Source organism: Phallusia mammillata, chromosome 6 (genome assembly GCF_965637545.1).
Source record: "Phallusia mammillata chromosome 6, kaPhaMamm4.hap1.1, whole genome shotgun sequence".
Lineage (NCBI taxonomy): Eukaryota > Metazoa > Chordata > Ascidiacea > Phlebobranchia > Ascidiidae > Phallusia > Phallusia mammillata.
Window position 1 is genome coordinate 12,080,067 of NC_137257.1, and position 144,179 is coordinate 12,224,245.

General features: G+C 36.8%; 9 protein-coding genes, 1 long non-coding RNA gene and 1 pseudogene across 18 annotated transcripts in view; 5 read left to right on the plus strand and 6 right to left on the minus strand.

Moving 5' to 3' along the window:
• The first annotated feature begins 808 nt into the window (after positions 1-808).
• On the plus strand, positions 809-27,347 carry LOC145233976 (phosphatidylinositol-binding clathrin assembly protein LAP-like). 3 transcript variants are annotated; one of them, XM_080098739.1, is made up of 16 exons: positions 809-988; positions 1,343-1,485; positions 2,657-2,732; positions 2,982-3,084; positions 3,265-3,361; positions 4,308-4,419; positions 11,836-11,984; positions 15,316-15,386; positions 15,594-15,666; positions 15,862-15,996; positions 16,292-16,397; positions 16,454-16,549; positions 19,485-19,650; positions 20,406-20,538; positions 21,214-21,336; positions 26,732-27,347. In XM_080098739.1, exons 1-16 carry the CDS (start codon positions 859-861, stop codon positions 26,735-26,737), a joined length of 1,719 nt encoding a protein of 572 aa, XP_079954865.1. In that variant the 5' UTR covers positions 809-858; the 3' UTR covers positions 26,738-27,347. The 3 variants fall into 3 exon arrangements, with proteins under 3 accessions (XP_079954865.1, XP_079954866.1, XP_079954867.1); XM_080098740.1 differs by having other exon boundaries at positions 21,217-21,336; XM_080098741.1 differs by lacking the exon at positions 16,454-16,549.
• A 181-nt stretch (positions 27,348-27,528) lies between these two features.
• On the minus strand, positions 27,529-36,491 carry LOC145233984 (uncharacterized). Of its 4 annotated transcripts, none has more exons than XM_080098752.1 (8): positions 35,911-36,491; positions 33,998-35,835; positions 31,415-32,939; positions 30,234-30,399; positions 28,886-29,001; positions 28,451-28,621; positions 28,248-28,392; positions 27,529-28,153 (listed from the first exon to the last, which is right to left on the minus strand). In XM_080098752.1, exons 3-8 carry the CDS (start codon positions 31,571-31,573, stop codon positions 28,011-28,013), a joined length of 900 nt encoding a protein of 299 aa, XP_079954878.1. In that variant the 5' UTR covers positions 31,574-32,939; positions 33,998-35,835; positions 35,911-36,491; the 3' UTR covers positions 27,529-28,010. The 4 variants fall into 4 exon arrangements, with proteins under 4 accessions (XP_079954878.1, XP_079954879.1, XP_079954877.1 ...); XM_080098753.1 differs by having other exon boundaries at positions 27,529-27,997; positions 28,082-28,153; positions 33,998-36,487; XM_080098751.1 differs by having other exon boundaries at positions 35,626-36,491.
• A 614-nt stretch (positions 36,492-37,105) lies between these two features.
• Positions 37,106-47,520, plus strand: LOC145233983 (uncharacterized). Its single transcript, XM_080098750.1, has 7 exons — positions 37,106-37,285; positions 37,558-37,711; positions 39,084-39,186; positions 45,508-45,564; positions 45,895-46,037; positions 46,602-46,635; positions 46,691-47,520. The coding sequence occupies exons 1-7, from the start codon at positions 37,242-37,244 to the stop codon at positions 47,131-47,133; spliced, it is 978 nt and encodes a 325-aa protein (XP_079954876.1). The 5' UTR covers positions 37,106-37,241; the 3' UTR covers positions 47,134-47,520.
• A 459-nt stretch (positions 47,521-47,979) lies between these two features.
• Positions 47,980-56,552, minus strand: LOC145233977 (monocarboxylate transporter 10-like). 2 transcript variants are annotated; one of them, XM_080098742.1, is made up of 8 exons: positions 52,635-56,552; positions 52,147-52,390; positions 51,858-52,025; positions 51,443-51,614; positions 48,778-48,965; positions 48,543-48,721; positions 48,184-48,441; positions 47,980-48,117 (listed from the first exon to the last, which is right to left on the minus strand). In XM_080098742.1, exons 1-8 carry the CDS (start codon positions 52,939-52,941, stop codon positions 48,053-48,055), a joined length of 1,581 nt encoding a protein of 526 aa, XP_079954868.1. In that variant the 5' UTR covers positions 52,942-56,552; the 3' UTR covers positions 47,980-48,052. The 2 variants fall into 2 exon arrangements, with proteins under 2 accessions (XP_079954868.1, XP_079954869.1); XM_080098743.1 differs by lacking the exon at positions 51,858-52,025.
• A 62-nt stretch (positions 56,553-56,614) lies between these two features.
• On the minus strand, positions 56,615-58,280 carry LOC145233981 (uncharacterized). Its single transcript, XM_080098749.1, has one exon. The coding sequence runs from the start codon at positions 58,180-58,182 to the stop codon at positions 56,815-56,817; it is 1,368 nt and encodes a 455-aa protein (XP_079954875.1). The 5' UTR covers positions 58,183-58,280; the 3' UTR covers positions 56,615-56,814.
• A 63-nt stretch (positions 58,281-58,343) lies between these two features.
• On the minus strand, positions 58,344-59,998 carry LOC145233980 (uncharacterized). The gene has a single exon (XM_080098748.1). The coding sequence runs from the start codon at positions 59,898-59,900 to the stop codon at positions 58,533-58,535; it is 1,368 nt and encodes a 455-aa protein (XP_079954874.1). The 5' UTR covers positions 59,901-59,998; the 3' UTR covers positions 58,344-58,532.
• Positions 59,999-60,061: 63 nt separating this feature from the next.
• Positions 60,062-66,437, minus strand: LOC145233986 (stromal cell-derived factor 2-like). Its single transcript, XM_080098756.1, has 5 exons — positions 66,217-66,437; positions 65,942-66,138; positions 64,470-64,608; positions 63,088-63,201; positions 60,062-61,644 (listed from the first exon to the last, which is right to left on the minus strand). Exons 1-5 carry the CDS (start codon positions 66,401-66,403, stop codon positions 61,577-61,579), a joined length of 705 nt encoding a protein of 234 aa, XP_079954882.1. The 5' UTR covers positions 66,404-66,437; the 3' UTR covers positions 60,062-61,576.
• A 2,446-nt stretch (positions 66,438-68,883) lies between these two features.
• On the plus strand, positions 68,884-92,593 carry LOC145233979 (transmembrane protein 39A-like). 3 transcript variants are annotated; one of them, XM_080098744.1, is made up of 11 exons: positions 68,885-70,983; positions 72,525-72,747; positions 72,820-72,951; positions 76,307-76,461; positions 76,522-76,720; positions 78,821-78,937; positions 86,439-86,638; positions 89,010-89,130; positions 89,261-89,400; positions 92,116-92,233; positions 92,345-92,593. In XM_080098744.1, the coding sequence occupies exons 1-10, from the start codon at positions 70,931-70,933 to the stop codon at positions 92,216-92,218; spliced, it is 1,443 nt and encodes a 480-aa protein (XP_079954870.1). In that variant the 5' UTR covers positions 68,885-70,930; the 3' UTR covers positions 92,219-92,233; positions 92,345-92,593. The 3 variants fall into 3 exon arrangements, with proteins under 3 accessions (XP_079954872.1, XP_079954870.1, XP_079954871.1); XM_080098745.1 differs by having other exon boundaries at positions 76,642-76,720; XM_080098746.1 differs by lacking the exons at positions 89,010-89,130; positions 89,261-89,400 and having other exon boundaries at positions 68,884-70,983.
• Positions 92,594-97,013: 4,420 nt separating this feature from the next.
• LOC145233982 (uncharacterized) lies at positions 97,014-100,520 on the minus strand (annotated as a pseudogene).
• Positions 100,521-114,643: 14,123 nt separating this feature from the next.
• LOC145233718 (autophagy-related protein 2 homolog B-like) overlaps positions 114,644-144,179 on the plus strand; it is a 64,354-nt gene continuing 34,818 nt past the window's right edge. The window contains exons 1-10 of the mRNA XM_080098494.1: positions 114,644-114,778; positions 114,844-114,987; positions 118,562-118,743; positions 125,303-125,462; positions 125,585-125,734; positions 125,802-125,988; positions 127,356-127,498; positions 129,563-129,827; positions 135,425-136,018; positions 138,847-139,070. Coding sequence (XP_079954620.1) covers positions 114,904-114,987; positions 118,562-118,743; positions 125,303-125,462; positions 125,585-125,734; positions 125,802-125,988; positions 127,356-127,498; positions 129,563-129,827; positions 135,425-136,018; positions 138,847-139,070 — 1,989 coding nt within the window. The 5' untranslated portion in view covers positions 114,644-114,778; positions 114,844-114,903. The remainder of the gene's footprint in view (positions 114,779-114,843; positions 114,988-118,561; positions 118,744-125,302; positions 125,463-125,584; positions 125,735-125,801; positions 125,989-127,355; positions 127,499-129,562; positions 129,828-135,424; positions 136,019-138,846; positions 139,071-144,179) is intronic.
• Positions 129,834-133,352, plus strand: LOC145233719 (uncharacterized). The gene is made up of 2 exons (XR_013861168.1): positions 129,834-132,863; positions 133,148-133,352. It is a non-coding gene; the product is annotated as an uncharacterized LOC145233719 (long non-coding RNA).

Genomic DNA, 144,179 nt, shown 5'->3' on the forward strand with positions numbered 1-144,179 from the left:
AGGGTTTGTAATTGAAATAGTACAGAATCTGGTCTAATTTACCCATGTTGGGGCTTGTACTGTCACATTTCACACACCATGCAGTATTCTAAACAGTATACCAGGTGGTATCATGCAGTATTTAGTGTCACCCCATGAATTGCTACACAAAAAATGTATGCCAGATGCCTAATTTTGGGTTTAGTTCAGCTACTAATATTAGAAAATGCAATTAATAGGCACTGATTCACAATTTGTTTTTAAAGTACACTATAATAATATAGCTGTGTGTCAATTAGTAACTAATGTTTCACTAAGCAATTTTATGGTTAGTTTTGTCAGTTTTATACAGCAAAATGTGTTAACTGAGAGTTACATACATGGTGCACAATGCCGATGCTAAACAAATCAATAAACAGCTTGTCATCAAAACCAAGGTCAAATATACATGTATTGCAGACCACAGTTAAGATCAATTTGCATCAATATTAGCATGTAGCTTTTTAAATGTGTAGTGTTCATAATACTATAAATATAGTTTAGTTTTTGGCAGAAAGTTACATCAGTTTTAAAGCTAGAATAGTTGGCAAAATATAAAAGTATGTTAGGCGGTGGTTGTTAAACTTTTTTCTTGTTATCTCGAAGAATAATGAGTTAGATTTTTTATCCCTTTTCAATAAGCTAAAATAACTAAGTATGACTTTACAAGAAGCAGGCTGCAACAAACTAAAAAAGTGATATACTTACCCCTGAAAATGTCAAATTACCCTTTGGTGGTAATTGACTGCAGGTTAAGAAACACTGACATTGATAAAAGTTAACTCTTTGTTGTTGTTATGTTTTGTAGAGTTTTCAAAAATTAAAACTTAAATTTTAAAAATGGCTGGACAAAGCATCGGGGATCGAATAGTTGCAGCACAACACACTATTATTGGCTCTGACATGTCCAAGAGTGTTTGCAAAGCAACTACAAGCGAAGTAATGGGACCTAAAAAGAAACACCTGGATTGTATGTGTGTTTGTCTTCCGTAATGTGTACTTTCTTGTTGATTGTTGTTTGATCATTGAATTTTTGTGGTTTCATTCTAGTTTAATGCATTTCATCTAATCTAAAATGTGTGAATCGTTGTGGAAATTTGAGATTTGTGTAAAAGTTGTAGTTATTTTGCGTCATAGAAAATTTCACAAAAATGTTTATTGTGTAAAATATTTTTTTTTGAATTATGAATATCAGTTTATTAATATTTGCTTGGCCTTGTGCAACGATTAAGTATGTTTTCTTGAGTAACCTATTCTCACTGCCAGATTAAAGACATGAGTTTTTTTCAACTCTGATTATGTTGGCTTCAAATTGTTATTACAGATTTAAATTGCCTCACAAATGAACCAAATGTGAGCATTCCAGAACTTGCTGACATATTGATTGAAAGAAGCAAGCAGCCAAAATGGGTGATTGTATTCAAGTCATTAATAACCAATCACCATCTTATGTGCTATGGTAATGAGGTGAGTATAGGTCACCTATAAATGTATTAGTTTGTTTGCTCAGTTCGTCTCTAACAGAGCAGCATCATCACATCAACTTCCGTTCATCACAAATGCCAATTAAAAAATATTGATTTTTGCCTGCTGTAGAAACCACTGTTCGAACAGACTTGGTTTAAAAAGAACTTTTTGCATTCAAACCATAGTTTTGAATCTTGTTACAAATCCACTTTGCTAAAGCAGACACATACAGTTTTTGCAATACATCATCTTTTATTCCATACTTTTGGCCGAGAATGTGTTGATTTGAGTTTTTTGAGGTTAATTGTTCCATGTTTAGGTATAAAGATGAAGTTATATCATGTAGGACGCGTTGACAGGTGCAAAGCAGTGCACCTTCATTTTTTTACTTATCTTATCGTCAATTGTGATACACCAAAGTTTTAAATAGAGAGTTTATTGCATTGAAAATACAACAGTAATGTCCAGGCAAGGTCACTGATTGCAATTTCTTGCTAATTGCCTTAAATTTAAATTATAAAAACCAGGGGTGTGCGACCTGTGGCCCTAGGCTGAATGTGGCCCATCGATTAAAGGTTGCGCACCTGCAGAGACACTTGGTTTGAAGTATACTGGCACATTAATCCAATTATTGTTTATATTTGAGTAGATCAATGCACTCTGTGCTATTTTTATGCAGCAAGAAACCTGACAATATACTAGAATCAAATGCACTTTTTATTTGCAGTTGTTCACACAATGACATACTTGGTATGCAACAAAGTAAAATCACCTTGTGTTATATAAAGGCCTGAATGGAGCCTCTTGTAGTATAGCAGTGCTCTTCAACCCTTTCACCTTCAAAATTGGTGTCAGAATTTCATGCACACTTGTGACTGATTAATCAGTTCCTTTAGATCTGACAGGAAATTGTTAGGCTTGAAACAATTGAAATACATCTTTAAAAGATTGAAGCTATTGATTTGATGGTATTTGTGTGATCTTACAGACACCTAAACTACTTCTTTTGAAACACTATGTATTGTTTCATACTCATGCACACCTGTGGCTTTTGTAATGTTTCCGCTGGCATAATATCCCATTTGTGATTACAACTGCATGCTTTTGGGGTTGTCTTAAATTACTTTCGTTTTTGCATTTGTTTCAAATGAAAATTTATCATTTTGTTCAGAGATATTTGCAGCACCTTGCATCAAGAAATTCACTTTTCAATTTAAATCAATTTTTGGATCGAACCGGAGTACAAGGTACACCAAATTTCTCACATTTTTTTGTATAATAAAGGGCATTTTAGTGCAAACTTAATTTTCAAAAATGTGGGTTTAAATGTTTATTTATTAGTGTTGGCAGAACAACGAACCCAAACTTTTTGTGGTGATAATACCCCATGTGGTTATATTATGATGCATCTAATAACAAATAAATAGGTAAACAAGTATTTTTTGCAAGGAAACAACCAATTGATTTCTATGTTTTCACTGGTCATATAATTGCAGGGTATGACATGTCTACATACATTCGAAGATACTCCAAGTACCTGAATGAAAAAGCTGTGTCATATCGACTGGTCGCTTACGACTTCACCAGGGTAAAGCGTGGGTAAGTTAAAAAGCTAATATTTCTTGAATTAGCTAAATCCTGGCAATAGTTTCAATATCACAAAGCAAGTAAAACTATTTAGTAAACAAGTAAAAAATATTGGATACGCTATTTGTAGATCTGATTTATGAGCATTCATAAATACCAATGTTTATGTGTAACACCCCATGCATGTTGCAGGAAAACAGATGGTGTAGTGAGGTTACTTGACACAGAAAAACTGTTAAAAACCCTTCCAGTGATTCAGCAACAACTAGATGCCTTGTTGGATTTTGATGTAAGTTTGTTTGCAATTTCTGTAATAAAGTTTTTAATGTTACACATTCACAGTAAAGTATGTGTTTTAAAGTATATATTATACAGCATAAAGAAACTAAGTGGTTTTGGTCCTTTTCTGATGTGAAAGAAAAGTGCAGCTTTTGATGTTTTTTAATTTTTTTACTTTAATATGTGGGTAAATTTTTCATGCTGTTTATATATAGTTTCTTATCCAATATCGGATTTAATTTCTGTTAAAGGTACCCATTATCCAGTATTTAGCGTTTTTAGCTGGTTTAAAGCTTTTGATTATGGTTATCTTAAATTGCAATGGTATAGATTTTGTTGATCTCTGTGGAAGGTGGTGTTTTTTATGATTAATCTGTAACTAGTGATGGGACGATACTAGGTTTGGAAGCGAGTACGAGTACCACATGTATTTACCTTCGATACCAAGTACGATTACCGAGTACTTAAGTGTAGTGTTGTACTTAGTTGTATAACACTGGCTAATTTATCTGCCATGGTCGAGGTACAGGCGTGCACACACACATGCCGAAAAATGTAATCTCCACGTGATAGCGAAAAAGATATACGTAAACTGGCGGAACTTTTTTCAAATTTTGTGCTGTCCGAAGCAAATATTGGCATAAAGTTGGCCCGTATTCTTATGGTGTAAATCGGCCTTCGGTACTCGCACGTTGGTATCGAAAACTGAGGCAAAAATACCGAGTATGAGTATGGATACAACTGAAATTGTTCGATACCGAGTACCGGGTACTCGTCCCATCACTATCTGTAACACATTACACTTCCACATCTATACATAATGTGGCCAAATTTTGGTGGATTTCATTTGTATGCGCTTATCTGTTTAACTGTTACTGTGTTACTTAATAGTAAGCGTTCCTTCACTTGAACCTACCTGTTACTTGGACATAAACATTGCGACTTCTGTTTTGTAGGCAACACCAAATGAGCTTTTAAATGGAGTTATCAATGCTGCTTTCATGCTTTTATTCAAGGATCTAATCAGACTATTTGCTTGCTACAATGATGGCGTAATCAACTTGTTAGGTATGTGACAAGTCATATAAGTCAGTTGCAAAGTTGGTTTGTGAAGGTCTGACTTCCTACTCCAACTCCTAGTGCAAAAGAAACCAGTAAATCACAATATGATTAATTAGGACAGTTGATAAATTGTCATCAATTATTAGTTGAGGTAATATATAATTTAAAATAAACAAAATGAATTGAAATGTTTATTTTGATCAATTGGGTTCTTAATTATGGGTCCCCTTCCCTGAAGGGGACACATATTGTTTTTGTCTATATTTTTTTTTTCTTTTTTTCTTTTTTTCTTTTTTCTTTTTTTCTTTTTTTCTTTCTAACGCAGATTTGTTCCCACGTTTTGGTCAAGAAAGAATGGTTCAAACTTTTTCAAATTTACACACATTACAGATATTGGTCTAAAGATGGTCCATGTAAATTTTGACCCCATTTGATCCCTTGGTTCACCCACAGCCCCCCAAAACGTGAAATTTTTAGCGCGGCTATTGTTCCCACGTTTTGGTCAAGAAAGAATGGTTTAAACTTTTTCAAATTTACACACATTACAGATATTGGTCTAAAGATGGTCCATGTGAATTTTGACCCCATATGACCCAGAGGTTCACCCACAGGCCCCCGAAACATAAATGTGTCTAACGCTCGTTTGGTCAAGAAAGACACTGTAGGCAGAAGTACCAAGAGAGTAACTCACTGGTTTACGATAGCGGGAGGGCTCAGCTTGACGTCGGACAGACGTTTTACGAGACGTGGTTTCAGTGATTAGAAATCAGCTGTTTTGCACAGCAATGCTATGTCGTTTTATTAAGTTATCACTCACATTTTTAGTTTTGGCGAAGGTTTCACACCTATGACGTGATTTAAGCCTAATAAGCGTGCTTCGGTTTTGTATAAGTCAAGAAAAACTTTGTTAATAAAAGTTAAGATGAAAAAATTAACTTGACTTTTTTGCCAAATAAGTTTTTTTTAAATGCTCGCCGTCAGGTTGGCCGCCGCATGATCACGGGTTACTTAAGGTCAACTAGTCCGTATTACAAACACAGCACAGAACTTTTTTCAAAACGTAGCGTTTTTTTGACAATCAATTAAGGAGTCAATACTCAAGGCATGTATAAATTAGGCTTAACAGTATTGTTGAACACGAATGACGGCGTGCTATTGAAAACGGTGTCAAAAGGTCAAACAGTCGTTTGGCGTGTGCACCCTGAGAGGTTACTACAGGTCAATGGTACTCGTTTTGCGAAACAAAGTTAACTGAAAAACAATTTGTTATGTATACACTTGTAGCAAAATGCTTTTTAATTTAAAGTGTCTGTAACACCACTGTTACAGCTTTCTAAAAAAAATTGTGTTCAAAACCCGACCTTGAAGGACTATATCTGGGTCAAAGCAAGAGATTAGATTTAAGTATTTGTTACGTTTTTTTAATTTTGTAATTACATGACAATAATAGTGCAAAAAGAATACGAACATTTTTTTTATGGGTCCCCTTCCCTGAAGGGGACACATTTTGATTTTACTCGATTTCTTTTTTTTTTTTTCTTTTTTTTTTTTCTTCCCTGAAGTTTGTCCACCCCATTTTGCCATGAAATCTTTGGTGAATTTAGATGAAACTTTCACAGATGGTAGATATGGTTGTGCAGATGTGCCATCTGCTTCGTTTGTCATGACAACCCCAGTATTTACCCCGCTAGCCCCCCAAATGTAAAATGTTGTTGGTGCGCACCACAAACGTTAGTTTTCTGCTAGCCATCAAAGTGTAAAATGTTGTTGGTGCGCACCACAAATGTTAGTTTTCTGAGGTGTTATAAAGGCAACCAGACATTTGTTACCAGTGTTTGTGGGTTTGTTCGAGGATGTTTTGCAGTTGACACTTAACAGCCTTATGACGTCAGAAGCATTGACGAATGTTGCTAATAACACCTCTAGTGGTCAAAATGTTAAACATTGTCAGAATTGGATAAAATTTTACATGACTGTTGATTGGGTCGTTGTGGTTTCATATTTTATACTTTTGGGTTTTAAACCCCATCAGTTACCCCACTAACCCCTAAAATGGGTGAGTGTTTTAAACGCTGTCGGAATTAGATGAAATTTTGACAGCTTGTATAATTTGTCATTTTTAGGTTTCAATTGTTGTGTTTAACCCTGTAGCCCCAATATTTACCCCTCTAGCCCCCTAAAAGGGTGAATTTGTTAAACATTGTCCGAATTGGATGAAATTTGGACAGCTTATAGAGTGTGCTACTTATAGTTGTTGTTTGTTATGTTCAACTTTGTCGCCCCAACATTTACCCCACTAGCCCCCCAAAATGGGTCAATTTTTCAAACTATGTCTGAATTAAATGAAATTTGGAGAGCTTGTACAGTGCAATATTTATAGGTGTTAATTGTTGGGTTCAACCCTGTAGCTCTATCATTTACTCCACTAGCCCCCAACAGTCACATGCAATTCGCGCTGATTTGTGTTATAGGAGCTGATTGTTGTGTTTTAGCCTATTTTCTCACTGTTTAACACTTTTTTTCTCAGATAGACCATAAAATAGAAAAACCTTCAAAAATGTATAAATGGACTGAATTTGAATAGTTTGTTCTCCATATAGCATATTTATTCAGGCACAGTACCAATCACTGTGTTTTACCTTACAACACCCGACTTTCTCATGGTTATCTCTTGAAATGTATTATTTACAACTTTGCATGTGTGGGGGACCCATGAGTTTTTGCTTGCAGAAACAGCCAAGGTTATAAAAGACAATGGATGATATGGGACCTAATATAAAATTAGTGTAGAAAATATGTGTTATAGTGTATATGCAAGGGCAATATGTGCTAAGCCACCCTTCTAGTTTTATTGTTGGGTTAATGCTTTCTAAAAATTTGTCCTTAAGAATGTAAAAACCACCGCAACATTTGTTTACTGTAAATCCGCACAAACGCGCGTGTGGGGACCCATCAGTTTTTGTTTACAAAAACAATCATATGTGTAGATCAAATGATGTGTATAGTTAATTGGTAAATATCGTATAGAATATATAAAATGGAAGTATATCAGAAAGCCACTCTTCTAGTTTTTTATATTAAAGAAGATTCAATCAATGAGTTTTCAAGTGAGGAATACATTGTTATTATTTTGAAGACAGTGTTACTATTGTGTGTTAGGCGTGCATGGCTTGCTGTGGAGTGCCTGTATGTTGTAAATCTCCCTGTTAAAAAGTTTATTTCAACAAACTAAAACTTTAATAAAACAAAATGCCTCTCTTACTCTTTCTCCTCTGTGTTTAACAGCAGACTTTGTTTTTCGCTTCTCCAAAACTCGCCTAAAGGTTACATCGTTGACAGTGCACTGCAAAAGGCAACCCTAACTGCTAATAAGAGAGCAGCGATTGAACAGAAAGTGGCAATGCTATGTGTGCCATTTTGTGAAGTGCGTTGTCAATCTTTATTGAAACACACAAACATACACTGAAATGAAAGAAGTTTGTTTTTCGTTGCTTAGATTGAGTTGGAACTTACTTCATGAAACAATGTTGCATGTTGTGTCCCATCACCTTTTGTGCAGGGGTGTAAGCGCTGATTTATTTATGAGAAAGTGATTGGCTACTCAAAAAGTTTTGTAAAAGGTCCAGATACAAACGGCAAAAATTTGCAAGGTCCAGAACCAGATACTTCTGTCAGTAATGCAAATGCAACATGCCTTAGCCATTTTTGGTATAGGTCAGGGGTGGCCAGACCTGCTTCATGCTCGAGCCGCATATCACAAAACTAAGTTTCAAAAGAGCCGCAAGACAAAAAATCAAAAAACGCATTTATTCACTCACAATGAAGTCTACGCTATCAAATAATGATTGTTCTGTGGTGATGCTGTGTGTCTCCACCTGGGCTGCAAGGTGTTTGAAATTAGGCTGATATGATGGGAAAGTTTTTGTGTTTAGCTTCGTAATGACGCTTCAAGTTACGTAGGTAGTTTTGTAATGATTGAGCGAAGCAGGACAAATAAGACACAACAGGTTTACCTCCGATATCAATGAATGTGCTCCTCCCATTCTGTTTTAAAAGTTATATTTTCCTGTTTATCTTTCTTTTTTTGCAGCTTCTCGACAACGTTTTTTTGGCTAAACTTTGCAGTCATGGCATGTGCCACATTAAAGAGCCGCAACCAAAGGCTCAAAGAGCCGCATGCGGCTCGGGAGCCGCAGTTTGGCCACCCCTGGTGTAGGTAATGGGTAGAATGGTGGTCACATTTGTTCAAGACAATTGTTTCTGTTACTCAAAATGTACAAGACATTCAGAATACATTACATATAATTTTGCAGGATTACTTTGATTCAAAATTGATTAATTGTGTGGTAGAACAAAGGATCATTGCCTCATCACAGTTGTACAATCCGACCTCATATAAGACTTTATAGGCTTATCAAAGTCCCTCAATAAATCGCTATGCGGGCCCCAGTTGACAATGACCAAGTAATTAGGGAAGGGAACCCATATTTACTTTACTGTATTTTTTCTTTTCCTTGTCCATGCACTTTTGGGATGAAATGTTCAATGGATTTGGATGAAACTTTTATAGATGGTAGATATGGTTATGTAGATGTGCCATGTGTTTTGTTTGACTCTATAACCCCAACATTTAACCCACTAGCCCCCTAAAATTTGTGATTCTTTGAACAATGTCCGAACTGAATTAAAGTCGAGAGTTACCAGCTTTCTGTTACCCTTTCTCTTTCCACATCGTTTTAACTTTTTTTGTCAACAAAAGTGAGAGAAAGCGAAGACTATTGAAAAGTGTTGCTGTTATTACTTTGTCTAGATCAGTGGTTCTTAACCGGTGGGAAATTTCCCACTAGTGGGAAATTCGTTGCATTCAGAGGGAAATTTTGTAAGTCGGGACTCGGGAGTAATCACACACCGGCCCGTCGGTCGAATCCGGCCTTGAATTAACTGTTAAAAGTTAATTTACTACAGGTTTTTCGCAACAACATGTAAGATTAGTTTCACCTAGTGTTAAAAGGCCGTTTGTTACATCACAAGACATGTCTAAAATATCAATGCTTTTGTTATTGTGAGCGAATAAGTGCCTTCCCTTTGTTGATTGTGATCAAAAAATGAGTAATGCAACAGAGAGGACACTTCAATATCCCACACACTTTTACTCTCTCACGGTAGCACTATTCAAACTAAATAACATTGCAGTAAGCCTATATGGTCCCGACCAATTCGCTTTGTTAACGTCGAGCACAAAACATCTTTATAAAAATAACAGAGGGGGAAATTCGAACTTGGTGATCGACTTTAGTGGGAAACCATCCCAAAAAGGTTAAGAACCACTGGTCTAGATAGAATGTATACACAGTGTGTGTGTGTACCATGTGTATGTGTGTGTAATCTTTCTTCCAAAACATTTCATATCGAACCATTCCAATGCCTCAGACTTTTGGATTTTTTCTCTTACTTGTAAGCAATGGTTTTAATGGAAATGTTATCTATTTAATGCTACAAAGAAGAAATAAACTATATCAGTTCCATAGCTGGCTACCATAACAGTGTTTTTTCAGCTGGGGTAGTGTAAATTAGCACTTTTTTTCAACAACATGTACTGTTTATATCACATCCTGAATATTGTTTAATCCAGCATTTTATATAGCGTGGTAAATTGGTTTTGGCATTAACTGCATTTCTCTATAGTAAAAATTTTATATTCACAACTTAATTGTTAATATTTATGGGTCCCCTTCCCCGAAGGGGACATACATTGTTTTTGTCTATATTTTTTTTCTGTCTAACGCAGATTTGTTCCCACGTTTTGGTCAAGAAAGAATGGTTCAAATTTACACACATTATAGATATTGGTCTAAAGATGGTCCATGTGAATTTTGACCCCATTTGATCCCTCGGTTGGTTTACAGCCCCCCAAAACGTGAATTTTTTAAAACCGCTGTACTTGCCAAAGCAGATGATTCTGGAGTTTCATACTTTCTTGATCGGTACATTGCAGCGTATTTTAAAGTATTTTGTAACTAGAAGTTGTATATATCCATTTTCACCCCTTTACCCCCAAATATTTGTTTGTTTGTTCACATGTTAATGAGGTCAGAAATACAAGACTTAACCTGCTGAAATTTTAAACAGCTGTGGATAGGGTGCTCCTTGTTCGCTGTTAAAAATTTCAGTGCAATCGGCTTAGTTATTACTCGTACAGCCCCAAATATGTTTTTACATGCTGTCTTTTGTCAAATTTGTTCTCGCTCAGTGCACAGCTGACGCAATGGGAGTGATTGACTATAGTGGCGCATGGAAAAATGCCTCTGCTTCATACATGAACGCAGTCGTCACTTAAGATGTTACGATGTTAGTTATATTGCGCTGTAAACGTGAATGTAGGTCAACTTATTCATGTTTCGAAACGCAGAGCGACAACGCAGCCTGTGTAACATAACTTCTCAAACTGTGTAACATAACTTCTCAAACTGAAAGCGTTAATAAGCTATGCAAAAAAAGTATTGTGGGTATGTAGAAACTTAACGTTTATAAATATTTCTTTAATACGACAAATGGTATCTGTGCAATTCAAATTCTTACCTTCCATATGCATGCGCTATTCATCCTGTTGCGAATTCAAAATATATGTGTGTGTGGGGACCCATAGGTTTTTGCTTGCAAAAACAATTATGTTATAACAGGCCACAAAAATATTGGTACCATACTGAATGTATCTATCAAATATATATCCCTTACAATCATAATAAATCGGGCGTAAATATGGCACAGTTTCTGTAAAGTGGAATATTTAGGAAAACCACTATTCCAGTTTAACAATGATTGTGCCCTATTTTTACTGTTACCAAATCGCATATGCATATGTGTGGGGACCCATTAGATTATGCTTGCAGAAACAATTATGTTATAAAGTGCCACGAAAAAGATAGGGACCCAATGAAATGTAGGTGCCAAATATATATGTGATACATCATTAAATATGATGTAGTATATATAAACTAGCAATATATAGGAAAACCACTATTCTAGTTCTGAAATTCGAATGTATGAGCTTTCCCGATCCCCGAACAGTTACAACAGTAACTGGTGTCAAACTGTATTTCAATGTAATCATGGTTCTTCAAATGTTTGGCTTGTAGAACAAAGTCTGAATCGAAATTTAGACAGTTCATTAATAGTTTGTACTTTACATGGCATGACTATGTAAGCAGAACACCAATCAATGTGTTTGACTTTACACAACCTGATATCTCATGATCTCATCTCTCGAAATGCATTTTTTACAACTTTGCCAGTGTGGTGACCTATGAGTTTAAATACAAGCTTTTAAAGAACATTGGCCAATGTGGGACCAAATATGACAGGTGTAGGGAATATATTAGGGCTACCATATCTGAGTAACTAATAAATGTTCATATTTTAAAGAAAAATATTTTGAAATGAAGAAGGGTCAGTGCAAAGACGCATTAGACATGTACAAAAAGTTCTTGACAAGAATGAACCGAGTTTCAGATCTTCTTAAAGTGGCTGAACAAGTGGGCATTGACAAAGGTGATATTCCGGATCTTACAAAGGTATGCTTTATGGCATTGTAGTCACCTCTGTTTGGTAATACTGATCAAAATATGGGCCTTAAAACTCATTGAGAAAGCGATATATGTTGTTTTAGTATGTTTTTCTGCATAATGCTTAACATAATTTGAATTTGAACATGCTGTGGATAAATATAGCAACCTCCTGTGTTTTTGGTTGGAGTATAAGGTTGCATATTTAATAACTTCACAAGAAAATAAGGTTGCATATTTAATAACTTCACAAGAAATAGTCTCATCCAATGATGAACTGCATCACAATAATGGCCTATGTGGGCTCATAGGCGCCCACTTGCTAAAATCGGCGGGGAGGCAGAATTTTATAACTCGGTAAAGACGGAAATATTCAGCCCGGACGTCACTTAACGTCACAAATTACACCCTTTGCAGTGTTTCGGTACTAGTATACATAACATTAGCAGCCGAAGCCGACCCAACTATACAGTAATACATTTTTTCATCCCCGCAACAATTATTACAAAGCATGTTTTATTTTTACGCAACAAGGCGCACATGCGTCTAAAAAGCCATTATAATAATCGTTTCTTACGTTTCTAGGTCGTTTGGTTGGTTTCAACCATGTTTTCTATTTACACAGGAAATTGCATGTAACGCATTTAAGTTTAGTTTATTTTAAATCAGGAATTACCAAAGTAAAGCCCGCGAAGGTTTTTGTTCTAAATATATATCTTGGAAAATAACGAGTCAACCGTTGAAAGTTAATTTGCCACCAAAGAGTTCCCACAACAACATGTGGTCTTAAGTTTACCTAGTTTTACACTTCACAGGACGCATAAAAATGATCCAAAAACAGTTTGTTACATCACAGACAAGACTTAAAGTATCAATGCTTTCGTTACTGTGCGTGTACAGGTGCCTTTCTTTGTTAATTGTGATGACATAAATGAGAAGTTAGTAATTTATGTCACATAATTTTATAGTTCGACAGTAGCGCTATCTCTTAATAATATTGTATAGCTCCTGCTGGTCCCACAAAAGCGCTTTGTAGACCACAATTGCGGAACGGCGCTGCGTTTGTGCTTGTAAGCGATGTGGCCGTCTAATGTCATTTTCATGTTATGCGGCATGCTTTTCATGTTATTTTCATGTTACCCTGAAAAAAAAATTGGCTACCCCCTTTGTAAACGATGTCAATTTGTGTCGATGTTGCTGACCGAGTTTTAGCAAACACTTCTTGCATGTTTTTATCCAATGGTTCATTGCATATAACCAGGGTTGCCATCGACATGGAACTCGAAATAAGGACACACGAACAATTGGACTTTAATGTCAAAGGACACACGAACAAATTGGACTTTCATGTCGAAACAAACGTTTTTGAATCTTTGCATTTATACGAGCCTTGACATATCACATGTCATATTTCTTTTTGCCAGGAACAATCTGTTCCAACTCCTTGTTCGTAGAAAACACGTAGTGCATCTCACGACAGCCCAGGTCAAGGTTTACTTTTAGCAGGGATTTGACTTGTAATTGTTAAAAAAAGGACAAATCTTAGAAACAAGGACGGTATGGCAACCCTGCATATAACACTTCAAGTATACGTTTGTGACGTAACAATATGCGTTGTTTGATTTTTCAGAAAGGTTTGTCGGTTCAAACTAGGCAGTTGTTGACTGTGCAGTAGTACAGAGTTACTACAAAACTGTGTGTGCATAAATTAGCGCAAAACTGGTTTATGACGTAGTCAACGACGCAAATACCCGGGGAGGCGGCGCCTCCCCGCCTCCCCATAAGTGGGCGCCAGTGTGTGGGCTATATACTTGTTATTATGGGTCCCCTTCACATATGGTTTTTATCCATACTTTTTTTTTCTTATTCTGTCTATTGCTGGTTTGTAATGCTCGTTTAGTCAAGAAAGAGTGTTTTAAATTATTAAAATTTGGACAGATGTTAGTTATTAATCCGATTTTCATCCTCCTGAAGTTTGACCCCTAATGACCCAGCGGTTTACCCACAGGCCCCCAAAACGTTTTTTTTAATGGCTGTACTGACTAAAGTCTGTAATCTAGGAGTTATATGCTTTGTTGGTTAGTGCAATGTACTGTTTTCTAAAGAATTTTGTAACTTTTAATAGGATTCACCTTTTTAGGTATTACAAACACAGTTAAGAAGGAGTTTTTGTAATAACTTAGCTTCTTTATGTTTGACTAATCAGTTCAAGTTTCAATAATGTATAAATTGGGCAAAACGGTATTGTTGAACACTAAGGACTGTGTGCTATTAAAAACGGTGTCAAAAGGTCAAACGGTCTTTCGGCGTCTGCATCGTGAGAGGTTAATACAGGTCAATGTTACTCGTTTTGCAAAATAAAGTTAAGTCAAAAACAATTTGTTACATATACCTTTGTAGCATATTGTTTTTAATTTATATTGTCTGTAATACAACTGTTAAGGCTTTCTAGGAAAATTTGGGTTTAAAAACTGACCTTGGATGACAATATCAAGGTCATAGCAAGAGAATTGAAAGAATCTTTTTCTCTTTTTTACTGTTTTTGTAATTACATAACAATAATAATGCAAAAAGAACACCACCAAAACTTTTTTAAAGTTTGGGTAATGCTTTCTTACTGCTTCAATGGTACAAATGATGTGAATGTTAAGTTGGTAAATGATATAGAATATATAAAATGGAATTATATCAGAAAGACACCTTTCTAGTTTAAAATTTTGTTTGTCTGCTTTGACGTATGTCCCAATCATCACATGTTATTGCACTAGTCATTACTGCATTCTCTGCGATATTTACAAACAATCCCAAAGCTTCTACATTTTGCAGCATGAAAAGTTTTGTTAAAATTAAACTAACAACATGTTGCCAAACACATCTCATAAACGTAGTCAGCGATGCGTAACAAACAAGCGTCACACGCTAATCGTTAAACATTCCCCCACTACATTGCCATTGTTTATTTGTGTCCACTGACTTGATCCCAACAAGTCATTTGACCTATTCTACATGTATTAATGTTTTTATAAACGGTCAGAGCATATAGTTATATCGGTTCCAATTACCCTATATAAACGTCAAACTTTAGATTCAAATCGGTATTTAACTTTGAACATATTGTGGTGTTTCAAGCATTCAGTGCCTTTGAACAATCTTTTAAAAATTGCAGTTACCACATGTGTGGGGACCCATTTGCTTCTGGATTCAGAAACAGTTACTTTTTATTTAACATTGCTTAATTATTAAATACAGTGTGGTACATACATAGAAAAGCCACCTTTTGGGTTATATAATGGTACAAAATTCTGACATTTAGTAAAAACTGTAATTGTATGTAATGCAGGCACCCAGCAGTTTGCTTGATGCCCTTGAACAACATTTGGCTTCTCTGGAGGGGAAAAAAGTTACAGTCAAGTATGCAAAACTTATTGTACAAAAATGAGAAATTTGCTTTGAAATGTTCTATAAATACGTATCTGTTGGCTTGTAAATCATAACTTAAAAAAGAGTAACTATATTGCACTTTTTGACATCAAAATCTTTGTATTTCCTTTTACAAGATATGCTTTAAAATGTTGCTTGTCACAATGCTACCATGCCACTTTTCTATTTTTTTGCCAGACCAATACCAAAGGACTCTGTCATTGAAGAATTTGGGACAAGCATAAAATCCAATGATGAGATGCAACATTTGGTAAATGTAAAAACTACCCAGCACAACTATGCGATTTAAAAAAAGCATCTTATAAACCATTAATTTTAAAATTTTGGCAACAATCCAACATCGTTAAATTACTACTTATATCTATTGGTTATTTCGATTCACCCACCCTAATAAAGACCTACATGTTTTTGCTGTATTAAAAGAGGTTGTACTACTTGTTTTTAGAGTGCCCTTGAAGAGGAAGAACAGCGGTTAAAAGCTTTCAAACAAAATCATGACTTCGAAGTTCAACAAAAGCAATCACAAATTCCAAGTGAAAAAATTAATGTTGCAGCAGTGCAAAGTCAAAAGGATAGTGATGTATGTACAAATGTAATTTTTGTTTTAAATGACAGTAGAAGTGATCTATAACTATTTTTCGCGTACAAATCTTTGCAAACCACTGATCACTTAAAAAATATATTCTATGTCAGTCATGTTCATATTTAATGAAATGGTTGTATGTGAGATATAATATCAACCTAGTAAATACTCATGCAGCCATCACAAGTTACCTTTATAATACAATTAGGTAAATATTTTATTGTTATAAATCTGATCATGTGATAAATTCCTATTAAACAGCAAAATAGAGCATAATTTTTGTGCCTTGCAGATCTTGTCAAATTTTGATTTGTTAGCCACAAATACAATGGTTGTTCCCAACCAACAACAGAACAATGCAAATTTGTTTGCAACACCGACATACCAAGGAAATAGCTGTAAGTGCTCATTGACATTGCCGCATAGTTGTTATTTAATGAAAAATTATTTACAGACTTGCAAAGTACTCCAATGTCGAATCCAAATACCACACTTCAAGAAGGTGGTCAAAGCAATTTATTTGACAATTCCCCATTTACAAATGTACCTGGTAAATGCTGCAACTTATGTGACAAAATCCATATTTTTGTTATGGTTTCTTCCCTGGGAGATATATTGTTATGGGTCCCCTTCCCTAATTTTTTTTTCATTTTTTCCGTCTAACGCGGATTTGTTCCCACGTTTTGGTCAAGAAAGAATGGTTCAAACCTTTTTTGAATTTACACACATTATAGATATTGGTCTAAAGATGGTCCATGTGAATTTTGACCCCGTTTGATCGCTTGGTTCACCCACAGCCCCCCAAAACGTGAATTTTTTTTTGATTTGGTACATTGCAGCGTATTTTAAAGTATTTTGTAACTTCAAGTTGTATATATCCATTTTCACCCCTTTACCCCCAAATATTTGTTTGTTTGTTCACATGTTAATGAGGTCAGAAATACAAGACTTAACCTGCTGAAATTTTAAACAGCTGTGGATAGGGTGCTCCTTGTTGGCTGTTAAAAATTTCAGTGCAATCGGCTCAGTAATTACTCTTACAGCCCCAAATATGTTTTTACATGCTGTCTTTTGTCAAATTTGTGCTCGCTCAGTGCACAGCTGACGCAATGGGAGTGATTGACGATAGTGACACATGGAAAAAATGCCTCTGCTTCACGCATGAACGCAGTCATCACTTGACCATTTTCTCACTGGTTGGAATTAAGATGTTACGATGTTAGTTATATTGCGCTGTAAACGTTAATGTAGGTCAACTTATTCATGTTTCGAAACGCAGAGCGACAACGCAGCACGATTTGTTACACCTGTGTAACGTGACTTCTCAAACTGAAAGCAATAATAAAACTGTTTCAGAACACGTTTTGGACATAAAAAGCCCAGCTAAGCAATGGTATTGTTGGTATGTAGAAACTTAACGGCCCCAGGGAACGCTATGTGCGGAATAAAAATCATAATTCAACAAACAAAGGGCTATTAAGGAAAACAAATGTTGAAACTTTGTTAAAAGTTTAAATAGTTGGACTCATCCATTTTCCACCTCGGGAAAACAACGCGCAACTCCATGTCGAAAAAAGTCCAATTGGGCGCAAAAAGCGCAAACCTGCCCACTGAAAAGCGAATGTCTCGGCCTCGCGCATAACTGGACGTGCTATCAGGCAGTCTTTTTGCACTGTGCAATTAAGATATGTTTGTAGATCATTTGAAAACGTTAGTTATGCAATTGTTGTATCACGCAGTTTTGATTCGTATGGCGGGTAACGACAGGCCCCTCCTGTCGCGATCGGCGCCATATCTTTATCTAACAATGATCGCTGACGGAAATGAAACTGGTGGAACTTGGCCTTATGGACCGGCGCGCCTGACCCATATACAGACATAAAAAACCTGATCGGGATTCATCCCCGCGAGTGTCCTGGGTTCGGATCCCGTGAAAAAAAAGGAAATGAAACCGTGAAAAATCGACGCTTCTAGTTTTTATCTGTCATATTGATTTTACTCGAATTTGTTTTTTTCTTTCCAAAGTTTGTCCGACCCGTTTTTCCATCAAATGTTTGATGGATTTTGATGAAATTTACGCAGATGGTAGATATAGGTATGTAGATATGCATCCCACTTTGTTTTTGTTGATAACCCCCAGTATTTGCCCCGCTAGCCCCCTAAAATGGGTTATTTTCTGCCTAAAGTTTGTCTGACTCATTTTTCCATCAAATGTTTAACGGACTTGGATGAAATTTACACAGATGGTAGATATAGTTATGTAGATGTGCATCCCACTTTGTTTGTCCTGATAACCCCAGTATTTACCCCGCTAGCCCCCTAAAATGAGTGAGTTTGTAAACAATGTCGGAATTGAACTGAAATTTGGATAGCTTGTAGAGTATGGCATTTATAGGTGTCGATTGTTGTGTTCAACCCTGTAGCCCCAACATTTACCCCACAAGCCCCCAAAGTGTAAAACGTATTTATATGTTACTGGGCACCACAAACGAAAGAATTCTGTGGTGCAATAGTGTTACAACGGCAACCAGTTGTATGTTACTCTTGGTGGGTTGCCTGGTGGACGCATTTGTGCCATGGCGGGTTGTTAACAGCCCTATGACGTCATTGTTGCTCTAAACACCTCCAGTGGTCAAACTTTTAAGTATTGTCCGATTGGAACAAAATTTTATGGGACTGCTGATTGGGCTATTGTGGTTTGGTATTTTTGTAGTTTACAGGTAGAACCCCATCAGTTACTGTACTAGCCGCCATCTGATTGTTGTGTTTTAGCCTATTTACTAACTATTAGCCCTTCTTTTTCCAAATATAAGATAAAATAGGAAAAATTTCAATAACGTTTCGTTTGTACTCCATATGTTTATTTATACAGAATACTGATCACTGTGTTTGACCTTACAACACCAAACTTTCTCATGATTATCTCTTGAAATGCATTGTTTACAACTTGCATGTGTGGGGACGCATGAGTTTCTGTTTGCAGAAAGCAGGAGCATTTAGGGTTCTGAAAGACAGTGGATGATATGGGACCCAATATAAAATAAGTGTAGGGAATATATGACAAAAAGTGCTAAGCCGCCCTTCTGGTTGTATTGTGATTTTTAAACACAGTAAGTGTTACAGCTGGAACATATCTGCATTGGAAACAATTGGTTAAACCTTTGCTTGTAAACATTAACAGGAGTTACTTAGGGTAAATTCCATGCTGTTTTTATATCTGTCTTTCCAAACAAAAATTATTAGATCTTGTTAATAATGTTACCAGTTTTCTTGTGATCATGTGTGGGGACCTATTTGTTTCTGCTTGTAGAATTATGTTGTAAAATGTTGTAGAAAGATAGGGACCTAGTTAACATTTCGGTAACAAATGTATTATGTTGTAAGTATGACAAATGGGGTAAGTGGATAACCATTAACAGCATATGTATGTTGCAAGGTTGTAGGAACTCACATTTCTGTTTTTACCTTATATTTGTGTTCATCAGACAATGCTTTTGCCTCATCTGGCTTGCTTGTACCAACTTCATCTGTCAGCCAAACACATCAACAACCCACTGTAATCAACCAACATCAACAACAAACAGGAACTAATCCAAGTTTGGAATCATCACTTGCTAATGTAATGGCCAACCTGACTGTTGGAGGCCAAAAGTATGTTTCTGTTGCATTAACACAAAAACATATTGTGTATGTGCAAAATTGGTGATCATGAACAGGGGTCTGCAAACAGTCATGACCAAAATTTGGGTAGCAAAAGTTCAAACATGTAAAAATTGCTATACTTATTAAGTACAGGATCCAATTTCATACTTTGTTGTTTGGTGCATTGCAAAGTATTTTAAATTGCCTTTTTTGTTGGATTCATGTATTTCCACCCCTTTACTCATAAAGATTCACCTTCAGGTTGACCAATCCTTTAGGTGAGAAACACATCACCTGAAATTCAATAGTTGTTTGCAGGGTGTTTCTTGTTAGTTTTTGCAAATGTTAGCCTGACCAGCCCAGTGATCACCATTACAACCCATAATATGAGCACACTGGACAGACAGGAGGTCATCTGCTTTATGCATGAACAGACGTGTTACTAGGCAGTGTTGTAGAGCTGGGGTTGGCATTCTTTGCATACAGCAGACCCAGATTTTGTTACGACAATCAAATTGGGTGGATTTATCAAAATTTCTCATTGTTTACTTTAATGAAATGTATAGAAAACCTGCATTTATAAGACAGTAGGAACACTGTTATGTGTATTCCCGAGTGTAAAATTATTTGTGGGCCGGAGACAAAAAATTGTGATGATAAAGCAATTATCCACTTGGTAAATTTATGACAGCCTTTTTTCACCCATTAAGTTTATGTGTGCAGACACAGCAAAGAGTCAAGGTAACAAAATGATTTTGTTCTAGAGCCAATATGGAGTTTCAGCCCCGGCAAGAAAAGAAACTTACTGGGGGAAACAGTTTTGTGCCAACATACACTCCCACTGCAACTTATAGTCCAGCAATGCCCAACTATGGTGTTCCTCCCATGAACCAACAGGTAAACAGAAATTGTAAGTTATTTATGGAGATATAAAACATATACTCAAAGAGAGCGGCAGACGATCAGCGTCAGTGTAAAGTTTTATTTGAAACAGAAATATTAATTTCGCTTATTAAAGCATCATCAGTTTCTGTATAAAGAAAAGAACCGATAAAAAACACATAAAAGTTAAAACGTTAAAATACTAAAACAACTAACAGCTACGATACCAGACAATTGCAAAACTATGGAGAACGGCTGTAACAAAGGCCGACGCTAACTGAAAATAAAGTGGCAATAGAAACGCCGGTAGCAAACAAAAAACTAGCAGGTGTAAAAATGGCGTGCGTGTTGATAAGGGGTGGCGCGTAGGGGCGGAAAACAGGTCATTTTGTTCGCAGCAAAATCATAGGTTGTAGGTTAATAGACGCCCTTAGATCGTTTAACCATTTGTCCTCACAAATGTCCAGACGGCTCATAGGCGGCTCTTCGACGAACGTTACCATGAAGCAACTTGAAATGTCCGGCTTGTTTTTTTCGGGATAGGGATGGTTAATTATATAGTGTTTTGCCAGCGCCATCTTGTCGCCCTTAGCGTCGGTCAAATCACCTGTCCGCCACTTTCCTGTAGTCTGTTATGACATTACACTTACTTATTTATGGAGATGTTGATGTTTCATTTTCTTTACACAGCAGTATGGAATGGGTGTAAATATGATGTATTCCAACAATCAAACCGTAATGCAGCCCGGTATGACATTCCAGCAGCAAGCTCCTCCACAAACTTATAAATCAAACAACCCCTTTGGCTCAATGGTATGTAACCTATAAATATGATTATGGGTCCCCTTCCTTGAAGGGGACACATCTTGATTTCACTCAGTTTTTTCTTTTTTCGACGGTGAAGTTTGTCCATGCACTTTTGGCATGAAATCTTTGGTGAATTCGAATGAAACTTTTACACATGGTAGATATAGTTATGCAGTTATATTGTCCATGCACTCTGGTTATTATGGGTCCCCTTCCCTGAAGGGGACACATATTGTTTTTGTCCGTATTTTCTTTTCTTTTTTCTGTCTAACGCTGGTTTGTTAAACGCATTTGGTCAAGAAAGAGTGCTTCAAATTTGCACAGATGTTAGTTATTAATCTAAATTTGATCCTCCTGAAGTTTGACCCCGAATTACCCAGTGGTTCACCCACTGGCCCCCAAAATGCAAAATTTTTAAAACATGGTTTGTTATATGCGTTTGGTCAAGAAAGAGTGCTTCAAGTTTTTTTCAAATTGGGACCTATGTTAGTTATTAACCAAAATTTGATCCTCCTGAAGTTTGACCCTGAATAACCCAGGGGTTCACTCACAGGCCCCCGAAACGTAAATGTGTCTAACGCTCGTTTGGTCAAGAAAGACACTGTAGGCAGAAGTCCCAAGAGAGTAACTCACTGGTTTACGATAGCAGGAGGGCTCAGCTTGACGTCGGCATGCTATGGAAAACGGTGTCAATAGGTCAAACAGTCGTTTGGCGTGTGCACCCTGAGAGATTACTACAGGTCAATGGTTTTGCGAAACAAAGTTAAATGAAAAACAATTTGTTATGTGTACACTTGTAGCAAATTGCTTTTTAATTTAAAGTGTCTGTAACACAACTGTTACAGCTTTCTAGAAAAAAATGTGTTTAAAACCCGACCTTGGACACAATAACTGGGTCAAAGCAAGATATTAAATTAAAGTATTTGTTTTGTGCTTTTTTAATGTTTTTGTAATTATATGACAATAATATTACAAAAAGAATACGAACAATTTTTTTTTATTGTTGGGTTAATGCTCTCTAAAAATTTGTCTTTAAAAATCTAAAAGTCACCGCAACATTTGTTTACCGTAAATCCGCACAAACACACGTGTGGAGACCCGTTAGTTTTTGTTTACAAAAACAATCATATGTGTAGATCAAATGATGTGTATAGTAAATTGGTAAATATCGTAGAGAGCAGTGGTCTTCAACCTTTTTTATAGGCGACCCCAATTTAAGGAAAAATGAAATCAGAATTTACATGCGACCCCAATTTTTTTCAACACTGAGAAAAATGTTTTAAGTAATGCTGAACCGAAAGAACAATTACACAAACTGTACATAATTACAAACAAATATGGCAATACAAAAGTATTAAGAAAAAAGTTTCATTTAAGACATAAACCCAATTTTCGGAACACAAACTTGTCAAATTGTTCAACATTTAATTTGCACTGTTAGTGAGATGGTTGCGCCTGTATACTGTCCACAAGTTTTTGAAGCCACGGCTTGACTTTGCACAAGCTTAACCGCATGTCATGCCCCACTTCCAATTGATTACGATGTTTCGTTTTTAATACACTCATTGCACTAAATCCTGCTTCACACAGCCATGTGGTTGAAAACGGGATTAGAAAATTTTGGCACAGTTGGGTACGTTGCATAAATAACTATTCACTCGTTCTGGTGTCACCTTAAAAAATACAAACTTATAGTGTTGAGTCACTCATAATACACGTTGTCGAAACCCATTGTTACGCGATAAAGGCATTTTCTGTTTTTCCACTGCCACGATTTAATTGCAACATGAGGTAGCAAGCTGTACCACAAAACCAAAGTATGTATAAAACACAAGTAGTCCAACCCATTGTTACGCGATAGAGCTTCATGGGCGCCATTTTGTGTCCAAATTAATACAGCAGGTATAGGGAAAAACACATAAATTGTCTGATTTTTACAAACTAGTGGGCTTTAACGCAAATTTGACTAGCCAAATCGAATAAAACGTTTGGGTTCTAACATTTGAGCGTGATAATGCTCGCTGAACAGAAATATTTACATTTTACATGAAAATCAATCGACCAAATTTACATGAAAAACAGCAATTTAGCTTTTAATATTGCGTTGAAATGTTAGAACCCGAAATTTTCATTCAATTTGGCGAATCAATTTCGCGTCTAAGCTCTCCATTTTGTAAAAATCAGACAATTTATGTGTTATTTTTCTTTCCCTGATGTGTCATTTTGGACACAAAATGGCTCCATAGGCTTTATTGCGTAACAATAGGTTGGGCAACTTGTGTTTTATATTGACTTTGCACAAAACAAGAGCAAAAGTTGCGATCTAAAAGAACATAATAATAGTTTCATTTTCTGTAATCAATTTTAAAATGCAATAAATTAAATTCGTCGACTTATTGCGACCCCTGAAAAAGTTTAGGCGACCCCACTTGGGGTCGCGACCCATAGGTTGACGACCACTGGTATAGAGTATATAAAATGGAAGTATATCAGAAAGCCACCCTTCTAGTTAAATCTTTGATGGATGTGAATAAAACTTTTACAGCTGGTAGATGTGTCATCTGTTTGGATTGACTGAATAGTCCCAGCAGTTACCCTGTTAGCGATCCACCATGCTGTTTTTAGGTATTGATTCACAAGTCTAATCATGTAGCCCCACGAGCCCCTATAATGGGTAATTTTTTTAACAATGTCCGAAATGACTAAATTGTGGACCATCTATAGATCATGCAGTTTTGAGTTGTCAATTAATATGTTTATTAACCCCTGCAGCCTGACAATTTACCCCAATGGCCCCTTATTATGGGTCCCCTTCCCTAAAGGGGACACATATTGTTTTTGTCCGTATTTTTTTTTCTTTTTTCTGTCTAACGCTGGTTTGTTAAACGCATTTGGTCAAGAAAGAGTGCTTCAAATTTGGACAGATGTTAGTTATTAATTTAAATTTGATCCTCCTGAAGTTTGACCCCGAATTACCCAGTGGTTCACCCACAGGCCCCCAAAATGCAAATTTTTTAAAACATGGTTTGTTATATGCGTTTGGTCAAGAAAGAGTGCTTCAAATTGTTTAAATTTTGTTAGATGTTAGTTATTAACCAAAATTTGATCCTCCTGAAGTTTGACCCTGAATGACCCAGGGGAGTTTTTAATTTAAAGTATCTGTAACACAACTGTTACAGCTTTCTAGAAAAAATTGTGTTTAAAACCCGACCTTGGACGACAATATCTGGGTCAAAGCAAGAGATTACATTAAAGTATTTGTTTCGTTCTTTTTAATGTTTTTGTACTTATATGACAATAATAGTGCAAAAAGAATACGAACAAAAAAATTTTATTGTTGGGTTAATGCTTTCTAAAAATTTGTCCTTAAAAATCTAAAAGTCACCGCAACATTTGTTTACCGTAAATCTGCACAAACACGCGTGTGGGGACCCATTAGTTTTTGTTTACAAAAACAATCATATGTGTAGGCTAGATCAAATGATGTGTATAGTAAATTGGTAAATATCGTATAGAATACATAAAATGGAAGTATATCAGAAAGACACCCTTCTAGTTTGATTAATTCTTTTGAATTTGATCATGTATGACAGTTTGTAAAATTTATCATTAATAGGTGTCAATTCTTGTGGTTTACCTAATAGTCCCACGTTTTACCTCCCCTTCCCCATAAAATAAGACAAACTTACTTTATGTCTGAATTTAATAAGATTCGTACAGTTTGTACTTTACATGATTATTTATGAACAGTGCTAATCAATGTGTTTGCCCTAACAACACCAAACTTTCTCATGGCTATCTTTTGAAATGTGATATTTACATCTTTGCTTGTGTGGGGACCCATAAGTTTCTGCCAGCATAAACAAACTATGGTTATAAAGTCAATGACTAATATGGGAACAAATATAAAATAAGTATGGGGATTCTATCAATCTTTTAAAAGAGGTCATTGTGTATGTGCAATGGCAAAAAGTGCTAAGCCACCATTCTAGTTTGGTTTGTGATTATCCTTACAGATTCAATATGTAAAACCGCTCATCTTTTGTTCAGACAATAGATTGTGACACAGGTGATTAAATATGAGCTGATACATGTAACATGCAGTGTGTTCATTATTATGGGTTCCCTTCCCTGAAGAGGACACATATTGATTTTACTCAAATTGTTTTTGTTTTTTTTCTTTCATTTTTCTTCTCCCCAAAGTTTGTCCGACTCGTTTTTCCATCAAATCCTTGATGGATTTGGATGAAATTTACACAGAAGGTAGATGTAGTTATGTAGATGTGCATCCCACTTTGTTTTTGTTGATAACCCCAGTATTTACCCCGCTAGCCCCCTAAAATGGGTATTTTCCCCCCGAAGTTTGTCTGACTCGTTTAAAAGGGGCGGTTTGTAATCAATGTCAGAATTGGCTAAAATTTGGATAGCTTGTAAAGTATGCCATTTATAGGTGTCGATTGTTCTGTTCAACCCTGTAGCCCTAACATTTACCCCATAAGCCCCCAAAGTGTAAAATGTATTTGTATGTTACTGGGCAACACAAACAAAAGATTTCTGTGACACAATAGTCTTACAAGGACAACCAGTTGTATGTTACTCGTTTGCGACTTTGTGGGTTGCTTGGTGGACGTTATTGGGCCATTGCAGTTCAGGGGTTGTTAACAGCCCTTTGACATCAGAAACATTAACGGTTGTTTAAAACACCTCTAGTGGTTGAAATTTAAACGTTGGCAGATTGGACTGAAATTTTGCAGTACTATTGATTGAGCCATTGTGGTTTCCTACTTTTAAGTTTGTTTGTGAACCTCCATTAGTTATCCTACTAGCCCCCTAAAATGAGTTTTTTAATTTAAATAGTTTGTACTCCCTATAGCATATTTAAATATGCACAGTACCAATCACTGTGTTTGTCTTCACAATACCAAACTTACTCATTGTTATCTATTGAAATGCATTATCTACAACTTTGCATGTGTGGGGACCCATGAGTTTTTGCTCGCAGAAACAACCAAGGTTATAAAGACATTGCATGATATGGGACCCAGTATAAAATATGTAAAGGAAGTATATTAATCTTTTGAAATAGGGTATAGTGTATGTGTAAGGGCAATATGTGCTAAGCCACCCTTCTAGTTTGAACTTAAGATGTTACATTTTGAGTTACTTAAACAATTATTACTCATTCATGTCAACCAATTCCTATATTTCATAGACATCAAGCAAAATATTGTTGGTAAACCAAATGATTAACTACATGATACTGTAACTGAATCACAAGGTCGTTAAGGCCTCATTGTCTACTTGGCTACCAATATGACATTCATGCTCATTACCAACAAAAGAGCCACTATTTACATTTAAAGCTTTTTTAGTCTCTTTTAAAAAAATATTTTTTTTGCAGTTCTGATGATCCAGTTTTTTTGACTTTTAAGTGCTGGAATGAAAAAAATCTGTGAACATGAACAAGTGTAGTATGCCAAATGTTTTAATTTGTCTTTTAACATTTTGATTTTTTCCACTGCTATTATTAAATAGGCAAAATAAGAGGCAGACGAATTACACATGAAAATCCACACTGATTCTATACATGTTTGTGATTTATTTAACAGCAACTTGGCCACGAGTGTATTACCTGTTGTATTATTTATGATTGTATCTTTCATTTTATGCTATTGTAACATATTTATATAACATTGCTGTCAACCAGTAAACTGTTTTACATAAATGTAAGTCACTGTACAGTAAAATTGTAACCACAGTGTGAGTTGCATATCTGCCTGATTTCATTCCGATCATTGGACATTTAAATTGATTTCAAAAGCAAAATAATCTATTGTTAAAAACAGCTATGCAAGTTAGTAAACATTACCAGGCATAAAGACTGCAATTTATTAAAATGTTATTACAAGTTGTACAATGTCTAGTGGTGTTTGGTTCAACTGGTCATAAATGTATGTGCACAAGTATGTTATTATATGTTTCTGCGGACCTTCTAATAAAAATGATGTAATACTAAATTTATTTTGTTACGAAACAAACATATATTCACTCTGGTAGTTTGATGATCTTGTTTTTTGTAAGATCCATTTAAATTTAAAAAAAAATTTTGATTTTCTTTTTCAAAATTCTGTTTTAAAAATTACGTAGCATTTAGACATCAGTTTTGTTAATATGTACACCCACAGAACATTATTGCAATAAAATTTTTCCAATTACTTTTATTTGTTGACTGCATTCTAAAAAATGTGTTTTCTTCCATGTCAAATGCGGTGTTGGTAGCAGGTATATTGTCATTTGCATTTTTTGTATGCGCATAATAGTTGACATACATACATAGTAATATTTATGTGTCAAACTTCATTGACTGTGTATACTGATACCAAACACATTATGTTGACAGTGCTTTTAAAGCACCACAGGCTTAGTTAAAGTTTTCAATACTACATGCACTTTCAACCAAAATATTATACATATTTTATCCGTTTTTTATGTTGTAGAAAAGGTTATAGTGTACAACCAAAAAACAATCACAATAGCTGGCTCATTTTTAGTAAACGAAGAAAAAAGGCGGGAAGTATCCGGTTTCTTGACTTGTCGTCATTGACTACATTTCAATCCTTCTGTGCAAGATAAAATGTAGCTAGTGGTTGTTTTTTAACGAGTTTTCCTAAAAATCAAATTTAGTAATTAAACGTCCTGTCATGCATTTGCACTCCCAACAAAAAATACTGATTAACAACATTTTTGTAACCTTCTAGTCCAGGTGTATCAATACCCCACTTTTCTATGTTCTCTAGAAGTATGCCCAGGCTCATTACTGAATCTGCAAAAAAATATCATCAAAACATCCAATAAATGAGCAACAAAATGCAGGACCACAGAGAATCAATTTTCATTATTTGAAAAATTGAACGTACCAGTGTTAGATGACTTAAGTTTCAGCAATGTTTCTATTTGGTGGTTTACAAGTTCAACTAATATTTGTTGTAGGTGTTTTTTCATAATATGATGATCATGGATACCAATTAAACATCTTGAGCACACAAATCTCCATATATAAGCCTGTAAAAGGAAAAAAATGGCAATTTTTGTTTAGCAGTACGAAGTAAACTGCTGTTACATTGTTTTGAGTAAACATGTTTTGTGCAACACCTCTGAACCAAGTCCGGAACTTTGCCAGTAGACCATTCTGCTTGGATATAACTGCACCACCAAGTACCTGCTCAGTTTTATGGAGACTGAATGATTCAATAACATTTAAAATTGTCTGAACAACTTCTTGGATATTGTGCTGTAAAAACATTCACTATTGTGCATTTACCAACTGGAAAGTAACAGTCATTAGGGTTTTAAAAAAAACATGATCAAACCTGTTTTACTCCAATGACTTAAAGCAAAAAAAGAATCATGTAGGCGCCTCTATATTTGACTTGCGAGCAGACGACCCCGCCACCAACGTTTTTTCAAATGCGACATTTGCATTTTTATTGTTTTTTTACAGTCATGATTAGTCGTTTGCTGTGTACTTTTATGCCTTTGAATTGTTACTTCTTACCAGATGCATGGGTAGAGGGCATGCTACCAAACTTTCCAACCAGGATTCCAAAGACAAAAGCAAGTTGTCCGTTGCATTTAAACACAGAGTAGCGTTCCGGGAACTTTCTAATCGATCTAATACCAAATATAAAAACGTTTAAAACCTAAATCGATTTGCTAATTTATATTCCGTTCCCGACCCGGGTTGCAGAGTCATGTAAAAGGCCCAACTGAGCCCGACGGACTATACCGAAAGTCGATTTTAACTCCGGGTATGCCTTCGACTCATACCCCTTAAGTTACGTGCCAATCTTTTTATAACTCATCGCATGGAGTAAAAAAATTCGATTCTACAACCCCGCCCTTGGAGACGATGTTTCAATTTGGATCACAGTAGTGTAGCCTACAACCTGCGCTCAAATTATGCCGCTGAGCATAGGCACAGACGAAACCAGTTAATCGGCATTCCAATTCACCCCGTTTTTCGAATTTTGTAATTGTCAACAAAATGCAGTTGTTATAGGCTAAAGCTCATTCTAAGCAACACTTTTCTTTCTCTTTGATTGCCACAAAAATTCAGTCTTTTGTGTCGTAGAATCAATAAAAGGTCAGCAACACGCACTAATGAAACAAAAACGAACATACATTTGCAACATTGTTTTTAAAACAACGTATTTTCTTCTTTTTCTTCAAAAAACGTTGGATTATGCGACTTTCACATAGTAATCAACAACTTAGTTGATCAAATCCATCGTTATAATTCGTCCCGATTATCTGAAGTATTTTCTTGAAAAAATGTTAGGTGACGATTTAAAACCCGGCCCGATTAACCGGGTTCCCGTTAGCGGATTGCATTTAGCCGACTTTCGTTCTTGACAAAACAACGGTTTAGGATCCGCGAAAGCAACTGACCTGTTTTGACTGTACTTTATATCAAAGTATATGTACTGGTGGCCGTATAATGATCAAAATTCTTTTTGTGGATAATCTCAAAACTGATTTGAAAAGGTTATTGTACAGAGAGAAAGGTTTACGTAGGCTGCAGGAAAAGTGAATAAACGAATCCTGCTAGTAGAGTTTTTGTAGCGTTCGCAAAAAAATGTTCACTGGCCTGCGCTAGAACTACTGGCGCCCGTTAGTAAAAAATACCCATAATCCGGCCGTTAATGGTAAAAATGTTGTACACTTCTACATTTAGAATATATAAGGGCCAAGTGGCAAAACATTTTACCAAACACTGAAACAACCGTCTACAAAGACGTTTACCGAAGGACAAAAGGCACGATATTAACTTGCCTTTGCGTGTTTTTATGAGTTAACAAAGTATAATTTTACATGACTCATGCCTAAATGAAAACCATGCGAACTTGAAATAATAGGACTATCGTCTTTTTCGGATAGCAGGCGTTCGATGGTAAGTTGCAACAACATCATTTCTCTTTTTCTATTACTTTTGTTCACACGTTGCTGGCCAGGCATCTTCGATTTGTCGGAACATATTAATGATCTTGGAGACGTAACTTTCGAAGCAACCTAAGTTAAGGCAGATAGATAAAAAAATAATTGAATGCCACTTAAGCCTACATTTGTTAACAAGCTTTTATCACAGAATACTAATAACGTATCCTTTGGAATAAAGCAGTGGTCGCCAACCGCCGGGCTGCGGCCCACTGCCGAGACGGGCATGCGAGCGTTTTTTGCACAATGTGCTCGAAATTGTGCGCACATTTCGACCTGCACATGTTGGCGCACATTGTGCAAATTCTTGCCGTAAGCCCTGTTGCCAGTGCCGGTCCGCGAGGAGTTCGTTACCGGGCCGTAGGTATACTATTTAACGTTAAATGCTTTGAAATATTTTGCCCTTGCATAAACTATTTTTTGCGTTTTTATTGCAGAATATTTTGTAGTTTTTTGAAGGTCGGTCCGTGATTACATTTCAGGTTCAAACAAAACCGGTCCGCAGTGCAAAAAAGGTTGCGCTAGTAGTCCCCATTCGCGCTTCCCGTCTCAGTTGCTCGGTGAACAACAGAAACGGTCTTTCGCGCGAGAATTTTGCTCTGTATATGTGCAATGTCATTTGATGCTAATAGTAAATATATATCACTCACAAAGTGCTGGACAGGCATAAATCGTGCTGTCATATCAAAGAACACATGTAACAATATAATATTTTCGAATGGTGTAAGTGCAGTGGTACCAATAAGAAAAATTTGGAACCAGGTTTTTCAATCTACAAACCCACCTTAAATTGGAAATAACATAGTATTTTGAAACTTAAATAGGTATTAACTTTGTTGTAATTTATCCAAAAAAAAACTTGTAGGCCTTCATGTTAAGGGGAGTGCAAACAATCAAGGAAAAAATGCACAAAAATACTTTGGAAAAAAAGGGAAACTTAAATCTAATTTATCACATTTTTAAAAGCTTAAAGCCCATCCCATAAAACTTCAAAAAGTGAGTGAGTATTTTGCGGGACAGAGAACCCTGAAATACAGGAACGCACTTTTTTTACAACACCATGTCTCTAAAGAAAAAATTAGTGACCTACCCGATAAATTGTTTCTGCAAATTCTCTTCCCCTGATATCAACAGGCTTGGCACGTAGAAGCGCACATGCTGTCGCTACTTTGATGACTTGAAAGGTTGATGCATCATTTAACCTGTGACATGCCATTTGATAGTTTCTAAACTCATCACAAAACATCATATTCTACCAGGCAATGAAATCTTTGTTGTGTATGTGTGTCCCTTAAAACGACGCTAACGTTTTTATTTTCGGAAAAGTCAAATTCAGCTATCTATTGAAGGATAACACTAAATGGAGAAAAGAAAGAAGAGAAAAAAAGGAAATTTTGCGCATTTATAAAAAAGAGAAAAAATAATTCAAGATAAACAATACCCTTCTAATGCGGTGTTACCGCATGTTATCACACGACAGGAAGGTAATGCTTTTACGAAAATACAATTGTGCGGACTTTTGAAAGCGCTAATGGTTAGAGCTGTTCGGGTTTGTAAATAAAATTACACTAGAATCTGGTTTATTTTACCCTTGTTAGGCTTGTATTTCTACATTTCACATACAATGCACTATTGTAAGCGGAATAACATGCGGTATTTAGTACCACCCCTTCTAATGCCATTGTGCCTACATTAAATGGGTCGAAAAGGCAGAAACGACAGTTGGATGTGTTTCTTTCTTAGTTTATTACCTTGTTTTGACTCGAACAAACCATTTAATACCTGTCTAGTTTCATTACACATTATATGTGCCGAAAATAAGAAAAGCGGAAAATGATTTTTTTAGCCGTTGAAACCGGTAAAACCATTTGAAACCAATCTAATACCTTTTTAGATAGAAAGGGTCAAAAAAGAAATAAGCAGAGACGACGGGAAATGTTTCTCTATTTGTTTTTGTGTCAAAGAAACCATTCCCGTCTTCTCTGCTTTCGTCTTTTGACACAATCGGGTAAAAAGGTATCAGATCGGTATAAAACTGTTTGTGCGAGTCAAAACACCTGTTTTGCTCATATTGTTTTCCCCCCTCTTTTGGAAAAGCTTAAAATTTTCTTTTTCCCGTCTTTTGTTTCATTTCCGTTTTCAGTGTTGATTTCCTACTTTTCCCGCTTTTTTCTCCTTTTGGTATTACCAAAGTATATAGACTTTGGGTAGTACATGGCATGAGTTGCCATGATATTTCGTTGATCCTGGAAAAAATAAAATCACAACCTTCTGAAGGGTTTGTCATCTTTGCTTCGTAACTTGCACTGCTGCACCTTAATAAGCTTGCTTTAAAAATCCGTTTTACATGCATTAGGACCCAATGCTTTTAAGAAAGCGGTTGGCATGATTTAAAATTGAAAATTGAAACACGCTTGTCACGTGTGCAAAATCATAAACCCCCTTTGAGTTAAGTCTGGTGTACAATTGAAAGTAACTTTGTCAATGACACGGAATTTAAAAATTACGTCACACTTACGTTCACGTCATGATTGTTTGATCACGTCGTGACGTCACTAAAACCACACCAGTGGTTTCACTGTACCAACTCACCGCTTTGCCAAGAACTGCTGTAACTAAAAACATGAAAAGAAAATCTAAGGTACAGTAACAAATTGACTACTCCGATGAATACTTTATTTTAACTTTTAAATATGGGGCGCCGTTGTCGAATAAATTAAGTTGCCGCAACTTACTTAGCTAACTTACGTCGCAAGTTACCCGGTGCATTGTGGGAAATTCATATCTAAATGTATAGAGATTTCCCACAATGCACCGGGTAACTTGCGACGCAAGATAGCTATCTTGCCGCAACTTAGCGTTGCAAGTTAGCTATCTTGCGGCAAGTTAGCTATCTTCAGTATCTTGCGGCAACTTAGCGTTGCAAGTTACCCGGTGCATTGTGGTTGTACATTCATTTCCGGCAACACATGTACATGTGGTCATACGATGGACTGCTTAATGGAATTTCGATACTAAGACATTTTTGGCTTGTATGAAGACTCAAAAGAGCAGCTGAAATGGTAGGCATTTTTTTGTAGTTTTTGAACTTTTTCGATTTAATAGCTTTTGAAACTATTTACTTTTTATGTACGGTATATCTTGCGACGCTAAGTTGCCGCAACTCAGCGTTGCACGATAGCTAAGTTGCGGCAACTTAGCGTCGCAAGTTAGCTATCTTGCGGCAACTTAGCGTTGCAAGTTAGCTAAGTTTTGTTGCAAGTTAACTAAGTTGCCGCAAGATAACCTAGCTTGCGGCAAGTTAGCTAACTTGCAACGCTAAGTTGCTGCAAGTTATCTATCTTGCAGCAACTTAGCTGTCTTACAGCAACTTAGCTAACTTGCTGCAACTTAATTTATTCGACAACGGCGCCCCATATTTAAAACAGTACGGTAATTTACTGATGTGAAAATTGATTAAACAACTAAACGTTTTTCTGTGAAACAATAGCCAAGATTAATGAAAAGAGATGAAAGAATTTTACACCTATACACCCAGTTAATCTACGCATATTTATTGGTTATCACACACTGGAATGCAATACTTTCAATAAAATACCAATCATATGTGCAAAAATGTTACTAATTATCTTCAAATTTTACGAAGTTTCGTACGATACCGCTGCAAACTAACCAAAATATCCACAGTGGCCGCCACCGTGCTTTAAAAACCCAAGGGGTGGTGGCGCCGCCACTGCCTACTCGGCGCCTGTGGACCACTGATCTAGAAAAAAGCCTGGATAGCGCATTCAAGCGGAAAAGTGAAGCCTACATGGAGGGTACGGCGGCCATATTGGAAGGATCACCTGCGTTAGGCGGTGGCAGCCATCAGAACCTTATTTGGACTAAATTCAGTGTTAGTGCGAAGTTATTATATTGTGTTTCATATTTTTATGTTGATTTCAGGTTGTATTAAATATATTGCTCTTCATATACGCATATTACGCGGTTCTGTGGAGAGAAATTGCTGATGTCGTCGGATTTACATTTTTGCCATTTCACCTACGTAGGTATCAGCAGCGAAGATATATATATTTATGCAATTGTTGATGCTAATTTCATCTAAAAAGAGACAATTTGACAATAATGCAACATGCATTAAACCCCAAAAATAACTTTTATTGCATGTTTCAAATCAGAACTGAGGAATAAAAAAACTACTTTGCTCTACTTTTTCTGATATGGTCTCCAGTGATTTTTCTGACATTTGCAGTTAAGTCTAACTTTTGTGTAGCATTTGGATGTCATTTTGATTAGCTCAAATTTATAATTGTCCATAACAGGACAATCAAATGAATGGTCAGTCCCTGGAACACTTTAGAATGAGGAACATCCATCAACACTGACAATGCTATTGCTTCTAATATTCCTTTGCTATTTGGTAATTTGTTATCTGTTGTGACATGCATTTAAATCTTTTTTCTGTTTCGTGGCAAAGTGTAGTTACGCTAGATGATTTCTTAAGAGACCCCCCTTTTTTCTTAAAAAAACAGAAAACTATGGTGTGCTGGTGAAGTAGGTGAACTGAGTGCTGTGCAAATGAAACGTGTTTGTTTTTTGACCATCTTTCCTGTTTTATAGACAGATAAAGTTTGTGTTGCTGGAACATCTGCATAATCATGATCATTTTGGATTCCGATTTTCTTAATTATACTTTCTAATTACTGCAAAATATGAAATTCTCTTATTTTTGGACCTGCGTATATTCTTCATCACTTTTAAAATATTGGTAGAATCTTGGTTTTGGCAATTGCTATTTTTTGTGATACTGCTTCTCCATAGAAGGCGCTTGCATGTCGCTTTAAGTAGCTGAGTTGTTGTTGAAGCCCCCAACAGAATAAAATACCTTTAATACAAGTCAACGAAGCCAGGTTGGGCAATTTTAGACCAACAATATATAAGCACTCTTTAAGGAATGATTCCCATGATGCTTTATTAGAAATATGTAGGGGTGATCAAAAGCCATGGGCAAATAGATTCTGGAAAGTCAATACATCAAACAAATGATTGAACAATCTAATAAACTGTATGGTAGCTTATCTACCAGTAAATTCTTTTAACCTGAGCTGTGTAGCCTAATATTTATTCTAATCAACAACAATGGAAACTAAGACTGTGCAGCAGTATTAATCTTCATTTTGTGTTGGTGCCATTTATTATGCTGTTTCAATTTCAGTTGTTGCTTAAATATATTCTCATTCTTTCATGTATTACTTTTAACGTTCTAATTCATTATTTCAATTAACACAATTTAATTATCACCTGCTGTATTGGTTCAGTCTTGATTCATGGGGAAACAGTATCTTCTCTTAGAGTGATAATTTGGCTAGTATGGTTCATATATTTTTCTTAAAAATGGTCCGAGCAAACCAGAGAGTGTTTGCTGTGATTTCAGGTTTGCCTGCCAATGTTATTTATCCGGCCTTTCGACGGTCGGACTAAGATGCAATGCTAGGAGCAAAAGTATTAAACCTGTAATAAAAATGTGTGTAAAATAGTAATGAAAAAACTGAAGTTCATGTGAGTTTAATATTGAGATTAACTTACCACTTAGATCAACAAACCACATAACCAAGTGATTGTATACTTATTAATCCCGCCTGGAATCGAACCAGGGTCCTTTGCCATAAAGCAAATGTGATAAACCACTACACCACAGGATTTGACAAACTGTATACATCACTTGGATAAATCGGTACTACTACATCGTGAAGAAGGTCTGCTTGTCTTGTACAATTATAATGGTTAAAGATCTGTAGTTATATAACAAACACCAATATTCCAAGTCAATACAACTAAAATCAGCCTCAGTTGCCAACTTGCCATCACTATAACTCAAACAAAATGTCAAAAATATATCCTACTTGTGAAATGTACGGGAATATCTGGGCTTTGTACCGCTCTCTCTCCATCATCACTGCCTTTGCCGTCACTTCTACTTCTACATTATTAGCGTTTTTTGTTGCAACGGAATGCATAACACTGTGTTTCTGCTTTGCCCAGTGTACCAGGTGATCCTTCCAATATGGCGGCAAAACCTCCACACAGGCTTCAAAAATCCCCTTATCGTAACGCCTGGTTGCGCTATCCAGGCTTTTTTCTAGATCAGTGCTGTGGACCTAAAAGAGATCATTAAAGTCACGTTTAGGAATTTCCGATAGGTGACGCAACGGAGCATATGTTATTCCCACTGATCTCTACAAAGGTGTATAGAGATCAGTGGTTATTCCTCATGTGTTTTGTAAGCTATTTGCCGACTCAGCAATTATTGTCACCGTAAACGCCTATGCTCCGTTGCGTCACTTATCGGAAATTCCTAAACCTGGCTACTTAGCAGCTCTACCGGAACTCACATTACAAAATGCTTGCTAAATACCGATAAATAGCGTAAAGAGCGCATTTATTTAAGTTGACAGTGAGACTGGGGTATAGTTAGGGGCTAAATTAAACATAAAGAACTGGGTTTTTAGGTTGATTTTATTATTATTATGAAACCTCAGACCAACCTAACAGCCCTAACCGTGAGCATTTCAATATTTTCGTTGCGCCAGTTACCGGAAATTAGCAGGCCTGTGATTTGAGTTGTGACAGTGAGTTTCTGAGTAGCTCTGCTGTCCAAAGTCGCTCCACCTGTCTGTTCTGAACTGATTTCTGTTCTGTGTCATTATCGACCGGGATTATAATCTTTAGAACCTGTATTATAACACAGCCAGATCACAAATAACAAAAAGTATAAATAAGTCATACAGGTGTTTACAATTCTTGAAAGTAATAATTAATTATATGCTTATGAAAACATGTTACTATTTGTGTTATGTAATGTCAAGCTGGTAGAGAAAAAATTGTTTTGGATTGATTAAGAGGTGTGAAACCTAAACATGCATCATGTTATTCGAAGAACTAACGATCTGACCAATTCAAGGTATTTGTTCTGTTATATACAAATAGGCTGAAACTACTTGAGTAAAATGTAATGATTAAAGAGGAAACTATTATACGGACTTGGCTTATGTTTGTGTTTTTGCAAGTTAAGTTTCCAACTTCCTTGCTGCTGCCTTAAACAAATTAAAAAGGACAATAAATCATGCCATTGCTTGCAAGATTAACTATCTTGCAACTCAGCATTTTTTGGCGGTGTATAAATGTTTATATTTATTCACCTATTTGTTGTAATGCATTCTGTATTGTTTGTAGTCAATTATCTCTCAATGAGTTTGAAGACAACCTTGCACCTTCTAAATCTGATTACAATGCTGGAAACAACTTAAAAAATCCTGAAAATAACAATGGAGATATTATAGGATCAGCATCTGATTACATTTTGATAGCCATGATTGTTGCTATGATGGTAGGTAAAAGTAAAACTACATTTGATTGTCTGCTGTAGTATTTTTATGGGCCCCTTTTTTCAAGCATGAACAATAATGTTGTTAAATAATGTGTATACAGAGGAATTCAAATTCATGTAAGTAACAAATGTATATGTAACAAATATATATATATATGTTTTGTGTGTCAAAATTTTATTGGAGGTGTGAGAGCTAAACAAGTTTGAAAAAGATCATTACTATTGTTTTTAAATGGTATGGCAAGTCTCTGTATGTAGCCTTATTCCAGTGTCTCTTATAACAAAACAATTACCCAACCCTGGTTTCAAGATCACAAAAACACATTTAAACTTAATAGCCCTAGCGGTTACCCTGTTAGCAATATATTTGTGGCTGCTTAAAATGCCTCTGTAATACATTTTTAAATAATGAATAATTGGAAACTCATATTTATGGACTGCAGGTGGAGTCATTGTTGTTGGCCCTGTGTATGTACTGAGCAACTCCCCTCACCCCCCAACGGGTTAAATTTTTGAAAATGTCTGAATAAACTTGGGCCAGTTTGGAGAATGCCATTAAGGCATTGGCTGTTGTGTTACATCCTGTATCCCAATCAGTTATCATACAAGCCCCCTAAAAATGGTAAAATTACTAAACAATGTCCAAATTGAGACATGAATATTGAAGCAGATAATTGGTCGCTGTGTTGGGCCTGACAACACCAAACTTTTCCATGATTCTCAAAAAATATATTGTTTGGCCTGCAGAAACAAATAAAAGTTACAAAAAAAGCAGTGGCTAATATTGGACTCAATGTAAAAGAATACAATAACAATTTTAACTAGATTATAATCAGTGTTTCATACCGGAACGGAACGAAATAAATAATTTTTGGCTCAAATACCGAAATAAAAAATATTCAAAATACCGGAATGGAATACCGTTATTTTTTATTCCGGTATTTCGTGATGGACATTTGACATTAAACAATTCTTTAAACTATCATAAAAATTGAAGCTCCTACAATTTACATCTGTTTGACCAACATCGACTAATGTTATGTGACGTAACACAACTACCGACAATAATTGTTATGTGTTGCAACCTTTTTTTTCTTTTTTCGCTTAATAGTTGTAAAGACCAGAAAAAATGTTCTTTTGTTAAGACCGAAATACCGTAATAAATTTATTTCGGTCAGACTGGAACGAAATGAAAATATTGGTCCAGAACGAAATAAATAATTTGCTCAGAACGAATAACGTTATTTGATTTGTTCCGTTCCGGTATAAAACCCTGGTTATAATTTATGTGCAATTGCGTTAAACCCTGATTTTGGTTTTCTTGGTTGACTAGAAGGATTGCAAAAAATGAAAAAAATATATTATTTTTTAGTTCTGTATGACTGTCTGTTGTTTATGCTTGTTTTGTCGATCTGCTTCAAGATTTACAATATGTGGATTTAACTTTGAAATGAATAATCCTACTACATCAATTGGTAAGTACAAACTTTTTTACACAATATCTGTTAATAAAGAAACACATTTGGTTCCTATGATATAACATGGGGTATTACATCACAGTTATCTCAATCATTCATCTAATGCAGGGGTGGGCAAACTTTTCAGTGCAAGGGCCGCATTCAAAAGTTCTCAATTGTGGCGGGCCGCATAGTATATTAACCCAAAATATCAACGTATGTTTCCTGCTAAATACAAATACGTTTGTTGTCATTGATCGCATCAGCTATAAATATTGCTTGTTACGCAACAATTGTAATTGTTTTCAATAAACAGACATTTATTGCAACAAGTTTTTTTTTCAATACGTTTTTGTTGTTGATGTATTCCTTGCCAACATTAAACAATGCAAGTTGCTTTTGCATCAATCTTTAGATGTTGTGCGGCTCTGTGTTAACGATTCCAAAGCCGTGTTTAATGTCCGTTTGTAAACTACTGCAACGGCCTAAACTTGATCCAAGGTGACCAAAGTTTTGGCGCCAACAGTGCAAAGTGGGCTGTATTTGATACGTGAAGCGCCTTTACTTTTATTCTCCGTCGTAAAAATTACCCAAAAACTAAATCGTCGTAAAAATTGCTGATTTGGCAAATCGTCTATTCAGTATACGTGGGCCTACATGTGTTATTAAAGACCTACAATAAACGTCCGAAACCGAACGAAGAAATTCTGTCAAGTGACTATTTGCAAAAAAACGTGACAGAAACTACCTGCTAAAGCACGTAAAAAGTACCTGTGTTTAGTCCCAAAGTATGTTACGAGTACTGATACTGCTCATGGTATAGGAATCGGCAAGTCCCACTCCAGTATTGTTTGAAACTCTACGCCTACGCTCAGAATATTATTAAGCATTGCTCGGTAACTTACTCTTTTAAATTTACTAACATTTGGCGGGCCGCATGCGGCCCGCGGGCCGTAGTTTGCCCACCCCTGATCTAATGTATCAACAATCTTTTTGGAATGTTTGTTATGTAAGTCTTTGGAATACTGCACTTATTATAGGTCACCTTCCCTAAAGGGACACATATTGTTTGTTTTTTCTTTAACACTGGTTTGTTCCATGCTTTTTGTCAACAAAGTATGTTCAAACATATTCAAATTTACACAAATGTTAGTTAGTTATCCAAAGTTGATCCTCCCTGAAGTTTGACCTCGATTGAGCCAGCAGTTACAGCTATACTTAGTACATGATCCATGAGTTTTATACTTTGTTGGTTTATGCATGTAAAGTATTTTAAATGAATTTGTAACTTTTAGTTGGATTCACCCATTTTTCATCCCCAAACCTTGAAATATTTGTTTTCAGGTTTACCAGTCCTTTGGGTCAGAAATACAATCCGCACTGTGCTGAAATTTTAAACAATTGTTTGTAGTGGGTTGCTGGGTTCTTTATCTAGTAATTTTAACTCAACCAGCCAAATAATTACATTGACAGCCCTGAGTAAGTTAATGTGTGTTAAACTTTGACAAACCTTACCGCTATACTATAGCACTGATGTCCCAAGGGAATGAATCACTGGTTTACAATTGTGACGGCTTAATGCAGAGCGGGTGATCTCTGCTGAACATTTGATCAGACACTTTACGGGACAGCCTTTTTGTGATTAGAATCCAACTGTTTTAGTGCAGCATTAATATATGATTGATTAAGTTAGTAGCGCATTTTTAGTTTTTGCGAAGGTTTTTATACCTTAGACATGAATCAAATTCAATAAACAGTATCTATGGGTCCCCTTCCCTGAAGGGGACACATACTGTTTTTGTCTATATTTATGGGTCCCCTTCCTTGAAGCATCTTGATTTCACTCTTTTTTTTCTTTTTTCCCTGGTGAAGTTTGCCCATGCACTTTTGGCATGAAATCTTTGGTGAATCCAGATGAAACTTTTACACATGGTAGATATAGTTATGCAGATGTGCCATTTGCTTTGTTTGACTCGATAACCCCAATATTTACCCCGCTAGACCCCAAAGTGTAAAATGTTTTTGTATGTTGCTGCGCACCACAAACGAAAGATTTTTGTGGTGCAACAGTATAATAAAGTCAACAGGACATATGGTACTTGTTTAGTGCAATACTTGGTGGACGTTTTCGCACATGCCAGTCAGAGGGGAATTAACAGCCTTGTGACATCAGAAGCGTTCAGGAATGTTGTTAATAACACCTCTAGTGGTCAGAATTTTAAACATTGTTCGATTTGGATGAAATTTTACATGACTGTTAATTGGGTCATCGTGGTTTCATATTTTATACTTTTGAGTGTTTTACCCCACAGACCCCCTAAAATGGAGTTTTTTAAACGGTGTTGGAATTTAGTGAAATTTGAAAAGCTTGCTGAATTTGTCATTTATAGGTTTCAATTGTTGTGTTTAACCCTGTAACCCCAATATTTACCCCACTAGCCCCCCAAAATGAATCCATTTTGTAAACAATGTCAGAATTGAATGAAATTTACATAGCTTGTACAGTGTGTCATTTATAGGTGTAGAATGTTGTGTTTAACCCTGTTGCCCCAACATTTACCCCACTAGCCCCCCAAAATGGTTCAATTTTTTAAACAATGTATGAATTAAATTAAATTTGGACAGTTTGTAGAGTGTACCATTTGTAGGTGTTGGCTGCAGTACCTATTAGTGATGCACCGAAGTTTCGGTTGGCCGAAACATTTCGGCCGAATACGCTGTTTTTCGATGTTTCGGTTTCGGCCCGAACTTTTTTGAAAATTCGGCCGAAACCGAACTTTTTGATTGCATGCAATTAATGCCCAAACTAGCATTTTCACCTATACAAAACGTCATAAATTAACTAATTGTTGTCTCTATAAAATACGAGCCACTTTGTCTGCAAAATATTGCAAGTTTAGTAAAGCTTCCAGATGGTGTAAGTGATTTTGATTTGTCATAATTCACTTCACTCGCATCAACGACACAAGGTTCAGTTGAAAACATCCTAAGAACAGGATTTTAGGTTCGGCCTGATTCGGCCGAAATTATTCGGCCTCGTGGCCGAATATTCGGTTTCGGCCCGAACCTTTTTAGGCGGGTTCGGTGCATCACTAGTACCTATCATTTACTCCACTAGACCCCTACAGTCAAGTACAATTCACCATTAATAGGAGCTGATTGTTGTGTTTTAGCCTATTTTCTCACTATTTAACACTTTTTTTCAGATAGTCATAAAGTAGAAAAACCTTAATAAATGTATGAATGGAATAAATTTAAATAGTCTGTACTCCATATAGCCAGGGTTGCCATCGACATGGACCCTAAAATAAGGACCACCGAAAATTAATTTTTATACGAAACGAAACAAGCGTTTTTGAACAAATCTTTGCATTTATGCGAGCCATGACATATCACAGGTCATTCTTTTGGCAGAAACAATCTGTTCCAGCGACTCTTTGGTTTGTACAAAATACTTCGTGCATCTTAGTACGACAGCTCAGCTCTTGGTTTACTTTTACTTGTAGCAGGGATTTGACTTGTAATTGTTGAAAATAAGACAAAATAAGGACTCAAGTCAAAAACAAGGACATTTCTTAGAAATATGGACAATATGTTTTTGTAAGACATTGCCCTTCAAAATAAAGGACAAATCTTATAAATAAGGACGTATGGCAATCCTGCATATAGCATATTTATTTATGCACAGTACCGATCACTGTGTTTGACGTTACAATGCCAAACTTTCTCATTGCTATCTCTTGAAATGCATTATTTACAACTTTGCATGTGTGGGGACCCATGCGTTTCTGATTGCAGAAACAACTAAGGTTTTGAAAGACAGTGGATGATATGGGACCCAATATAAAATAAGTGTCGGTTGTAAATATATGTTAAGAAATAGGTCACAGTGTATGTGCAATGGCAATATGTGTTAAGCCACCCTTCTAGTTTGTTTGTTCACATGTCAATGAGGTCAGAAATACAAGACTTAACCTGCTGAAATTTTAAACAGCTGTAGATCTTCTTGTTGGCTGTTAAAAAATTCAGTGCAATCGGCTCAGTAATTACTCTTACAGCCTCAAATATGTTTTTACATGCTGTCTTTTGTCAAATTTGTGCTCGCTCAGTGCACAGCTGACGCAATGGGAGTGATTGACAATAGTGGCACATGGAAAAATGCCTCTGCTTCAAGCATGAACGCAGTCGTCACTTGACCATTTTCTAACTGGTTGGAATTAAGATGTTACGATGTTAGTTATATTGCGCTGTAAACGTTAATGTAGGTCAACTTATTCGTGTTTCGAAACGCAGAGCGACAATGCAGCACGATTTGTTACACCTGTGTAACGTGACTTCTCAAACTGAAAACGTTAATAGAACTGTTTCAGAACACGTTTTGGACATAAAAGCCCCGCTAAGCAGTCGTATTGTTGGTATGTAGAATTTTAACGGCGCCAAGGAACACTATGTGCGGATTAAAAATCATAATTCAACAAACAAAGGGCTATTAAGGAAAAATAATGTTGAAACTTTGTTAAAAGTTTAACTAGTTGGACTCATCCATTTTCTACCCCGTGAAAACAACGCGCAACTCCATGTCGAAAAAAGCCCAATTGGGCATGAAAAGCGCAAACCTGCCCACTGAAAAGTGAATATCTCGGCCTCGCGCATAACTGGACGTGCTATCAGGCAGTCTTTTTGCACTGTGCAATTAAGATATGTTTGTGGATCATTTAAAAACGTTAGCTATGCAATTGTTGTATCACGCAGTTTTGCATCTTATGGCGGTTAAGGACAGGCTCCTCCTGCCGCTCTCGGTGCCATATCTTTATCTAACAACATTTGCATGGCGCGAGACAATGATCGCTGACGGAAATGAAACGGTGAAAAATCGACGCTAACCTCCGTTGTCTTGAGCTTTGCATTGACCCCAGCATTTGATTAAATTGGTTGTCGTTGATTTATAAAAATCTCCTACACAAGTTTACTTGAGTAGTTTAAGAAAACCACTATTCCAGTTTAACAATGATTGTGCCCTATTTTTACTGTTTCCAAATTGCATGTGCACATGTGTGGAGACCCATTATTTATGCTTGCAGAACAATTATGTTATAAAGTGCCAGGAAAAAGATAGGGACCCAATAAAATGTAGGTGCCAAATGTATATCCATTATAAATATAGTAAATAGTATATGTGATACATCGTTAAATATGATGTAGTATATATCATATGCGCCGAGTGGGCGGTAGCGGGGTGGCGCCGCCACCTTGGGTTTGTAAAGCACGGGGGCGGCCACTTTGAACGCACAATTGTTGGCAGTGAATGTATGGTCATTATTGTGTACAACGCGATTGTACTGCAACAAATGGTTATTTTAGGTGATACAAGAGCAACAACTTAAAGAAACATTTTCTAAACGTTGCTAAACCAATAATAACGTTGAAACAAAGTGTTTCAAATAAATATTAATTCAAAAATTTTTTAAAGAATTTGACGAACGTTGCATTCTGTTGAAAGTTTATTGGACCTTAAGTTAGAGCTCGTGTGGTTGCAAGAATTAGTGACGTCACATAAAGTGACGTCATAATTTATGTCCGCCACCTTGCATTTTTGTAAAACTCGGCGCCTATGGTATATATAAACTGGCAATATGTAGGAAAACCACTATTCTAGTTTTTTAACGGCTTTGTCATAAGTCAGCAAAAGTTGTTACAAAAGGTCATTAATGGTCGTTCAGATTTTGCACGGTGGGAGATTACTGCAGGTCTATGGTATACATTTGTGAAACAAAGTTAAGTAAAAAACCATTTGTTATGTATACCTTTGCTGCAAAATACCGTCTTAAATCTTAGTGTTTCAAATACTGTTTGGGTTTTCTAGAAAGTTCCAACTGTTTTGAAAGGATTAGGAAAATATTAAAGGATTGGAAATATTTTCTACCAATTTTTACTACTTTTGTAATCATGACAATATAATGATGTAAAAAGAATACAGACGAAACCTTTAAATTTTGGGTTGATGTGTTCTACTACTTTGTTCTTAAGAATCTAAACATAATCTCATCATTTTTGTAGCAGAACTAATTCCCATAACACACCCATTCGTTTTTAGTTGCAAAAACAATCCTGTTCGCAGGTCAAATAGTGTGTTTAGTAAATTGATAATAAAATATAAAAGAGAAAAATATAGGAAAGCCACCTTTCTAGTTGTAAGTAAAACTAAAGTGAGTGAGTCCACTTACTTTGAAGGTTTCTGATAAATAAAAAACTTCTAATGAAGGCACACATTTTTGACATACAACCTCTTTGTTGTAAGTTTGGTGGTGTACATTTGTCTAGCTATTGTGTACTTTACAGCACCAGAGGATCTCAGTGAGTTGCATGAGGTTGTGCCTTTGACGCCAACAACTGCTGGTAAGCTGAATTGATGTTTTTGCAGATTATCAACTATAACTGTCAACAAATACACAAACAAATTAAAATTTGAATCTACCACCGATCATGCAAGTTTTTAAGCTGTCTCCATTTTGCATTAATGCACTTTGTTGAGTTTGTTATTTTGGTGTGTCAATTGGTGGGATGACTCCACATTCCCATCTGCTACCTTGCTGCATATCTTGTTTGATTCAGAGTTTGACTGATGTCTGACTCAGAAATTGGGACAGTTTTAAATAGGAGCTGCAAACTAAAGGGATTAAGTTAAAACTTAGAAACACAAACCTGATTTTAAATGTTACACAACAGAAAACTGCCAGCTTCCTGACATTGAAAACATGCTGAGATCTGACCCGCCTCCACCCCGCTACAGTGATGTTGCAACATCTTCATCAATGCGTGATCGTTTCAAGTGGCGGAGTAGAAGGAAGGCAACATTAAGTAGTGAACATGTAAGCAATTTTACACAAAATGCTAAATTATAAGTCCCCTTCCTTGAAGGGAACCCAGTTTGATTATACTTGATTTGTTTGTTTGTTTTTCTTCCCAAAGTTTGTCTGACTCGTTTTCCCATGAAATATTTGATGGATTTGGATGAAACTTACACAGATTGTAGATATAGTTATGTAGATGTACATTCTGCTAAATAACCCCAGTATTTACACTCTAACCCGCTGAAAGTTTTTAAACAGTTTTGGAATTGGCTGAAATTTGAATCACCTACAGGCCTCAAAAACGTAGCTCTGTCTATCGCTGGTTTGTAATGCTCGTTTGGTCAAGAAAGAGTGCTTCAAATTTGGACAATGTTAGCTATTAATCCGAATTTAATCCTCCAGAAGTTTAAACTCGAATGACCCAGCGATTTCCTCAAAGGCCCCCAAAACGTAGTTCTGTCTAAAGCTGGTTTGTAACTTTTCTGGTCAGATAGGACATACATGTAAAATGGCAATGTATAAAAAAATCATTTCCATAAAAACCTTTCCAGCTATTACTCACTTTTGTAATTTGAATTGCAGAAACTGGCTAAAGAAGCACAGAAACAGAAAACAGGTTCGTATACATGTTGTATTGCAAGTTCGATTTACTTATAATTTTATGTGTGCAGAGGAAGCCCTTTCTTCAAGCAAAAGTAAATCGACCTCAGTCGGAAGCAAGTCTCGAAGTCGCATTCCTTTTCAACGTAGCGTTAGTTATCAGACAACACGCACAAGCAATATTTCTGCGAATGCCAGTTTGCCATCTCACATATCTGCCTCTTCTGACGAACACAGGCAGTCAAAACGAGGTGGCATTTTTGCATCTTTTCGCTTGCGGTCGACCAGATTGCCCCAGACGGCAAGTGAAAGTTCAATAAGTTCGAAGCCAGCTTCTCAAAAACATAGGAACATATCGGAGGTCGCAAAAATGACTGAAACAATTGCCGCTGACTCAAATGTCAAGTTTGATTTAAGTGATTGCACAGAGACAGAATCCAAAGAGTCTGGAACCAAAAGTAGTTCGTGTAACGCGGAAGGATACAATGATGATGACGATGAAGTGTTTATGTAAATATGTTTTTCGCCACTTTTATCACACATTTCATATATTATGCAAATTAAATGTTAAATGTTGAGTGCGTTTTTCGTTTGGGGAGGCTTGTGCTCGTGATAGTCTTCAAGGCTGATTACGAATCTAGAACCCAATTGGTTCCGTGAATTTACTGGTAATAGTTTTTTTTGTAAGCGAACGCCATTAGTTTGTAGTTTATACCGCTGCTTTGTATCATTGTGTCCATTATTTCCGGGAACTGCCTTCCTGTAATGCACTCACAAGCTGCCATGCAGTGTTAGCGACCTTAAAAGCGCAAACAACCACATTTTATTCGCAACAAACGGTGCCTTGTAAATTTTCATTGTGTAAGTGTTTTGCGGTATTAAATTGTCACATTCTTTATAACGTACGATCTTAATATTTTGGTCACATCCTGGACTAAACAAGAAAAGCTGTAATTTAAACCTGGGATAAAACTTTTTTGTAAGCATTACCCGGCGTAAATCGAGCTAGTTCAGATGAATTGTAGAAGTTCTTTTTCCGACCGAGGATCCATCCGTCCATTGTCGGCAAAGGATTAACCGTAGTAAATTATTCTGGTGTTATTTACATTGGGCAATTTTTCTGCCCTACACGGCGCCACACCTAAAAAATTACTTTGATTCTCAAGACAATTTGACACTTGATGGCGCCTTAGGTACCAACAATTCGTCGTAAATATGTGTGTGCAAACAATCGAAGATTTTTTATCATTTTCAGAAAAGGACAAATTGTTTTTTTAAAGAGTTATTAACAAGCTGCCACAGCGGATTCAAAGACTAATATAGCTCTTTTTAACTAATTACTCAAAACTTTCAAACACCGTTTCAATTTAATATTAGCTGTATTTGAAATGCGCTTATCCTTCGACCCATAGGGTATTTCGTTTTCCTAAAAATCACATTCCTGACAAAGTTTCGTTAGGAAGTTCCAATAGTTCACGAGTGGATGTTGTTTTCATTCCTATTAAAATACAACTTTATTCGTATCCACACATGAATATGATGAAAATGATCGATATAGACTTGCCTTTTAATAAACGAGGCGGGACGGAGCTGCGTTTTTTAAGGTAGCGTTCCACGAGAGATAGATGGTTATGACGTTGTTCGTTTCTTTTTGCTATTTCTATCTCCGAAATGTGTATGGACAAAAAACTTTCAGCTGGTATTTGAGGCTGTTTTTTGGCCCATAGTGGTATCAAAAACAAAACGACGGCAGATAGTATCATAGTGGAGCCAGTGAGATAAAAGGCAGTTTCATAATTTCCGTTATGGTCCCTTAATGCACCTGATACAGACGTACAAAAACCATTTCACATCTCTTATGGTTAAATAAAGTTAAACTTTTGTATAATTGCACTAAACTTTTAACCAGCATGTGCTCCTAACCTGCTATTGGCGGCCCCATTGAACTCAAAGAAATTACAGCCAAAATACAGCCCCATGCCACAGACAATTTTTCTGCCCCAACAATGTCCAAAGTCATAACTGGAAGAAGGATTTCAACGCCTCCATCCAGTAATCCAAGTGTAATTGCATAAACAGTCAAACCATTTTTCGTGTAAAGACTGGAAACAAAAAAAGTTAATCGGCTTCAAAGCAAACCATGGTATATCTATCCCACCTCGGTTGCAAAATGTTTACTATTCCCATTAAACATGCGCTGAATTGTGACAAAATAAGACGATTGATTCTTGGCGAATCGGCAACTCTTCCAGCAACCAAACGACTGAAACCCGCAGCAAGACTCATGTACTGAAGCAGTCGGGAACCAAAGTCACGTGAAAGTTGCAAGTCCGTTGAAAGTTTTGCCTGCACCAAAACAAACATATCTTGTTTGAGTTGAGACTAAAAACTGATATGTGCTAAGTAACAAATACAAATCCTTTATTTTTAGATTCAATAACACCGTTGGGCTATATTTCTATTGGTTTAACTAATGAAATATAGCAAACGTCTTTTCAACCCATACGTAAAAACAACAATATTTTTGCAGTACCACATAGATTCGGGTTGCTGTAATTTTATGGGCATTTTCGGAATTTTTGAGTAAAATCTGTGCATGGAAATAATTCAAAAATAATTATAATGTTTAAACTTTTAGCACCAGACTACAGCAGTTTTTATAGTGGCCGAAATTGCCTTCCTGGGGTAATTTAGGTAATTCCGACTGCTAAGCTATTCCTATTTTTTATTTTATTTTTGTCTGTCTTAAAATATTTGGTTTTTGTTGATGGGTCCGGATAGCAAACAGTTATTTTATCGGTATCACTTGGAAAAACAGTTACTTATTAATAGCATGCGTATATAAAACAGTTTCATAAACCCCAAGCTAAAATGGTATCAGTTGTTTGTTTTTACTTCTAGCCTACTGGTATTTGCGATGTAAGACACGAACATTCTTTAGACGGAATACAACTTTTGTTAAAAACCCCATTTGATCAATATTTCCAAGTGCTATACACGTGTTATGTAATTTTTGGTTTTCATCATGTATAACTCGCTAAAACGACGTTTACTTAATTTGACACTTTTGTCAAACAAACTAGAATAGATGCAGTGGTCTAGTTGGCAAAATAAAAGTTGCATAATTTGAACATAGCTTTAACATAAAAATAATTTTGAGACACTGTTTGTTGGTTGTTATAAAAGGGCTTCGCTAGAGTAAATACTCAAGGTTTGCATAAGCTATTTCAGTGATGCGCCTTTGTTTCAAATGACAAAAGGATTTCAGAAGCTATTAGAGAAAATGTTGGCAATTAATTAACCCAGGAAACTGTTTTAGTCAGCTGTCAGCCGATCTGTTTTCAGGAAATAATAACTGAATTTTACGAAACCCGTTATGATCGTTTCAAAGGAAAAGAAAAACAGATAGGATATTGTGCATACTTTAATTGCAGGAAATGTAATTGCCAGCGGATAATACGAAAGACAGTAATTAATTACTTTTTCATGTTTCTGTTAAAAATGAAGCTTATGCATTTGGGCATCAAAAGCGTTCCATTTTTAAACATTTTCGACTATTGTTTGCAACTGACTTGTTTGCAATTATAGCAATATAGGACCCCATGTTTTAACTACGATATATGTACCAATAACATGAGGTGTTTAATTCATCACATGAGTCCGCATACCGCTCGACACGTCATTCAACACAAACATCTTATCGAGCCGATCTCATGCGATTAATATGGTATTTTTAAACGACGATAAGCGAAAGAGTCTGATTAAACTATAACATGTTCTTCAACGATTTTTAAAAAAAAGTTGACAAAACGAACTAAGTTGTGCTTTAGGCCTGAAAGTTTGCTTTTGACATACGTAGTAATTTACGCTGATGTTCTGTATGTTGTTGAAAGGGAACGACACAAACGAAATATCCGCATGTCACGCAACAATCCATTCTTTGCATGTTAAGTTGCGTGTAACCATTCCGGCCGGACATCTGGCTGGAGGGTTAGCGCTTGCAAAGAGGCTCAGGAAATTGACTGCAGGCTTTCTGTTTTAGAAAATCGCACTACGACAGTTTTCATTGTTGTCAGATCACGTGATCAAACATTTCCTGAGTTTGCCTTATAAACGACGCCTGATGTGGTCAGACATTTTACTTGTTTCGATAATGTCTAACGAACGCTGTTTTCGTCTTTTGTAAAAGTAGTTTTTGTTTAGCAGAGTACTATTTAAAAGCTAAGCTGAAAAAACAGTTCATGCTATATGTCGGTAAGGTATATGTTATAACTAATCATGCGAAAGTGGTTTTATTAATACGATTTGACACGGTAAGTCGCTGTAGAATAGAATACGTTTTTCACTTGCGAAATATGTTTAAAAAAGTGATTATGTTTGTTTGCTGAGAACTCATTGAGGTAAATTACGTTTGGTCACGCTTTTACATTTGTAACAATAATTGTTTGATAAAATCCAAAAGATTTGGAGCCATTAAAAGACGACAGGCTTAACTGTTTCTTGAGCACCAGCTGTTCGCAGAGCAAAAGGAAAACTTTAACAGAACCGGATAGGAAGCTAATCAGTCATGTATCACATTACGTTGCCAACAACAGCGCTAGACTGACAGCAAGCTTGCAACTTTTTACAGTAACTTATTCATTTATGTTAGTCTTCAAAGGTATTCCGTGGCAGACTTTTTGCGCCACTCATCTTTCTGAAATGAAACTTGACATTACAGAAAGCGTGTGTGTGCTGAGACAGTCATGTCCTTTTACATCGACATAATTGCTGTGCTGTATATTACATGGGCACATAAAATGTATAGAAAATCCTTGTCTTACCACATGAACCCAAGGTACGAGGTAGCCTACTTTGCACAAACCAACAGCTACCGACCACACCACAAACGCTTTGTTTTTCCACAGTGACAAATCCAGCACAAACTTTCTAGCTGGTGATGATTTAATTTTCTCTTCTGCGCTTGTTGGGTGGGTGCCAGGTTTTTGAAGCGGTCTGATCCAAAACAAAAAAGAATGTTGTCAACCCAAGAGCAACCTTAGCCACGCACCTATCTGTTATGCTTCAGTTACCATTACAGAAAGCGTGTGTGTGCCAATGTTTCATCTTGAAATCAAACAGTTAACATAAAATACGGTCCCACTAAAACATGGAGTAAGTTAAAGTGGGCATATTTAATGTTTTTAGATTTATGTTTAAATGGACGAAGTTAATTTTATTTTCCATTTTTAGACCGACCTGTAGGAAGCTGCACACAGCAAGGTCAGAAATGCGCACCCTGATAGGACCCTTACAGCGATTCTCCATCCATACTGCTTGTTTACAGCACTGTAGACGGGAGCAATAAACATGGTCCCAAACACGCTTCCGGACAACGAAATTCCGTTCGCCAACGCACGACGCGAGCTTAAAACAGAGACTTTGCTACGTCGTTTTTAAACAAGTGCCAAACAAATGTATAAAATAAGATTTATTTTTATTGGAAACATAATAACAAATAAAATAAAAATTATATGCCATAGCTTACCTAAAATATCTTGAGACCACAACTGCCCCTTGCATGTAACAGAGGCTAGTACCAAATCCAAAGCCAAAGCCGTATGTAACAAACAACGCGTCAATTGATGTAACAAAGGAAGAGGCAAAATAACAGACCGACGCTACAACTATTCCCAACACAGTAACTTTGCGGCATCCAAATTTGTTTGATAAAACTCCACCGAGCGGCGCGAACAACAGAATGGAACCAAACGCAATCGATCCCACCAATGCTAAAACAAGAAACACATTTTAACTTTCAAAAATTGGCGTATGTCTCTACAAAACGGTAACAAAAATTTTCTGCTTAAAGCAAAATTTGCTACCACTTTGTTTTGAACACCTACTAATACCTTCAATAAATAAATGTTTGTTTACAACGTCCCAAGAACTATTTGTTTTGCAAGTTTGAAACAGTATTTACAACATATGCTTTTTAACCTACAAATCAAAGAAGTACTGCCAATAGCTACCAACCTGTCTTAGACAAAGACTCCTTAAACTCATTTAGCAGATCCAGATACAACAAACCAAAACAATTGTGGCTTCCAATCAAGACTATGTTTATCAAAAAAGCACTGATTGTAACTATCCACCCCCAACCACCATCAGGAGGAGCAGGAGCATCGTTTGCGTCAACATTTTCATCTCGAGGTTGCGAAAATTTAGTTGAGATGTTATCTAATTTACAACACTCTTCTGAGGAAAGCGACAACCTTTCACACTCTTTTTTTCCATGTTTTTCCTCGTTAATATCAAATTCAATTGAGTCTGTGTTGGACATTTCAAAAACACCATAAACCGTAAAATACAGTAAAAAGTAATAACTAACATACAAACTCGGGAAAAGCCCCTAACAAACATAATTGTTATGTAATAATTGTTATCTGTCTCCTAAAATTGAGTGGTGTTTGCCATTTTTGTAGTGACTAGTGATATTCGGTAACTGATAGTTACCATTCTGCATCGGAATCATTAGAAGTCGTAAAGTTGACGAAACCCCGTAAAATCTATAGTACAATAGCGGAAACTATTTATCACAACTTGTAAACAAAAATATTTCTGATCAAACTTTGGGTTTTAGATATACCCACTGGGGATAAAAACACTTTTTCAAAACGACGGGTGATTGCATCAATGATACTATACAACAATGATACTATGTTGTAAATGTACAGTATCATTGATTGCCTAAACTTTTTAAAAAGCCCAACAATGGCGGTCGTACTTAGTACCGCATGCGACCTCATGGTATACCGCGTGTTAACACAAGGTAGGTTTTGTAAAAGATGTAAAGGATTTGAATATGCTATTGCAAAGTTTTATTCTTGCGGACTTTTGAAAGCGCTAACGGTCAAAACTATTCGGGTTGGGTTTGTAATTGAAAATTGAAATAATAATAGAATCTGGTTTGATTTATTCCTCTATGAAACTACAAAATTGATGTTGGCACCAAACAGATATATTATATGTCATGCAAATTTGTTGTATTTTTTTTGTCAAAGATTTAAATGTGAAGTTTGTGTGGACTGTTTTAGGTATTTTAATACGATTTTTTATCTTTATGGTTTCGATCTCTCTTGTAGAAAACTGGAATTGATCGGAAATTTTTTGCAAGCGAATAATGTGATTCTTTTTGGAACCTGTGCACACGCTTTTTATTACTTTCCCTCTATGCATGGGCGCCGCCACGTAGGGGCAAGAGGGGGCACTTGTCCCCCCTTGGAATTTCAGTGTACCTCAATTTAACATATTTAGCAGCAAACCTAATTCAATTGGCAGCGCGGGGATTTGTGACATCGTTCAATGCTCTAACTTTTAGGCAACTCAATTGTGAAGTACACGATTTATGGCTTCATATGATTTATGGCTATAACAAATTCTTGATGCGGTAAAGTATCAGCCAAAATTTGCCCCCTCTTGCAAAATTTTCTGCCGGCGCCCATGCCTGTATGACGTATGTCGTGGCCAAGTACACGCGAAAAATGTAATACAGTTCCAGACGTCAAAATCAAAGGAAATTTTACTGAGCACGTGACTGGTAATAAATGTTTTTTTTATCGCAATTGTTATGGTCGTAGCCGCATAAACACACGCGTAAACAAGTGTTTCACCGTTCGAAGTCGGGAATTATAGTGTTAACTCCTAACAATATCTTATTGCAGGAAAATGTTGCCCAAACTTTCAATATCGCCAATTTAAAACATCGCAAATTAACCAATTATAATGTAGGCTATGGAAAAACCTAAGCAACGTTGCTGCAAATAATTCGATATTCTTCAGATAAAGAATTGTAAGTTAAAAGTTGTTTTGGAGTGTCATAAATCACCTGTATCAGCAACGTTGATTCAAAACATTCATCACAAGGGACTTAGGGTTCGGCAGGAATTATTCGAACTTCTGGCCAAATTCATATGTCGGGCGAGTTCTGTAGGCTACACCACTAGTTAAAAGCAATTGCCCAAATTTTCGTTTAAACAAAAGCGTTGGTCGAGATATTTATGTCCGAGGCCAGTTTTAAAAGAATGGCATCTCGAAGAGGTAATTACCTTTTATTTTTTTTTAAATGGTGAAAATTGGTGCCTACAACTAAAAATTCATATAAAGTAATTCTAAAACGTTTTGCAATGCATCAACCAACGAAGTATAAAACTGCTGGGTCGTGTATAAAGCAGGGGTCAGTCAGCAACCTTTTTTGTAGGCTACTGCAGATCGTTTTTGAAACTGAAATTTCATTGCGGCCTTCAAAAAACTACAAATATGTAGCAATGAAAACGCCTAAATTAGTTTATCATCCCCGGTGCACATAGGCTAAACGTTTTGAAACATTAAACCTGAAGAAGTATATGGGCCGGTACCGAACTCGTCGCGGACCGGCGGTTGCCGTCCACTGGGCTAAAGTATACTTTAGTAATGCAGACAAAACCGTAGCCCAGTAGTTCTCAAACTGTGCGTCGCGACGCGTGGCTTTTTGTTGTTGTATCAATAAACACAACTTTAATAATAAGTTTCCTCATTGACTTTTATTTGCTGGTGCTTCGCAAGTCCTAAAAACTTTTCAGAGGCGTCATCGCAATAAAAAAAGTGCCGTAGCCAATCATATGCTAGGAAAATAGTTCCCAATAAACGAGACAATGTCAAACAAATAATTTGATTAATTGGATTATTAATTTTATGTAAAAGTTGCACAATGCGTCGTTTAACTTCTAACTTCTTATTCTCTTTCCTCCTGGTAAAACAGTTAAGACAGCGTGTTTGTTTCTCTTAAACCCGCCTCAAAGACAAACATGACCGTTAAAGAGAGAACAAAGTCCAAACGAAAAATGCGATGCTATCACTTAAAATAAAATGTTGAAAAAACCGAAACGGTCCCCCAAATTTCTCCAGCGGTTTCCCAAAATTTGCCAGTAGCCTAATAAATAATTCGTTTAAGCAAATATGGCTATTTTTTGGTATTTAAATGAAACACTTGCGGTCTCTTAAAACTACTTAGCGGTCACCCAAACCAAACCTTAAAAAAAAACCTGAGTGCGTGTGCGTTAATGATATTTGTTGAAACACACTTGACCGATTGCGTCATGTTTAGGCGCTATAACTAGGTTAAAAAAACGTTTTTGAAAAAAGATTGAGTGCGCATGTGTTGCTTTCAATATGCAACTTCACCTTGTAAACTTTTCAACGGAAAGATCCGGAGTGACGATCGGTTTTATTACCCATAAACGAGCAAAGCGATTACAGAAAAAATACACTCAAAGGAGATAAGCTTAATATTTGTTTTGTTTACCCACTCTTCTCAAACTGGCCTAAATAATGCGTCGGCGGTAAACAACTGCAACAACTGACTGACAAAACTATTAGTTGATTTATGACGTTTTGTATTAGTGAAAATGATAGTTTGGGCATTAATTCCATGCAATTAAAAAGTTCGGTTTCGGCCGAATTTTCAAAAAAGTTCGGGCCGAAACCGAAACATCGGAAAACAGCGTATTCGGCCGAAATGTTTCGGCCAACCGAAGCTTCGGTGCATCACTAACTGACATAATACGAATCTTGTCAAAAAAAGAGAGAGGGTAGACGAAAGCAGAAAGAGGCGACGCTATTAATTAAAAAAAAAACTAAAACAATGCAGCAAATGTGTGTGCAACGTGTTTCAATAGTGCGTGTTGCAGATCTTTTATTGAAAGTTGAAACTCACGTGCGTTTGGGGCCACCCCACTACTCAAATAAAGGTATTGTAAAGGTTCCCAAAACTTTTCTAAAAATTTTGCCTGGTGGACCCTTTGCAATTATTTTGATATTTCGCGGCCCTATAAAAATCAAAGAATGCTATAGGAAATATGCAAAACCATTATTTCTTCTAGTACACTAGTGCAGTGTCACGTTCCGTTTTCACGGGTACGCAAAAGATGGGACTGACTATCGGAAGTTCTTTAACAGCTAACACTCGTGTACTCTGATTGGCAGCAAACCCTTTCCTTTTATATTTATTCACGTTCAACCATACGTACTCAAAACGACAAACAAACAATCTAGCACTACTTCGCAGTTATCTCTCAATTCTATCTTATATTCCCCGTTATGGTTAGATGGGGGCGCTTATATATTACGCGTTACAATTATTGGGGGAAAAGGCGTTAACTCGCTGTGACGATTACCTTTAGATAAAACAATGAACACTGCAACGGGCAACGGCGATGCGATAAAAACTGGCACGCTGTAACAATGACAACACAAAAGCGCCTGCAACGATAGACTCTAGATCTAGACGTACAGAAATTACCCGTGATGCGTGATAATTGGGTCGTGGGATATTGTCATGGGGCGGTCTAGAATATTTGTGACACAACCCCGTTTTCAAAAGGAGATTTTCTTCAAACAAAAAAATCTCGCGCAGTCCAGAACAAATGTTCCCACAACTCATTGGTGGCACCCGACAGTCAATGTCCTTGCATCCTGAAGGTATTGGTTCCTCTATCCAATGTTTTCCTTCTTTGCTTTTTTCTTGCTTACTTCCGTACCTAAACCACGTTTGGAAATCCCCCCGAAAGCGACATGGCTTTGAATCTCGGAAGGATGATTCCGCAAATTCGTTACCTGACTGCACCTGTTGCTTCATCTGTTGGCGGGTTGGCAAGGACGACGGCAGACGGATAAATGGGCTTTGAAAGTTGCACTCACTGGTCGGCGCTAAAACGAAACTGTCATCAGTTGGTTCCTTCAGAATTTGTTGCATTGAACAAATAGATTTTCTCTCATCCAGCATTTGCACCTCAACACTAGGGCGATTCTGAGCCAATTCTTGATCTTGAACACTGACGACTGTTATTGATATGGCGCTCTGCTCCGTCGTCTTTTGTATTGAAGCAACAATCTCGCCTCCCTCTTCTGTATGTAATTGCATATTGACCCGCTCCTGTGACAATTCTGCGTCTTGCCCACCGGTCTTCGTTTGAATCGTGGCGTTCTTCTCCGTCGCTTGTTGTGTCACAGAACCTGACTCTTCTTTGTCACACATCTCCACTTCCGTTTCAATGCGACCCTGCGACAAATCCCTATTTTCCTCGTCTAGAGATTTGACGTTTTGCTCCACTGAATCGCAGATTTCCGTCCTCCCAACAGCAGTTGTCACAAGCCTTTTATTCATTGGTTCTGGAACGCGCTCTTGCTCATCTTCCACCAGGTGGACACGATCCAGGTCGACTTTCTCCTTGTTTGTTTTTTCTCTACGGCGGTTCATAGCTTCCAGCTCAAGCTTCTTCATAGCCAGCTCGTGCTCGCGGATTTGCCGTTCGGACTCAAGTTTCCTTTTCTCGGACTCAGCGGCAAGTTCACGTCTTCTCTGTTCAGCCTCATCGTCACGTCTTTTCTGTTCAGCCTCATCTTCACGTCTTTTCTGCTCAGCTTCACGATTAATCCTTCGCTCTTCACGTTCATGTTTCACCTGCTCCTCCACATACTTGCGTAGCTCTTCATCAGCATATCCGAATTGCTTTCCAATATCCAGATATTGGCTTGCAGACGCCATTGCCGATCTTACAGGGGTTAATGTTTAACTTCGCGTTTTTAAGTCAGATCCCGAACGAGCCCCCAGATGTCACGTTCCGTTTTCACGGGTACGCAAAAGATGGGACTGACTATCGGAAGTTCTTTAACAGCTAACACTCGTGTACTCTGATCGGCAGCAAACCCTTTCCTTTTACATTTATTCACGTTCAACCATACGTACTCAAAACGACAAACAAACAATCCAGCACTACTTCGCAGTTATCTCTCAATTCTATCTTATATTCCCCGTTGTGGTTAGATGGGGGCGCTTATATATTACGCGTTACAATTATTGGGGGGAAAGGCGTTAACTCGCTGTGACGATTACCTTTAGATAAAACAATGAACACTGCAACGGGCAACGGCGATGCGATAAAAACTGGCACGCTGTAACAATGACAACACAAAAGCGCCTGCAACGATAGACTCTAGATCTAGACGTACAGAAATTACCCGTGATGCGTGATAATTGGGTCGTGGGATATTGTCATGGGGCGGTCTAGAATATTTGTGACACAACCCCGTTTTCAAAAGGAGATTTTCTTCAAACAAAAAAATCTCGCGCAGTCCAGAACAAATGTTCCCACAACTCATTGGTGGCACCCGACAGTCAATGTCCTTGCATCCTGAAGGTATTGGTTCCTCTATCCAATGTTTTCCTTCTTTGCTTTTTTCTTGCTTACTTCCGTACCTAAACCACGTTTGGAAATCCCCCCGAAAGCGACATGGCTTTGAATCTCGGAAGGATGATTCCGCAAATTCGTTACCTGACTGCACCTGTTGCTTCATCTGTTGGCGGGTTGGCAAGGACGACGGCAGACGGATAAATGGGCTTTGAAAGTTGCACTCACTGGTCGGCGCTAAAACGAAACTGTCATCAGTTGGTTCCTTCAGAATTTGTTGCATTGAACAAATAGATTTTCTCTCATCCAGCATTTGCACCTCAACACTAGGGCGATTCTGAGCCAATTCTTGATCTTGAACACTGACGACTGTTATTGATATGGCGCTCTGCTCCGTCGTCTTTTGTATTGAAGCAACAATCTCGCCTCCCTCTTCTGTATGTAATTGCATATTGACCCGCTCCTGTGACAATTCTGCGTCTTGCCCACCGGTCTTCGTTTGAATCGTGGCGTTCTTCTCCGTCGCTTGTTGTGTCACAGAACCTGACTCTTCTTTGTCACACATCTCCACTTCCGTTTCAATGCGACCCTGCGACAAATCCCTATTTTCCTCGTCTAGAGATTTGACGTTTTGCTCCACTGAATCGCAGATTTCCGTCCTCCCAACAGCAGTTGTCACAAGCCTTTTATTCATTGGTTCTGGAACGCGCTCTTGCTCATCTTCCACCAGGTGGACACGATCCAGGTCGACTTTCTCCTTGTTTGTTTTTTCTCTACGGCGGTTCATAGCTTCCAGCTCAAGCTTCTTCATAGCCAGCTCGTGCTCGCGGATTTGCCGTTCGGACTCAAGTTTCCTTTTCTCGGACTCAGCGGCAAGTTCACGTCTTCTCTGTTCAGCCTCATCGTCACGTCTTTTCTGTTCAGCCTCATCTTCACGTCTTTTCTGCTCAGCTTCACGATTAATCCTTCGCTCTTCACGTTCATGTTTCACCTGCTCCTCCACATACTTGCGTAGCTCTTCATCAGCATATCCGAATTGCTTTCCAATATCCAGATATTGGCTTGCAGACGCCATTGCCGATCTTACAGGGGTTAATGTTTAACTTCGCGTTTTTAAGTCAGATCCCGAACGAGCCCCCAGATGTCACGTTCCGTTTTCACGGGTACGCAAAAGATGGGACTGACTATCGGAAGTTCTTTAACAGCTAACACTCGTGTACTCTGATCGGCAGCAAACCCTTTCCTTTTACATTTATTCACGTTCAACCATACGTACTCAAAACGACAAACAAACAATCCAGCACTACTTCGCAGTTATCTCTCAATTCTATCTTATATTCCCCGTTGTGGTTAGATGGGGGCGCTTATATATTACGCGTTACAATTATTGGGGGGAAAGGCGTTAACTCGCTGTGACGATTTCCTTTAGATAAAACAATGAACACTGCAACGGGCAACGGCGATGCGATAAAAACTGGCACGCTGTAACAATGACAACACAAAAGCGCCTGCAACGATAGACTCTAGATCTAGACGTACAGAAATTACCCGTGATGCGTGATAATTGGGTCGTGGGATATTGTCATGGGGCGGTCTAGAATATTTGTGACATGCAGTCACGATTCTTTTTAATGTAACAACTTTCTAACTTAGTGGTTTTCAAACTTTTTCATTGTTTTTTCAAAACGTTCACTTTGCCATTACATCGAGGACTCGCGGACCTTAAGCCTGAAGGTGAATTTTAGCAATACGAAAGTTGATTTCCAGAACTTTTGCTTACCGCAGTAGTTCTCAAACTGTGCGTCGCGACGCCCTGGTGCGTCGTTTCAATTTTCCAAGGGCGTCGCAGAATATTTACATTTCGTAACTTGTATCAATAAACACAACTTTAATAAAAAGTTTCCTAATTAACTTTTATTTGCTGGTGCGTCGCAAGTCCAGAAAACTTTTCCTGGGGCGTCGCAACAAAAAAAAAGTTTGAGAACCACTGGCTTACCGTATTAGGTATGCAAAATTACACATAACAACGATCCAAAGACGGTTTGTGACATCACAGACAAGACAGAAAACATTACGATAGTGCGCAAACAATTGCATTCTTGATAGTTGTCATGCAATAAAGGCTAGCTATTGTATAGTAATGGAGGCAGTGGATCTCTAATTGTACTTTGATTTAAATCTATTCAGTGACACAAATTGACGCCAAATAAGACTATAGAGCAGGGGTGGCCAACCGGTCAAAGCCTAAGAGCCACATTCTTTACTGTGTTTCCACAAAGAGCCACATTATGCACACGGGCACACATGTTCGTTGCCTCGTCCCTTCCTCACACACAGAGACCTGTACTTAGCCATATTTATTCTAAATGTCGCACACCAACATATTAACGACACAATTTGACTTGTACAGACCGCGTGCCAGTAATTTTCAACAATAAATGGTTTGCACTGTTATTCACACAAAACTCCCATTTCAACAACACCCACAAGCAAAAACATGAATTAAAATGTGCGCTTTTTTCTCATTCTATCAATAACGTGTGGTGAGATTTATGTCTGATGAATTACTAAGACCTTATTTCTCTCCCATTTTAAAGGCTAACTTAACAAAAATTGTTTACTCAAAAGATCTTCCCTGCTGAGAAACTTTGCGTATTTTCATCTAACGCGCATGCGCCCTAAACTTAGGCGCCGAGTTTTACAAAAATGCCAAGTGGCGAAACTAAATTCATTGCGACGTCACTAATGCATTCACCACCAACAATCGCTCAATTCAAACCGAAGAGAAACTGCCCATAAAATATAACGTTCGTCATAACCTGAAAAACAACGGATTGAAGCATTATTTATTTTGGAACGCATTTGTTGTAAATATTGCTGTTGCTTTGTGTCTCATTTGCATTGTACGCAACAATGAGCAAGCATTCATTGTTCAACAATTGAATATATGCCATCATAATCAAGGCATTATTGCCACATAAGGTTGCGGTTTTAAGGCATGGTCTGTGGCCATACCGATAATAAGTTTGTTTAAAAGCAAAATTGTTAAAGCTTTACTTTACATTTAACGATTTTTGTACCATGTCGCTACATACTAACCAAAATATACACAGTGCCCCCAAACTTCGACAACGACGTAAGAGCCGCATGCGGCTCGCGAGCCGCGGGTTGGCCACCCCTGCTATAGAGGCACGTCAACCTTTTCGCGGACCCCGCAAAATTGCTTCACGGACCCCTAAAGGTCCGCGGACCCCAGTTTGGGAACCACTGGTTTAACTTATTTACCTCTCGTAATGTTGTAAATACAAAGGTTTAAAAATTAAACCTTTAGTTAATTTTACGTTGAAATATTTTTGGTGATAAAAGTCGAAAATTACATTCTGTAAATAATATTTAGAACTAAAGCTAACATTAAAGAAGGGTGGATTTCTTTTATATTTCCATTTTATATATTCTGTATCCTAATTAACGATTTACTATACACACTATTTGACCAACTCACATGATTGTTTTTGCAAGCAAAAGCGAGTGGGTCCCCACACACGTGTTTATGGGAATTGGTTACTTTTTTTGGATTTAAACATGTACATTATAAAGCTTTTTATGACATTCTGTTTTTCACTGATGTTTAAGATTAAATTAAATTAACAGGGGGGTGAAAGGTTTTGCTTAACAAGTGTGTATGTTGTATGTAATTTCATTGGCGGAATAGATCAATTTCTGTCTGTCGTAAATAACTAGGATTGAGAATCACATTCATCATCTGTAGTTCTGTTCTTAAATGGAGACTAAAGTAGGCACAGATTATTTATTGTAACAAACCCTATGCAAGAAATATGTTTAAATTTACTCTGGCTAATAAAATGCACATTAACAGGTATACAGAAGTTACTATTCGCAGTATTTTTCCTGGGGGAAATTTTTGTGAAGCTTTCTATCTTTTAAAGAAACAATTCTACAGATGTTCAACACCACATTCCATTTCACCACACAGTGTTCTAATATAGCTTTTTCATGCGGTAATTGAATGTAACACCAAAACTGTATTGTAAGATTAAGGTGTAACAACATATATACAAACACACATTTTCAGTTAAACGGCAAAGCCCAGTGGAACACATTGCACAAGTAGTCCAAAAGATGATACAAAAGTGCATTAAAATGTGTTTTGATAATGTTGTACAAAGTTGCTTCCTTCATATCATCATCATAATCTGACTGTTCAGACTCATTTCTGGACTATTGCACACCCATATTCTCACCAGGCCTTAAAATTATGCCTTCCATGGTTTTCCAGTATGTGGATTTTGACCTGTCACTACTTGTTGTTGCCAAAACCTCTTGCTGTCCATTAATTGGTCTTCCATACACCTTGGCTGTGAAATTGAACACCAGTTATCTATTGTTTTTTAGGGTATGTATCCCTACCCCACATTAAACAAAACAATTGTTTCGGCAAGTGCCAGCTAATTGATGACATTAAATGTTGCAGTTACTTTTAAATTTAGAACAAATTAGTAGGAAAAATCAACCACTCAGTTAATCCTTTGTTTTTAACAACGTTTGGCCTAAATTGTACAAATTTTTATGTAAAAAGTAAAACTTCTAGTAAAATAGTAAACTTCTGTCCAGTATTTAGCAGAGACCCCCCCATGCTGCATTAAACTGTCCCAATTACAAACCAGTGAATCACTCATTTTGGACTTTTGAATACATATCATGGTTTGTGAAGGTAAGCACTGGGCCGATTAGGCTAAAATTTTAAATATATACCACACAAGGAATCAAATACAAATAATTGTTTACAATTTCAGCACATCAGGGCTTGTGTTTCACATAAAGACCCATAGCCATTTTTAAATTGTCACATTTTTTAGGCCTGTGGGTGAACCGTTTTCGCGACATCTATTATGTGGACTTGCAGTGCATCCTTGTCGTTTAGCAGCAAAGCAGGCAATGACTGACTACTTAACGAGGCTTTTGGAGACATGTAGTTCATCTTTCAACCATTATATATATTTATCAACAACGTTTTGCCACACTTCAAACAAAACCTAAGTATGTTTATGCATGACAGTAAAGCAAGTTTTGAGATCAGCGATTTAAAAAGGTGTTTAGTTCAAAAGTTGTTACCATTTCTTTTGTTTTTTAAGGCAGCGATTGTATTTCGATTATGTGACAGTTCTGCTTTGCAGCACTTGTTGACTAAGCTAGATAGTAACGACGCAATCTGAAAATTTAAATTTTTCGGTAAATTCAATAATATGTTTTGTCAATTGGATAGCGGGCAATAATAAAAGCTGATGTCGCCTGCCGTAACGGCACTAGGTTGAAGAACACACCAAAGTTGCAATTTGGAACGGGTTTCAGGCTTGTACTTCGGGTTTGAACCTGTCTACAATTCTGGACAAAGCACTTTGCCGTTTATCGTGACACCTTAAAGAAGTAAACTGAACAGGCAGCGAACAATTACTAGCCATTTGACGTGGAAATTAAGTATTAACGTTCAGCCTAGCACTTTTATAAGGGAACTTTCATAAAGTAAAACAAATGACATCGAGCATCATTAGGAAAACTTCCAAATTAAAACATCAATTTAAGTTAGAAAAGCAAATGTACAGTTGCTATTTAATTGTCCACTTACATGAACATGCTAATATGCTTTCGGTTTCTTCATGTTTGAACTGAACCAAATTCTTGCGACCCCAATAAGTTCCATCACACACAACAACCCAATTATCCAAGTGGTCACCAGCACCATCTTCACCAAAACAGCTAACCTCCTGAAAAATAACTTTGGTATTTTTATGCATTGAGATTTTCATTGTTTCACACAAAATTCATATATTAACTACACCAGGAGTATAGACCGAACTGTAAATGTTTAAAAATGTATGCAACTTAAAAAAAAGGTTATTGTAAGAATGTTTTAATTTAATGGCAAACTTTTGAAAATGTATAATTTTTTTTTAATCATTATTTTTGCGTATCAAATCATTGCCTTAAATTTCACAACCTCTAATTTAATATGCCATAGAATAACACATTTGGGCCATATAACAAGGGCAGTTATATTGGGGGGGACAGAATACATTTTCCATTGTGGCATTGCTCTTTTTTCTTTGTAATGCAATAATTTAGTGCTTGAATTTGCCTTATTCTTGCTTGGATGTGTATCCTGTCTCTTTGAAAATCAACCATTTCCTACTCGATCTCTGTACTCCATTTGACTCTTTTTTTCATTTGTTATTAAAAGGTTAAGAATTTAAAATTGCCCAAAGCATTTTTTAAAACAGTTAAAACTTCCGATATAGAAAAATTGTAACAGGCTGTTCTTAACTAGGGATGTTCAAAGTAGAATATTGAATCCTTTGCATTAAATTCAGTCAGATTTGAATATCAGCCACCGTCTTTTATAACCGTCAAATAGCAAATTCTAAATTTATAACCTTTAAATCGGAACATCTTGCAAATTGTAAACAGTTTTTTTTTAAATGTAACAATTTAAGGGGCTAGGGTGGTAAATGTTCACGTTATACACACCTAAACTTATAAAACATGAAACCACAATCACTCAATCAACAATGTCCCGTAAAAATTGGCTAACGTTTAAAATCTTGACCACTAGAGGTGTTTTTAAACAACAACTGTTTTGATTCTCCCTTCATAAGGCTGTTGACAACCCCTCACCGCCATGGCACAAAAATGTCCATCAAGCAATCCGAAAACATAAGTTACATATGTCTGGTTGTCCATATAACATTAGCGTCTATATTACAAGACAAACAAAGTAGAGTGCACATCAACATAACTATATCTACCATCTGTGTTAGTTTCATTCAAATCCATCATTTGATGGCATAACGAAATCAGACAAACTTTGGGTAGAAAAAAAAACCAAGAAAACAAAACAAAACAGACAATCGAGTAAATCCAATGTGGGAGAAGGCAACAGCTTTGAATATATATATTATGTTAATTTTTTTCGGTGGCCACAGCTTTTTGTCGGTAAAACTATACAAATTGTTGGTTGGGGGCACAACGTTTAAAAAAGATTTTTTTTGTCATCGCAATATTTGCTGTTAACCACCAAAAATTACGTGTTCATTTTGTTACCTGTCCAGATGACATTGGGGCTTGGAAGTGGTGACTATGTAGGTTTGTAAAAGTCTTTATGTGTGTTAGTCTAATAGATTGTCCACACTTTACTGGGGTCCCTCTAGCAATTTTTTCTTGTGTAGAACTTCTTATCTGCCAGTAACTATTGGCATCATCTTGAGATGACATTCCAGTTACTGACTGTTGTCCACTACCTAAAAAGCAAAAAAAGTTTAACTCAATGAAAGAAACACCTTTTATTGGTCCCAAATCAACACTGTTTAAAAGATTACCTGTTCCATATTTAACATCATGTGAGTGTAATCGTACTTTATATTCTTGATTTAATAACTTTACAGTTGATCCAATAGTCACATAATCATCATCCAAACCAATGGAGGGGGAAATGAGTAAAAGTAATACAGTTATTGTAATCATTTTTGTTACAGTTGAATCTAATAAATAACATATACTATACATTTAAGGAATCGTCACAAACATACTTTTTATCTAAAAAATGCCTACATTTGTTCATATATTTAGTTTTTTGTGAAAAAGGTTACAAATAAATTTGTTGTGGCATGTTTTGCTGATTAATGAGTAATGCGTTTTATTTCCCTGCAAATAACTACTTTTACCACACTTTTTTCAAGAATGAATTTATGTCTATGACTAGGGTTGTAGAGTTGGACCGAACAGGACCAGACTCCTAGTAATACTGGAATGTCAACTCTGGCTCCGAATTCTGGGATTTTTGTTACTCTAGTCATGTTCTTGTATGTTGTGTTCCAAACATATACGCGTATTTAGCAAATATAATCACTATTCTCACTAATCTGCAAGCATCCCTAAAATTCTGCTCGATTTGCAGGTGGAATAAATAGCACCGATTCCACGTCGCACGCCAGACGGCTCGGCCGCATACGATTACGTGTCCCGGGAAAGGTTGCAGCTTGCTGGGCATTTGTCCAGAATTCAAAAATTTAAGGTAAAAAAACAGAAAATTGAGTTCATTTATACCAAGCTATGCCTTTTCTTGCAAATATTAAAAAAAAACTGGTAATAAAAAAATGGTAGAGTCGGGCGGATGATTTTTCACAGAAAACCAAACTGTCTCGCGTCGCTTAACCTGCTTCTTCGACTGACTGCTTGGATAATACAGAACCTAACACGCAACAAATAGGGTGAGACTACGAAACTACGCTGACACTAAAGCACACTGGCAGTCGTTCGATTGAGCACATAAGCTTCTTGACACAGTTACAAAAGGAAACAGCGACGGCTTAAAGCCCTAGCACAGACCCTTTAAAACACGCAGCGCAGACGAATATAAAACTCACTACAGCCCCAGGATAGGTGGCGTAAAATTCAAATTGAATGGGAATAATTTACCACAATGGCCCGGCGGCATATAAATATGATGAAATTAATATACCAAAGAAAAACGTAGCTACAATCGCGTCTATACCATCACAGATACTACAAAAGTATGATACCATGAAACGTCGTGATAAGAGGTAAACTGGCGACGCACAAGTTTACTGTTTTGCAGTGTGTGTGCACGCCAATACCTGCTGTAACTAACAGCAAAAAGTCGAATGAACTAACAACCAAAAGTCGAATGTCGTAAGACATAAAAACGCTGGAAGGTTGGCGACCCCATGTGTACTTATTGTTCAAGGATAGTGAGAGTAGTGGTGTAACGAGAATCACAACCAAAAGTCCATTGGTTATATCTCCAAAAATGCTCACGGTTAGGGCTATTATAATAGGGTCGGGGCAAGGTATTAGCACTTAAAATTAAATAAAACTAACCCAAAAAATTAGTTACTAATGTAAAAATTTAAAAAACTTATTTCCCAACTCAACCCATTGGCAAAAAAATGCAATTGTTCGCGCACAATGGTAATGTTTTTGTCTTGTCTGTAATGTCAGATTTGGATCAATGTTATGCAGAATTTTACATAACTTGCTAAAATCCTGCAATCAATTTTCCTTTTTCTGAAAAACACATTCAGGCTTAAGGACCACAAGCCCTCGAAATAATGGCAAAGAGACCGTTTAGAGAAAATAACGAAAAAGTTTAAGAACCACTGGGTTAACGCAACTGAGATATATTTTGTCAGGGATTGTGTATCATAATCTATGGCAACCCTAACACAAACTCCCTTTCTTATGGATGTTTTCAACTGAACCTTTGTGTTGTTAATGCGAGTGAACTGAATTATGACAAACCAAAGTCACTTTTACAATACGGAAACTTTACTAAACTTATATTTTCTAGACAACGTGGCTCGTATTTTATAGATGCAAAAATTAATACCTTGATAATGTTTCGTATTAGAGAAAATGAAACTTTAGGTATGAATTTCATGCAATCAAAAAGTTTAGGCCGAATTTTCAAAAAAAGTTCGGTGTCACGTTCCGTTTTCACGGGTACGCGAAAGATTGGGACTGACTATGGAAGTTCCTTTACAGTAACTCACTCGTACTCTGATCAGCAATAAATTCGTTTACTACACTTCAGTCTTATTCTTATTCAAATAGAATCAAATACAAGAAATATGATTACTTATAGACACAGTAAACGATTGTAAGTTAAACCATTATATCAAATTACAATTGTATAAGCACATATAGGCTACGCTACCGTGTAAACTTCTACCAGCGCGAGTTTGTATTATAATGACTCGTTTTACAAAACAGGCCTATTTATATCGTTCGAGTCACAATGGCTAGGGTCAAAACGTTAACTCTGCTGGACTTAAACATTAACAACAATGACGGCTGCGGCGAGTGACGGGCGACACAATAAAACTGGCACATTGGGCGAAAACAGAGGAAATGACAGTGTGAGGCTGCAGCCTGCAACAAAAGACTTGGTACGCACAATGAACGTCCGGTGATTGCAAGATATCGTCGCATGTGAATTAGGTCATGTACTATCGGAGGTCCGTCTATAGCACATTTGTGACATTCGGACCGAAACCGAAACAGCGTATTCGTTCGAACTGTTTCGGCCAACTGAAACTTCGGTGCATCACTATTTACAACCTTCGAAGATACAACCAGCATTAACAGCAGAGTACAACGCAAGAAATTGAAATGCTGTAACAAGTTTGAACTACAAAGAGCATCCTCCGTTTTCAACAGGTGTTCAAACGCAAATATAACTTAGTGGTCGCGTATTGCAAGCGTACATAGCGTTAGACGGGACTACGGAAAAGCATTTGTTCGATATGACTAAAAGACGGGACTGGGTGAAAGTTCAAATGCAGTTCTTATAGCGTTCGACGGGACTACGGAAAAGCGTTTGTTAGACACGACTAAAAGACGGGACTGGGTGAAAGTTCACATAAGTTTGTAGTGTTAGACGGGACTACGGAAAAGCGCATACCGGTATTCCATATGACTAAAAGACGTGACTGGGTGAAAGTTCACAAACTTCACATATAGTTTCTATAGCGTTAGACGGGACTACGGAAAAGCGTTTGTTAGGCTTGACTAAAAGACGGAACTTGGTGAAGGTTCAAATATAGTTCTTTTCTTATAGCGTTAGACAGGACTGGGAAAGTTCAGTGGCACGACACATGTTCAGTGCGCGAAAAAGGCACCAATGGTTTGACTTGATTGATCGACGTGTCCATATCAAACAATTTGTTGCTTTCTATACCAATGGGTGGCCTCAAATGTGGGAGTCTAATTTCTTGTTAAATAATGGCCGAGGAATGTGCTCTTAACAAAGTAGCCATCTGAACTTTCACCTAGTCCCGTCTTTTAGTCGTGTTGAATATGCGCTTTTCCGTAGTCTCGCCTCTCCCGTCTTTTAGTTTGGCACTTTTCCCGTCTTTTAGACCTCAATTTCCGTATTTCCGTCGTCCCGTATTCCCGTCTTTTAGACATGTCTGAAGTTTTGTTGATCGAGAAATTTTGATTGATTGGTTTATTTCTTTGTTATTTGTTACCTTACCTTAAAACTTGTGGATAAGGTTTTGATTTGGAGAAAGGAAAAAAGGGAAAAAGTTTTGTGTATTTCAAAAAAGGAAAAATTAAATCAAGAAATATAGGAAAAGAGTGTAATTGCTTGTTTCATGGTCTTTCCATCAAACAAAAAAGTAGAAAGACGAATAAAGTTTCATTATTTGATTTTTTATGCCGTTTTGACCCATAAAATCATTTTTGCCCAATTTAATACCATTGGAGAGAAAATAGGGAACATGTTTCTATTCTTTATTGTTTTTTTGTGAATAGTAAAAAATATAGAAACATTTCCCATCTTTACTGCATTTCAGTACAAACAGTTATAAGATTATCTCGAAATGGCCCAGTCTAAAAATAAAATAAATACAGAAACATTATAAAACTGTTTTTTCTCTTTTTTTCTACATAGTTGAGGTAAAACGTTTTTGACACATAAAATAGTTTTATACAGTATGGATATGATATACAATGGTTTGTGACAATTAAAGCGGCATAAAAAGCAAATAAAGAAACATTTCCTATTTTTCTGCTTACCCCTCTTTGACACATTTCAGTTTTATGTGGCATTAGATAGGTTTATACTTATTCAAAAAAACAACTAATAAAGAAACATTTCTTATCATTTTGCTTTTCCAAAGATCATAAAATTTCACACTTTCCTGTTTTTTTAACTTTTTCCCCTCTTAAAAAAATGCACAAGATTTCCTCTTTTTGCATTTCTTTTCTGTTTTTGGTGTTGATTTCTACCTTTCCCACTTATCCGTTTCTCTGCTTTTAGTTGTACCTGGAATCGCTGACTGGTGTGTGAATAACGCTGGACTGCAAAAAAGGTTTTACTCGTATTGATTCAACTAATTTCTCCATATATAGCAGTATTGCGATAATCGTCAGCTCCAGTTAATCATAACAAAAATCTGGGCAAATTTGACTGCAATTAGGCAGATTCTTGTGCATAATTTTTTTTTTTAAATTGAGTAACATTACAAACTGAAGTTTGGACTACAGCCACGGGTTGGTTTTTACACTATGCCATACAGAAGGATTTCTGGAAAGCAAACTACACTTGGAGGCCGGTCAAGGTAAGATTTGTGGTGGGTAACAATCCTTATTGTGTTGAGTGGTTTGATGTGTGGTTTAAAAGTTGATTTAATAGTAAACATGATTTATGTGGTAACTTCCACATTACTATGCAGCAAGAAGAGTTACAAAAGTTTAAATAAAGCTCCTTGTCAGTTCAACTGCTTTGTCAAACAGTTTTTTTATCTTAGTGATTTGCCCTTGCCGGAAGGGGACACATATTGATTTTACTCAAATTTGTTGTTTTTTTTCTTCCCAAAGTTTGTCCGACTCGTTTTGCCCTCAAATGTTTTGATGGATCCCACTTTGTTTGTCGTGATCATCCCATTATTTACCCCATTAGCCCCCTAAAATGGGTGAGTTTTTAACACGTTGACTGCCAACTAGGAGTTATCTCGTAGCTGCTGATCTAGCCAGACTTGCCAGATACGAGTATACTCGTAGCAGACTTATTCGATTGTAACGCGCTTAAAACGAGCCGGCGCCTCGAACTAACGTGTAGATGCATTGTGGAAACAATGAGACACCCTACACCAGCATGTTACCTACGAGTTAACTCGGTGCATGGCACCAATATTTCGACTTCGACCATATTTGGCAAATTTAAGCACAACATAGGAATATCCCTTGGTAATAAACATGTTAAATAGTGTTAAAATTGGCTAAAATTTGGATAGCTTGTAGAATTTGCTATTCATAGGTGTAAATTTTTTTGTTTTACCCTGTAGCCCCAACATTGAAAAAAAACTGGAAATTAAATGAAATTTTCAAAGTTTATTGAACATACTACTTTAAGTCCCTAATTGTTGTGTTTTGCCCTGTACCGCCACCATTTAACCAACTGCCCCTATAACGGGTGATTTTTTTGAACACTGTTCAAACTGAATAAAAATTGGACAGCTTGTAGAATTTGCCGTTAATATGTGTCTATTTATTGTTTTACTCCATTATGCCATTATTTACTCCTTCTTTTCTTTTAACAAGAATTTTGAATAGGACATACTTCACACAATATCTGGGGTGAATCTGATTTGTATGGTTTGTACTCCATATAGTATTATTACTTAAGGCCAGTGCCGATCACGGTGTTTTGCCTTACAACACCTGACTTTCCATGTTTATCTCTTAAAATGCTCAATTTTCAACTTTGCATGTGTGGGGAGCCATGAGTTTCTGTCTGCAGAAACAACTAAGGTTATAAAAGACAGTAATATGGAACCCAATACTAAATAATGATAGGGTTTAAAAATAGGTTATAGTGTATGTGCAATGACAAAATGTGCTAAGCCACCCTTCTAGTTTTTTTTTTTTTTTAAGAAAAGGTGTGGACACCTACACCTTGGATGCAACACCAGATGTAGATATATGAGTATATTTATGCATAACAGAAAGTGCAGTTTATTTGGTTGAAACTAAGCATGTTGGTTTAAAAAAAGTCAAGGTTTTTCTTTAGTTTTGTGTTTTGTCTCTTATTCTATAAATATTTATGTGCTATGCATATCTTATAAAATGCAAACACTGCATAATTTTTTTGCTTTAATAGATTGACAAACAAAGGTCTTAATCAATCAACATTTCCAATATCATCTGCTTCATCACCTAAAAATGTGTCATCAGGCGAAGCAAACAAGACCACTGTGACACTGGTTGCTGTAAATCATCCTAAAATACCTGATTTGCCAACAATGAACCCATTAGGCTTTGAATTTTTGTATCTTGGCTACTTACTTACTGCTTTGTTTGGACAGTTGCTGTCTATATACAAGGTAAGGTTAAGTCATTTGTGTAAAGTGCTACAGTATAAACCGCCTTACATGTTTTTTATTATTATTTTCCAGACTGTTTGGTGGTATCCTAGTACTTTGCCTCCAAGTACAATGACAATGAATTTTCATTTAATTGACAAAAACTTAACAGTTTTAATTGCTTTACTTTTTGTTCGAAGAGTATTGTACACCATAATGTGGAAGGTAAACAGAAGTACTTATAATTATGGGTCTACTTCCCTGAATCTTGATTTCACCTCATTTGTCTTGATAATCCCAGTATTTACCTTGTTAGCCCCCAAAGTGTAAAATGTTTTGTATGTTGCTGGGCAACACAAACTAAAGGTTTCTGTGGTGTAAAAAAGTGTTATAAACTAGACAAATGTTACTTGTGTTTGTGCATTCCTTGATGAACGTTCCTGCAAATGGCTGTTGTTAACAGCCTTATGGCGTCAGAAACATTAACAGTTGTAGCTCAAAACACCTCTAGTGATCAAAATTATAAATACAGAATCGCATCATCGATGTGCCAAGGGCATTTGATGCGATTAACCGGATTATGCAATAATCCGGTTGCTATGTAAACAGTCCACGCGGTTATCAAAAGTGCTCATTTACACTTTCCCAGCTAAAATTAAGTTGCAGTTACGCTCAACTATGGCAACGAAGCAGTATTTTCTCTCTTTTGTTGCCGAATTGAAAAAAGTGCTACTCTCAGCGCAATACATGACGTCATGCTTCCTAACTGTCGTGGCTATGGTGCAATCGCCCAAAGAAAACAGGAGCAACGCACACACACTCTTTAATTGGCGCACACGCCGCAGTTCGTTTGATTTGTGCTTTCTCTTGTAGTCAGGTTTATTTGAAAAGATATGTTACGTCGCATCGTAGCCAAGGGACCCAACATTTAAATTTAGGAACTTCCCTATGACCACAGTTTATGACGTTTTAGTCTTGTTTTGGGTAGTTTCCCTTATAAAGGCCTCTCGCTTAATATACACGTAAAATTGTTTCTGACCTATTTCGTTTTGTAGTTCAAACCAACGCGTTAAGCGGCAAAGCGCTGTGCATATTTGTAAGCAAGCCCAAACCTGAAAGTACACGACCGAAACATGGTCAAACTTCCAACTTCGGCACATTCTACAGCGCAAGGGTGCAAAGGCGAGCTGCATCAGTTTCAATTATAACCCGTTATTCAATTGACGAAAAGAATAATTCATTTTAGCAAACCTTTAAAGCAGGGGTGTCCAACACGTGGCACGCGTGCCAAAAGTGGCACGCAGAGCATTTGAAAATGTCACGCAAGTTTTTGCACATTCAGATGGTAAACATTAGGATTTGTCAGGCAATTAATATTTTTTTATTGATTCTTTTTGGCCTTTATTCTGACATCAGTAAAGATGATCAGTATCAAGGTTACACAAATCCACTAATTAAATTGGTCGTTTTTAGATTCGATCCGTCTACTTTTAGGCGCTTGAAACTGTCGAATTCTGGATAATTCCGGGCCTTTATGCTGTCGTATTATATTCCATGTTATGGATTCTGCGCTTTAACCGACATGGCATGCTATAAAAGGTTTCTGGAGTATCATAAACAAGTTTACTTGCGTTTGACAACATATTTTTTTCTACCGTTAAGACGTTTAAGACATGGTTTGGAAAAAGTACCAAACGTTGGCACGCGAGTATATTTTAAAACCTAGATTGGCACGGCAGTGCTTTCGCGTTGGACATCCCTGCTTTAAAGACTCAGATTGTGCCGCTACTTTCTAGCTTACTCAGCAAAACTGCAGCTGCAAGATTAGCGTGACTGTCACGTGATCAACGTGTGATCGTTGCTTCAAAAATTTAAACCAGCAACAAATACTAGAGGAATAAATGCCTTTCTTAATCGGTGATCCACCTGATAAGTTGCGCAAGGTCACGAATAGACGACATAAAATATGTCAATCATTGGCACGTTACCAATTACGTGAATCTAAACAACATAGTGTGATTACTTGCGAGCTAACATTTTTTACAACCATTACGTGTTTTGCGGGTCATGAACAATAACAGAAGAACATTTTTAACCATTTGTTTTACATTTAACATTTTTCAAATTTCAATACAGTTTAATACTTCGAATTTTGTGCAGTTCGCACATAGTAAGAAATAACAATCAGCGTCTTTGCCGGAACACCAGTTTCGTAATTTTAGTGTGTTGAACTCTTTTAAACGCTTGTTATATCACTATTGGCGATTAGATAAGCCAACAATAAAGGAACAATGTGCACAGCTTTGAGATAACGGTTCCTAGTTATCGCACAGCGGTAAACTGAACGCCGATTTAATCTCCTAATAACTTTTCCAAAATATTTTATGGTCGAGACGTTTCATTTTCGACGTTAGATGCGTTATTTGGTGTAGAATGCAAACATGCATCTACGTTTTTTTCGTGTACATTACCTCCGGAGGATTTTACTATCATATCGTCGTCTTTTATTCGAAAACCTCGGTCTGTTTGACTTTCACATAGAGATCATCAATCCGGTTAATCGCATATTTCGTTGAAAATCGATGCGAATATCCGGTTTATGCGATTAACCGGACGATTTTCTTAACAGACGATGGGCGACGGTTTGGGATTTTTGATTGCGATGCAATTAAACGGATTATGCGATTAACCGGATTCGTCTGTATTACCTGATTGAGACAAAATTTGACAGGACTGTTAATTGGGTCATTGTGGTTTAATATTTTTTGAACACTAAGGTCTGCATACTATGCTTTCTAATAGTTTGTCCTAAAGAATCTAAAAATAACCACATTTGTTTGCCATAAATCCACACAAACACGTGTGTGGGGACCACCTCCGAAATTGTTCAGTTTTTTAAACAATGTCTGAATTGAATAAAATTTGGACAGCTTGCAAAGAGTGCCATTTATAGGTGTCGATTGTTGTGTTCAACCCTGTAGCCTTATCATTTACCCCCTAGCCACCTACAATCATGTGCAATTCGCCATTAATGGGAGCTTGTGTTTTAACCTATTTTCTTACTATTTCACATTTCTTTTCTCAGATAGACCATAAAATAGGAAAAACTTCAAAACTGTATGAATGGAATGAATTTAAATAGTCTGTACTCCTTATAGCATATTTATTTATGTACAGTACCGATCACTGTGTTTGACCTTACAATACCAAACTTTCTCATTGTTATCTCTTGAAATGCATTATTTACAACTTTGCATGTGTGGGGACCCATGAGTTTCTGCTTGCAAAAACAAACAAGGTTATAAAATACAGTGGATGGTATGGGACCCAATATAAAATAAGCATATAAAATATATTATTTTTTCAAAATAGGTTATAGTGTATATGCAAGGGCAATATGTGCGAAGCCACCCTTCTAGTTTAAGTGTCAACCTTATTTCAGCTAGACAAGGTGCAAATTAGCAAATTTATCAAAAATGTGTTATTCAGCATTGATATAATCTGGACAAAAGGCTTGGAATATAAAAGGCTGGTTTTAATGCTATCTATTAAATATGTACAAGATGAATTGAATTTGCAGCATTTGAAACCAAGTTCTGACAACATGATGTACATATTTGTTTGGATTCTTGCTTGTCTGGTTGTTGGTTGCATATGGATTATTGAGATCATGCAAAATGTAGTTGCTCTTCATGAGACATTTACATCTGTAAAGTTAATGTTTCTTTATTACCCGTAAGTGATTTTTGTATGTAACAATTTGATTTTGTTTAAATACCAACTTAATTTGCCAAGGTTAATTTTCTGGCTTCCAATTTACTGGATTTCGGAAAATGGCTTTCTGACCTATAGTTTAGGTTGTTTAAAGGGACAAAAAAATAGCAAAAATTGTTTGTCGTTAAAATCACCTGGTAGATTAAAGGATCAACCAGAATCTATTGGAGATGGAAGAACAAGCTACATTAACTTGGGCAATGCATGTGATGCTGAACAGGTAATTATGGGTCCCCTTCCCTGAAGGGGACACATCTTGATTTTACTCGATTTCTTTTTTTTTTTTTTCTTTTTTTTTCTTTTTTTCTTTTTTCTTCCCTGAAGTTTGTCCACCCCACTTTGCCAAGAAATGTTTGATGGATTTGGATGAAATTTTCACAGATGGTAGATATGGTTATGTAGATGTGCCATTTGTTTTGTTTGACTCGATAGCCCCAGTGTTTACCCCACTAGCCCCCTAAAATGGGTAAATTTTGAACAATGTCCGAATTGGATGAAATTTGGACAGTTTGTTCATTGTGCCTTTTTAGGGCATCGTTTGTTGTGTTTTACCCTGTAGCCCCAATATTTACCCCACTAGCCCCCTAAAATGGGTGATTTTTTAAACAATGTCCGAATTGGATGAAATTTGGACAGTTTGTTCATTGTGCCATTTTAGGCCATCGTTTGTTGTGTTTTACCCTGTAGCCCCAATATTTACCCCACTAGCCCCCTAACATGGGTGATTTTTTAAACAATGTCCGAATTGGATGAAATTTTTGACAGTTTGTTTATTGTGCCGATTTAGGGCATCGTTTGTTGTGTTTTACCCTGTAGCCCCAATATTTACCCCACTAGCCCCCTAACATGGGTGATTTTTTAAACAATGTCCGAATTGGATGAAATTTGGACAGTTTGTTTATTGTACCGATTTAGGGCATCGTTTGTTGTGTTTTACCCTGTAGCCCCAATATTTACCCCACTAGCCCCCTAAAATGGGTGATTTTTTAAACAATGTCCGAATTGGATGAAATATGGACAGTTTGTTAATTGTGCCATTTTAGGGCATCGTTTGTTGTGTTTTACCCTGTAGCCCCAATATTTACCCCACTAGCCCCCTAAAATGGGTGATTTTTTAAACAATGTCTGATTTGGATGAAATTTGAACAGTTTGTTCATTGTGCCATTTTAGGGCATCGTTTGTTGTGTTTTACCCTGTAACCCCAATATTTACCCCACTAGACTCCAAAAATGGGTGATTTTTTAAACAATGTCCGATTTGGATGAAATTTGGACAGTTTGTTCATTGTTCCATTTTAGGGTGTCGATTATTGTGTTTCACCATATAGCCCAATATTTAGTGCTTAAGCCACCTATTGTTTATAAAACGTCCGATTTGGATGAATTTTTGATAGTTTTTTGAATTTGGCATTTGTAGCTGTCGAATATTGTGTTTCACCCTGCAGCCCTAATATTTACCCTACCAACCCCCCAAAATGGGTGAATTAATCAACAATACATTTTGACAGTTTGTATAATATGCCATTTTAAATTGTCAGTGTTTTATGCTATTTAGGCACACAAACTTATAACAATGTCTCAATTGCATGCGATTTGGACAGTTTGTACTTTACAACTTCTTTTTTTAAGTAACACTACCAATCACTGTGTTTGACTTTGTAGCAACGTTTCTTATGGTTGTCTGTTTACAACTTTGCGGTTTTGGGGACCCATGAGTTTCTGCCTGCAGAAACAAATCAAGATTATAAAAAATGTTGGCTAATATGGGACCCAATATAAATAAATATAGAGAATATATTACAGTTTGCAGAATAGGTTGCAGTGTATATGCTATAGTAAAATGTGCTAAGCCACCCTTCTAGTTATTTTTTGCGAGTCCCTTTTCCTAAACGGGTGTGGCAAATGGGTTTCTTATAACCAGTGAATAGTATGTGGTATATATATATATTATACATAGGTAACATATTAAAAACACCTTTCAAGTTTATGCCAAATTATACCATCAACCTTACTTTGCCCAAATGTTTCGTGACTTTTTTGTTTGCAAAAGGACAAATTACTCAATGCCTGGCAGTGTATCCAAGTTAGTAAGGTTTTTAGATTTTGTTGGTGGCAACTCATGTGATGTGCTGTTTATGGCTTTCTGCTGTCCAGTTTAAATCTGATACCTTGTATCTAGCTACCTTTTTTACAATGTTGTTGTTTTGATATCTGCAGAATTACCCTATTTATAGATGTCAGTAAGCATGAACTAAACATTAACCCTTCACCCTAACTCTTTTCCAGATCCACCCTTGACCAAACTTTTTCGTTTTTGCAGGTTCGTGAAGAGGTAAACTTGTTGTGCTGTGATTTCAATTCCCGGTTAGCTGAGATTGTATTTTCATCTTTGCTGGGTGCATATTATGTTGGCCTTGTTCCCATTTTTTATACTGAGGTAATATAAACAGCTATTAGGTTAAATTTTACCATAATACCACATGCACAATAACCCACAGTAAACAGTAAAGGTATTTACGGTCTAGTACATTACCTTTTGTGTTTGCTGATGTTTTCTAAAGCTTTGTTGTTCAAATACATTAAATAATTTTTTTGTAGTTGTAGCACATGAAAATTTTATAGTCAAACATTCCAATTGACAAAGTGTCTTAACTCCGACTTGCCAAGCATTTGTTCTAAATATGCAGTAAACAGTACACATTGTTGGCTGAGTCAAAAATGTATACCTTCTTGCATGAAATAAGGTAAACCTGATTCTTTACAACAGAGATCCTTTCTATCTCTCCTGTTGATGCTCTGGGAAAAATGTAAACCACTCTTAAATTATGTCAAAGCTTATATGACAGTAAAAAGGTAGTGTCACACAAATAGGTCACCTGAGTTTTTATGAGAGATGAGCAACACACACGCCACAAAACATTTGAGACCTTTAGGTTAAACTGTCTGCCCAACTGGCTGTTATCCAGATGTTGCCAGTGAGGGATTTCACAAAGTGAAATTACTTGTGGAACACAAATTGAGCAACACATTTGTACACTACTGCCTCCTGTTTCTGAACTAGAACGCTTTAAACACGATTTCATGATTTTAAAAGTGTGTTGCAATCATTCTCATGTGTTTCATGAAAGATCTGCAATATACACACACTACATATCTGTTTGTGACAATGTCTTGAAGTAATGACATGGTGCATTTTTTCTTTTATATTTTATGTCTTTAAGGTGACCAGAATTATCTGAAAGTAGATATAACAGTTTGTTGCCCACAATGTAATCTGAAGTTGGGAGAACCCAACAAAATTTAGAGAAAGTAAATCACGGGTCCCCTTTCTTGTCTTCTTTGTCGGTCTTTTTTGGTTTGCTTCTGGTTTGTTTGTTTGGTTTGAAGCCCATGGTCAAGAAAGAATGCTTCAAAATTATTCAAATTTACACAATGTCAGTTGGTTATCCAAAGTTTGATTACCACAAAATGGCTTAGGGCTATCTTTGAAATGAATACTTTTTAACTTTGCATGAGTGGGGGACCCATGAGTTTCTGCCCGCAGAACAACCAAGGTTATAAAAGATGGTGGATAATATGGGACCCAATGTAAATTAAGTATAGGGAATATATTAATGTTTCAAAATAGATTGTGGTGTATGTGCAATGGTAATCTGTGCTAAGCCACCCTTCTAGTTTTGAATTAAATTATTTTTTTGTTTTGGCCATTGGTGTGAAAGAAATGAAAGCTATGCTGTGCAAGGCAGTGTGGTAGTGTTGATCCACTACTGATCTTGAAATAAAAACTATCACACTTAACGAATATCTCAAAATGTCTGGCAATAGGTCATAAACAAATCGATGAACGACCATAACTGCATCAAGGTCAAGGGTTATTGGCTACATTATCACCACACCACAAGTGTTTGCTGGATTACATACACACAGTGGTGGGATTCAGCCGGTCTGCACAGGTTCTATCGAACCACCTCACAAAATTTAATGAGTTTAGCGAACCAATTGGAATTAATGTTTATTATGGGTCCCCTTCCCTGAAGGGGACACATAGTGTTTTTGTCCTTTTTTTTCCTTTTCTGTTTAACGCTGGTTTGTAACGCTCATTTGGTTAAGAAAGAGTGCTTCAAATTTATTCACATTTTCACAGATGTTAGTTATTTATCCATGCTTGATCCTCCTGAAGTTTGACCCTAAATGACCCAAGGGTTCATCCACAGGCTCCCAAAACATAAAATTTTTAAAACGGCTGTACTGACTAACGTACATGATCAAGTAGTTTCATGGTTTGTTGGTTGGTGCAATGTAAGGTATTGTAAATAATTTTGTACCTTTAAAACGGATTTACCCATTTTCACCCCTTAAACCCCGAAATATTCGTTTCTGTCTACTGCTGGTTTGTTAAACGCGTTTGGTCAAGAAGAGTGCTTTAAATTTACACAGATGTTAGCTATTAATTCAAATTTGATTCTCCTGAAGTTTGACCCTAAACGACCCAGCGGTTTACCCACAGGCCCCCAAAACGTAAAGTTTTTAAAACCATTGTACTGACCAAAAAAATAATCTAGGAGTTTCATGCTTTGTTGGTTGGTGCAATGTAAGGTATTCTAAATAATTTTCTAACTTTTAGTTGGATTCACCCATTTTCACCCCTTTAACCTCGGAATAATCGGTTTTAGTTTTTCCATTCCTTTGGGTCTGAAATGCAAGCTCGTTATATGTGCTAGTTCAAAATTTTGGCTCAAATCCCAAGGGAGTAATTCACTGGTTTACAATTATGGCGATTTAATGCATAACGGGAGATTGTTGCTTGACGCATGGACGAGCGTTTTACGAGGCAGTCTTTATGATGATTAGACATCAGCGCAGTAATGCTATGTATTTTTTTAAGTTAGCACGCGGATTTTTTTATCTTAGAAGTGATTAAATGATACTTCGGTTTTGTATATTTCAGGCAAACGTTGTTGATTAAGATGGAGGTAAAAAAACTAGATGTTTTCCAAAGCCGCAATAAAAAGTCATTAAACGGTCATTGACAAGTTGGACGTCTTATGACGACTGAAGGTGAACTTGTAGGTAACGCAGAACAAATTGAGAATGATTTTTTTGTCACAACTTAGCTTCTTTAATTGTTACACGTATACTCCAGAAGCAATTGATAAGTTAAAATATAAGTTGGGAGAAAAGTTATTGTTAATCATGAAGGACTGCATGCTATTAAAAACCGTGTCAAAAGATCTTTAAACCATCGTTCAGCCACGATAGGCTACTGAAGAACGATTATATGACAATAATAAAATAAAAAGAATACAGACAAAACTTTTTTAAAATTGGGTTGATACTTTCTAATAATTATGGGTCCCCTTCCCTGAAGGACACATATTGATTTTACTCGATTTGTTTTTTTTCTTTGTTTTTCTTCTCAAAGTTTGTCCACCTCGTTTTGCCATGAAATGTTTGATGGATTTGGATGAAACTTTCACAGATGGAAGATATAGTTATGTAGATGTGCCATTTGTTTTGTTTGACTCAATAGCCCCAGTATTTACACCATTAGCTTCCTAAAATGGGTAAATTTTAAACAATGTCTGATTTGGATGAAATTTGAACAGTTTGTTCATTGTTCCATTTTAGGGCGTCGATTGTTGTGTTTCACCCTGTAGCCCCAATATTTACCCCACTAGTCCCCTAAAATGGGTAAAAATTTAAACAATGTCCGATTTGGATGAAATTTGGATAGCTTGTAGAGTTTGCAGTTTTAAGGCGTCGATTGTTGTGTTTCCTCCTGTAGCCCCAATATTTACCCCACTAAACTGGGTGATTTTTTTCAAACAATCTCCGATTTGGATGATATTTGAACAGTGTGTTCATTGTGCCTTTTTACGGTGTTAATTGTTGTGTTTCACTCTGTAGCCCCAATATTTACTCCATTAGCCCCCTAAAATGGGTGAAATTTTTAAACCATGTCCGATTTTTTGACAGTTTGTAGAATTAGCATTTATAGCTGTTGATTATTGTGTTTCACCCTGCTGCCATAACATTTACCCTACTAACCCGCCAAAATGGGTGAATTTTTTGACAATATTTGAGTGAAATGACATTTTGACAGTTTGTATAAAATGCCATTTGAGATGTCAGTGCTTATAAAAAATGTCTGAATTGCATGAGATTAGGACAGTTTGTACTTTACATAACATGTTTATTTAGGGAACACTACCAATCACTGTGTTTGATTTTACAACACCCTTTCTTATGGTTATCTGTTTACAACTTTGCGGTATTGGGGACCCATGAGTTTCTGCCTGCAGAAACAAATCAAGGTTATATAAGATGTTGGCTGATATGGGACCCAGTACATAATAAGCATAGGGAATATATTACAGTTGCCAAATAGGTTGTAGTGTATATGCTGCAGTAAAATGTGCTAAGCCACCCTTCTAGTTTGTTATTAAGAATCTAAAAATAACTGCAACATTTGTTTTCCGTAAATCCGCACAAACATGTGTGTGGGGACCCATTTGTTTTTGTTTGCAAAAACAATCATATATGTAGATCAAATGATGTGTATAGTAAATTGATAAATATTGTATAGAATATATAAAATGGAAGCAGTGGCATTTCCAAGGGGGGGTTTGGGGGTCCGGACCCCCCCCCCCCCCTTTCAAAAAGTTGTGCATAAATTAAATAGGCCAAAATTGATCCGTGTACCACTGCGTGATAACAGGGAGTCGTTATCTCAAAGACGCGAGCCTTCAATCTCTTGTATTCGCTTGTTATCTAATCGCCAATTGTGACGTAACAAGGGTTAAAAAAGGAGGTCTATGCGCTAACAATCGGAAAGTTACGTTCCAGGTAGGACGCTGGTAGCAGTTTCTTGCTAAGTGGTAACTGCACTAAGTGCAACATATCAAACTGTTTTTGCATTTGAACATTGTAAAAGTGTTAAAAACGTGTAATGTTGTGTTGCTTTGATCCGCCAAACACGTAATAGTTTGTCAAAAACATTAGATCGATGTAAATCGAGTTATGTTATTAGGGTAATTTGTTACTTGCCAGGCACAATTTATGCCTTCTGCAGTTATCACCTTCAGTGCATTCGTGACTTTGCGCAACTTAACAGTAGGATTACCGCTTCAGCAAGAGATTTAGTTCTTTAGAAATTGGACCCTGTTTTTTAAGCAACGATTTTGATTACCTGACAGTCACGCTTATTTTGCAGCTGCAGTTTGGCTGAGTAAGCTAGATAGCAGCGGTGAAATCAGAAAACTACAAAGCTTTCGCTAAAATTACCTGTTCTTCCTGTCAATTAGATGGGTAAAGAAACCGCCAATTTTGGAGAAAGTGCTTTGCCGCATAACGCGTCGTTTTGAACGCCGTGTGACGTCATAATGACGTCATTAGGGATTTTCCCCCAAAAAAATTGTTTGACTCCCCCTTTAAAAATTTCTGGATACGCCCCTGAATGGAAGTATATCAGAAAGCCACCTTTCTAGTTGTCAATGGAATTTTGTAACAGAAACGGCTAAAAACTACAACTTAATTTTTTGAATTGTTTGCATCACACAAATAGCTGAAAAACTTTTGTCACCTAAGGAATCTCCTGCAGACTTGTAAAAAATGTAAAAAAGAAGATTCTTGCTTCTTATCAGTAATGCCTGTGTATTCAAGGCGAAATATATATTTCTGTTTTTAAAGAAATGATTTATGCTTTGTACCTGTTCTTCATGAAACAGTCTAAATATACATCACATAAATACTGTTACTTAATTGCAATTACACATCTGTGGGGACCCATTCGTTTTTTGCAAGGCAAAAAATCATGTCAATAGGTCCGATGCTGTATACCAGGGCTGGGCAACCTGCGGCCCTTCATTTAAGCTTGTGCGGCCCGCAGAGACTCTTGGATTTCAAAAGTACTGGCAAACGAGTCCAATTAATACATATTTTTTAGCTGATGCTAGTTTTCTGCCATCTGGCAAAATATGGCTAGAATCAAATACGAATTATACTTGTAGTTCAGCATATTTGGTAAGAAACAAAGCAAAATCACTTTGTGTGATGCACATGTGCGACCCTCGCCCTACAGTAACAAAGGTTGCCCAACCCTGGTGTATGCAATAAATTGTTAAGGCAGAATACATAAATTGGCAGACTATAAGAAAGCCACTTTCTAGTTTTCACTAGGTTTTTATGATTGGATCTGTTAAGTGCCTTAGGCTTCTGGAATTATGGGTCCCCCTAAGGTTCTTCAAAGAATTTTGTATATTTTTTTCAGATTCACCCATTTTCACCCTTTAAACCCCGAAATAATCAGTTTTAGTAACGCTGGCTTGTGAGACGCGTTTGGTCAAGAAAGAGCACTTTAAATTTATTAAAATTTACAAAGATGTTAGTTAATAATCCAAATTTGATCCTCCTAAAGTTTGACCCCGATTGGCCCAGCGGTTCACCCACAGGCCCCCAAAACGTAAAAATTTTAAAACTGTTGTACTGACTTTCATGCTTTGTTGTTTGGTGCAATGTAAGGTTTTTTGAAGAATGTTTTATTTTTTTCGGATTCACCCAATTTTTACCCCTTAAACCCCGAAATAATCGGTTTTAATTTTAAGGCAGAAATACAAGCCCTATGGTGCAGAAATATTAAAAAAAACAATTGTTTAAGCAGGGTATTCGTTTAGTATTTAAAATTTTGCCAGTTACCTTTACAACCCATAATATGTGTACGCTATCAGTCAGATATAAGTCCCAAGGGAGGATTTCAGCTTGACGTCCGGACAGACGTTTGGGTGATTAGAAATCAGCTGTTTTTTGTGCAGCAACGCTATGTCGTTTTATTGAGTTATCACCCACATTTTCAGTTTTGGCGAAGTTTTAAACTCGATAAACGTACTTCGGTTTCGTTTATGTCAGGCAAAACGTCGTTGAACAACATAAATATGAAAAAATAAACTTAACTTTTTCAAACGCCGCGATAAATGGTCTTTAAATTCTCGTTGTCAGCTTGGTCGTTGCATAACCACGGGTCACTAAAGGTCAACTTGTAGGCATTACAGCACAGTTAAGAATTTTTCGTCTTCCCGTATCTTCTTTATTTTTGACAAATCAATTCAAGAATCAGTACTTAAGTGATGTATAAATTAGGCTGAACGGGATTATTAAACACTAAGGACTGCATGCTGTTAAAAACAGTGTCAAAAGGATTAAACTGTCATTTTTGCGAAACAAAGTTAAGTGAAAAACAAGTTGTTATGTATACCTTTGTAGCAAACGACTTTTTTTATGTAGTGTCTAATATAACAGTAAAGGCATTTTAGGAAAATTTGTGTTTAAAAACTGAACTTGAACGACAATATCAAGTTCAAAGCAAGAGATTAAATTGAAAGTATTTGCCCCGTTCTTTTTTCACCGATTTTTTGTAATTATATGACAATAATGATGCAAAAAGAATACGGACAAAAACTTTTAAAGTTAAGTTAATGCTTTGTGAAAAACGTGTCCTTAAGAATCTAAAAATAACCACAACATTATGGTTTACCGTAAATCTGCATAAACACGCATGTGGGGACCCATTCGTTTTTGCTTGCAAAAACAATCATACATGTAGATACAATTGTGCATAGTATAGTAAATTGGTAAATATCGTATAGAATATATAAAATGGAAGTATATCAGAAAGCCACTTTTCTGGTTTTGACTGTTCTTGTAATGCTGTATTTTGTATTTTTTCTTTTAACTGGATTTTTTGAAGATAAAACATATAAGTTTTATATGGCTTCTTTTACCTGTTATCTGTATCAGTTCTAAACCATTTACCACAACTGTAGTAGTGTGGTTTGGGATCAAAATGTTTCTTCTAACACATACTCACATACAGCTTAAATTGATTGTTTTTATAGGTTTGGCATTAGCAGTTCTATAAAACTCTTAACATCTGTGTTTTTCAGACATACCAGTCATTTGATGTTGCATGGTCTTTACAATATACAGCGTTGATTTTGGTGAATACGTTTTCAATGTTGACATCATTTTTGTTACCTCCACGCTATTTACAAGTGCTGCACAAATGTGCTTCTTTACTTGGTGGGTATGAGTTGGTTGGAAACACTACAAATATCACCAGTGAAACTATTGATTCATGTGAGCAGTAAGTATTTGCGTTGTCATAAAAATGTTGATGTTTTTACCTTTGTACATCATAAACAGTCATAAAAATGCTTTATGTGATTGTCATTACATCAGCTATGATACTACCAAATCACGTTTTTGAAGTCGCATTTCTGCTGTTTACGCTGGTATTTGCCCTACTGTTTATGTAACTTACTATCAAAGGCGACTTCTAATCCGCATGTTTTTGATACAACTTGTAATCAAATTTTATACATTTAGTTAGTTACATAAATTTATCAAAACTACAACATACAGTTTGCAATCAGGGCAGTCAATCAAGCTTACAATTGAGTAAAAGCGTGTAAGCTGCACAAAACAATTATATTGCTGACAACATGCTGTGTTCAGTAAAATATGGTTTGGATTAAAAAACATGTCCTGTTACTATTACTCACACAATGTAAAAGGGTAGTTGATATAAATATCCCAGCTAAAAAAATGTTATTTTGGGACTGCATATTTGAATGATGCAAGTTAAACTAAATACACATTTTAGGGCTTGGAGTTTGATTCAACATGTGTGGGGACCCATAAGTTGCCACCTGCAGAAACAACTAAGGTTATAAAAGACGGTGGCTAATATGGGATCCAATATAAAATAAGCATAGAAAATATATAAATGTTTTAAAATAGGTTTTTGTGTATGTGCAATGACAAACTGTGCTAAGCCACCCTTCCAGTTAATACTGTTACCAATTCAAAACTACACATGTGTCAGACCCATTCATTTTTTATTTACGAACTGATTAAGTGTACAATGCCGAAAACGTAATTGAATTTAGGTAACAAATGTACATCCGTTCTGCAACAAATAGGAAATAGTATTTTTATGGGTCCCCTTCCCTGAAGGGGACACATATTGATTTTACTCAAAATGTTTTTGTTTTTTTTCTTTTTTTTTCTTTCATTTTTCTTCTCCCCAAAGTTTGTCCGACTCGTTTTTCCATCAAATCCTTGATGGATTTGGATGAAATTTACACAGATGATAGATGTAGTTATGTAGATGTGCATCCTACTTTGTTTTTGTTCATAACCCCAGTATTTACCCCGCTAACCCCCTAAAATGGGTTTTTTTTCCATGAAGTTTGTCCGACTCGTTTTTCCATCAAATGTTTGATGGATTTGGCTGAAATTTACACAGATGGTAGATGTAGTTATGTAGATGTGCATCCCACTTTGTTTTTGTTGATAACCCCAGTATTTACGTGGCTAGCCCCCTAAAATGTTTTTTTTCTCTCTCGAAGTTTGTCTGACTCGTTTTGCCATCAAATGCTTGATGGATGTGGCTGAAACTTATACAGATGGTAGATGTAGTTATGTAGATGTGCATCCCACTTTGTTTTTGTTGATAACCCCAGTTTTCACCCCGCTAGCCCCCTAAAATGGGTATTTCCCCCCGAAGTTTGTCCGACACGTTTTTCTATCAAATGTTTGATGGATTCGGCTGAAATTTACACAGATGGTAGATGTAGTTATGTAGATGTGCATCCCACTTTGTTTTTGTTGATAACCCAAGTATTTACCCGGCTAGCCCCCTAAAATGTTTTTTTCCCCGAAGTTTGTCTGACTCGTTTTGCCATTAAATGCTTGATGAAAGTGGCTGAAACTTATACAGATGGTAGATATAGTTATGTAGATGTGCATCCCACTTTGTTTGTCCGGATAACCCTAGTATTTACCCCGCTAGCCCCCTAAAAGGGGTGAGTTTGTAAACAATGTCAGAATTGGCTAAAATTTGGATAGCTTGTAAAGTATGCCAATTATCGTTATTGCGCCATTGCAGTTCGGGGGTTGTTAACATCCCTTTGACGTCAGAAACATTAATGGTTGTTGCTCAAAACACCTCTAGTGGTTGAAATTTTAAACGTTGGCAGATTGGACTGAAATTTTGCAGTACCATTGATTGAGTCATTGTGGTTTCCTACTTTTAAGTTTGTGTGTGTTGAACCTCAAGTAGTTATCCTACTTACTCATTGTTATCTATTGAAATGCATTATCTACAACTTTGCATGTGTGGGGACCCATGAGTTTTTGCTTGCAGAAACAACCAAGGTTATAAAAGACGATGGCTAATATGGGACCCAATATAAATAAGTGTAGGAAATATATTAATGTTTCAAAATATGCTATAGTGTATGTGCAAGGGCAATATGTGCTAAGCCACCCTTCTAGTTTTAAATTGTAACAAGTAAATAAGAAAGGAATATTTTTAGTTAATAGGATCCAGTTTATAAAAATGGAAATTACATAAAAAGGCCACTTTTCTAATAATGAGTAGAAATAATCAAAAAAGGATTAGGATTAACTGCTCTGTATCTTCAACACTGCACTCTACTTTCTATATGAAGGTGGTCCCCTTCAGTTGTATTTTCTGTGGATGCTCTTGTGCAATACCAAGACAATATTTACAAAGCTGTGGGAAAACATAACACTGCATGTCCTAATAATTCCACCCATCAACGTTTTTTTGTAAGTTAAAATTTCTTTTAATGCATTACAGTGAAGTAAAGGATTTTTGTGCATACTGTGTTATTACAAATAACAACAATACACGAATTTAAATTTTGTACAATGTACCAAAAACGATAATGCTTTTTAGTTCATGTTTTACAAACCTTTGAGAGTTTTGAACTGGTTGTTGGGCCTTCATTTTGCAATAGCAGTATTTCAAATCCATTTGTTAATTTGGTCAACACACTGGGACCAACTGATAATTCCAGCTCTTTTGCAGTTTTTTAGGTAAGTTGATTTTTCGTTGACATACAAATAGGAAATGTTTTAGAACATTGGTTGGTAATCATGGGTCCCTTCCCTGAAGGGGACAGAATCTGTTTTTGTACGTATTTTTTCTCTAACACTGATTTGTTCCCCACGTTTGGTTAAGAAAGAGTACTTCAAATGTATTTAAATTTACACACATTATAGGCATTTATACAAATTTAATTCTTTTAAAGTTTGACCCCGATGAACCGGCAGTTCACCCACAGGCCCCAAATACATGAAATGTATAAAACGGTATTTTTAACTTAGTGATATAAGGTTGGAGGTTAATGTTTTATTAATATTAAATTGTGAAACAGTTGGAGCAGGCTAGATCCACCACAGGTTAGATTTTTCTAGCCTGTGCCTTCTTGTGAGACTGGCTGATTCGGTATAACACCTTTAATTGGCCTGGCAGACTATGATTTATCTATAAGTATGCCATGATCACTGGTCTGCATCGACACTTCATCCCAGTATAAATATATTTGTCTTAGTATTCTGAAGTGTTTTGTAACTTTTAGTTAGATTCACTCATGTTTCACCCCTTAACCCTGAAATATGTGTTTTTATGTTTACTGGTCCTGAATGTTCAAAACACAAGCCCTAATGTGCTAAATTTTAAACAATTTTTTGTAGTTGATTCCTTGTTTGGCATTTGAAATTTTAGCCTAATCGATCGATTGGTCACCCCGAATATGCAAACCTTTGGGTACTATTGTACAGAAATCCCAAGGAAGTGGGTCACTGGTGTACCAGTGCAGTGTTTGCAGAGTGGGTGGTCTGCTAGATGCATGTACTTTTGTTTTACCAGGCAGTTTTTTCGTGATTATAAATGATTGTTGTTGTGCCGCAATGCTATGCAGTTTTATTAAGTTATTAGGCGCATTTTCAATTTTGGCAAAGGTTTCACGCCTTAGACATGATTATGGGTCCCCTTCCCTGAAAGGGTCACATATTGTTTTTGGCTATATTTTTTTTCTTTTCTTCCGTCTAACGCAGATTTGTTCCCATGTTTTGGCCAAGAAAGAATGGTTCAACTTTTTTTTGATTCTGGAGTTTGATACTTTTTTGATTGGTACAATGCAGCATATTTTAAAGTATTTTGTAACTTGAAGTTGTATATGTCCATTTTCACCCCTTTACCCCCAAATATTTGTTTGTTTGTTCACATGTTAATGAGGTCAGAAATACAAGACTTAACCTTCTGAAATTTTAAACAGCTGTGGATAGGGTGCTCCTTGTTGGCTGTTAAAAAATCCAGTGCAATCGGCTCAGTAATTACTCTTACAGTCCCAAATATGTTTTTACATGCCGTCTTTGTCAAATTAGTGCACAGCTGACGCAATGGAATTGATTGACTATAGTGGCGCATGGAAAAAATGCCTCTGCTTCACGCATGAACGCAGTCGTCACTTGACCATTTTCTTAATAAAGGTCAACTTATTCGTGTTTCGAAACGCAGAGCGACAACGCAGCACGATGTGTTACACTTGTGTAACGTGACTTCTCAAACTGAAATCGTTAATAAAACTGTTTCATAACAGGTTTTGGACATAAAAGCACAGCTAAGCAATCGTATTGTTCGTATGTAGAAACTTAACGGCGCCAGGGAACACAAAAATCCTAATTCAACAAACAAGGGGCTATTAAGAAAAAAAAATGTTGAAACTATGTTAAAAGTTTAAACAGTTGGACTCGACGCTCACCTCTGTTGTCTGCAGCTTTGCATTGGCCCCAAATTCTTACCTACCATATGCATGCGCCATTCATCCTGTTACGAATTCAAAATATATGCGTGTGTGGGGACCCATTGGTTTTTGCTTGCAAAAACAATTATGTTATAACAGGCCACAAAAATATTGGTACCATACTGAATGTATCCATCAAATATATATCCCATACAATTATAATGAATGGTGCGTAAACATGGCACAGTTTCTGTAAAATGGAATATATAGGAACGTTATTTTGCAAATTGTGACTTGACATAATTTCTTTGCTCGGTTTCGGACGGTTGCTGTAGGTTCTTAAGAACGCATGTACGCACTCAATAGACGATTTGCCGAATCAACATTTGCGATTTTGAGTAATTTGCTATGGCAGGGAATCAAAGTAAACGCGTTTAACGTTTTCAAACCCACTGTGCACTGTTGATGCCAAAACCTTGTTCACTTTGGATCAAGTTTAGGTCGTTGCTGTACTTTGCAAACGAACATTAAACACGCCTTTGGAATCGTTAACGCAGACCCGCACAACCAAAAAGATGGATACTAAAAGCGGCCCCCATTGTTTAATGTTGGCCTTTAAAATAATCGTAGTGTAGCCTTTGTTGCAACAAAAGCCTGTTTATTTTGAAACAATTTGTTGCGTTTCAACCAATATTTGTACGATCAACTAAATGACTACCAATGTATTCGTATTTAGCTGGAAACATGCTAATATATTGGGTTAAATATACTATGCGACCCCCATAAAATTGAGAACTTTTGAATGCGGCCCTTGTACTGAAAAGTTTGCCCACCCCTGATGTATGGTTCAAACTTTACACACATTTAATGTTCACTCACTTTTAAACCCCAGTTAACGAAGAATGTATAATAAGTCTACAGGAATAGGTAGCCTACAGAACACTCCACATTTGGATAATATTCAATTCAAAACTACTTTTTCATCTAATTCCGTTTGTTTCAGCTATTTTATTTTGTTTACCACTCTGCGAGACAGAATTGTATTAGGTAAAGCTTATGCAATATATGATGGCAGTTTATCTTCTTCAAGGATTTGGTTTCCCTAAAGTCATTTCTTCATTGTAAGTGTATTTATTTTGTTAATTTAACTGGGTTTAAATTTTAAGACACCTAAAAGTGGTGTCAGAATTAATTACAACATGACAAAAATAATTGTGTGATGTATTTTTCAGCATATGCCGATTTTTTTGGGGAAACTAATCACTTCTGCGTGGTTCGCAAAAATCTTTGTAATACACCAGTTGTGCGTTGTGACCATTTGTGTGATGGAATGTTATATGCGGATATCACCCACTAGTAGCAAGTCAAATCGGAACTGAGCCTGAACATGCAAGCCAGTCTAAAAGTTTTATTTCTTTGAGGCCAATATCTATGTAGGATTGACTGGGGTAGAATGAATAATGCAATCGGAAAATAAAATCTGTCATTGGTGAAAAAAATATTTTCGCAGCGGGTTTGTCACAGCAAGCATGGTCAATTTACAACGGGAAAAATAATTGCATAAAGCAGTCAAGGAGGATATACGAGATTTTCACATTGTTCGGACTCTTTTTGGTACAGAGGAATCCGGTTAATCGCATCATCGATTTACCAACACATTTGATACGATTAATGATCCGGTTGCTATGTAAACAGTACACCGTGTTAACAAAAGTGCTCATTTTCATTTCCCCAGCTAAAACAAAGTTGCAGTGACCGTCACCTACGGCTATACCGAGCAGTTTTTTTTTGCCGAGGATAGAAAGAATTACTTGTTAGTAAAAACTAGATTATCGCACACAGCGAAGAACACGACGTCTTGCTTCCTAACTGTCGTGGCTATGATGCAATCGCCCAAGTGTACTGAAGAAACAGTAGTTACGCATACGCACTCTGCAATTGGCGCACACGCCACCCGACCGCTTGATTTCTGCTTTCTTTTGCAGCCAGATCTATTTTATATTTAAGGTGTGTTACATAGCATGGTAGCCAGGGACGTACCCTGAAAATAAGTTTTGGAAAAGGGCCCAACATTTTAATTTTGAAACTTCCCTATAGTTTATGAAAAATTGGTTCCGCTTTGGGAAGTTTCTCTTATAAATGTGTTAGTTAGCCTTCCGCTTAATATATACGTCAAACGGCCTGTTGTTTCTTGCCTATTTCGTTTTCTGGTTCAAAACGACGTGTAACTCGGCAAAGTGTTAGGTGCAGAATCGCAAGCATGCCCAAACCTGAAGTACAAGACCGGAATCTGGTTAAATTTACAACTTTCTACAGTGCAAGGGCGCTAAGGCGAGCTGCTTCAGTTTCTGATACAACCCGTTATCCAATTGACAAAAGAATAATCAATTATGGGTCCCCTCGCCCGAAGGGGACTCATATTGATTTTACTCGAATTTGTTTTTCTTACGAAAGTTTGTCCGACTCGTTTTCCATCAATTGTTTAATGGATTTGGGTAGAGCTACTAACACGGTGCCTCCTGGGTGATCCAAATGTGCCTAATTTTTATATCTCAAACGGTATATCTCAAAAAATGCTAACGGTTAGGGTTATTAGGGTCGGGGTAAGCTATTAGCATTTAAAATTCAATAAAACTAACTTAAAAAATTAGTTGCTAATGTAAAATTTTTAAACATTTGCATCCTAAACCAACCCTCTTTAGCCGCTAAATAAATAATTCAGCTCTTTACGCCACCTATCGAAAATTAAGCACTTTTGGGTCACCCAGGACTCCGGTAGAGCTACTGACGCACCATTGTCATTCTGCCAGAATAAAAACGAAAAAAGGAATGCGAAACGAGAGAACGTCACGGATGGATGCGCAACGAACGTTTTGGCCAAATCGAAATATGCTAAATTTAATACAATTTTTAAAATCTTTCTGTCCATTTTAATGATCCGGTTTCAAAAAAGTAAACCCGACTCGATAATTACAGGAAAATGCAATTAACTAACACCCTCTTTGGGCCAAATGCCAATAGTGACGAAATATGCTAACTTTATTACAATTTTTGAAATCTTTTCGGGCCCATTATTTTTTTTTAATTCGCCACATTGCCTAATCTTTTAGTTTATTTTAACAATCCATTTTCAAAAAAGTGAACCCGACTCGATAATTACAGCAAAATGCAATTAACTAACGCCCACTTTGGGACAAATGCCAATAGTGACGAAATACGCTAACTTGAATACAATTTTTGAAATCTTTTCGGCCCATTATTTTCTTTAAATTCACAACATTGCTTAATCTTTTAGTCTATTTTAATAATCCGTTTTCAAAAAAGTGAACCGGACTCGATAATTAGTGCAAAATGCAATTAACCAACACCCACTTTGGGACAAATGCCAATAGTGACGAAATATGCTAAGTTCAATACAATTTTTGAAATCTTTTCGGGCCCATTATTTTCTTTAATTTTGCAACATTGCCTCATCTTTTAGTCTATTTTAACAATCCGGTTTCAAAAAAGTGAACCCGACTCGATAATTACAGCAAAATGCAATTAACCAACGTCCACTTTGGGACAAATGCCGAAAGTGACGAAATACGCTAACTTCAATGTATTTTTTGAAATCTTTTCGGGCCCATTATTTTTTTAAATTCACAACATTGCTTAATCTTTCAGTCTATTTTAACAATCCGTTTTCAAAAAAGTGAACCCGACTCGATAATTACAGCAAAATGCAATTAACTAACACCCTCTTTGGGCCAAATGCCAATAGTGACGAAATACGCTAACTTTATTACAATTTTTGAAATCTTTTCGGGCCCATTATTTTTTTAAATTCACAACATTGCTTAATCTTTCAGTCTATTTTAACAATCCGTTTTCAAAAAAGTGAACCCGACTCGATAATTACAGCAAAATGCAATTAACTAACACCCTCATTGGGCCAAATGCCAATAGTGACGAAATACGCTAACTTTATTACAATTTTTGAAATCTTTTCGGGCCCATTATTTTTTTAAATTCACAACATTGCTTAATCTTTCAGTCTATTTTAACAATCCGTTTTCAAAAAAGTGAACCCGACTCGATAATTACAGCAAAATTCAATTAACTAACACCCTCTTTGGGCCAAATGCCAATAGTGACGAAATACGCTAACTTTATTACAATTTTTGAAATCTTTTCGGGCCCATTATTTTTTTAAATTCACAACATTGCTTAATCTTTCAGTCTATTTTAACAATCCGTTTTCAAAAAAGTGAACCCGACTCGATAATTACAGCAAAATGCAATTAACTAACACCCTCTTTGGGCCAAATGCCAATAGTGACGAAATACGCTAACTTTATTACAATTTTTGAAATCTTTTCGGCCCCATTATTTTTTTAAATTCACAACATTGCTTAATCTTTCAGTCTATTTTAACAATCCGGCTTCAAAAAAGTGAACCCGACTCGATAATTAGTGCAAAATGCAATTAACTAACATCCACTCTGGGACATATGCTGAAAGCGACGAAATAGCCTACGCTAACTTTATTAAAATATTTGAAATCTTTTCGGGCCCATTATTTTCTTTAAATTTGCAACATTGCCTCATCTTTTAGTCTATTTTAACAATCCATTTTCAAAAAAGTGAACCCGACTCGATAATTACAGCAAAATGCAATTAACTAACACCCTCTTTGGGCCAAATGCCGAAAGTGACGAAATACGCTGACGAAATATCCTAGCGAAGTTGCACTCAGACCACGCATCAAACGGATTGGCCAACAGTTGGTCCTGCATGTCTCAAATGAAATCAGCCCTTGCCCTTGCTATCAGTCTCACAAGGAAAGGTTTGTCTTGCATGTGTTATTTCTTTGTTTTTTACATAACATTTCTGTTGTTTCGTTTGCACTGTGTGGGATTTAGGCTACATTTATTTTCAAATTGTTTGCAACGTTTCGTCACTATTTCTGCAATGCCAACGTAGGTCGACGTAGACAATTGATTCCTGTCTTTTATTTTTATATGTTGGTTTGGGCGATTTGCCTTCCACATAATTTGGTAAACGTAGGTGGTGCTCGCTACTGTAATGTTGACAGATTGATTAAAACAATTGCGACATTTTGGCGAAAGAATAACTTAAAAAAATTTGTTAAAAAATCTGCTCTTAAATTTATAAAAAGCAATGACTGTTGGCAAGGATATAACATTTCTACTCGACTTAGGCGTTTAACTAAGTTTCGTGTTTCTCATGAAACAAAAATCAAAGCACTTCCCATACCAAAATCGCTATCGTGAAATGTGGATGGGGTGAAATGGGACAAATCGAGAATTCGTTTGTTTGCAAGCTGCCTCTGGTATTATCCAAACTCCACGCGGATCCCAAGACAAGCTATTATTTCATTTCTTTTTTCTAGATCAGTGTTCGCATTCCTTTTTTCGTTTTTATTCTGGCAGAATGAAAAAGTGCTTAATTTTCGATAGGTGGCGTAAAGAGCTTTAGTGGCTAAAGAGGGTTGGTTTAGGATGCAAATGTTTAAAAATTTTACATTAGTAACTAATTTTTTAAGTTAGTTTTATTGAATTTTAAATGCTAATACCTTACCCCGACCCTAATAGCCCTAACCGTTAGCATTTTTTGAGATATACCGTTTTAAAAATTAAAACAAAAAAAGTTAAAAAACGTCCGTATCTCTACCCAGGACTCTAGGATGCAACGTGTTAGTAGCTCAACCATGGATTTGGATGAAACTTGCACAGATGGTAGATATAGTTATGTAAATGTACACCCCACTTTGTTTTTGTTGATAACCCTAAAGAAATGATTCAATTACCGGAATGAACTTGCAAAGTAATCGTGTATATAGAATACATCATGTAGACATTTATACAATTTCAACCTGCACTGATGATGACAATAGAGATTGTTAAAACGTCCGCATAATGTATTCTATCTACACCAGTACTTTGGCAGTAATGTTTATGATTAAACTAACAGTTTAAATTATACACACTAAACTAAACTCTTACATCCTTTCATTCCTTTGTAAACTATGACATCTACTGATGCGTCCGCAATCCTGCTGCATACATACTTTTCCCATGCGGTAGTTATTGAAATTTATCTCCTTTTTTGCAGAAATGAATTAACAACGATATGTAAAGATATTTTTGTCAACAAAAGTAAGGCAGTTGTATAACTGTATTTTACTTATTCCCATCAATGATACTTTTATAGCAAGGGTGGGCGACCTATCGTCCCGCGACGGCATTAAAATTTTGTCTATTTTTTGAACGACAAGATGCAATTTATACTGTCCCAATTATCTCCGTAGTTATTGGTCCCCTTTTCACTCAGTTTTTTTCTTCTTTTTTCCGCCTTCAAGTTTGTCCATGCACTTTTGGCATGAAATCTGTGGTGAATTTGGATGAAACTTTCACAGATGGTAGATATAGTTATGCAGATGTGCCATCTGCTTTGTTTGACGTGATAACCCAAGTATTTACCCCGCTAGCCCTCAAACTGTAAAACGTTTTTGTATGTTGCTGCGCAACACAACTGAAAAATTTCTGTGGTGGAATGGTATAATAAAGGCAACAGAACACATGCTACTTTTGTTTGTGCATTACTTGGTGGGCATTTTTGCACATGCCAGTTAGAGGGGGTGGTAACAGCCTTGTGACGCTAGAAGCGTTGATTAGAGCACCAAATTTTAAACATTGTCTGATTTGGATCAAATTTTACATGACTGTTGATTGGGTCATTGTGATTTCATATTTCATACATTTGGGTGTTGAACCCCATCAGTTACCCCACTAACCCCTAAAATGGGTCAGTTTTTTAAACGGTGTCGGAATTAGATGAAATTTGGACAGCTTGTAGAGTTTGTCATTTGTAGGTGTCAATTGTTGTGTTTAACCCTGTAGCCCCAATATTTACCCCTGTCACATTCCCGTTTTCACGGGTACGCAAAAGTTTGGGACTGACTATCGGAAGTTCCTTAACAGCTAACGCACGTGTACTCTGATCGGCAGCAAACCTTTTCTTTTACATTTATTCATGTCCAACCACCAGTAATCAAAACAACAATTCAGCACTACTTCGCAGTTATCTCTATATTATATCTTCTTCTATATTATCTCTCTCTCTTCAATCGTTAGATGGGGGCGCTTATATATCATGCGTTACAATGATCAGGGGAAAAAGGCGTTAACTCGCTATGACTATTTCCTATAGATAAAACAATGAACACTGCAACGGGCAACGGCGACGCAATAAAACTAGCACAATAGAACAATGACAACTCATAGCGCCTGCAACGATAGACTCTAGACGTACAGAAATTACCCGTGATGCGTGGTAATTGGTAATCTTCAAACAAGAAAATCTCGCGCAATCTAGCACAAATGTTCCCACAACTCATCAGTGCCACCCGAAAGTCAAATGCCCTTGCTGAAGGTATTGCTTCCTCTATCCAATGTTTTCTTTCTTTGCTTTTTTCTTGCTTACTTCCGTACCTAGACCACGTTTGGAAATCCCCCCGAAAGCGACAAGGCTTCGAATCTCAGGAGGAGGATTCCGCAAATTCGTTTCCTGACTGCATTTGTTGTTTCATCTGTTGGCGAGTTGGCATGGACGACGGCAGACGGATAAATGGGCTTGACACGTTACTCTCACTGGTCGGCGCGAAAACAAGATTGTCATCACATGGTTGCACGAGAATCCGTTGTAACGAAGAAACACGACTCTTTGCATCCACCATTTGTACTTTAACACCAGGGCGATCCGTAAACGACTCTTCATCCTGCTCATCGCCGACAGTATGTGATATGCCGCTCTGCTCCGCCGTCGTCTGGTTCGAAGAAACCGTCTCGCCTCCCTCCACTGAATGCAATTGCACTTTAACCAGCTCCTGCGATAACTCTGCTTGTTGCCCAACGGTCATCGTCTCAGGCGTGGCGTTTTGCTCCGTCGCTTGTTGTTTCACAGAACCTGACTTTTCTTTGTCACACACATCTCCACTTCCGTTTCAATGCGACCCCAAAATCCGTATTTTGCTCGTCTAGCGATTTGACGTTTTGCTCCACTGATTCGCAGATTTCCGTCCTCTCAACAGAAGTTGTCACAAGGCGTTTATTCATTGGCCCTGGAATGCGCCCTTGCTCTACGCAACACTCATCTTCCACCAGGTGGACACGATCCAGGTCGGCTTTCTTGTTCACATAGATTTGGGACGACACAGAACTGTTTTCCCTCGGAAAAGACTCCAGCAACTGCCTGTCTGGGCCATTTAATTCATACATGCGTGTCGGCCGATCTACAGATCTATAGACATCTGCATGCATCAGTTGTCACCTTGTTGGTTTTTTCTCTACGGCGGTTCCTAGCTTCCAGCTCAAGCTTCTTCATGGCCAGTTCGTGCTCGCGGATTTCCCGTTCGGCCTCAAGTTTCCTTTTCTCGGACTCAGCGGCAAGTTCACGTCTTCTCTGCTCAGCCTCATTGTCACGTCTTTTCTGTTCAGCCTCATCTTCACGTCTTTTCTGCTCAGCCTCACGATTAATCCTTCGCTCTTCACGTTCATGTTCACGGTCATGTTTCACCTGCTCCTCCACATACTTGCGTAGCTCTTCATCAACATATCCCAATTGCTTTCTAATATCCAGATATTGGCTTGCAGACGCCATTGCCCATCTTACAGGGGTTAGTGTTTAACTTCGCGTTTTTAAGTCAGATCCCGGACGAGCCCCCAGATGTCACGTTCCCGTTTTCACGGGTACGCAAAAGTTTGGGACTGACTATCGGAAGTTCCTTAACAGCTAACGCACGTGTATTCTGATCGGCAGCAAACCTTTTCTTTTACATTTATTCACGTCCCACCACCAGTAATCAAAACAACAAAAACAACAATCCAGCACTACTTCGCAGTTATCTCTATATTCTATCTTCAACTATGTTATCTCTCTTGTGACAACCCCTCTGGCCCCATAAAAAGGGTGAATTTTTTAAACATTGTCTGAATTGGATGAAATTTGGACAGCTTATAGAGTGTGCTACTAATAGTTGTTTATTGTTATGTTCAACACTTTACCCCCACATTTACCCCACTAGCCCCCCAAAATGGTTCAATTTTTTAAACAATGACTGAATAAATGAAATTTTGACAGCTTGTAGAGTGTACCATTTATAGGTGTTGATTTTTGTGTGTAAACATGTAGCTCTATCATTTACTCCACTAGCCCAGTACCATCATGTTAACTTGCCATTAATATGAGCTGATTATTGTGTTTTAGCCTATTTTCTCACTATTTAACACTTTTTTTAGATAGACCATAAAATAAAAAACTTTAAAAAATGTATTAATGGAAATGAGTTTAAATAGTTTGTACTCTTTATAGCATATTTATTTATGTGCAGTACAGATCACTGTGATTGACTTTACAATAACAAACTTTCTCATTGTTTTCTCTTAAAATGCATTATTTACAACTTTGCATGTGTGGGGACCCATGAGTTTCTGCGTGCAGAAACAACCAAGGTTATAAAAAACAGTGGATAATATGGGACCCAATATAAAATAAGTATAGGAAATATATTAATGTTTCAAAATAGGTTATAGTGTATATGCAAGAGAAATATGTGCTAAGCCACCCTTCTAGTTTTATTTTAGTTTTTATTTTAAAGGCTGCTTGTTCATGTTTATTACTGAGAATTGGAGTTGTTACGGACAAGGACAAAATTAGTGTGTGTTCTTGCCTTGCACTGTGTTGAAGTTTGACTTTAACTGTGTCACACTCACATCGAACAAATGCAAGTTAAATTGACCCGTCTCCGCAATATCACTTTCTTGGCCCGCGCATGCACTAAGACAGACGTCTTAAATTAAATTGCTTTGAGGGCCAAAAACAAACTTTAAGTCGAGGGCCGCACTTTTGAAACATATGTTATGCAGTGTACAATGACAACAAAATTTGACGTAACTAATGTAAACTATACATGAACAATCGCAATTGCTGATGTTACCGTATATACTCGCCGATAGGTCGCGCCACCGTATAGGTCGCACTATTAGATTTTTGTTAAAAAAGTGTAGTTTAGAGTTGACTCGCACATAAGTCGCACTGAAAATCTAGGGATTTAAAAGGTCCTTTCCCTAGCTTTTTTGCATGAATAACTGGTGCAATTGGTTGTTTTTTAGCATTGAACTGCATTGCATTGAAACCGCAAAACTATGTTTTCTCAACAAAGAGGGAAAATCCAACGCACGCTAAGCCGTCACAAGTGCGTGTGCGCTCATGAAACTGTCTCGCATTGGTATGTGCGTGCACGAGCGCATGCACCCGTATTCGATAGCACATTTCCACTAGAATTCGCGTCTATAACGCGCACCCTTAATTTTTCATTGAAAATTAGGATAAAATTTTGCGCGTTATACTCGAATAAATACGTTATATCCGCCCATTAAGCCGACCGGAAAATACGGTACTTGCAATAGCCGAAAACTTTTAATTTTGTTCCGACTTGGTGGCGATTTGCGCTTATGTCGAGCGGATAGGTCGCACCTATATTCTTTTTGTAAATATAAGGAAAAAAGTTGCGACCTATCCGCGAGTACATACGATAAAATGTTGCATATACCACTAATAGAGAATGGTGTATCATGTCCTTGATCTCACAGGGGATTTCCGAGGGGATTTCCCACTAGGGGCGGGGGGATTTGTAGTTTGTAGGGGGGGAATTTGTGTCACAATATTAATCTCTTACTTGTTTTCTGTGCTATGTGTTATTGCTGCAAATGAGCTGAGAAAAAGAAGTTGTCGAATAATCGATTTAAGGCAGCAATGCAGAAAGTGGTTGTACGAAGAAATTTCGAAAAACTAAAAAAAATACATAGCTTTGCACTTGTTTACAAATTACTGTGTAAGTCTAGGTCACTTGATTGAGCTAACTGTGACGTAGTTTTGTTTGTGTGATATCATGTGATTTAGACAATGCTAGATTTTTCGATATATTCTTGAAGGTTATGCGGGCTATAAAATCCCGCGTGTCAGCAATAATTAGTGTTAGATCGTTGGTAATTGGCCAGTCAAAAATCAGTTTGAATTTCTTTTAGGCTACTTAAAGTAAGGATTGTTAAGTGTGAAGCCTCCATTAAGTCTTCAAAGTCTTGTGCCAGTGATCACAACAATTAAACAAAATTTATCTCAGCAGTGTTTAAAAGGAGTTTTACCGTAGGTTTTACTTGACATGAGTGTCCAAAAGAGAAAATACAACAATTCATGTCGTGAATATGGATTCACATGCATCAATCAAAATGGAAAGGAGAGATCTAAATGTGTAGGCTACTATGTAATAAAGTTCTGTCAAATGATTTTTTGAAACCAACAAAGTTAAAACAGCATTTACAAAATTTTTACTCACAATATAAGGATAAAAGTAGAAGCTTTTTTGAGCGTCACGCTTGTGCTTTGAAAAAGATGAGACTAGATTCAAGTGGGACATACTATGAAACAAACACAAATGCAGTTGAAGCTTCTTACTTTGTTGCTTTGCAAATAGCGAGGCACAAAAAACACATACAATCGGTGGAGATTTGATAAAACCTTGTGCTTTAAAAATAGTTGAACTTGTGCTTGGAAATGAAGATAGGAAAAAAGTTTAAAAACTTATTTCCCAACCCATTGATAGCCGCTAAATAAAAAAATTAAGCTCTTTACGTCCCCTAATCTCCCGAGGTTGTCATTTGCGTTGGTAGAGCTACTGACACCATGACGCAAATGACGCGGTTTTAGCGGCTATAAATGGAGATGGTCGATTATCAATTTCACTTTGATTTAAACTTATTTAGTTGCAGAAACTGACTCTAAATTAGAATATAGAATTACTTCCAGTTGTTTGCGGTCCCCACAAAATTGCCTCACGGAGCCCTAAAGCACCGCGTACCCCAGTTTGAGATCCGTTGGATTAGCCTTTTTTGCGATCCAATTGCTTCTATTGCGGAATACATTTATAATATTCGGAAGTTACAGCGACACGAGAAAACGTTAGATACGATACCCTCATCCTTGTTAATTAACTTTCTGCGTAGGCTTCTGTTTAGTCTACTCTAAGCACATATCACGGGTCGCCAACCTTTGCCACTCTAAAAACTATTCGGATCAATTTCAAATTGTCACAGAAAAAACACTGGGAGCCGCCCTTTTTAAGACCTTTTAAATTTGAAATGAAATGCCACTGTAAAAACGTTTTTATATCTCACGACATTCGACTTTTGGTTGTTAGTTAATTCCTTGCATATTAGGTAGCCTACACAGATAAGGCAAATGGAACTTCCCACGTTCCCATGTAGCATCGAACGCTGTGTTTTCTTGAGACACGGATTTTTATTTCTGTATTTAACGCGCACACACACTGCAAAACGAAACAGTAACCTTGTGCGTTAACCTGCGCGCCGCCAGTTTACCTCTTTACGTTTCATGGTATAGACGCGATTGTAGCTAACTACTAGAAATTTTCTCCGTTGGTACATTAACTTCATAGTATATTTATATTTTTTTCTTAAATTCCTGACTTTTAAGTACATTTTAACATTTCTCCCTGACGCAGATTTAAACACTAAATTCCCTGACATGTCAGGGAAAATCCTGACGTATGGCAACCCTAGTTTATGTTCGGTCTGATTCGGCCAAATTTACGGTTTCGGCCCGATCCTTTTTGGATGGGTTCGGTTGATCACCAGTTGTAAACAATGCGAAAGAGAAAGAAGTGTTACGGAATTATTTCGGCAGCTTTGAGAATACGGCTAAAAGACCTTTCAAGTGGCGATGTTAAATCCCAATCGATCTGTTTATGTCTAATTCTATACACCTTAAACCAAAACTGCCTCCCTAATTCGGAAACGGCCCGAACCCTGCAATAACGGCTCACCACTAAGCCAAAGAGAGACCACAAACTGGTTTCACTAATGGGCGCCTTGTTTAAATAAAACGATAAAAAGCATTCGCACAAAACAACTCCGAATTCGACAAGTTCCACTACAAGTCAACGCCAGCAAATACACGACACAAAAATACACAGTGCCACTCGCACGGCGCCCAGAGGAAGACTGACCATGCTTCCTTCTCAAGCACGTTTTACCACATCAATTACGTTGATTAACAAATCACGTGATTCCAAGAGGCACATCCGGGTATCGCAGAACCAACAAGCGTGAACACGCAACTGGCACATATGAGGCGAACGTATAAAACATAGGAAAAGCATCATGTGTAACAAGAACCATTAAGTGAAGATACTGTGTGGTGAGAATCATACGCAAAACAATTAAATGAAGGAATGAGTGGCGAAACATAACAACGATTAGACAAAACAATTAAGTGAATAAATGAGTGGCGAAACATAACAACGATTAGACAAAACAATAGCGAAACACAGGATAATACACTGTAAAGAACATTATGTGCATGAAGGTGTGTAATGATCCGAACAAATATAACAAAGTATAACGTGAAAGAATAAGTGAAAATACGTGTGTGAAGGTAAAGTATTCAAAAGACGCGTCATAAATAAAACGTGATTAAAATTCGACACAGAAGCACGAAACAAAGCCAAAAACTATTAAATTTTTATTTCTGTCCGCATGAAAAGTTAAGTACAGACCACGTTTTTTGTCAGGTAAGCAGGTGTTGCAAAAAACTGTTTCTCTCGAGTTTTACCTTCTTGGCAATGCCTATCCTCGTCGCATTTGTCCCACAGGTTGGGTTGGTCGTGTAGCGGTTGCGACAAAGTTTGGTGCTTCCCGAAGTTTGGACACAAGATCTCACTATTCGTTCCGAGACCGTTGATTTACTTCTCGTGTACCACGCAAGTGAAATCCCAACTGAGAGAGGAGGAGGTGTACACATTTTCACCATCCAGACAATAATCTTTGAACCCGAGGAAACTGTGGAACCCGAGGACATTGCAGAAACGGAGGAGCCTGCTAGGATTAAGGAGATCTAATTTCAGCTGCCCCACGAAAGGTGAGCAGAATTTGAAGTTATATTCTTGGCTGTTGTTTAATTACTGCTTGCATGTATTTTGTTGAATGTGTATGATCAATAACGGTCAAACTGTCTAAAACAATTCGCCAAGCAACTTGTGGGAATCCTCCCAGTTTACCAGATAAGATTAAATCCGCTGTAAGCCAAGGTACGCGCAGTAAAACGAAATCTAAAGATAAAGAAAAGCCTAATCAACGTACCGTTGCAATACAGAGTCCGTCAGTTGTAACCATGACTACGCCAAGTACTAGTGGGTCCTCAAAACAAACGACGCAAAGCGATAATGTTGTTGAAAATCGCAGTAATAATGACAAATTACGCATCTCGTTGATGAAAATTCCGCCAATTTGGCCTAACCAACATGACATAAAAGAATATTTTGCGTTTTTGGACAAATTTTATGAATCCAATCAAATCAGAGATGAAGCAACTAAATTTCAATTGTTTGTTTCTAACCTAACCCCAACGCAATCAGCCAATTACAGAAATGCTTTAACTGAAGCAACCGCTTCATTAACAGAACCCTACAGTACGCTCAAACGAGAAATAATTGATTCAGTACATGGGGGGTCGAAATTGAATTGGTTAAAGCATTTAAAATCAATTTCGTTCATGTCACCTGACGAGAGACCTTCTGCTCTAATGCAACGTTTAATTGCCGCATGCAAATACAATCCCCAAAATGACGCAGTCACGCGTGATTTGTTGGAAGAACATTTCACATCGCTAATGCCAACAGATGTCCAAAATATCATTAAGGCTCAAAGTTTTGAAACCCTAAAAGATTTGGGAAAATTTTCAGACAAATATTTTGACCCTTATAAAATCAACTCACCCAGGGATTCGAACAATGAACAAATTGCAATGCTAACTGCTAAAATGGATGAAGTGTTAACTTCTGTATCTCAATACAAACAAAACCAGTCACAAATGTATGCCCAACCTCAGGCTGCGCAATTTCAACCCCAAATGAAGCGAAATAACCACTTCAAAAACTACAATCACCAATCGCGCAATTTTTACAATAATTCACAAAACGGCAATTTCCCGAGAGGTTTTGCCAATGGCCCGCGGCAATTTAGGCCCCAAGCGCCCGCCAATTTTAATTCCCAGCCTCGATATTTCCAACCTCAAAATGGCCAACGTTTCCCACCACGGTTTCAAAACCGTGCAAGGTTCAACAGATACCGTCATAACAACTCAGACTTTTGTTACTATCATGATAGATATGGAAAAGATGCATACAGATGCACAAAACCTTTTAAATTTGCGGAAACTCAAAACATAAATGCAATTAAGTCAGTTGGAATTGACATGCACACAAATATGTCCACTTTGTCAAACATAAGTCAAGGAAATGAAAATTTACCTCATGTTTTTGACACGATAAACAATCAAACGTTTCTAATAGATTCAGGAGCCACAAAAAGTTTTATGCCTGTTCTCCCAAATGAAAAGAATAATGACTCACAGCAGCTTTTTGCAACTGCCAATGGCTCACCTGTTAAATGTTATGGCACAAAAGAAATTGAAATTAATATCGGTTTTGGGCCTACGAAGACTACGTTTTACATTTGCAACATAGAATTTCCGGTTTTGGGATTTAACTTCTTGCAAGAAAAACAACTTAACCTTCAACCACATTCCAAAACGCTGGAATGCAGCAAAACAGGCGTAAAAGTTGACCTAATCATAAAACCTGATTGCGGGTCGCGCATGCCCATTTTAAATGAACAAAAGTACCTACAACTCTTGGCTAATTACCCTGACTTGACTAAGACTCCTGACTATCGAGTTCCTGTACGACATCCGGTGAAACAACATTTAACGACAACAGGTCGTCCACCAACCTGCAGGGCACGTAGAGTACATCCCGAGCTTTACAAACAAATGAAGACACAAATTCAAGAAATGTTGAATTCCGGTTTGATTAAAAGATGCAATTCTGAATACGCAAGTCCACTGCAAATAGTTAAGAAGCCAAATTCAAATGACCTGCGAATTTGCGGCGATTTTCGCGAATTGAACAAACAATTAAAGAAAGATAATTATGCACTTCCCTCACTGCGAACGGCCTATGAATTATTACATGGCTCTACCATTTTTTCGATTCTTGACCTTACCTCTGCGTTCCACCATGTCCCAATTCGTCCAGAGGACCAAAAGAAAACTGCCATTCGAACACCCCTTGGCACTTTTTGTTATACGCGGTCCCCTTTTGGATTGTCCACTTCCGCACAGGTGTTTCAACGCCTTATCGACCTTGCCCTAGGTTCATTGCAATGGTGCTATGCGTATCTTGATGGCATAATTGTGTATAGTCGCAACGAAACTGAGCATATGGAGCATTTAAACAAGGTCTTTCAAAAGCTCAATGAATACGGGTTGCATTTGAACATTGACAAGTGTCGCTTTGGCCGCAAACAAGTCAAATTCTTAGGCCACTTGGTGACGCCAGAGGGCATACAGCCAAACCCAGACAAAATTGCGGCGATTAAAAACTTCCCTCAACCGGCCACGACCAGACAATTAAGACGGTTCATCGGCATGTGCCAATTTTTTGCTCCTAGTGTGCCATTGTTGTCACGTAAGCTAAAACCGCTCTATCAATTGCTTAATGGAAAAGATCCCCGTAATAAAAAGATAACTTGGAATGGCACATTACAGGAAGCGTTTGAAAGCGTCAAACAAGCCCTTGCGAATTACACCGCCCTCGCTTACCCTCACCCAAACGGGGAACTAAGTTTAATTACAGATGCGAGTGATAATCCCGCTGGAGGTGTACTTCAACAAACAGTAGGAGACGAAACTCAGCCATTGGGATTTTTCTCAAAATTGTTCAACAAAACGCAAACGAAATATTCGGCGTTCGATAGAGAACTCACAGCCATCGTGTTTTCAATAAAGCATTTCCGTTATTTTCTTGAAGGTCGAAAGTTCACCGTATATGCAGACCACAAAGCAATTGTTGATGCATTTAATGCAGACAAACCGCGCGAAAACGCAAGACAATCCAGAGCTCTAGCGTTCATCTCTGAATATACCAGCGACTTACGTTTCCTACCTGGTGCTTCAAATGTGGTAGCTGACACAATGTCACGCCCCAACATAAATTCTATTTTCAGACATGCTGCAGAAATTGACTGGCAACAAATAGCTATTGCTCAAAAGCGTGACCAAACCCTGCAAGATTTTTGCAAATCAGATCATTCCCTTAACCTGGTTAATAAACCGATACCAGGTGTACCTGACTTGACTTTACTGTGTGATACTTCAATCCCTGGAACAAACAGGCCTTTAGTACCCACAGGATTCAGGAAATTGATTTTTGACAATGCCCACAACCTTACCCACTGCGGTGTAAAAGCAACGCTTAGACTAATTTCTTCCAAATACGTATGGCCGTCCCTTCGTCGTGACGTCACAACTTGGTGTAAGACGTGCATAATTTGTCAACGTACAAAAGTTGTAAGACACACTGTAACTCCCTTTGTCAGATATCCTGTTGTGTCAGATAAATTTAAAAACATCAATGCTGACGTCATTGGACCGCTCCCAGCATCCGCAGGTTGCTCCTACATATTTGTAATAATAGACAGGTTCACAAGATTTCCTGTAGCGATCCCACTAAGCAACATCAGAACAACAACCCTTTTAAATGCACTCATGCATAACTGGATAAGTAACTTCGGCGTACCGGAAGTCTTAAGTACAGATAGAGCCTCAACGTTTTGTGGCAAGGCGTGGAAGGAAGCAATGCAATTCTTAGGAATTAGACACATAACCACTACTGCTTATCACGCTTCTGGTAATGGATTTTGTGAGAGAGTGAATCAAACAATTAAAAAGAGCCGATGGCCAGAGCATAGTTGTGCAGTTTAATGTCACGTGTTATGAATTGATAAAACGCACCGCTAATGTAATTGGTCACAACAGTTTTAGCCCAATAGCAGTTAACTTAATTTGCTTGCTGTCCAAAATGGTTACTTAGAGTAATGTGTTTGTTGCTAATAGAACTTGAAATTATGAGTAAAGGTTGTTATTATTACTTTCTAACGACTTGTTTTGTTTCTTAAACATTCTATTTGAATAAGCATGTTGATTGAATAAACAAACTGAGGTGCAAAACCCTTGTTGATCGATACTCATGACATTGATTGATGAAGAAAACTCTGAAAGTGAGGACGAAAGTACAGGTAGCCTTTATCTACCACACGTAATACCGCTTGGCGTGCCACCGCGCCGTCCGCTGGTTTATTACAGAAACGTATACAGAGACTGGTGCGCTAGACTGTTTGTTCTAGCAGACTATTTTGAACTCCCGCCTAGGGAAGAATTCATTGAAAGTGTTTTGACTAAAGACATTGCCGTGCAAATAAGTTCATTCAATACCAGAAGGTATATCACCACAACGTATAGCTTCAATCAACTAATCATCAGAGATCCAGACGAGGCTGATCGTTATCACGATCTATACGCTATACGTAAATTTACCAACATAAGCGCTGTGTTGTTAAGCAGGTTACGAAGGCCATTTACTACACCTTTGTACCCACAAAGTATGTTTTGTCTCGTGCTGTGATTGGACACTGCTTTCTGTCGAAGCTTGTCGTAGCTTCCGAGCATGGCTCGATACACGTACGTACTTTTTATTATTTCCCCACGAGGAATGAATGCTATGCGAATGATTACCTCCATCAATATACTCCTGAGTACCATCTCAATTTTAAGGTTTAGTCTGAACATCGGCTAGCTTGGGGGCATACCTACATTAAATCACAACTTGATGTTCTACTTTATGAAACGTATTCATTTTTTGTACAATTTTTATCGAATATGGTCAGCCAAGACTACCAGTTCAATTGCGAAGTTTATTGCCTGCCCAATTTTAACAAATAATAATAAATTCGATTCTCAGGCAATAAATGCGCTGCTCTACCGCGATTAAATGTTCTATTGTTACACATCAAAACTTATGTGTGAAATAAATGTCATTGTTATTTCGGTATACTGCTTGTTATTTTGTTGTTTCAGAAGTGACGTGACTTTCAACCGCTATTGTGATCAAGAGCAAAGGACATTCAAATTCACCATACTGACAGACACCGAATTTCAGCGATTCAGGTGTCTGAAGACTGGAGAATCAATCTCCAGAAACAAAACGTTACGCTCGAAATGCGATAATCAAACTCGATAATTAGTGTGGTGTAAAAGCGAATGTTGTTTGTTTTTGAATGTATAAGTTTAAACGTTTTTAATGCCTAATGCAGACAATATCGTATTTGTTATGTTACTTGTGCATCGTTGTGTAGTTGATCCAGAAATTTTCAAAAATCAACAAATTTTCAATTGCGTACTGTTTTCTGTTGTGTATGATATATATTTTCTTGTGTGCCACTTTTATGCCCAATCCCGCAATGACCATATATTGCTCATTGCTCAAAAACATGGCCAGGGGGTATTTTGTAGCGGTTGCGACATAATTTGTGCAAACTTTGCAATAGTTGTTTACCAAAGTAGCTCGTTTTTGACTCGCTAGCTCAAAGCTTGCGAGGAAGTTAAAATGTATAGCAACCAAATCCAACTGTATTGACAAATCATGTTCGGACTTTGTAATATTTCCTGTCGCAGTTAATTAGGATGCAGATGCAACTTTGTGATCTGGTGTTTATGTGCTTTAACCGTATGTTTTGTCTCGTGCTGTGATTGGACGATGCTTTATGTGGTAATTGTGCAAGAGCCAATCGCAAGAGCACATGTGTACGATTTAACGCCTTTATCCGGAGTATATATATAAACCGCACTCGTTCATTTCGATCTTTTCTCTTGCCTCTCTTTCTGTCCCTGTTCCTTCTTGTGCCTTTCAGAAGTAATAAACAAACGAACCGAAATGCAAGACACGTGTGTGGAGTTTCCAGGACTCCGGTCCTGACAAGCCCAGGAGCTTGGGAGGTTAAGGACGGTGGTATACCTTCTTTAATTTGTAGTGACGCGGTTGTAACCTTGAGACTCATCAGCGAACATTTGTAGTGACTCGGTTTATAGCTTGTACCGAGACACCTTATTTAACACTACAGTCGTTTGTTTCGAAAGGGGGCGAAAAGCATTTATTCGAGAGCGGAAATATTGGGCAAGAGGTTCATGCGCGGTCTTCAAGTACTGGTAATGCTACTCTCACAATTTAACAACGCAATAGGTTTGCGCTATGAGCCTCACTAAGTTTATAGTGTAAATTGCTGCCTCAAGATTCCTTGGAGATAAACTCCAGAACGCACCACTTGTATAATCCGTTGACCACATTGTTGGTTTATTTGATTATTAGCGACAGAAATGTTTCAAGAAGTCTTATTCAAATAGAATCCAATTAACATTAACAGCAATTAATAATAGCCTAAGTGTTGCAAAGAAAGATAAAAGGAAAAGCCGTTAAACCTGTATTAATCTCCATACTAAAACCTAACTAAACATTCATTTATTCGAATGAATGTTAGCGCTGACACTAGCCCCTTATAGTGAAGGCACTAGTTTGTCTATGTTCAATTAACCGATGAACTAATTTGTTTTAATTAGACCTTATGGGTCGCTGGTCGCAAAAAAAGGCCAGGCGCTTTCAAGTTAAATTAAAAAACTTTGTTATTTTCCTAGTTGCTGTTAAAATTTCTAAATCCAGAGGCTTCAAGTTAAATTAAAAACTTTACAATTTCCTAGTTGCTGTTAAATTTTCTAAATCCAGAGAGGCTTCAGGTTAAATTAAAACTGTAAGCTATAATTTTAATAATGATCTCCTTTTGATGTTTGCTGATGATATGACTATCATAGGCCTACTTAGAGCCTAAACTGTAAAAGACCTGCAAAAAAGTGTAACTAAGTGACATTGTTACTAACGTGAAAGACGTAACTTCAATTGCACGTTTGTGGTTGTGGTTGTTCGTTTTTTTTATCGCACTTACGTCGACCGCTTTAACGAAGGTTTGCACGCCGCATGTCCTTCACATTTCATTGCATGGAATTAGTAATACACAAGCTATAACACTAAAAAATTCACCTGTAAAGTTGGCAGCACTCAATTTTCACTTCGAATATTACCGACACAAATTAGTTTTCACACAACACAGCATATTGTTTGTTATATAGTCTTGAGCTTCTGGGTAAATCTTGCATAGCCTACAGCGTGGAACTGGTCAACTGCTGCTGTTTGTTTTTATTCTTACAGGCATTCTTATGACTGAATACGCGTCCCTCAACCAAGGTTTGCAATAAGTCACCAGCTGCTGTCAATCAATCTTTACGCCATGCCTTGTTTTTTTGTTGTATTGTTATTTTTTTGTTTTATTTATTTATTTGTATGCATTTTCACTTATTTTAGTGTTCCAATCAAGGAGTCGAAGCGGAACTGAACCCGAACCCGCGAACCGGTTTGAGCAGTTAATTTCATTAAACTCGAACCGAACCCGAACCGCTAATTACGATTTTCGAAAAACACGAACCGGAGTTGAACCCCATATTTCGTTTGGGTTTGGACCCGAACCGGAACCGAACCAGTAAAAAATGCAGTCTGTTTTGGATTTTGTGATTTTTTCAAAACTGCGCACTGAAGAATACACGAGATAGCACTTATTGGGCGTGTCAAAACTAACATTGCACAGACAAAATTATTTTGGAGTGTGATATGGCCAGGTAGTTGATGGGTAGAATTAAATTAAAACGAATAAAAATAAAACGAATAACCGGTTTAAAAACCGCAAACCGGTTCGGACCGGATAATTTGCCCAAACCGGAAAAAAACCCGAAACCGAAAATATACATTTTTGAAAACCTGAACCGAACCCGAACCCTTATAAACAAAACCAAGTGAACCCGAACCGAACCTGAACCGATATGACAAGCGGTTCGACTCCGTGGTTCCAATTATTTAATTAAAAAAAATCAGCGTCATTCAATATAGATGGCTTCTTTATTCAAATAACTAGTTACACGGTAACTTCAAATGGTAATATTAAATTGTAAGCAATTTTGTGTGTCCTTTCTTCCGGCGCTTGAAATTAAAGGACAATTTTGTGTGTCCTTTCTTCCTCTTTCGCTTACACGGGTGGTTAGTTTATACTTTAGAACACATGGCGACACAATTGCACTAAAAACAATCACCAAGCCGGAAATAGCTGCGCAACGTTGAGACGTTATGGGGCGCAAAAAAAGTGGAGGGCACAATTGGTGGATCATGATTAAACGCTCTGCAGCTACACCGCATTATAAAGCGTTATGTGGCAGGAGCTCACCAGAAAGTGAGTTTGGCGCACTGTGAGTATAACACGACTGGGGGGGGGGGGGGGGGACGTTGGTGGGACCAGTCGAGGGGGGCCTAGAATCTAACCACCCGTGTTAGGAAGGAAGGTGGGGTTCGACAGGAAAAGAAACCACCGAAAGAAATCAAGCGCCTGAAGGAAGAGCACGCACACACACATACACATACACACACACACAGACAAAAAAGAACAGAAAATAACTACAAAAAAGCAACAACAAAAATGCGGAAATAAATGCATTTGAATCGGTTGTCGTCAGCCCAGCTCACTCGGGACGCATGGCAAAAGGACGCTTCAAACTTGTAATTCCCCTGCAACAATAAAAAAAACACGGCAGCAATTTACCAGTTCCAGGTTGTAGCCTATGCAATATAAATCAGCACATATACAGGACTAACTTATTACTTGACGGTTTGCTGTGTTTGTCTAAAACTTATGTGATAAAACTTGTGAAATCTTAAAGAAAACAAAAACACTGCAAACTTGTGAGCGTGAGTGGTTAATATTGGCATACAACCGATGTTTTTGTTTTCTTTTTTCATGGGTTCGAACCCAAGACACTACCGGGGGACGAATCCCCATCAGTTTTTTTATGTCTGTATGTGGGTCAGGCGCGCCAGACCATTCGGCCAAGTCCCTGCCCATACAATCGAAGTTAGTGCACATGCAAGCACGCATGAAGACAGCGCTACCAGAACCGGTGCTAGTGGATTTGTAAACGCAAACAAAGCAAAAAAAACGTGCACTAAGCCAGGGATCTAAAGATCGCATAATTTGCTCACACCAGAAAAAAACCCGAAAAGATATTTAGGAACGTACGTGACGAACCCGATCCTCTTTCGCCTGTCGAACCCCACTCTCTTTGCCCACCGATGGTTAATTTTAAAGATTGTCGTGATTGATCCTGCCAACGCGATTGTATCGCTATTATATGCTTTTTTATTAAAGCGAAATAAACTTAACCCAACTCAACTCACTACAAACGATGAAAAGTATCAGTGCCGTGCAGAAAAGAGAAGTTTTTTTGTCTTTTGAAATCATACTACCTTGTATTGAAATTATCGTATTTCGTCAATGTTAGAATTTGGTCAAGCTGTTTGTTACGCGATCATCCGTGACGTTCTCACGTTCCAAAACCATAGATAACTTAATTCAGTTATCTATGCCAAAACTGACCAGAATAAAAATGAAAAAAAGGAATCCTAAAACGAGAGAGCGTCATGGATGATCTTATGGCGTAATCATTCATGCATGTTGAAAACAACAACGCGAACAAAGGGCTAGGGCGAAGTAGTATTGCCCATATTGCCGAACGCCGTGTTTGATTGTCAGTTGATGATAGACGTAATTTGTTCAATACTGTTGGCAATTTGGTTTACAAAATACTATGCTATTATATCTGTTTACAGGGCCGATCTGCGCTAACAAGAAACTTGTTTATGGAGTAAACGAACCTAAAAGTTAACAATATGTCATGGTTCCCTTGGCCAGATTCAATCAAAACAAGAGCTTGCAGATATTTGTTGCAGCATTATTTAGGTCAGTTTTTGGAGGTAAGTTGCTACAAGTTATTGGGTTGGTAAATAAATATGCGAGCATACAACTGTTGCATAGACTTGATGTGCAAAAGTAATATATTGATACATGCATGTGGATTGATTGCAAGTATTTCAGTGACCTTTCATTGAGCTGTCTATAAGGCAGATTTTAGGTTAACACCTTAAAAACATGTGCTTTTCAATCATGATTAAAATTTTAATCTTTCACTGCCAGGTGTAAAAAACACACACAGTCAAAACTAGCCTCAAATAAACAAACGAGATAAACCTGCAATTGTAATCACACATTTTAACATTTTGACCAATTAATGTGAGGAGAAAGAACAAAATGCTATTTAAGGATTATAATGAATAAAAAAATGAGCATTTAGACATGAAAGCTGTAGTTACAAATCATTGCAACATGTCTCTTAAGCAACTTATTTTTTGTGCATTATAGCCTTAAACATTCCTTGTTTTATTTATTGGTGTAAGTTTCTTTTTCCCAAATTATATATATATATATATATATATATATATATATATGTACAAAGTGATGTTAAGGTGCACCAAGCGATATGAAGGTGCACAAAGCAATATAAATGTGAACCAAGCGTTGTAAAGGTTCACCAAGCGTTGTAAAGGTTCACCAAGCCAAATCATGGTGCACCAAGTGATATAAAGGTACACCAATTGCTATAATGGTGTGCCAAGCGGTGATAATAAATAATGCATCAAGCAATCCTATAAATTTGAGATCTAATTGGTTATTTGCTCATTTATTTTATGGTATATATCAGGGGTGTTGAACTCAAACAAATTTGAGGGGTAAAAACAAACTTTTAATTAAGTTGATGGGCGCAGTATTGAAACAATTGTTTTGGTGTAACATGACAACAACAAAATGGCACAATTAAAAAGTTAAATGTTTATTAATGCCATTTACTACATTAAAAAAACATTATTTTAATAAATAACAAACATATGTACAGTGTAGCAGATGTGCTTGGGTCTGATAGGTATTTAATCTGAGTAAAACACATTTTGACATCTCTGGTGTATATAGCAATTGGTTAAACTTGGCAAAGAACATAAAAATTACAAATAGGAAACAGACATGGGGCCATTCGTCATTCGTATTCGAATGCATTCGAATACAGGTTTTGGCACCTTCATGCTGTATTCGAATGATTTTGGCTTTCGTTCGATAGTGCATGAATACAATTCGAATAGTTGAAGTTAACTTTTGAACCAACAATTCATGAATACAAAAACTTGAGTAAATTTATTCGAATACAATTCGAATTGTTGTAGGTTTTTGCCAACCTAAGAATTTGCAAATTCGAATACACGATATTATTTACGAATACAATTCGAATTGTTGTCGGCCTTTGGCAAGGTAACAATTCGTAAAATCGAATACATGACTACATTTGTACGAATACAATTCGAATTGTTGTCAGTCTGTGGCTACGTAACAATTCGCAAAATCGAATACATGACCACATTTTTACGAATATAATTCGAATTGTTGTCAGCCTTTGGCACTGTAAGATACGTAAAATCGAATACATGACTACATTTTTACGAATACAATTCGAATTGTCGATTACCTCCAGACTAGAAGTAGTCGAGAATATTTTGCTACATATTTTTGCCAAATAGATTCGAATACAATTCAAATTGGCAGTGAATGTGACCTGATTTGACAAAGTTTTTGTTTATATTACGAAACAATGGCATATAGAAGTTTAATTGTGACGTTACATAAATGGAATTGTGTTACAAAGATTGCAACATTGGGTTGTTCTCAGCACATGACAGGTGTAGCGTGTTCATGAACCAAACATTTCATGTAAATTTGGTGAAATTTTTATAACGGAGACTTAAATCAGTCAAGCTAATGTGGCAAAAAAGCTCGTTTGTTTACATTTTTACCAATAAATTTGCAATTCATGAACCCATGTTACTTTTTGATCGAATACCTTTTAAGTTTCAGGGCATTTTATTATGGGTCCCCTTCCCTGAAGGGGACACATATTGATTTTACTCAAAATGTTTTTGTTTTTTTCTTTTTTTTTCTTCTCCCCAAAGTTTGTCCGACTCGTTTTTCCATCAAATCCTTGATGGATTTGGATGAAATTTACACAGATGGTAGATGTAGTTATGTAGATGTGCATCCCACTTTGTTTTTGTTCATAACCCCAGTATTTACCCCGCTAGCCCCCTAAAATGGGTATTTTTTCCCCAAAGTTTGTCCGACTCGTTTTTCCATCAAATGTTTGATGGATTTGGCTGAAATTTACACAGAAGGTAGATGTAGTTATGTAGATGTGCATCCCACTTTGTTTTTGTTGATAACCCCAGTATTTACCCCGCTAGCCCCCTAAAATGGGTATTTTCCCCCGAAGTTTGTCCGACTCGTTTTTCTATCAAATGTTTGATGGATTCAGCTGAAATTTACACAGATGGTAGATGTGCATCCCACTTTGTTTTTGTTGACAACCCCAGTATTCACCCCGCTAGCCCCCTAAAATGGGTATTTTCCCCGGAAGTTTGACTGTGTCATTTTTCTATCAAATGTTTGATGGATTTGGCTGAAATTTACACAGATGGTAGATGTAGTTATGTAGATGTGCATCCCACTTTGTTTTTGTTGATAACCCCAGTATTTACCCCGCTATCCCCCTAAAATGTTTTTCCCCCCAAAGTTTGTCTGACTCGTTTTGCCATCAAATGCTTGATGGATGTGGCTGAAACTTATACAGATGGTAGATATAGTTATGTAGATGTGCATCCCACTTTGTTTGTCTGGATAGCCCTAGTATTTACCCAATACAATTCGAATTGCCGAACTGTAAAATGTGCGTAGAATTCATGAATACGAATGCATGCCTTGGTTTATTCGAATAGTATTGGAATTACTTGTCGTTGTAGTTTGGTCAACAATTCATGAATACAAATACTTGACTCGTTTTATTCGAATGCCATTCGAATTGCTGTCGCTCAAAAATTACCAAAGTATTCATGAATTCGAATACAGTCATGCAGGTATTCGTAAAGTATTCGAATACAGGACGCGTGTATTCGACCCCATGTCTGATAGGAAAGCCACCTTATTAGTTGACTTTTTATTGTTTGTGTTGAATTTATTAAATGCATTTGTTACTTATTACTGATTTGTCATTCCAAGCATTAAAATAACTGCACCCTATTGATACTGTTATCGATTTGCACATAAACTTGTGAGGACCAATTTATTTCTGCCTACAGAAACAATTACGCCATTCAATGTTTTGTAACGAAAGGCACCCAATTAAAATTAGGAAATTTTTGTGTATCTGTTGCAAGTACGACTAATGTAGTTTGTGATTAATGAATAATTGACATGTAATAAATTGCAAAATTAAGGACAGCCACCTTTCTTAGACAGTGTATTTAGCAGTATGCAATTAACCATATGATTTTGTTAAAAAATAATAACGTATGGTTGGAAATTTACAATCATTATGCAATTAACCAGATTTGTATTGTTAAAGCAATATATAAATAATGATTTACCAGCTTTAATAGTTCTTTTCTAAAAAAGGAAAAGCTGAAATTGGAACAGTTAAGCTTTGATTTGTTTAATGGAAAGGGAACAATCAATGATGTATTTCTTGATGTTTTTTCAATAAATGATAAACTGAAAGAGTTCAACATCCCAATTGAGCTTACCGTTGGAAAAATTCAGCACATTTCTGTGTCAGTTCCATGGTCAGCAATTCTCAAGTGAGTTTAAAGGTTTTTTTGCATGCCACATGCACATGGGTTTTTATTTGTTGCAGCCTTATGTCAAGCAAACTGTGTGCTTGTTGATTTTGTCTGTATTTATATGTGTGTTTTAATTTTACTCGATTTGTTTGTTTTTCCTTCTGTAGTTTGACCACCTTCTTCTGCCATTAAGTGTCCAAAAGATTTAGATGAAATTTTCACAGATGGTAGATATGTTTGTCTTAATAACCCGAGTATTTACTTCGCTAGCCCTCAAAGTGTAAAATGTTCTTGCAGGGCACCACCAATGAAAGGTTTCTGCGGTGTTATAGTGTAATAAGTAAGGCAATTATTTTTTGACTTGTCAATAAAAGTCAAAATTTTGTCAAAATTTTTAGAATAGGTCAAAAAATTTTAAAATTGTTTACAAAGTCACAATTTTTTACAAAGTTAAAATTGTTTACAAACTGCACGGTCGTGATGTTGTAGAGGTTGCACTGTCAGTGCACTTTTTATTTTACACTTTGTAGCCTACTTTATACTGTTGTAAATGGCCTATTGTCTACTTATTGTGAATCATAAACCATCAAGTGAGTGAAATAATTAGGTTGATATGGCGTGATGCTCAACACACCTCAAAACGTGCAAAATTTTGGTAGGTCCCAAATCATTTTATGGCAGCTGTAGGTTAGGTGCAGCTCTTGCTGCGGTTTTGCTTTAGACACTTCATGTATCGTTTAGAGTTTAGACAAATGTATCGAATAATTTTCGTTGTGTCTTAGCTGCAGTTTTTTGGCAGTGATTTTTAATTAGCTCATTTTCCTTTTCAGATGAGCCTACAGCCATATTTTAACTTTTTGTACAATAATGCGTAATTTAACTGCTTGAATTCTTCATAGGTCAAAATTTGTCAAAATTTTCAATTTGTAGGTCAAAATTTTTCATTTTTTAGGTCAAAAAATAATCGCCCTAGTAATAAGGCAACCAGACATATTTTACTTTTGTTTGTGGATTGCTTGTTGGACATGTTTGCAAATGACAGTTGGGGTGATAGAAGCATTAACGAAAAACCTGTAGTGGTCAAAATTTTAAACATTGGCAGATTTGGACAAGATTTCACAGGACTGTTTATTTGGGCATTGTGGTGTTATATTTTAAACATTTAAAGTTGGCGAGTTATTTAAACAACAAATGGACTGGAATTGGTGTAGTTTGTAGAATATGCTATTTATAGGTGTTAAATGTTGTAATGTAACCTGTAGCCCCAACATTTACCCCAGTAGCAAACTGTGTGCTAAATTGTTTGTCTTTGTTTATGTATTTTAATTTTTACTGTACAATTTATAATTTTAGATGTCATTTGTTATGTTTAACCTTGTAGCCTCAATGTTTACACCTGCAGCCCCCTAAATTGGATGAGTTTTTAAACGTTGTCTTTGTTTTTGTCCTTTTTTTCTTTTTTTCTCTGGTTTGTTGGGCGCGTTTGGTCAAGAAAGAGTGCTTCAAATTTACACAGATGTTAGTTATTTATCCATATTTGATCCTCCTAAAGTTTGACCCAAGGGTTCACCCATAGGCCCCCAAAATGTAAAATTTTTAAAACAGCTGCACTGACCTACGTACAGGATCTAGGAGTTTCATGCTTTGTTATTTGGTGCAATAAAAGATATTCTAAATATTTTTCAAATTTTTTATTGGATTTACCCATTTTGCACCCCTTTAACCCCGAAATAATTGGTTTTAGTTTTTCCAGTCCACTAGGTCAGAAATGCAAGCCTGTTATATGTGCTAAAAGGTAAAATTAAAGTAAAAATGTTTGCAGTGGTTCATACTCATTTAGTGTCCAAAATTTTGGCTCAATAGCCACATGGTTATACCGTATATACTCGCCGATAGGTCACGCCACTGTATAGGTCACACTATTAGTTTTGTGTTAAAAAAGCGTAGTTTAGAGTTGACTCGCACATAAGTCGCACTGAAAATCTAGGGATTTAAAAGGCCCTTTTCCTAGCTTTTTTGCAATAACTGGTGCAATTGGTTGTTTTTAGCATTTAACTGCATTGCATTGAAACCGCAAAACCATGTTTTCTCAACAAAGCGGGAAAATCCAATGCACGCTGAGCCGTCACAAGTGCGTGTGCACTCATGAAACTGTCTCGCATTGGTATGTGCGTGCACAAGCGCATGCACCCGTATTCGATAGCACATTTCCACTACAATTCGCGTCCATAACGCGCACAGCCCATAATATGTGTCAACAGGAAAGCCCAAGAGCGTAATTCACTGGTTTACAATTGCGGCGATTTAATGCATATCGGGAGATCGCTGCTTGATGTGTGGACGGGCATTTTATGGGGGCAGTCTTTTTGATGATTGGATCAGTGCAGTAATGCTATGTTGTTGATTAACATAAAGGTAAAAAACTACATGTCTTCTAAAGAACTTGTAGGAAACGCAGAACACAGTTGAGAATGATTTTTTGTCACAACATAGCTTCTTTAATTTTTACACATATTCTCCAGAAACAATACGTAATTTAAATATAGATTGGGAGACTGTATTGTTAATCACTAAAGACTGCGTGCTATTAAAAACCGTGTCAAAAGACCTTTAAATGGTCGTTCTGCGACTATACGGCACTAGGCCACTGAAGAACAATTATATAACATTAATGATGCAAAAAGAATATGGACAAAACTTTTTTAAGTTGTATATAAGCTATTGCTGCCAGGCATAGTATCAAGTTTAAAGAGCTCTTCTGGCAAGTGTGATTTTATTCCGACGTTTCGATGTCCTATACAGGTCGTCTTCATCAGGGTAAATAACACTGAATGGGACTAGTACAGTGCACGATAAACAAAGGAAAAAAGAATAGAAGGCAACACGTCACAACGCAACGAAAACACCGCGTGATAAGAAATGATTGGCCCTCTAATCTTTAAGCAGGTGCCTGTAGCAAGCTGGAAGCATCACGTCTGTTTTGATGTTCATTGTGTTGCCCCGTTGGTGAATATTCCATGACTCAAGAAATAGTATTTTCCTGTAGTCAGGCTCCCAGGCCACAACAAATGCCGCATTGAAATCAATACGGTGGCCTTGTGATACCGCGTGATTGGACAGGGCCGACTTCTTCGCGTCGCTGTTGGCAACATCCCGTTGATGTTCTTTTCGGCGGGTGTTGAGTGACCTTCCAATCTCCCCGATATATGTTAACGGACACTCGGCGCAGGGAATAGAATATACAACACCATGTTGTTCAAGGGTGACGATGCGGCATCTGTTGTGGCCCGGGAGCCTGACTACAGGAAAAGACTATTTCTTGAGTCATGGAATATTCACCAACGGGGCAACACAATGAACATCAAAACAGACGTGATGCTTCCAGCTTGCTACAGGCACCTGCTTAAAGATTAGAGGGCCAATCATTTCTTATCGCGGGGTGTTTTCGTTGCGTTGTGACGTGTTGCGTTCTATTCTTTTTTCCTTTGTTTATCGTGCACTGTACTAGTCGCATTCAGTGTTATTTACCCTGATGAAGACGACCTGTATAGGACGTCGAAACGTCAGAATAAAATCACATTTGCCAGAAGAGCTCTTTAAACATTTTTAAGTTGTGTTAATGCTTTCTAATAATTTGTCCCTAAAAATCTAAAAATAACAGCAACATTGATTTACCGTAAATCTGCACAAACACATGTGTGGGGATCCATTCGATTTTGTATGCAAAAACAATCATATATGTAGATCAAATGATGTGTATTGTAGATTGGTAAATATAGAACATATAAAATGAAAGTATATCAGAAAGCCACCTTTCTAGTTAACATTTGTATAGATTGTAGAATGCGCCTTTTGTACAAGCCAATTGTTGTGTTTTATCCTGTAGCCCCTCTGTACACTTCATTAACCCCTTTAAAATGGATGAACTGACTAAAGTACATCAGCTAGGAGTTTTATGCTTTGTTGTTTGGTGCAATGTAAGGTATTGCAAAGAATTTTGTATGTTTACAAAGGATTTACCAATTTTCACCCCTTAAACCCCAAAATATTTGTTTCTGTCTAACGCTGGTTTGTTGAACGTGTTTGGTCAAGAAAGAGTGCTTCAGATTTATTTAAATTTACACAGATGTTAACTATTGATCCAAATTTGATCCTCATGAAGTTTGAAGTTTAACTCTGACTGACCCAGTGGTTCACCCACACGCCCCCAAAACGTAAAATGTTTAAAACTGCTGTACTCACTAAAGTACATGAGCTAGAAGTTTTATTATGTGTAGGTCAACTTATTCGTGTTTTGAAACGCAGAGCAACAACGCAGCACGATTTGTTACATGTGTGTAACTGTTAGCATGAGCCCAGCTAAGCTATCGTATTGTTGGTGTGTAGAAACTTCTGCCAGGGAACGCTATGTACAGATTAAAAATCATAATTCAACAAACAAAGGGCTATTAAGGAAAAAAAATGTTGAAACTTTGTTAAAAGTTTAAATAGTTTGACTTGTCCATTTTCCACCTCCAGAAAACAATGCGCAACACTATTCCAGTTTAACAACGATTGTGCCCTATTTTTACTGTTACCAAATTGCATGTGCACATGTGTGGGGACCCATTAGGTTATGCTTGCAGATACAATTAAGTTATAAAGTGCCAGGAAAAAGATAGGGACCAAATGAAATGTAGGTGCCAAATATATATCCATTATAAATATTGTAAATGGTATATGTGATACATCGTTAAATATGATGTAGTGTATATAAACTGGCAATATATATGAAAACCACTATTCTAGTTCTTTGTTGTTTTGTGCAATATAAGGTGTTGTAAAGAATTTTGTAACTTTTAATAGAATTCACCTATTTTCAACCTTTAAACCCCAAAATATTCATTTCTGTCTAACGCTGGTTTGTTATATGCGTTTGTTCAAGAAAGAGTGCTTTAAATTTGTTTAAATTTACACAGATGTAAGCTATATTAGATCCAAATTTGATCATGATGAAGTTTGAACCTGATGACTCAGTGTTTCACCCACAGGCCTGACAATGCAGACACTTCTTCCCTTTAAAAGTTCTATTTTCCTGTTTTACAATTTTCCCTTAATTGGTCAAATGATTACATTTACAGTCCATAATATGTGTACACTGTCGGTCAGATAGAAGTCGCAAGGGAGTAATTCACTGGTTTACTATTAAGGTGGCAGAGTGGGAATGCTCAGCTTGACGTCCGGACAGACGTTTTATGAGACAGTTGTTTCGGTGATTAGAAATTAGCTGTTTTTGTGCAGCAATGCAATGTCGTTTTGCTAAGTTATCACGGACATTTTCGGTTTTAACGAAGGTTTCACACCTATGACATGATTTAAACTCGATAAACAGGCTTTGGCCTTATATATGTCAAGCAAAACTTTGTTGATCAACATAAAGATAAAAATATAACTTTTTTTTCAACTTTTTCGAAAGATGAATGATCTTTAAATTCTCATTGTCAGCTTGGCCGTCACATGACCACGAGTCACTGAGGGTCAACTTGTAGGTATCACTGAACACAGTATAATAGCATGATTATAAACGACAAATTTGTTAAATATGCAATCTGATGGATGAAACGCCTGTTCAGTATTTTTTATGATCATTATACTGATCACTGTGTTTCACCTTACAACAGCAAACTTACTGATGGTTATCTGTTCCAATGCATTTTTTTAACTTTGTCTGTATGGGGACCCAAAAGTTTCTGCCTGCAGAAACAACTAAGGTTATAAAGGATGGTAAATAATATGGGACCCATTTTAAATCAAATATCCAGAATATGTTAACGTTTCAAAATAGGTTATAGTGTGTATGCAATGACAAAATGTGCTAAGCAGCCCTTCTAGTTAGGATTGTACTTTGCCACAATTAGTCAGTTTTCCGGATTAACTGGTTCAGAATAAATGACACAAATTGCAGAGTTGTTACTTTACAGTTTACACCAGGGGTGCTCAACCTGTTTTTGACTCAAGATCGACTTTTGAGCTATCAAACTCTCGGGATCTACCATTCCAGTTGATTAGCAAAGGATAACTCGCATGTTTCCCAACCCAGTTTTTACGTTTTTCCCGTTTTGTGTATAATTTGTTTTACAGTGCAATGAGAACTATTTATAAACTTGATACTAATCTTTAAAATACAATATTGAGAAAAAAGTTTAGACAAAAACACCCATTTAATTGAAATAAAGAGAGCAACTACCAGTACAAAATAACAAATACCACTGCAACTACTACTTTTGTGACATAACAATGAGCCTTCTGAGTATTTGTGGTGTGAACATATCGACATATTCTGATAAATAAATTTTATTATGTGGTCATCTATGTGCAAAGACACTCTTCAAAAACGTGTTACAAAACAACTATACATTTTATATTATTATCTGCATCCCTCGTGATCGACTTGATATCAGTCCGAGATCGACTAGCCGATCGGGTTGGGCACCCCTGGTTTACACTCTCCAGTTGGCTGTTTTGTAGCTTAGTCTCAGTGGTATCTAGTATCCAAGTATATGAAGGACCATTGTGACTATTTTTTCTTTTTTTTAAGTGAAAATAGTACCATTGAGGTTAATGGGCTGGAAATGGCTTTTCAACCAAGATATATCCAAACTATCAGTCCTTCTGGCATGACAGAATCATTTTTCAACTCCCTTCAAAACATGACCACTTCAATGGAGCTTGCACAGCAGTGTTTTAATGATGAAAAGGTGATAAATTTTAAAACTTCAGTAAATGCCTTTGTTACACCCACATATTTCATAGATTAAAATCTATTATTTTTAAACAAAAGAATACTAGTTAAAGTTAACCATATGACGTTGTGCAACAGGAAAATGACTCCGGGAAACTGTTTGAAGGTTTGGAGCTATTTTCACAAATGATTGAAACAGTTTTAGCAAAAATAAATGTCACCTTTACCAATATCAAACTAAAATTTGAACACTTGTCAAGTAATGGTGACCCAAGAACAGGTTTGGAGGTACCATAGACATTTTTATTGGAATACTTGTGTTTACACAGAGTAGCTATGTTTGGGTTTTGCGCAGATTTGCATTGATGTTGTGAAATACTTTGATGAATCTGGTGCATTTAATGCCAAAGGAAGTTCCGACAAAGATGAATGTAAAGAATCTGTCAAAATGGTGTCTTTGTCAGTTGCTTCAAAGTGTTTTATTTTGGGCAATATCTCTGTGTTCCTAGATTTATTTGATTCCAATGCTTCAATGAAATCTGGTAAGATTAAAAAAAGAATGCTATTATGGTATAACTCAGTGCTCTTCAACCTTTTTTGGTTTGGTGAACCCTTAAAGCTGTTGTGACGAACTCGTGCACTCTGTTTACTTAAAAGATAAACTGAGGTAAAAAGCGATATGAAATATCATTTTGCATATCATCATCTCTAACACTTTCAGTGCGGTTGACATAAATTAACGTCACTCTACACTCTGCGCAAAATGTCTTTTGACGTTGATATACGTAAACCACACTGAAAGTCATAGACATCAACATTTCAAAAAATACAGAGATTCTTTTATACATCAGTTGAAACCTACATATTTTTTCTAATAACCTGAAAGTCAAATATTAATGGTTCATTAAAAGTTTGTGATGCACCCTTGTATACCTTTTTGTACTGGTGCACCCCATGCCTATTTTGGTGCACCGTGCACACCAGTTGAAGAGCACTGGTATAACTAACTAAAATAATTTAAAACAGCACTAAAAATCAGTATTACAATGTGTCTATTTATTTAAACGTAAGTGGAATAGTCAGTCAAAAATTCTAGCCAATAAAAGGTTGAAAAACAGGCTTACAGGAACCTGAATAACATTAACAAACATATACTCATTGTAAGTGTAGCAAACAATGTACATGGTTAACAAATAACACAATCTAGCATAAATTTTAGTATATAGTGACCAGTTTTGGGAAAGTCCCCCTTTTTGTGTGTAGTTTTGCCTCAATAAATTGTATTAGTCTTTTTATTTGTTGATTGTTAAAACATGCCTGTGATCTAGATCAGGGGTCACCAAACTACGGCCCGCAGGCCGGATCCTGCCCGCGAGGTCATTTCATCCGGCCCACAACCAGCTTTTTTGGTTTGTCAAATCGTATTGATAACTTTGTAACTTTCAAAAATAAATCTACTCCTCACGAAAGTTTTCCTGTGTCAATATGTAGAATAATATTACACAGTTTTATAGGATCATAATGCCCAGGATTGATCAAAAGCCGGTATGTTACGTCACAGACAAGACTACAAGCGTCAATTGTGCGCAAACAATTGCCTTCTTTTGTTACTTGTGACGTAATATGCAAGTATTGCTTGTAATGTGAGGCGACCTATATAATTTAACAGTCGCATCACCAGGTTTTAAATGGGATTGTAAAAAGACCATATCTTGGCGCATCTAGAAATATCGCCTTGCAGCTAAGTTAAAGGAAAGACGGCGCTAGGACATGAAAACTATGTGGCCCGCGCGAATCAATTTTAATCTAATCCGGCCCGCAGCGAAAAAAGGTTGGTGACCTCTGCTCTAGATCATTGACACAAGTATAAAAGTTGTTGAACAAATGCATGTGCTGAAAAAACTTTCAGGGTCCACAAAAGTGAAAATAGGAAATATTTATGGTGAACAACAGTTGAAACTTCATGTGCAGAAAACAGATACAAGTGTAAAACCTAAGTTGGATACTGAATGCTACTTTGGAGTATGTTGCTTATTTCTAGCCCCAAAGCAGGTATGCACATTTTTTCTCTACCATCCTATTTCCTGAACATTAACCTATTATTACACAAACTTGCAATGTAGAAATTGTTATGGGTTCACTTTTCCGAAGGAGACATTTTTGTCAGTATTTTTGTTGGTCCCCTTCCCTGTTTGTTTCAAAGTTTGTTGATGTGTTTGCCTTGAAATGTTTGATGGATTTTGGCTGAACTTACACAGATGGTAGATATAGGTATGTAGATGAGCATCCCACTTTGTTTGTGTTGATAACCCCAATATTTACCCCGCTGCCCTCTTAACTAGATGAGTTTTTAAACAGGGTCAGAATTGGCTGAAATTTAGATAGCTTGTAAAATATGCCGTTTATAGGTGTTGATTGTTGTGTTCAACCATGTAGTCCTAACGTTTACCCCACAAGCCCCTACAGTGTAAAACGTATTTGTATGTTACTGGGCACCACAAACGAAAGATTTCTTTGGCGCATTAGTGTTACAAGGGCAACCAGTTGTATGTTGCTCGTTGGTGGGTTGCTTGGTGGTCGTTTTTGCGCCATAGCAGTTAGGGGCTTGTTAACAGCCCTATGACGTCAGAAACATTAACGGTTGTTGCTCAAAACACCTCTAGTGGTCGAAATTTTAAACATTGGCGGATTGGGCTGAAATTTTGCAGTACTATTGATTGAGTCATTGTTGTTTTTAAAAAAAATTAAATTTGTGTGTCGAACCCAATTAGTTACCCTACTAGCCTCCTAAAATGGGTCAGTTTTTTAAAACGTTAAATAGGACATACTTCAAACAATATCTGGGGTGAATCTAATTTTATAGTTTGTATTCTACATAGTATTATTATTTAAGCCCAGTGCCGATCACTGTGTTTTACCTTACAACACCCGACTTTCTCATGGTTATCTCTTGAATTGCATTATTTTCAACTTTGCATGTGTGGGGACCCATGAGTTTTTGCCTGCAGAAACGACTAAAGTTATAAAAGACGGTGACTAATATGGGACCTAATACGAAATAAGCATAGGAAATATATTTATGTTTTAAAATAGCTTATAGTGTATATGCAAGGGCAATATGTGCTAAGCCACCCTTCTAGTTAGAAATTATGTGTTTATGTGCTGCAATACAATTTGGTTTATTAAGTTAGCATGCACATTTCCAGTTTAGGTGAAGTTTTTATACCTTAGATGTGATTTAAACTTAAGGAACGGTACTTCGTTTGTTACATGTCAGGCAAAATATTGTTGTTTAACATAATGGTCAAAAAGCAAACTAGATGAAAGGTCATGGAATGGTCAATGTCAGCTTGACCACTTGACCTTTTAAGTTGTGTTAATGCTTTCTAGAATTTTTTCTTTAACAATCTAAAAATAACCGGAACTTTTGTTCACCACCAATCCTCACAAACACACAAGTGGGGACCCATTAGTTTTTGCTTGCAAAAGCAGTCATATGTATAGATCAAATAAATTGGTAAATAAGATATTAGAACATAAAAAAATGGAAATATATTACAACAGTGTTTCCCAACCTATGGGTCGCGACCCAAAGTTGGGTTGCCTGAAAATTCTGTTGGGTCGCCTGTTTTTCCCAAGACTTTAATATGTTGCCCAATAATAATTTTGTGACAACATGATGTGATAATGGGAAATTCTGTTTATGACGTCACAAAGTATGTGTTAGCTTACTGTTGAGCGTTGTCTGACTGATAATGCTTTAAACCAGCTCTCAAGTTTGGGCTAAACGGAAATGATTGGTCGATAAAATGATTATTATTTGTTCGATAATTTAATTTTCAAAACTGGCGTAGTAATTTTCAAAAAAAACTGTCCTGATTTACAGACAAAAATACAACCAAAATAGTAAGAATCCATGGGTCGCGAAAGACCACAAAACAAAATTTTGGAAAGTATTTGGGTCGCGTCAAAAAAAGGTTCAATCACTGTATTACAAAGCCACCTTTCTAGTTGTATTCCAAGACTCTTTTTTCAAAAAGCTGAACAATTGATGTGCAATTTTAATGCAGAGTAGAGTGAGTGTCAATAATAAAAAGGACTTTTTTGTCTTTGTAGTTACCATTGCTATTCCAATTAGCAAAAGCTTTTGTTTCTCCTGATGGTTTTAATTTCAATGAATCTTCGGTGGCAATGGTACAAAGATCAAAGATTGCAGCCAAATCAATGGATACGCAAGAGTTTTTTAGTTTGGAAGATGCAGCACTCTTTCATGGGTCTTTGCAAAATGTGTCACTCAAATCTGAAAATGAGGATTATGAAGATGTAAATACAGGTGAAAGTGGCCACTTTCAGTCTGTTATCAGCACAACCGCTAACACAGGTGAGTTTGAAGTCAAATATATTCTGCTTCATGCATGCACAGTCATGTTGCTAGGCCGTCTTTTCAGTGATTAGGTATTAAGGCCTGTTCACACCGGATGTAGCGTAGAATCGAAGTTGAGCGAACCTTTTGCTATAATGGATTTCAATTGGACTGTTCACACCAGACGCAGCCTTCTCTCAGGTGTCGTGCATGTAGCGAAAAAGTTGGGCGAAGGTTCCTGTACAGTCGTAAAAATTGAAACTATGCTGACTTTTTCTTTGTCAGAAAAAAACAAACAGTTGGCTGTTTAAAAAATGTAAAATTAGTAGATTATTTTTTTAAATACAGACGAATCCGGATATCGCATCATTGATTTGCTAAGGGCATTTAATGCGATTAGCGGGATTATGCGATAATCTGGTTGCTATGTAAACAGTACACGCCGTTAACGTAAGTGCTCATTTTCACTTCCCCAGCTAAAACAAAGTTGCATTGACGCTCAACTATGGCAAATGAGCAGTATTTTCTCTCTTTTGTTGCCGAGAATTGAAAAAAAGACTCAAACTAGACTTATTACTCTCAGCGCAATACATGACGTCAAGCTTCCTAACTGTCGAGGCTATGGTGCAATCGCCCAAGTGTGTTTAAGAAACAGTAAAAACGCACACACACTCTTTAATTGGCACACACGCCACAGTTCCCTTGATTTGTGCTTTCTCTTGCAGTCAGGTTTATTATGGGTCCCCTTCCCTGCTTTTGTCTACATTCTTTTTTTCCGTCTAACGCAGATTTGTTCCCATGTTTTGGTCAAAAAAGAATGGTTTAAACTTTTTCAAATTTACACACATTATAGATATTGGTCTAAAGAGGGTCCATGCGAATTTTGACCCCGTTTGATCGCTCAGTTCACCCACAGCCCCCCAAATGTGAATTTTTTAAAACAGCTATACTTGCTAAAGGAGATGATTCTGGAGTTTCATACTTTTTTGATTGGTACATTGCAGCGTATTTTAAAGTATTTCGTAACTTGAAGTTGTATATATCCATTTTCAGCCCTTTACCCCCAAATATTTGTTTGTTTGTTCACATGTTAGAGAGGTCAGAAATACAAGACTTAACCTGCTGAAATTTTAAACAGCTGTGGATAGGGTGCTCCTTGTTGGCTGTTACAAATTTCAGTGCAATCGGCTCAGTAATTACTCCTCGCGCATAACTGGACGTGCTATCAGGCAGTATTTTTGCGCTGTGCAATTGAGATATGTTTGTAAATCATTTAAAAACGTTAGTAATGCAATTGTTGTATCAGGCAGTTTTGCATCTTATGGTGGTTAACGACAGGTCCCTCCTGCTGTGATCAGCGCCATATCTTTATCTAACAACATTCACACGCCATGAGACAATGATTGCTGACGGAAATGAAACCGTGAAAATTCGACGCTGACCTCTGTTGTCTGGAGCTTTGCATTGACCCCAAATTCTTACCTACCATATGCATGCGCCATTCATCCTTTTGCGAATTCAAAATATATGCATGTGTGTGGACACATTGGTTTTCCTTGCAAAAACGATTATGTTATAACAGGTCACAAAAATATTGGTACCATACTTAATGAATCCATCAAATATATATCGCTTACAATTATCGATGGTGCATAAATATGGCACAGTTTCTGTAAAATGGAATATGTAGGAAAACCACTAGTTCAGTTTAACAATGATTGTGCCCTATTTTTACTGTTACCAAATCGCATATGCATATGTGTGAGGACCCATTTAATTATGCTTGCAGAAACAATTATGTTATAAAATGCCAGGAAAAAGATATATATCCATTACAAATATAGTAAATGGTATATGTGATACATTAACAACCTTTTCGCTACGACTGCCGCATTGCAAATCCTTATTTCACCAACAGCCGCCAATTGTCTGCTGGTTTTTGTTTTTAAAATTGTTTGAAATTGATGTAAAGAAAAAGGTTTATATCATATATATATACCATCTATTGACGCCCCAAAAGCCCAGATTAATTTCCAACTTGATGCACAGATTGAGCTGCACAATGTGAAGATTAGTTTTAATTGTTTATTACGTCATAATCTCTATTGTGAGGCATTTCATACCTGTTTTTTCGCATTGTTTGCACACAAAAGGCCTACAAAAAGTCTGACGCATATGGCTGCTAGCCTGGTAATACTCTTTTCAGTAACACAAGATCTGTTTAGGGCAGTTTGAAAATCAAAAGTTTTGGCAAAGGAGTTTTAATTACTATCGTTACTATTCATAACATATGAATTTGTATTTATAAATTAAATTTCGGTAAATGTGTGTTTAAATAATAGGTTTCACTTTGAAAAGTAAGAAAAAATTAGTATAATTAGATAAAAATCAGACAAAATATTACAATTGTTATTGACTGTTCGTGGGGCGCATTTGAGGGCTTCCTGGGCCGAATGTGGCCCGCGGGCCGCGAGTTTGACAGGCCTGATCTAGAGTGATTACTTGAGATCATTTCACGTTGAGATCATCACTGGTTAATTGCATGCGAATTTCCAGTTTATTCGATAAACCGGTATACAATTAACCGGATAGGTTTCTTAACAAACGATGGGTGACAGTTTGGGATTTTTAATTGCGATGCAACTAATCGGATTATGTGATTGACCGGTATGCGAGTAACAAGATCCTTGTGTAGATAAAAATTAAGCTTGAATTTGAAGCAGGTGTTTTGAAACAAATTGCAGTCAATTTAAAAAATATATCTGTACATTTAAATAATGAATGTATAGTCACTATAGTGAACTAAGATGTGTATGTGAGCAGACCTGCAGTTAAAAGAAAAGTTATGTGTGATATATAGTCATGAAAACTTATGTTTTGTCTAGCAGGTACAATTAAGACATCTATTCTAATATATAACCAGGTATTTTGTCAATACAAAACTTTTTAATTAAGAAAAATTAGTTTTAATGTGTGTAAATTAAGCTGTAAATTTCTGGTTCCTGGATGACCATGGATTTGTATGTCTAGCTTGATTGGATTTACCATATTTAGGTAGGTTTGTATTTGTGCAGTAACATGTTTCATATATATCACTATCAGTATCACTAATCAGTATAACTTTTGTCATGTTTTAAAATATTGGCATTAGTATACCGTTTGCCTTGTCATTCACATGTTATTTTCTCAATTGGTAAATTTTGTAGCCTAATTTTGTATGTTATGTGCAGTAAGAGAAAATAATATGTAAAACGTAGTTTTTTTAATATGTATAAATACTATACCACTATAACCTTTTACACCATAATATTCTTCAAAACTAGAGTGTTGTTATTTAGATGTAACTCAAGATCCTGATGAAGTGTCATTTTATGAACAAGGATGGTGAAACTAAGTCTACATCAAGGCACATGTTTTGAAGTGTACTGGCTTTAAATTGAAACATAAGAACACTACTGTGCCAATAAAAGACAATAAATTATGCAGTATTTTAAATGGTTTTTTGTTAGTTTTGATCCCAATAAAATGTTTCTGGCTATAGAATTTTTTTCCATGTTTTAAATAAAAAGTTACCATGAAGTTTTGCATAAAAAAGGCAGGTATTTCAACAAGAACAGGACAGAAATTTTACTTAAAAAAAGTAGTTGGTTCTGGTAACATATGTTTAATAAGATATAAAATCGGAATATATAGCAAGATGTAGTAAAGAATAAATCACAAAACTTTTTCCTCATGCATTTTGGTGATTCAAACATCGTATTACTTTACATTTCCATTAAACATGTACAAGGAATGTAACGTCACAATGTCAATAAATTCAAACTGCAGTGAAATAAATGTTATTTAAGTTATTTATTGACAAATAAGCATTCAAACAGCCGTTCGCCCAACTTCGCTTCACTAAGCTACGTTGGGTGTGAACACCCCCTTCGCACAACTTTGCTACGCTACGTCCTGTGTGAACGGGCCTTTAACGGTTATTGTGCTGCAATACCATTAAGTTAAGATCTACATTTTTTTGTTCCCACGTTTTGGTCAAGAAAGAATGGTTCAAACTTTTTCCAATTTACACACATTATAGATATTGGTCAAAAGATGGTCCATGTGAATTTTGACCTCGTTTGACCCCTCGGTTCACCCACAGCCCCCCAAAACGTGAAAATTTTAAAACAGCTATACTTGCTAAAGCAGATGTTTCTGGAGTTTCATACTTTTTGATTGGTACATTGCAGCGTATTTTAAACTATTTTATAACTTGAAGTTGTATATATCCATGTTCACCCCTTTGCCCCCAAATATTTGTTTGTTTGTTCATATGTTAATGAGGCCAGAAATACAAGACTTAACCTGCTGAAATTTTTAACAGCTGTGGATAGGGTGCTCTTTGTTGGCTGGTAAAAATTTCAGTGCAATCGGCTCAGTTATAGTAAAAATATGTTTTTACATGCTGTCTTTTGTCATATTTGTGCTCGCTCAGTGCACAGCTGACACAATGGGAGTGATTGACGATAGTGGCACATGGAAAAAATGCCTCTGCTTCACGCATGAACGCAGTCGTCACTTGACCATTTTCTCACTGGCTGGAATTAAAGATGATATGGTGTGAGTGATATTGCGCTGTATACGTTAACGCTGCAGGGTCACGGCAGGGACAGGCGATGCGTATGACGTCATGACCGTATTTGCCTGTCGCTCAGTGCACAACTGACGCAATGGGTGTGATTGATCATAGTGGCGCATAGAAAAAAATGCCTCTGCTTCACGCATATACGCAGTCGTTACGTGACCATTTTCTCAGTCAGATAGAAGTCTCAACTCTCAAGGGAGTAATTCACTTGTTTACGATTAAGGCGGGTGAATGCAGCGGGAGTGCTCAGCTTGACGTCCGGACCGATGTTTTATGAGGCAGTCGTGTCGGTGATTAGAAATCAGCTGTTTTTGCGCAGCTATGCTATGTCGTTTTATTAAGTTATCAAGCACATTTTAAGTTTTGGAAAATTGTGTTTAAAGACTGACCTTGAACGACAATATCAAAGTCAAAGCATGAGATTAAATTGAAAGTATTTTTCCTGTTCCTATTTACTGTTTTTTTGTAATTATATGACAATAATGATGCAAAAACAATACGGACAAAACTTTTTGGGTTAAGGCTAAAGTTGGTTAAGCTTGTCCTTAAGAATCTAAAAATAACCAGGATGTTTGTTTACCATAAATCCCCACAAACGCGCATGTGGGGACCCATTCGTTTTTGCTTGCAAAAACAATCATATGTGTAGGTCAAATGATGTGTATAGTAAATTGGTAAATATCTAACAGTGATTGTGCCCTATTTTTACTGTTACCAAATCGCATATGCATATGTGTGGGGACCCATTAGATTATGCTTGCAGAAACAATTAGGTTATAAAGTGCCAGGAAAAAGATAGGGACCCAATGAAATGTAGGTGCAAAATATATTTCCATTATAAATATAGAAAAGGAATATGTGATACATCATTAAATATGATGTAGTATATATAACCCGGCAATATATAGGAAAACCACTATTCTAGTTTTAGTAGATTTCGTATCCCTGAAAACATCGTTAATCAGTGGCAAGTTTTTTGTTGTTGTAGGTCTGTCAACTTCATTTGCAACCAACAAAGTAAAATATGGAAGTGCTATGATATTTACAAATCGACAACTTGCACCTGACTCTATTTCTTTCCACTGTGACATGAAAATTAGTTTGCTGGTGTTACATGTATTGCACAAGGACCCAAATTTTAGGTCTGGTGATGACAAGTCTATAATTGAGGATGTGCCAAACTTTGCTGATTTGGCCAACTTTCATTTTACCGCTATTTCCAACCTACTAAATGTGCAAAACGACATTATGCAATCCCAACAAGAGTTATCTCAATCTTGTCATAAGTATACTCATTTAAGACTCCTAGCAGGACCAATCTATGTGGATTTGCAAAAGTCATTCAACGCTTTATTTAACACAACAAAAGCTGCTGCAGGAGTAGGCGATTTGTTGATCCAGGAATGTTTTAAACCAAAAGCTTCTGTAACAAATGTGGTTGGTTGTCATAAATGGTTACTGACAGACCTGATTCGATTTGGAAATGATCAAAATGTTACCTCATCTGATCATTTAATTGCAAATGTAAACCTGGTGGAAAGTGAAGAGTCAAGTGATACAACAATCGAGTTAAATATTCCAGGTATGTAATACTGTTCAGTAAACTTTATAATAAAAGTATGTGTTAATGTGCATTGGTACAAAAACATAGGTAACACTATTGTTACACAGACAAAACTGTTAAATTATGGGGCCCCTTCCATGAAGGGTCACATATTGTTTTTGTCCGTATTTATTTTTCCTTTTTTTGTGTGTGACGCGTTTGGTCAAGAAAGAGTGCTTCAATTTTTTTCAAATTTAGACAAATGTTACATATTAATCCAAATTTGATCCTCCTAAAGTTTGACCCCGAATGACCCAGTGGTTTACCCACAGGCCCCCAAAACGTAAAATTGTTAAAACGACTGTACTGACTAAAGTACATCATTAAGGAGTTTTATGCTTTGTTGTTTGGTGCAATGTACGGTATTTTAAAGAATTTTGTACCTTAAAATAATATTTACCCCTTAAACCCCAAAATATTCGTTTCTGTCTAATGCTGGTTTGTTAAACGCGTTTGGTCAAGAAAGAGTGCTTTAAATTTATTCAAATTTGCACAGATGTTAGTTATTAATCCAGATGTGATCCTTCTCAAGTTTGACCCCGAACGATCCATTGTTTCATCCACATGCCCCCAAAACGATTTTTTTAAACTGCTGTACTGACTAAAGTACATAATCTGAGAGTTTCATGCTTTGTTGGTTGGTGCAATGTAAGGTAACACAGCGGCAGAGCGGGAGTGTCTAACAGCGGCAGAGCGGGAGTGCTCAGCTTGACGTCCGGACAGACGTTTTACAAGACAGTCGTTTGGGTGATTAGAAACCAGCTGTTTTTTTGTGCAGCAAAGCTGTTATATTGAGTTATCACGCGCATTTTCAGTTTTGGCTAAGGTTTTACACCTAAGACGTAATTTAAACTCGATAAACGTACTTCGGTTTCGTTTAGGCTATGTTAGGCAAAACGTCGTTGATCAACTTAAATATGAAAAAATAAACTTAACTTTTTCGAATGCCGCGATAAATGGTCTTTAAATTCTCGTTGTCAGCTTGGCCGTCGCATAACCACGGGTCACTAAAGGTCAACTTGTAGGCATTACAACACAGTTAAGAATTAAGTTTAAAGAGCTCTTCTGGCAAATGTGACATGAAGACGACCTGTATAGGATGTCGAAACGTCGAAATAAAATCACATTTGCCTCTTTAAACTTGATACTATGTCTGGCAGCAATAGCTTATATACAGTTAAGAATTTTTCGTTATAACATATCTTCTTTATTTTTGAAAAACAGTGTCAAAAGGTCATTAAACGGTCGTTTTTGTGAAACAAAGTTAAGTGAAAAACCGTTCAGCCTAATTTATACATGACTGAAGTACTGAAGTGAAGAATTTTTGTAATTATATGACAATAATGATGCAAAAAGAATACGGACTAAAACTTTTAAAGTTAAGTTAATGCTTTGTGAAAAATTTGTCCTTAAGAATCTAAAAATAACCGCAACATAGGTTTACCGTAAATCCGCATAAACATGCGTGTGGGGACCCATTAGTTTTTGCTTGCAAAAACAATCATATGTGTAGATAAAATTGTGTATAGTATAGTAAATTGGTAAATATTGTATGGAATATATAAAATTGAAGTATATCAGAAAGCCACTTTTATTTTATGACAGGGGTCACCAAACTTTTTTCACTGCGGGCCGGATCAGTGCTAATAATGATTCGCACGGGCCGCATAGTTTAGATGCCCTAGCGCCGCCTTTCCAAACTTAGCCCGTGAGGCTATTTTTATAGGTGCGCCAAGATATGGTCTACAATCCCATTGAAAAACTGGTGATACGACTGTTAAACTGTATAGTTAGTCTCATCTCACGAGCAATTCTTGTATATAAGTGACAAAAGAAGGCAATTGTTTGCGCACAAATAACTCTTATAATCTCGTCTGTGACGTAACAAAACTGCCTTTGGGTCAATCCTGGGCGTTATAATCCTATGAAACTAGTTAATATCAATTCTGAATATCCCGACAGGAAAACTTTTGTAAGGAGTAGATTAACTTTTAATGTTACAAAGTTATCAATACAATTTGGCAACCCAATAAATGTGGTCGCGGGCCGGATGAAATGAGTTTGGTGACCCCTGTTTTATGACAATGATGGTGCAAAAAAAATATGGACAAAACTTTTTTAAAGTTGGGTTAATGCTTTCTTGACAATTTGTCCTTAAGAATCTAAAAAATCGCCGCAACATTTATTTACCGTAAATCCGCACAAACACGCATGTGGGGACCCATTCATTTTTGTTTACAAAAACAATCATATGTGTAGATCAAATCAGAAAGCCACCTTTCTAGTTATTGATACATATACTCCAGAAACAAAATGTAAGTTATATGCAAAGTAGGAAACCGTTATTGTTGAACGCTAAGTACTGCATGCTATTGAAAAACTTGTCAAAAGGTCAATAAACGATGGTTTGGCGACTGCATGGCGATAGGCACTTTCATCTATAGTAGGTAATACCAACAATGCTCAAGTTTTTTGGAAATAAACTTGTTAACAGAAAGATTAGCAATGCTCAACACTCAACAATAATCCACTAAACCAAAAAATTGTTTTTTTAACCAAGAAATCGGTTAAAGTCGTTCCGTTTTTCAGAATTATTTTCAAATGACATGTGAAAATTTATAAATCACCTCAATTAGATGACTTTCCAGATGAAGCAGATTCCATTTAATGACTTTTTATCTTGACAAATATAGTCAAGGTTCGGGATAAACTAAACCGTCACTGTCTTGCAATTCATCGTCTTTGTCTGTAATTGGGTACTGTGTGAACTGATTTTTTTCCCCCGTAAAATATTTTTATGTCAACAGAATCCAATATTGAGGTTGATCTGAGCATTGTCAACAGACTTTCTCATCTATTAAATATTATGGATGAATTGTTACAAGCACAATCACCCAAACACAATGTAAACCGAGATCCACAGTTTTTTGATGTCAAGGCCCAGCAAGCTTTGTTTCAACATGTCATCGCAGATACTAATCAAAACTGCATCAAAACAGTGGGCATAACAGTTTTGACATCAAAGTTACAAGTAAGCAAATAAAATTTTAGACAATGTAGTACGTTCATTATGTGTCCCTTTCCATGAAGGGGACACATATTGTTTTTGTTTATATTTTGTTTTTCTATTTTCTGTCTAACGTTGATTTGTAAAGCTTGTTTGGTCAAGAAAGAGTGATTTCAATTTATTAAAATTTACAGAGATGTTAGCTATTGATCCAAATTTGATCCTTTTGAAGTTTGACTCTGAATGACCCAGCGGTTCACACACAGGCCCCCAAAACGTAAAATTTTTGAAACATCTGCACTTACTAACATACATAATCTAGGAGTTTCATGCTTTTTTGGTTGGTACAATATAAGGTATTCTAAATTTTTTTTCTATATTTATTGGATTTACCCATTTTTAAACCGCAAAATAATCAGTTTGGATTTTAGGCCAGAAATACAAGTCCAAGTGTGCTGATTTTAAACTTTTAAATTTTTTTAAACAATTGTTTGCAGTAGGGTACTCGTTTAGTACTTAAAATTTTGCCTTAATCGGCCAAATGGTTACCTTTACAGCCCATAATATGTGTTCAGTGTCAATTTTATAGAAGTCCCAAGGGAATAACTCACTGGTTTATGATTAAGGTGGTTTAATACAAAGCGGGAGGACTCAGATTGTTGTCGGACAGACGTTTTACAATCCAAAAAACTTCATTATGGGTCCTCTTCCCTGAAGGGGACACATATTGTTTTTGTCTATATTTTTTTCTTTCTAACGCGGATTTGTTCCCACGTTTTGGTCAAGAAGGAATAGTTCAAACTTTTTCAAATGAACACACATTACAGATGTTGGTCAAAAGATGGTCCATGTGAATGTTGACCCCGTTTGATCCCTTGGTTCACCCACAGCCCCCCAAAACGTTAAATTTTTAACGCGGATTTGTTCCCACGTTTTGATCAAGAAAGAATGGTTCAAACTTTTTTTATATTTACACACATTATAGATATTGGTCTAAAGATGGTCCATGTGAATTTTGACCCCGTTTGATCCCTCTGTTCACCCACACCCCCCCAAAACGTTAAATTTTTAACGCAGATTTGTTCCCACGTTTTGATCAAGAAAGAATGCTTCAAACTTTTTTATATTTACACACATTATAGATATTGGTCTAAAGATGGTCCATGTGAATCATGACCCCGTTTGATCCCTCGGTTCACCCACAGCCCCCCAAAGCGTGAATTTTTTTAAACGGCTATACTTGCTAAAGGAGATGATTCTGGAGTTTAATACTTTTTGATTGGTACATTGCAGCATATTTTAAACTATTTTGTAACTTGAAGTTGTATATATCCATTTTCACCCCTTTACCCCCAAATATTTGTTTGTTTGTTCACATGTTAATGAGGTCAGAAATAAAAGACTCAACCTGCTGAAATTTTTAACAGCTGTGGATAGGGTGCTCCTTGTTGGCTGTTACAAATTTCAGTGCAATCGGCTCAGTAATAGTAAAAATATGTTTTTACATGCTGTCTTTTGTCAAATTTGTGCTCGCTCAGTGCACAGCTGACGCAATGGGAGTGATTGACGATAGTGGCGTATGGAAAAAATGCCTCTGCTTCACGCATGAACGCAGTCGTCACTTGACCATTTTCTCACTGGTTGGAATTAAGATGATACGATGTTAGTGATATTGCGCTGTAAATGTTAACGCTGCGGGGTCACGGCAGGGACAGGCGATGTGTATGACGTCATGACCATATTTGCCTGTCCCTCAGTGCACAGCTGACGCAATGGGAGTGATTAACGATAGTGGCGCATGGAAAAAATGCCTCTGCTTCACACATGAACGCAGTCGTCACTTGACCATTTTCTCACTGGTTGGAATTAAGAAGTTACGATGTTAGTTTTATTGCGCTGTAAACGTTAATGTAGTTCAACTTATTCATGTTTCGAAACGCAGAGCGACAGCGCAGCACGATTTGTTACACCTGTGTAACGTGACTTCTCAAACTGAAAGCATTAATAAAACTGTTTCAGATCAGGTTTTGGATGTAAAAAGCCCAGCTAAGCAATCGTATTGTTGGTATGTAGAAACTTAACAGCGCCTGGGAACGCTATGTGCGGATTAAGAATCATAATTCAACAAACAAAGGGCTGTGACTGTTACAAAACAAAAGTTTGTAAAGATTTCTTTAATACGTCAAATGTCATCTGTGCAATTCAAATTCTTACCTAGCATATGCATGCGCCATTCATCCTGTTACGAATTCAAAATATATGTGTGTGTGGGGACCCATTGGTTTTTGCTTGAAAAAACAATTATGTTATAACAGGCCACAAAAGTATTGGTACCATACTGAATGTATTCATCAAATATATATCCTTTACAATTATCATGAATGGTGCGTAAATATGGCACAGTTTCTGTAAAATGGAATATATAGGAAAACCACCATTCCAGTTTAACAATGATTGTGCCCTATTTTTACTGTTACCAAACCGCATATGCACATGTGTGGGGACCCATCAGATTATGCTTGCAGAAACAACTATAGTGCAAAGTGCCAGGAAAAAGATCGGGACCCAATGAAATGTAAGTGCCAAATATATATCCACTATAAATAGTGTAAATGATATATGTGAAACATCGTTAAACATGATGTAGTATATATAAACTGCCAATATATAGGAAAACCACTATTCTAGTTCCAAGAACTATTTAACTGGATAATGCGATAATCCGGTTGCTATGTAAACAGTACACGTCGTTACCAAAAGTGCTTATTTTCACTTCCCCAGCTAAAACAAAGTTGCAGTGCTGCTCAACTATGCCAACGGAGCAGTATTTTCTCTCTTTTGTTGCCGATAATTGAAAAAAAGTTCTCTCAAGTCAAAACTAGATTTATAACTCTCAGTGCAATGCATGACGTCATGCTTCCTAACTGTCGTGGCTATGGTGCAACCGCCTAAGTGTGTTGAAGAAACAGTAGAAACGCACACACACTCTTAATTGGCGCACACGCCACAGTTCGCTTGATTTGTGCTTTCTCTTGCAGTCAGGTTTATTTGAAAAGATATGTCACATCGCATCGTAGCCAAGGGGCCCAACATTTAAATTTGGGAACTTCCCTATGAAGACGATTTATGACGTTTTAGTCTTGTTTTGGGTAGTTTCCCTTATAAATGTGCCAGGCCTCTAGCTTAATATACATGTAAAATGGCCTGTTGTTTCTAACCTATTTCGTTTTCTAGTTCAAACCAACGCGTTAAGCGGCAAAGTGCTAGGTGCATATTTGTAAGCAAATCCAAACCCGAAAGTACACGACCGAATCCTAGTTAAACTTACAACTTTGGCACATTCTACAGCACAATGGCGCTAAGGCGAGCTGCAGCAGTTTCTTTTATAACCCGTTATCCAATTGACACAAAGAATAATTGAATTTAGCAAAACTTTAAAGACTCAGATTGTGGCACTACTTTCTAGCTTACTCAGCAAAACTGGACTAGCGTGACTGTCACGTGATCAACGTGTGATCGTTGCTTCAAAAATTTAAAGCAGCAACAAATACTAGAGGAATAAATACTTTCTTAATCGGTGTTCTACCTGATAAGTTGCGCAAGGTTACGAATAGAAGACATAAAATATGGCAATCATTGGCATGTTACCAATTACGTGAATCTAAACAACATAGTGTGATTACTAGCGGTCTAACATTTTTTACAACCATTACGTGTTTGGCGGGTCATGAACAATACAACAGAAAACATTTTTAAACAGTTGTTTTACATTTAACATTGTTTAAATTTCAATACAGTTTAACACTTCGAATTTGGTGCAGTTCGCAGTTAGTAAGAAATTACAATCAGCATCCTTGCTGGAACACCAGTTTCATAATTTTAAACGCTGCACTATTGGCGATTAGATAAGCCAATCAATGTGCACGGCTGTGAGATAACGACTCCTTGTTATCGCACAGCGGTACACTGAACGCCGATTTAATCTCCTAATAACTTTTCCAAAATATTTTATGGTCGAGACGTGTCATTTTCAACGTTGAAATTAGTTGCATTATTTGGTGTAGAATGCAAACATGCATCTACCCGTACATATTTTTCCCGTACATTACCTCCGGAGGATTTTACTATCATATCGTAATTTTTTATTCGAAAAACTCGGTTTGTTCGACTTTCACATCGAGCTCATCAATCCGGTTAATCGCATATTTCGTTGAAAATCGATGCTAATATCCGGTTTATGCGATTAACCGGACGATTTTCCTAACAAACAATGGGCAATGGTTTGGGATTTTTAATTGTGATGCACTTCGTTTGTATAGGAAAACCACTATTCTAGTTTTTGGTCAATTTGTTTATTTAGACCAGGGTGTGCAACATTTTTCGTCAGTGGGCCATATAACCTATTTCGGACCTCAAGCGAGGGCCACATAACTTTTTCATTCATGTGCACAATAAATTCAATTCTTTCAAAAGCATCTATAAATTTATTTCCTACAACCTACAGAGTTTAAGCGCAACACTGGCTTTCGCAAAAAAATAATTGTTTACTAGCCAAAGGGAATTGTTACATCACATTCGGTGAAGTAGGCTACTTGTTGTAACTGCTGTATGATCCACCGGTTGGAAAACGTTGATTTAGCTTATAATTGTTACGTATAGTATAGCAACTTAGGAGATTTACCAAAAAACTATTGAAAAATTTTGCTAAATTTTCAGAATTGCATTTTTTTAAATCAGTTTGTTGGTGGGGGCCACACTAAACACTGTGGCCCGCGGGCCGTATGTTGCACGCCCTTGATTTAGACCGAACCGTATGACATTATTATCCCACAACTGGCATTGCTGACTTGTCAAACTGCATTTTTTACACCTCATCAATGTTTTGAGGGCATAATTTTTTGGTCTTTGTTTGTAAGTTGTTTTAAACTATATTAACGTTGTTTTGCTTCTTTGCCAGATCTTGATTTTTAATCTTTAAGTTTTTTGGAACTTTTTACTAAGTGTTGCAAAAAGTGATTGTTGGTATGTGTCAGTGTAAAAATCATCAGTTATTACAACAGGATCGCAATATACACAATAATTGCTAACAATTTGCAGGACTCGCTGACAAACAGTTATGGGTTTGACGTGATA

Bases quoted from the DNA above. Each gene is read 5' to 3' on its own strand.
- LOC145233976 (XM_080098739.1), top strand. From the start codon at position 859: ATGGCTGGACAAAGCATCGGGGATCGAATAGTTGCAGCACAACACACT. The intron at 3,362-4,307 runs GTAAGTTTGTTT...TCTGTTTTGTAG, and splicing joins ATGCCTTGTTGGATTTTGAT to GCAACACCAAATGAGCTTTT. The intron at 15,997-16,291 runs GTATGTACAAAT...TGTGCCTTGCAG, and splicing joins AAAGTCAAAAGGATAGTGAT to ATCTTGTCAAATTTTGATTT.
- LOC145233984 (XM_080098752.1), bottom strand. From the start codon at position 31,573: ATGATGTTTTGTGATGAGTTTAGAAACTATCAAATGGCATGTCACAGG. The intron at 29,002-30,233 runs GTTCGCATGGTT...ATTTGGTATTAG, and splicing joins CGATAGTCCTATTATTTCAA to ATCGATTAGAAAGTTCCCGG. The intron at 28,622-28,885 runs GTAAGAAGTAAC...ATGTTTTTACAG, and splicing joins GCCCTCTACCCATGCATCTG to CACAATATCCAAGAAGTTGT.
- LOC145233983 (XM_080098750.1), top strand. From the start codon at position 37,242: ATGCATCATGTTATTCGAAGAACTAACGATCTGACCAATTCAAG. The intron at 39,187-45,507 runs GTAAGTACAAAC...TGTACTTTACAG, and splicing joins TAATCCTACTACATCAATTG to CACCAGAGGATCTCAGTGAG. The intron at 46,636-46,690 runs GTTCGTATACAT...TTATGTGTGCAG, and splicing joins AGCACAGAAACAGAAAACAG to AGGAAGCCCTTTCTTCAAGC.
- LOC145233977 (XM_080098742.1), bottom strand. From the start codon at position 52,941: ATGTCCAACACAGACTCAATTGAATTTGATATTAACGAGGAAAAACAT. The intron at 52,391-52,634 runs GTTGGTAGCTAT...TTCTTGTTTTAG, and splicing joins GGAGTCTTTGTCTAAGACAG to CATTGGTGGGATCGATTGCG. The intron at 48,442-48,542 runs GTTAGGAGCACA...CGTCTGTATCAG, and splicing joins AATGGGGCCGCCAATAGCAG to GTGCATTAAGGGACCATAAC.
- LOC145233981 (XM_080098749.1), bottom strand. From the start codon at position 58,182: ATGGCGTCTGCAAGCCAATATCTGGATATTGGAAAGCAATTCGGATAT.
- LOC145233980 (XM_080098748.1), bottom strand. From the start codon at position 59,900: ATGGCGTCTGCAAGCCAATATCTGGATATTGGAAAGCAATTCGGATAT.
- LOC145233986 (XM_080098756.1), bottom strand. From the start codon at position 66,403: ATGTATAGTATATGTTATTTATTAGATTCAACTGTAACAAAAATGATT. The intron at 64,609-65,941 runs GTAACAAAATGA...GTTATTTTTCAG, and splicing joins CCCCAATGTCATCTGGACAG to GAGGTTAGCTGTTTTGGTGA. The intron at 61,645-63,087 runs GTGAGAATATGG...GTTGTTTTTCAG, and splicing joins AGGCATAATTTTAAGGCCTG to GTTATGACGAACGTTATATT.
- LOC145233979 (XM_080098744.1), top strand. From the start codon at position 70,931: ATGCCATACAGAAGGATTTCTGGAAAGCAAACTACACTTGGAGGCCGG. The intron at 70,984-72,524 runs GTAAGATTTGTG...TTGCTTTAATAG, and splicing joins ACACTTGGAGGCCGGTCAAG to ATTGACAAACAAAGGTCTTA. The intron at 89,131-89,260 runs GTAAGTTAAAAT...AATGCTTTTTAG, and splicing joins CCACCCATCAACGTTTTTTT to TTCATGTTTTACAAACCTTT.